Here is a 144,179-nt window from a genome sequence, read left to right on the forward strand (position 1 = left end):
CTGAAGGAGTAATATCGAAGAATGTGTTTTACATACTGTAAGTCGGCCTTCTGGTGGCGCTATAAATGGCAGATGTGAAAAATGCAGGGCAGAGGTTTTTTCCTTGGCCTCTGGGAAGTGTGCATACAAAGGTTTACACTAATCGGTGCTTATAGGTAAAAGCACAAATTGGCCTCTACACAACATGTATGCAAAAGACTGTATATGTAACAGACATAAAATACTGTGATACTATTCACCTGGACAGTTTATGATGCTGTACATAGTAAGCCTTGCCGAGCCATGAGGCCCATATGACTCGGCCGAGCCATGAGGCTCATAGGGCAGGAGCCTATCTCCTGTTTCTGTAGCATGAGGCAGCTTGATGTACAAGTACACCCCCTTGACATGACACTAGCATGTCGCAGGGACTTACCCCCAATCCAACCCTTGATGCTGAGTGCCAAGCAGGGAGGCACTGGGTCCCATTTTTTAGAGGCTAACATATAAATGGATAACGTGGTTAAAATGATTAATGCTACAGCACAGCTGTTCAAAGTGGGGGCCAAATTTAAACCATTTCAACCTAGCGTCCCTGTTGAGAGCATGTCATTGGTGTAAACAAAACATTTAGAACTAGAAGCAGTGCTCTTCTGAGCACAGGTCTCCACCAGGCCAGGCGTCCTGTTGGTGCTACTGTATAATAGGCCAATGTAAAAAGGGTGGCATATGTTCTTCACCTTAGACCTTTCATGGCAATCGGACACTGCATGCATGATTTGAGGCATTGTGTTCCAAAAATATGTTTTGCTACAGTCTACCTGCTGGTGGCGCTATAACAGGCCAATGTGCATTTGTTCCTTGACATAGTGGGAATATGTGTGGCAAATTTCACGGTAATCGCAAGCTGCGTTGATGATTTGAGGCATTTTGCTCAAAAACTGAGCAATCCTGCAAACTTTGGAAGCTAATATTAGCCAATAAGGATGGAATATGAAATATCAGACGGATCAGACTTGATCACATGACTATAGAGATTGTGGCCCTCATTTATCAACGTGGTGCAGATCAAAATTTGGGTGTACACCGAAATTTAGGCAAGTCTCGGCATTTATCATTTCAACTTGACTTTGACTTTGGTCTAGGGTAGGATCAAATCTCACGTCAAGTCCTGAGGTGGTGTAGGAATCATCCTACACCACTTTGTTCCATTGTAGACGTGCGGAGCACCATTGTTTAATTATCTGACAGGCAATGGACACATGTATCCACTTGAAAATGTATATCCAACACAATAATAAATAATCCTGTGAAAATATAACATTTTATAAAAGCATAGCCTATAGCCGGCTACATCATGGACATTCACGCCGATTTTATTTTCAAGTTACAATGACAAGCATTAAGAGCCAGATCTCCAATCTTAAGATTTATTCTGTTAAAGCAATTAACAGTAGATTTCTTCCATATATATTTAAATTATATATGGAAGAAATCTACTGTTAATTGCTTTAACAGAATAAATCTTAAGATTGGAGATCTGGCTCAGAACAAGCACAGATACGAACGCATGCGAGAGCATTTTCGGGACCAGCGCGACGCCGCTGTGAGTCTTGAGTCCTTTTAAATATGGATAAAACCGAAGGTCCAACCTGGCTTGGCTGTGCCCAGCCCACACGCTCAGCACGCACGCTGCGGATGATTTATTTGGGGGTCCACGGCTATAACTCTATGGTCCACGGCCCACCGGGGAGAAGACCAGCGCACAGCAACGGTAGACCCACCTACATGATCGCTAGTTTAAGCACTCAAACGTGCATAGCGCTCGTCGCCGAAATTGGGTTAAATTAATATCCAAAACGTAACCGTGGGGTCTCTCAATTTATACAGTAGCCTAGCTACTGTACACTATGCTGGAAACCCGACGTGGCGAGCCGTGAGATCATGGCCATGGGGAATTATGATTGCTTGTAACCAAATGAACGCGCTCTGTCTGCGCACGCACGGCACGGGTAGGCTATGGTTTAAATTAATATCCAAAAGTATTCATGGCAGTGACCAGTGACTTGTGTCATTCATGTCGGCTGCGGTGCTATAGCCTCCTTGTCAAAGATTGTACCGTTGGTTAATCCCACGTTTCCACTGTCAAAGACTGCTGTGTAAACCAAAATGCTGCTGTTCCAAGTAGCCTAGTTGCGTGTGTAGGTGTGTGTGTGCGTGCGTGCATGTGTGCGTGGTCTGTGTGGGACGCGGACATGTCTTTTCTTTGGTTGTTAGGTCGTATTCGGGTTGTTCTGGTCGTAAAATGGGGGCGTTTCGAGAATAATTAAGGGCGTGTTATTTAAATTTCAGCCTGCGCATTTATCAACGCTGGGATCAAATGTACGCCAGGTGTGTCTGTATAGGAAGCATTGATAAATGCCGTGCACACGTTGCCCTACGCAAAATTTGGTGAAAAAAATAGACCATTTTTTACACTCCATTGATAAATGAGGGCCAGACTGTGTACTGATTTGTGTTATTTTTTAACACAATCTGAAGGAGTAATATCCAAAAATGTGTTTTACATAAGTCAGCCCAAAGGTGGTGCTATAAAAGGCTGATGTGAAAAATGCAGTGAAAAGGTTTTTCCTTGGCCGCTAGGGAGTGCGTGTACAAAGTTTGACACTGATCAGTGGAGTTATAGGTAAAACCACAAATCGGCCTGTTTGAGTCTGATAAAAAAAAAAGTGGCATTTCTTCCTCGGCCTAGTGGGAATGTGTGTGTGGTTGTGTTGGTAGTTTCTGAGTATTTTTTGCTTTGTTTAACAATGACAGTGTGATACTTGTTTGCACTAACTAGCATTGACTGCTATGGTCTCTTTTGCAAGACACTTTATGTATATATACTTATATATTATTCACCCCCTCTATTGATGCACCTTCTCTTTATTGGTACTGTACTGCTCTTGTCTTTGTTTTGTTTTTTTCCCTCTTATCTATCTTTTCTTACGTCTCTGTAACTTTGTAAATAACTGTATACTGCTGTGCTACTACTGGACAACTGAATTTCCCCCTTGGGATAATAAAGGTATCTATCTATCTATCTATCTATCTATCTATCTATCTATCTAAAATTTGTAAGAGTAGTGTACAGAAATGTGTTTTGCGAACATCGGCCTCATGGTGACGCTAGAACAGGCCCATTTGAAAAATGTGGGTCAGAGGTTCTGAATTGGCATCCAGGGAGTGTGTGTGCTCATTTTGGCAGCGACCGGGCCAACGACGACTGAGATTAGGTGGTAACAAACTGCGAGGATGCACGCACGGACACACACGGAAGGGAAAACATACTCTCCCCCATGCCTTCGGCTGGTGGAGACAACAATGCAAAGCACCGCGTTGTCAGCTTGTAGATTTGTGGGGCTTTTTAAAAAGCCAGTTTGGAACAGGGGGGCTGAGGCCAGAGGCTAGAGCTATTTCAGGGTTTTTTACACGATTAGGACTTCTAATTCAAATGTCAGGATACGCGGTGGCACTGGGTGTCATCAGGCAGTAGATTACTCTAATTTAGAATTCCCCATTAAGTGCTTATAATACATTGATACCGTGCTACAGCTCCAGTTTATGGATGGGTCGCGGGCATCATTTGTGCAGTGCTGTGACATTTGAGGTATAAAAAAAACACAAGCAAGAGTTTCAGTTTCAACCAGCAGTAGAGCATGGTTGAGGCGTATACAAACACTGCCACCAAGTGGTCTGTTGGTGCATTGCAGGACAATCTGTCTGGATGGGATGAATGCTCATGGGTTTTCAAGACTGATGTGTTTTATAGTGGAAGCAGGACACAAATCTTTTGGAAATTGAAGGAATGCAATCTAAAATAAATAAATAATGTGTACATATTCTCAATACCTCCCAGGGGTCCTTGGAGCGGTTCCATGGGGTCCCCAGCTATAGTTAATTATTTATATGTCACCTATTCGAAAAATAGCAGATCTACAAGCTTGCAGATCTGCCACTTTTGAAAGATTCTGAAAAGATATTGAACATTATTGGAATGTTTTGAATACTGTTTTAACATACATCTTATCATCTGCATGGGGTCCCTGGAACAAGACCTTTTAAGATGAGGGTCTGCAGCCAAATACAATACATATCAATGTGGGGGTCCTTGAGATGAAAAAAGTTTGAGAACCACCGACTGATCTACTGTGTGTTTACTGAATGTGTGTGTGTGCATGCCTGTTTATCTCTGTGCTGCAGACGCTGTGCACTCAGTACAGAGAGGATCCGAGGACCAGGGACGTGCTGGCCATTGGGAAAATCGGCTGTTTTCACTAGTTTAAATCATTTTTAAAATGATAAATACAAAACAAACGGTTTTGGACCCGACAAGGTTTCCACCCGACAACAACAAAATATAACTCATGTAATTGGCCCACTGGCTTGTCACTTGTCATGATCTGAAATGACAAATCTTTGAGTAGCAGCAGCTTTTTTTCTTTCTTTTTTTTTAGAATCGAAACTCACACATTTCTGGCAGCAATTAGCGATGGATGAACTGAGGAATCTCTTTCTCTCTCTCTCTCTCTCTCTCTCTCTCTCTCTCTCTCTCTCTCTCTCTCTCTCTCTCTCTCTCCCTATTAAGCCTACTTGATTCATTTAACAATAAACATCCAAAAAGACTGCGACAGGTGCTGAACCAAAAAACAGAACAGTAGAAAAGAAGAGAAGGTCCGCACACTGTCTGGAAGCTCCCCAAATCAATGTATTAATTAGAGTCAGCGGAAATAAAAAAAAACAACGTTTCGGCCTACATTGGCCTTCTTCAGTTTACACCTGATGAAGGCCAATGTAAGCCGAAACGTTGTTTCCGCACACGATGGGTCACCAGTTTCCATGTACAAGACACCGCAGCACCGGCTCACAGGGAGAAGAGTCTATGATAAAATTAACGTGTAGCCTTCTATTGCTGTGCTGTGCTGTGCTGTGCTGTGCTGTGCTGCTGACGTGGAAGGATGGCGGGAGTGCGTGCTGGTGGTGGAGGCACTTGCCCTCGCTTAAAACCTGAAGTTTATAAAACCGAGGATGGCAAGGTGATTGTGGAAGATGAACTTTAAAATTTTATTGTAGTGAAAATGAAGACACTCAGTCAGGATGAAATTGTTTTGCTGGTTACAAACAACTTTTCATCCCAGTGGATTGAGGAGTCTAAGCTACTGCTGTTTGAGCTCTGCCCGACCACTGCTCGCAATGTATTGCACAAAGGCACACAGAAAGATGTGAACAATGTCAAAGCCTGCTTAAAAGCTTTTAATGAACTCGGTGAAAATATTCCCCGTTTTGTATCGCACCACTTGGATGAGCTTCCATCTGTGGGTTTCGGTAATATGGACGCCTCGGCGCTGCTAAGCAGACTGGAACGCCTGAGCCAAGACGTTTCTGGTCTGAGAAGATCACTGGAGACCTAGACAGATGTGACGGTGAACCTAGGAGCTGTCGTTACGGCCGTGGAACGCCGGGTGTCTGCGGTGGAGAAACACCGCCCTCCGGGCTCCGAACCTGGGACTGCTGACAACGCAGGAGAGGGGGGGCTAACCGGCCCTACTACGACAGGACGAGCCAGCCGGGGAGCCTCGGCTCCTAGTCCCGGCGGGTCTGGACTCCTGGAGCGCAAGTCGAGAGGAACCTACACTGGGTGAAAAGATAGATTATCGGACCGGTATACTACATTCTATGACAGTATATTCAGTAAATAAACCGGAGATAATCAGCCAGATATTCAGGAGTATTCAGTTCGGTATATAGCCGTTTTGTACCACTACTTAAGTATTCGTGAACAAAGGTTACGTACGTAACCATGGTTTTCTTAGTTTAGGAGAAATGCACTCCTCTTGGGTTATCGCGCCTCCTAGCGTGCGATACAGAGCTACACATATGCTCCCGAAACGACAAAGTCGGAGGGTATGCCAGTCAAAACGCCCCGCCCCACCCAAGGGCATATCACGCGAGACTGGCATGTGTACTTCCTCTTAACAACACCGTTCCTCTGCACGCATTATGCGCGCGAAGGGGCGTTTGAGGAGTGCATTTCTCCTAAACTAAGAAAACCATGGTTACGTACGTAACCTTTTGTTTTCTGTCATTTACTCGAAATGCACTCCTCTTGGGTCACATAAACCCCCGGAAGCGCACACCCTCAGTACCCGCACGCCCCGCCTGACAGGAGACCACGCCACCGGCATGGCCCCCCACAGACGGAGCCCCGAGCCCACCGGACTCGAGAGCGGGAAGATATTAGAAAGGACCCTGACAGACCGAAATCCGCCTCATGAACTAATAGGCAGACCAGGTCCGCCTTATAAAACCCTGACAGGCTGTAGCCCGCCCTATTAACTAATAGGCCAGCTAGCAGCCGTTTTATAAGGAAACAGGGCCCCCCCCCTTTTACCGAGAGCAAAAATGTCTTGGTCTATAAAAAAGGGAGGAAAAAAACTTTAACTAGAGGAGGCGGCTACACCAAGGACCGAATGCGCCAACGAAGATGGAGCCACGTCCAAATGGTAAAAAACCACAAAAGTCGACCGAGTCGACCAGTTAGCCGCCGAACATATTTCCTGGATCGAGACACCCCTGGCCAGAGCCCAGGAGGTCGACATTCCCCTAGTGTCATGAGCCTTCAGGCCCTCAGGAACCGGGACATTAGCACAAGTATAGGCCATCTTAATGGCCTGCACAATCCACCTTGAAAGTGAAGCTTTAGCCACCGCTTTCCTTCTAGAACCACTTTTAAAAGTGACAAACAGTTGGTTTGACGCTCTAATAGTCCTCGTCTTCTCACAGTAAATCCTCAAGGATCTTACCGGACAAAGACAATGTAAACGCTTATCCTCCTCCGAAGAAAACGGAGGTGGATGAAAAGCCACCAACTCAGTCGGCTCATGGATAATCACACGGTTCTTTGGGACAAACGCCAAATGGGGTTTTAACAGAACCTTCTTGCCATCCTCACAGAATCTCATGCACACCGGATCCACCGACAACGCATGCAGATCACTGACTCTTTTGGCTGTGGACAAAGCCAACAGAAGACTAGTCTTAAAACTCAAAAGTTTTAAACTAGCCGACTCCAGAGGCTCAAAAGGCGGACGGCACAAACCGTCCAACACCACCCCTAAATCCCATGACGGGAACAAGGATCTAGTGACCGGTTTAAGCTGGCTCACGCCCGCCAAAAACTTAACCACTAGGCGGTGTCTACCCACCGTCCTACCCTCAAAGCCAACATGGCACGCTGACAGCGCCGCCAAGTAACCTTTAATAGTAGAAAAGGCAAGACCACTTTCTAGTTTTTCCTGAAGGAAATTCACAACAAGCTGGACCGGAGCTTCAAACGCCACCACCTGTGACGGCAGCTCCGCACACCAGTCCTCTAAAGATCCTCCACCTCTTATCATAAGCCGACCGCGTGGACGAAGCCCTAGCACTTTGAATAGTCTGAACCGCCCCTGGTGTCAGACCCAAAGCGCTCAAAGACTCCCCTTCACGGGCCAAACCTGTAGGTCTAGCCGCACCGGGTCGGGATGGAAGATCTCTTGCCCTGCCTGCCGTAGCAGATCTCTGATTGGCGGCAGAACCATTGGGGTGTCGTAAAGGAGGGGAGTTATCTCCGACCTCCACACGCCCCACCCCGGAGCCACCAACAACAGTCTGAGGCCGAACCGTCTGACCCTCTCCAAAGTCTGGGGGATCAGTTCCAACGGAGGAAACGCGTACAGCAGTTCCCTCAGCCAGTCGTGAGCCAGAGCGTCCAGCCCCAGCGGGGCGGTCCCCGTTGCCGAGAAGAAAAGTGTACACTTCGCGTTCTCTGCTGACGCCAACAAGTCGACTTGAGGTTGGCCGAACCTGCTCCAAATCTGTCTCACCACCCCCGGGTGGAGGGACCAATCCGCATAACGGGCCCCCCCCTGGACAGCAGATCCGCGCCACTGTTCAGAAGCCCCGGTATGTGCGACGCCTTGATCGACTCCAAACGTGGTTCCCACCACAGCGTCAGATCTCGCGCCAGCTGATTGAGAGCCGGAGAGGAGAGGCCTCCCTGCTTGTTGATGTAACACATGGTTGTAGTGTTGTCGGTCCTGACCAACACGTGGCAACCCTCTATGTATGGCAAAAAATGTTTCATCGCAAGAAACACTGCCTTCAATTCCAGATAACTGATGTGACGTTTCTGTAGCACGGAGTCCCAAACTCCCCTCACAGAACGACCCTCGTGCGTTGCGCCCCAACCACTGAGGCTGGCGTCCGTCGTGATCACTTTTCGTGACACCACTGCGCCCATACTGACCCCCTCAGTCTCAGTGTGTGCACACACCCTGGTGACACTTTGACCTTGCGTCGACCATGAGATGAGTGGATCCTGAGCGCCAGCATCCACTTTTGAAAAGGTCTCATATACAGTCTGCCCAGCCTGAGCAGATGAATAGCCGAGGCCATAAGACCCGCCGCAATCATGCAGCGCTTGTACGTGACCATCCGGCCCACGCGAAAAGACTTCGCGCAGGCCACGATCTTGACTATTCGCTCTTGTGAGAGGCGAGCCGTCATATTGACTGAGTCCAGCGAGATCCCCAAAAAGATGGTCTGCTGTGATGGTGTCAACATACTCTTCTCGAAGTTTATGTTGAAACCCAGGGAGGTTAACTGCGATCTCACCACGTCGGTGTGACGCGTCACCTCCTCCCTCGAGCTTGCGCTTATTAACCAATCGTCGAGGTACGTCGCAAGACGGATCCCCTGCTGTCGCAGGGGAGCAATAGCCGCTTGTGTCACTTTGACAAAAACGCGGGGAGAAAGAGAGAGGCCGAACGGGAGAACCGTGTACTCGTACACCTTCCCCTCGAACCCGCACCTCAGAAATTTCCTGTGTGGGGGGTAGACTCCCACATGCTGGTATGCGTCCTTAAAGTCGAGGGACGTCCAATAATCGTTGACTCTGACTGAGCGCAAAAGCGCTACGTTCGTCAACATTTTGAAATTGTACTTTACTAGAAATTTGTTTAGGGCTTTTAGGTCCAGAATGGGCCTTAGCCCCCCCCTTTCTTTGGTACAACGAAATAATGAGAATAAAACCCCAGACTGAGCTGATCTGTGGGAACTTCTCTGATCGCCCCTTTTCTCAATAAAGAGTGAATTTCCTCCCTCAGAATCAAGGCGGCCTGCCCCTTTGCTTGTGTGAAAATCACTCTGTCTGATAACGGAGGCTGGGTTGCAAATTGCAGCCTGTATCCCTGCCTCACGGTTCGCAGAACCCAGGGACAAGGTTTGCATGCTTTCCATTGAGCCAAATGCCTCGCTAGAGGATTGTGAATGGGAGCTGACGTCAGTCCTAAAGGAATGTGATTGATTGGAATGTACGGAACGTGCATCCCAGGACACGACGTTGACGTCATAGGGGCCTGTATTCTCACCACATTTACTTCCTCTACTGAGGACGAGGGGAGAGCAAACACGGAAGTCAAAGGGACTCGTGACTGAGACACGTGACTTATTACCGAGCGCGACACCGCTTTGCGGTGACGAGAGGGCCTTACGTTTAAAGCCTTTATCTCCGGCGACACGTTTGTGTTGCACGGAGGGACAGTAGGCAGCGGAGGAGAGTGAAAAGGAACGCATTTTTGTAAACACGTCCTGTCTAGAGTCCTGTCTAACGGGATGGTGTTTTTTACTGGTGTTTCAGTCCGAGTGTGGGGAAAGGGTGCGTTCGGAAATGCGCACCGGACTGCGCGGGCGTTTATCGTGGGCTTGCCCAGGCCTTACGGCCTGGGCATAAATATAACGATTGCATTCACCACGGCTTCGTGCGGCGAGCACGGGGTGCTCTTCGCCCCCGTGCGGCCTGCGGCGCTCGGGGCGAAGAGCAGGACCAAGGTCCGCTGGCCTTCGCGCCGCTTGCAATGTCGTGGACAATAAAACGAGCGCACCCTTTCATACACTCTGACTGAATCACCAGTAAAAAACACTCTCTCCCTGTCTAACATTGTTGTCGCAGCGCGAGCTGGGACTGCTAAAGGAAGGACAGACAATTCCCTCTTCAAACCCTTTACCAGCTTGGAGGGCGCCTTGGCGCCCTCCCGTGGAGAGGGGGAGGTGGAACACTCTCTGCTCTGAATTTGTATTACCTGAGGAGCACTGGAAGTCTGCTGCCCTCTGCTGGAATTCCCCATGTACATACCCTGAAAATTCAGACTTCCTTCTCTTTTTCATGCAATGTTGAGGAAGAGCTAAACCTTTTATTTTGGAAATGCCCCATATGGGGGTTTCCCTGAAGGTTATTTGTGATTGATGTGGTACTGGACATGCATAATTCAGAGATGGATGTCCCCACGGGGGATTCTCCATTGTAGGTGCATTTTGAAAGAAGAGACCTTGTTTCACACACACACTCTTTACCTTGGAGAAAACATTTGGCACAGAAACAAAATTCACATTCACATTTGTATTGTGTAATTCCTCCACTCTCTGTGGCAGGATTAAAGGTGCACTGTGCTTGGGTGCCGGGGAGCCGTCCATGACCCTGTCCCCGTGCACCGAGGGTGAAAACGCCCTCTTTAGGCAAATGTCATTTCCTCGACCCCCTACCACGGCCCCTCACTGCAGAGCTGTAGGAAGGGCGAGGTGGTGGGCGCATTTCCTGGTGCTGAGAGCCCTGGCTGCTCTGGCTCCGGTTCCTGCTCGCACCCGAGGAGGAAGAAGGGGCTCTAGGAGAACGGGGGGCTTTTCCGCTCTGACGAGGGGGTCCCTGAGTTCTCTCCCTAGAGCGGGAAAAGTGTGATTTGGCAGGCTGTTTCTCCTTTTCTTTTGGGGCCAAAACAGCATCCACCACTTCCTTTTGGGCCTTAAAGTCTCGGTGACTACACGGAGAAAGGGAAGGGCCCCTTCGAAGAGACTGTTGGGGTCTGTATCCAGGCCCCTCAGCTCCTCTCGCCTCTCGCTGGCCTTTGCTACGTCGCCTTGGAAGGGGACCTTCTGCAGCCACCGGAACCTTTCTATGCTGACCGCCACGTCCATTCCCCTGCCAGCCCATTGGATGGCATGGACGTTGCTGACGATGCCCAGTTGCAGCATGGCATCCCATTCAGCATAGACCTCCGGTGGGAGGCGGTCTTTGTTTTGGAGCAGCATCTCCGCCATGGCTCCATTCATCAGACCCACCACATTTAAGCTCTTGACAGAGAGCGCAGCGGCCTTGTAGACATTTTTCACCATGTTGGAGAGCTTGTTGTCGTCCTTGCCCTTGAACTTGGGCACAGGCTCCTGAGTGAAGGGGCAGTCACTGGGCCTAAACTGGGCACAAAAGAATTGGTTAGTGGCAACGTCGACGGAGGGGAGCCCGCCAACGCCTAACCTCTCCTCCTCAGCCAGGGAGGTTGACAAGGGCATCTTGCTGGGCTCTCTGTGCTCCTTCCATGTGGAATGAAGAGCCTCTTTTAGCCCAGGAGTAGCAGGCAGCTTCTGAGAACGAGGAACAGGCACCTGGACCTCTCTCTTGCCTGCAAACTTGATTTCCGCCGAGCTCGCAGGGCGGGGCTCCGCTGGCATGGCGAGGCCCATCTTTGCAGCTGCCAGCTCGACGACTGCCAGCAGGTCCAGCTCTTGAGGGGTGGATCCTGCTGAGGTGCCCGCCTTTTCCTTATCCACCACTGTCTTTGGGGCAGGGGTGATGGGGGGGGGGGCTTGGGGGGGCTGAGAAGACTGCTGGGAAATCCCAGGAGACTGAGTAGCAGGGGGTGGGGGGGGGGGCGCCGCCATGACGGGGGCTCAACATAACAATGTCCACAACTGTCCCTTCGTGAACCACACCGTCCTCCTCCTCCTCCTCTTCTTCATATTCCTCCTCTTCTCCTTCCATGGCTTCCTCCTCTTCTTCAGAGGTGCCATACTCGTCAGAGCCACGAGGCACTTTACGTGGAACGTTCTGCTGAGACGTTAAGAGAAGGGGGAAAGAGGGGGGGGAGGTGACCGGGCTGGAATCGACCAGGAACGGGTTGGTGGAGCGAGGAGTCCCGCTGGTGGCTGCCGTGGCGGCGGCTGTAGACAACGGCCCCACCTGGATGCTAGCCTGCAAGGCGGCGGAGGCTTGGAAAGGCCCGGTGCTAGTGTAACTAGGACTGGGCGTAGGCGGGAAGGAGAAGCGCGGAGTGGAGCCGAACAGGCCGGGCCCACTACTGTGCACTGCAGGAGTAATGGTATACATTGGGGCGAAGCTAACTCTTATAGGTTCACACACAGTAGGAGAAGCATGGACAAACCGTGGCGTGGAGCTGGCAACAGGTCCGCTTCTTTGTCCTTGGGCGGCGGGGATCTGAGCGCCGGGAAACATCTGAGCTCCGTGGGTTACCTGAGCGCCGAGGGTTTGTTTGGGCCTAGTCGCGTCCACGTTCATGGCCACCAACAGCCGCTGGTGGAGAATGGCTGCGTCCATCGGTGCGCAGAGAACGCAACTGTTGGGGAAGTAGAAACTCTGCCAGGCATGTGGAACCCCCAGGCAACCCAGGCAGATGGAATGCGGATCTTCTGTCGCGATGAAGCGGCCGCACTCCGGATCCCCGCAGCGTCGAGGGAGGGGAAGGTTGCCGGCCGAGCCCGGGGAAGCCAGGCCCTCGCTGGACATGACAAGGTAAGCTAAGCTAACCTAGGCTAGCCGCTACTTGCCGGTGGAAAAGAACACTGAAGATAATAAATAGAACCTGAACGAAACCCGCGGGTGAAGATCCTGTTCACCGCTAAGGCTAAAGTTGAATTCGAACAGAAATAAACAAGTAAACTGGATAATATTAATAAATGTTGTTAGAGCACACGTGTAGACGTCCGTATCATGCGGTGCAGAGGAACGGAAGAGGAAGTACACATGCCAGTCTCGCGTGATATGCCCTCGGGTGGGGCGGGGCGTTTTGACTGGCATACCCTCCGACTTTGTTGTTTCGGGAGCATATGTGTAGCTCTGTATCGCACGCTAGGAGGCGCGATAACCCAAGAGGAGTGCATTTCGAGTAAATGACAGAAAACCCCTGCTGTGGCTGCTGTCAGAAATCACACCTCAGAAGTCCCAGGATTTCTCACTGGTGGGAGGGAATTTTTCCCCCTCCCTATACCTGCATTTTCACTGAGCATGTGCACTAAGCCAGCTGTGATTGGCTGTGATCTGTGGGTGGTGTGTGTGTGTGTGGGTGGGGGGGGCACCCCTCCACATTGGGGGGGGGGGGGGGGGGGGGCTTTATGAGGGGGGGGGGGGGGGGGTATTCGTGGACCCCCCCATCCACATTGGGGGGGTCCATTATATTTTATATATATTGTATATTATTGTATATTTATATTCTAGTTAATCATTATTCAGTATTCCAATTTAAAAAAATAGCAGATCTACAAGCTCAAAATGTGTTGCACTGTGTGACATAGAATTAATTTATGAACAAATAGGCAAAAATCTCAGTCAGGTAAATTGTTTGTATTGAGAGAAACACAACTAAAACAGAACAGTTTGTTGGAAAGCATAATATTGTTACAAAATCTTTAGATGCATACATGGTGTCAATTACAATTGTGGGGGTCCTTGACATGAAACATTTGTAGAAGAAAAAGACAACAAACAAATTGTTTAAAAAAAAAAAGTAAAATGGTGGCATAAAGAATGCAGGCCAGTGATGGCCCCACCTCGTCTCGCCATCTCTTCCCGGTGGAGGTGAAACGTTCCACATCACCCGACCTAAAATACAAGGAAAATACAATTAGGATTTATTTAATTGTAAATCTACAGAAAACAACACAATTCAATATGATTGTGTGTGTGTGTGTGTGTGTGTGTGTGTGTGTGTGTGTGTGTGTGTGTGTGTGTGTGTGTGTGTGTGTGTGTGTGTGTGTGTGTTTAACTGACATGTTGTAGGAGTTTAGGCTTAGGCCTACCCGTTAAAACTTCAGCATACATTGGTGAAACCAACATCGGCCAACAACATGGTTCATGTGGAGAACAGACACACTGTTAATGAGAAGAAGAATGTTAGTTGGCTATGCTTATTTGGACCAGAAGACACCCAACCCCCACCTCTTTAGCATTACAGTGACAAAGGGGTCAGTGGCTCTTAACTGTCTAAAATAACTTAAAGTGAGTTCTGTCTCTCATGCCAGTGTCTCACAACTGTAAAATAACTGCAATTAAACAATTTGTTAAATTAGAGTTAGTACAGGAACACAAAAGTCTTACAAACAGTTCCTTGTACAGTAACTTACACTCATTCTTTTTGGCTTGTCTTGGCTTCTTGGCGTTCATCTTAAGGCATCCTGCAAACAGCATAAAACATAATACAGTATGTCATAAAGGTACACATTTGGTGAAACTATGGGCTGACATTTGGCCAAAAATAGCAGAGGCTTACAACAATTGTTATATGTTGTGAGCTTGTAGATTGGCTATTTTGTTGAAGAGATTTGGTGCAGGGGGACAATAAAAAATTTACCCTGGTCAAACAATGCATGCAATGCAATGTTTAACTGGTTAAATAAAAGTGGTTAAAAAGGCCTCCAGTCCACAGTTTGAAAGAATTTGCCACTGATAAATACAGACAATATGATGTGAGAACAACAAGCAATACAACCTAATGTAATATAATCTAATCAACATTTGTTGTCCCTCTAATTTGGCAGAAAACAAAGAAGAGATTAAGCTATTGCATAGAATTATAGAATTATATTTGTTGCAACTTACCAAACAGTTTTAAAATGATCCATTCATTTAAGTAGGGCCTACAACCTCTCCTCTCTGTCTATCTTCTTCACCAAGCAGCACCAGACTGCCAGACTGCCAGGCAGTTAAAATTCAAAGGTGGTAGCAAGACACCTGATTGGTCACATTTTCACACTTACAAGGAAAGTGATTGGTTAAGACAGAAAAGGAAGTGCCTACAGAGGGTCCTCCAACTCTTTGCGGGATAGAACGTTTTCTCCTTCTTTACATTAACCATTTGAACCCTAGTGTCCATATTCTGATAACTTTAGCCAAACCTAGTAGATCTACAAGCTCACAACGCCTCGCAGCGAGATGCATTGTGAGCTTGTTGATCGGTTATTTTCAGCAAAGAGGTTTGTTGTAACGGACTAAGTACAGAGTATAAGGTAAAATGTATTAAGTATTGACGGCTCAAGTGGTTAAATAACGCAACAGGGACGCTTCGAAGGCATTTATAGGCGCGAAGAACGTTGAAGACCCCTGACTTCGACTAAATGAGGTTCCAGTCAATTTGCATGCCATTCCTGTACTATACAATACTGTACAATACTATACTGTATCTCTTATGATGTTCAAAAATAAAGACGTATTGTATCATGTAACTGTTTCTAATTAGTCATCATTGAATGTCATTATAGTACATGAGATTGCAAGTGTCTACTTCTTACAACAGTGTAATTAATTGAAAATGTGAGATAAGGCAAATACTTGGGATATACAAGGCAAACTAAAATGTGTCTTTTTGGGAGGGGGGCTGTTTGCCCTCCTCCCCTTTCTTTAAACAAATAGTCAATTTGTAGGTCAAAGGAATGAACCAGACCCCCTGGTGTGCCTTTGTCTAGCTGGGGGCAGTATATCACCTATTATCACTGAATACAGAGGAATATGCCAGAATATCCCTCAAAAAGTATATACCCAATAATGTCGGTTTATGCCCAGTATACCTGTAAATAAACTGTCATATACTCTACCAGTATATGTCAGATAATCTCTCTTTTCACCCAGTGCTACGCTGTCTTCCACCGGGGAGCTTCGGCTCCTGGTCCCGGTGGGAATAGGCTCCTCGACCGCTAGCACCTCACTAGCGGGGGTGCGTGCACAATGTGAGCTGTCAGTGGAGGCGACAAGTGTTACTACACCTTCACAACCGAAGTCCCCACCGTGGACCGATGTTGTGAAAGGAGGGTCCAAAAAGTCGCTGCAGCTGTGCGACCCAAACTACACAAGCAAGCAAACGGGAAACGCTACCCAGTGTACCCACGGAGATTAACATTTTACATCGTCAGGCATTATCAAGGCAAAGCCATTATATGAATCTGACCCAGTCAAACAAGGAATTATTTGTCTAAAATGGCCAGAAGATGGAGCAATGGAGCAGGACATCTGCATGTTGCATCAGGCTCAGCTCAGACCAGTGTGACACGGTAAGGCAGCGTCACAATAATAGCTCACGGATAGCTAAGCTATCGAAGGACATTAGTAGATATACTGCCAGTAAAAAAGAGAATAGCCTACAATGTAAGCTATTCTCTTTTTTCCTGGCCCTACATCAGTATATTAATCACCTGTTTTGGAGTTCCTTTGTAGACCCAACTCGATCATGACGTTCATGTAAACATTACATCATTGTATCAACATCAGTGTATCAAACACAATAAGAGAAGATAAAATGATCGTCAATAGGCCTATGTACATTGTGTTACTGGAATGCTGTGATTAGTAAACCCGGGAGATAGGCCTAGTATGTGGTCTGCCTATTATCCTAAAAATAAGGACCTATATGATTTGCTATTTATAAGACCTTGCCATGGTGTAAATTAATCTACATAATTGTATACAATTGGGCTGCAGATTTACATTGTTCATGGATAGCACACATAATTAAATGTATAATGTTTTTTGTTTATTTCAGGACCCTGTCAACCTTGGGACATTGCTGTAGTAATGAGAACAGTTGAAATCCATTGATCCATCTTCTTCCAAAAGGAGGTACCTACAACATCTTCCAGAAGAGGCACCTATAAAACAATTGCTATGGCCTGACTTAAATGGCAAATACAATTATGTCATTTAATTTACAGTATTCATGTTTCCTTGTTTAGATACCAAGAAATACATTTGGTCACTATAGTCAAAAAAGGACAACATACAAAATACTATAATCATCACAGAATATGGTGATTCATAATACAATTACATTAAACATGCAGGGTTAGGGTTATTTTGAATGTGTTATCTATTCTTGCTCATAGATAGGAATGCATTTATCTATCTAAATTGAATCACTTTCTCCTACTCGTGATCAGGTTGTCAAAATGTATAATACCAACAAGTCGCATTAGGGTCAAGGTTGCTTACCTAATGATCAAACAACACAAGTATAATCTGCTAATGTTCCTTAAGAAAGACTTGGGTTGTAAATACTTCTTCATTGCTTTCTCATTATACACAGGCCTTGCCAGGTCAGGACAATGTCCTACTTTCATTTCTGAGTCATATCAAATATTGTGGAGTGGTTCAATACTGTCATTGTCTACACCTATGAATTATGGGTTTCACTTTTAGGCCTATAGACTTGTGCAGTACCAATGTGATGGAACCCCACAGTTTGACTTTACCCAACACGTAAAATAATAACTTGCAGTTTAAACACAGTTTAATCAGGTTGTCAAAATGTGATGTCATAATCTGCTAATGTTACGATCAAGGGACAGGACAGACATTGAATAAGACATCTTTTAATGACTGGGAATTCCATGGAATCAAGGTGGATGCACCCAGCAGCTGACGGCTTGTGTTGCCCTCAGCATCTTCTGCAATGGAATGAAGGTAGATGGTGCATGGTCAGCTGCTGGGAGAGATGAGTAGAACATCCATTACAACGGCTTTCTCAGCCGATGTGACTGAGAAAGATAATCACAAGAACACTAAGTATCATGGCATGAATTATAGCTCAGTGTAAGTATTACAAATCAGATAAGAAAAATGCAATGGTATGAGGGAGTTTAAAAAGCGGACAAAAAAGTGCAGATGTACAAGCTTGTGAGCCTGTATCTGCTATTTTTGCCAGACCCATGAAATGGGTAGGCCTACATAAGCAAATGTCTGTCCTGGTTTTCTATATAAAGGGTATATATGATGATGACATGATGATGACATGCCTACAAAAGGCATGATGTCATAAATGATGATGACAGACAGGGGGTCTGGCACAACCAGGTTGACCTGGTCTAGTTTAGTCCAGAGTTGTTGTTGGCTAGACCACATTCTCCTAGTGCCCAATATACAGTATATAGAATTGTCTACTAAGCCAATAACAAACTACTCTTCTCTTATGGGGAGGTCAATGGCATAACATATTTTCAAATGGGTGTCTGCAGCGGTTTGTGTTATTGTGGGGATGACTGGTCTGGATGAGAAACTCTGCAGCAACAGTGTCATACATGATACAGCTTGAAATGAGGGCTTGCCGCTTGTCCTTAATGTATTTCAGAGAAAATAAAGGTTGAATGAAAAAGCTTCTGCATTGTAATAAAATAATGTAAAACATTTTCAATAATGTTTGGATGGTTACCTGCAAGAGGCACAAGCCAAAAACATTGTCCTGCTTTCCAATTATTATGAATCTACAAATTATAAATGTTGCACAGTACTTGTGTATATTCTAATGATGAATATTAGAATGTGCATAGTAACTAACCTGTAGTCTCCAGAAAATCAAGCCTCAAGCTGCATTCTGAAGGTCTGTTAAGGCAAGTCCCCACTCAGCAGAATGTTGCATGCTGGCATACTGTATATCTGTGATGGAATATATTGTCAGTTGTAAAAAATGAGCGTGTTAAACATTCAATGATCAAGGAGTTTATTGTCACTAGTGTGAGGAGGTCAAGTGACATCATTACTGGACTATATTCTTTTCACCACTATGGTAAAACCACTTGTTTTTGTTACTTCAGGGTTTGATTGTTTCATTACAGTTTTATATCACTATTGTAATGGAACATGTTTCTCACTTAACTTTACCGCCACTTGGGGGCACAGTTCCTCCATTTACTTCAAGTTTAGTACCCCCCTGTCTCCAGGGGGCGCTGTTTATACTGTTCTGAAGCAGCTCTTATGACACAGGAAGTGTTTTGAGTTTGAACTTTTCTCCTTGAAAGAATGTCAAGAAAAGATCGTTTTTGGAGTGTTTACAACCATTAGCCATTTCTACTTGTTTAACCCCCCTTGAGTGGCAAAAATAAGTGAGTAAACATATTACTTAACATTGTGATAGTGTGTACTGGACATTTGGAGAGATATATTCTACTGTTGTATGTTCTTCTGTGATATTGGCACTGCAGTGTTTGGAAGTTCAGGCTCAGGCCTACTTGTAATTTACCTGTTCATTTTGTGTGGATGGATGCAATAAGGATTATTATTACTATTCTTACCTTTGCTTACCTGCTTAGTTTACATGAACAAGTGCCTTTCTTTGTTGGTTATTACATTCCTGGCATAGCTTACCTGTTATGTGCTTGTTCAGCTTTCTATTTCTGTACATTATTTTAATATGTGCCTTCTGTATATTTTGTGTTTCAGTTTTACACTTTCTTGTATTAAACCAGTCCTGTACAACACCTGCCTGTTACTTGGAGGAATGATACAAGGGAGAGTTAGAGCTGGCTGTGGAGGCTCAATATAGGATACATTGGGTGTAACAGCACAGTAAAATTATTTTGCACTCTACGAGGGATTTCAACAAACAGTCGACATGATGAACGGTCAAAACAAAGAGGAGACCAAATCACTCTCCACTCACTCAATAGAGAAGCTGTCTGTCAGATCGTCAGCGAGATCATCTACATCAACTACAGCGAGTATGGCAGCAGCATTGGCGTTGGCTGAAGCACAGGCTGCTAAAGTTAGAGCAGCCTATGCTGATAAAGAATCAAATATTAAATTAAAGAGGGCTCAAATAGAATCAAACATTAAATTGGAGAGGGCTCAAATAGAATCAAACATGGCTCAAATGGAAGCTACTGCAATTATGGAAAAGGCCCGTTTGGATGCAGCCAGTGAAACACTACAACTCCACAAAGAAGCTGACGCCGCTATGGCCAAAGCAGAAGTATTGGAGTCTGTTGCTGCCCAGTTTGACATTAAGGAGATAGATGAAGATTTGGAGTTCTTGCCTATACAAGCAACCCCAGTACAGAAAGTGAGTGAGTACATAAAGAAACATTCCAGTAACTACACTGAACTCACTGAAACTAAAAGGGAGATGCCCTCTCACAATAACGACGCCACCCATCATCGCGATGACAACACCCATCACCAGGATGACACCACCGACCACTGCAGCGTCACCAACCATCATAGCGATGACACCACCCATCACCAGGACGACGCCGCCCATCACAGAGATGACACCGCCCACCACCTTGACGACAGTACCCACCTGTCAACTCACCGCAACGACAACACCTACTTTCCTGCTCGCCACGAGGACACCACCTACCTGCCTGCTCGCCACGGGGACTCCACCTACCTGCCTGCTCACCACGAGGACATCACCAACCTTCCAACTCACCGTGACGACAGCACCCAAACGCCCACTAAGCATCATGACATCAACCGTATGCACATTCAATATGAAGACCAGCAAAGGCACGTGAACCCTTCACTCCAGTTCACACCTCATCATGACTTCAGACAAGAACAAAAACAATACCACTACTCACCACCAGATGGCAGCAACCCAACCCCACAAAGAGGTACACCACAATGTATTTCCTACACACAGTTACAACCACAGCAGATGTGTAGCCCAAACCTTATAGCTACCGACCACGTGACCAGTGACCTCGCCAGGTTCCTAGCAAGGAGTCAGCTGGTGACTGGAGGACTGACTAAGTTTGATGACAAGCCGGAGAATTATCTCAGCTGGAAGGCTACATTTCAGAGTGCTGTCGCGGACCTTGGTCTTACCGCCAGCGAAGAAGTAAACCTCCTCATCAAGTGGCTGGGCCCAGAGTCTTCAGAACACGCAAAAAGGGTCAGAGCAGTCAACATACGTCACCCATCTGCTGGTTTGAGTATGATTTGGACGAGACTCCAGGAATGCTATGGCTCAGCAGAGGCAATAGAACAATCCTTGTCCACAAGAATAGACAATTTCCCAAAGCTCTCCAGCAAAGAACCTCACAAGCTCCGGGAGTTATCAGACTTGCTCTGTGAACTGGAAGCTGCAAAGCTAGAAGGTTATCTGCCTGGTTTATGTTACTATGACACAGCCAGAGGAGTAAATCCAATTGTGGAGAAGCTACCCTTTAATCTCCAAGAGAAATGGGCAGCAGTTGGCTCAAGATTTAAAGAAGTACACAGAGTTTCCTTTCCACCTTTCTACGTGTTTTCTGAGTTTCTGAGGAAAGAGGCTAGAACAAGGAATGACCCAAGCTTCACCACTGCTTATCTCTCCTCCATCACCAAGAAGGAAAAGCCCCCAGGAAATTACAACACAAGGCCAACAGTTATGGTGCACAAAACAGATGTGTCAGAAGATGTAACCACGAATGCAGAAGGTGTAGCTGAAGATTTAAGCAAGCAATGTCCCATACATCACAAGCCCCACCCACTGACAAGGTGTAAGGCTTTCAGGTCTATGCTTCTGGATGACAGAAAGAAGTTCATCAAAGACAATGACATCTGCTACCATTGTCTTGCTTCCACCAGTCACCAGGCTAGAGACTGCGACATCACCATCAAGTGTGTGGAGTGCGGCAGTGAGAGACACTTGGCAGCTCTTCACCCTGGCTCACCCTCTCAGATATCCAATCCCCCCTCTTCCCCTCAAGAGCATGGCGGGGAGGAAAGTTCTCCAGAAGATTAGATTAAATTATGTTGGCATCTTAAAATATGCCAAGGCGGGGAGTGTAATGGAACATGTTTCTCACTTAACTTTACCGCCACTTGGGGGCACAGTTCCTCCATTTACTTCAAGTTTAGTACCCCCCTGTCTCCAGGGGGCACTGTTTATACTGTTCTGAAGCAGCTCTTATGACACAGGAAGTGTTTTGAGTTTGAACTTTTCTCCTTGAAAGAATGTCAAGAAAAGATCGTTTTTGGAGTGTTTACAACTATTAGCCATTTCTACTTGTTTAACCCCCCTTGAGTGGCAAAAATAAGTGAGTAAACATATTACTTAACATTGTGATAGTGTGTACTGGACATTTGGAGAGATATATTCTACTGTTGTATGTTCTTCTGTGATATTGGCACTGCAGTGTTTGGAAGTTCAGGCTCAGGCCTACTTGTAATTTACCTGTTCATTTTGTGTGGATGGATGCAATAAGGATTATTATTACTATTCTTACCTTTGCTTACCTGCTTAGTTTACATGAACAAGTGCCTTTCTTTGTTGGTTATTACATTCCTGGCATAGCTTACCTGTTATGTGCTTGTTCAGCTTTCTATTTCTGTACATTATTTTAATATGTGCCTTCTGTATATTTTGTGTTTCAGTTTTACACTGTTGGACATCGTGAAAATGTTAAAGAACGTAATTTATGTTGAACAACTCACAGGCTCATTATTATCACTTGGCCTGGTTAAAGAAGGAACGATATTGACTGGTTGAAATGACTGCAGGTGCACTGGAAACTTTGCAAGCCTTTGAAGCCTCTTTGTGGTTATGCATTTCCTGTGGTTGAACTACATACACTGTGTACGGAACATACAGCCTGTATTTTCGAGACATGCATGTCTATTTTCATCACTGATCAGCGCATTCTGCATACCTCAGCATATGTCTATGTCTGAAAAAGATGCAAGATAAGCTCCTTTGTGAGTGTGCACACCTACGTGCACACACGCACACATACATATGTCTGGGGAATTTCCCTGAGATCGAACCATCGTATATAACGGCTCACACCAGAGCATCTTTTAGGCTTTTTGGGGGATTTTTGGAGGACACGGAGGGCTTACGCCCTGCCGGGGTCCTCTGCCCCTTCGCGCTCTTTTTGGGGGATTCTTCTCTTGCACCTTGGTCAGATCTCAAGCAGTTGGTTCCACATGGATGAAGGTAAAATTGACTTACATTAAAAGAGGTACATTTCTCTATTTTGAGATTAAACCTATTTGGTGTTAAATATTATACTTTTTTGGAATTATCTAAATCTAATGGAACCTCCTGCTTTTAAATCTAAATTTGGAATTATTTTAGAACAAGCCTAATTTAAGGCATTGGTAAATCCTGATTGATTTCTTTCCAATTATTTTTGTATTTGCATTTGTATTTTTAAATGCACATGTGTAATACCACTGAGTGAATAAAAGGAAGCTTTAAACTTCCAAAAAGCCTCATTTTCGGTAAGGAGAAATAAAGTGCTGTAAGGATAAATTGACTTTGTCTTCTTTAGAAGCAATACCCATCTGTGAGTATCTGAATTCCACACGGCTGTTACATTACTGATAAAAGCTCATACTTCATATTTTTAGTCTTTAGTGGTGAGCATCAGTACGTTTCTCTGGACAGAGTAGGACAGGTAGTCTCGTAAGAATCTTTTGAGGACCTTAACTGTCTTGTCTGTGACATAAAAAGTGTTCATCGTGAGGGTTAAGGCTGTTTTTTTCTGTGGTCGGGGACCTCCTGTCCGAAATGTATTACACACTGCTTTCAGGGGAGCCCCCGGGCTCTCCCTGTTACAGTCTTCATGGCGCCCTAACGCGGGGCGGGCGAGAGCTTTAGCGCATCAAACTACCATACCTAAAACAGCCGGGCACTTAGCAGGTTGAACTCTGCTAGAACTAAAATGATAATCTGGAGTTTGATGGTCTAATCTTTCCCCGCTTAAAATACAAGAACCTACGAAAGAGATTAAGAACATCTCAAAAATCTCAAATAAGAGATCTCACACAGCCGTGTGGATTTATTTTTATTTTCCGGATTATTTTCCGAAGATTATTAGACTGGCTCTTTAACTGACTTTGTATGCTGGCTTCAGTATGAGCCAGAGAGGGAGAGAAAAATAAATATGTTTTAAGAAATCGTCACTCATGTTGTCTTAACTATCTTTATGATTGGTTAATATAACAAGAGTATCCGTACATGAGGAAAATTATAATAATCTATATTATAGCTTGATTTTGATTTCTATTTTACATTCAGTTCTAACAATGCATTCCATAATGTGTATGTATGTACGTATGTATGGCTTGTTTGATCTATGTGTGAGTTGATTACGGCATGTCTGAGTCATAGCAGGAGCACCGCTGCTACTAGAAGCAGTTGATACATGTCGTAAGGGGCGACACGCTAGAGACACACCGACCTGTCTGCCCTACTGGCTGAGTATTCTGAACACTGAAATATGTTTTTGTTGTTTTAACTTTAACATCACTTTGCTTTATGAACTTGACCACCCCATTGTAAAGGAAAACATAAGAATAATACATTCAAGTAGATTGACACTGAATTTGTATTTTAAATTATATTAAAAAGGGATAGAGTGACAATCTTCATTCTAAAAGAATTATGTATTTTCCTTTTTCCTGTTTTATTTGAACTAGAAATATTTCTACTTCATTTAAAGTCACATGTGTTTTTATTTGGAACATTAACACAACTTTACAGGCTGAGCCTGACCTGCCAGACCAAGGGAGCAGTCCACTAACTATGAACACTCCAGACCTTCGTCTCAATGTTTGTGAGGGGTTCTGCCCAACAACGACGATGAACTCTTCCTATCCGACCCATGATCGTACCGCAAATGCCCGTGAAGATTCGCTACTGTCGCTGTCTGAGAAACTGTCTGAGAAACTGTCTGAGAAACTGTCTGAGAAACTGTCTGAGAAACTGTGTCCTGGTTAGGACACCACTGCACCCGCAGGACTGTGGAGAGGTAGTCAGCGTCAGCATGGGCCTGTTAGTCTGGTCCTCGTCCCTACCTGTGGTACGTCAAGGCTCCAAGGCTCCCATTGAAGGGGGTGACTTGGGGTCCCTATCCCGCAAGGTCATGAAATGGCCAGGGGTAGCACTGTGAGACTTAGGCCGCGTGGGCCAAAGTCTTTTTTTTTTGTGTGACTTTGATGAAGAATGGAGGAGAAAAAGAGGAATAGACTTTTGCCGGGGCTTGAAATGCGGTCGGATGGGACTGACATGGGCTGGTTTGGATCAAGAAGGACAATTATTATACTGCTCTGGTTTTGTGTGATTCATTCTATTTTGTTGTGTGTTCCATAAAAAGCAAAAAAGAAAGAAGAAAAAAAGAAAAAGAAAGAAAGAAAAGAAAAGGAAAAAGGGGGAAAAATGTAAAAGTGTTGTTTTATAATCTGCTGTTTGACTTTTGTTTGCTACTTTGCTGTAATCGTGGTGATTTTTTGTCAAACTATTTTGTTCTTTTTGGGGTGTTGTCTTGTTCATGTTCTTTTAGGTTTGATCAACATAAATGTACGAGAGAGGGTGTTGGACATCGTGAAAATGTTAAAGAACGTAATTTATGTTGAACAACTCACAGGCTCATTATTATCACTTGGCCTGGTTAAAGAAGGAACGATATTGACTGGTTGAAATGACTGCAGGTGCACTGGAAACTTTGCAAGCCTTTGAAGCCTCTTTGTGGTTATGCATTTCCTGTGGTTGAACTACATACACTGTGTACGGAACATACAGCCTGTATTTTCGAGACATGCATGTCTATTTTCATCACTGATCAGCGCATTCTGCATACCTCAGCATATGTCTATGTCTGAAAAAGATGCAAGATAAGCTCCTTTGTGAGTGTGCACACCTACGTGCACACACGCACACATACATATGTCTGGGGAATTTCCCTGAGATCGAACCATCGTATATAACGGCTCACACCAGAGCATCTTTTAGGCTTTTTGGGGGATTTTTGGAGGACACGGAGGGCTTACGCCCTGCCGGGGTCCTCTGCCCCTTCGCGCTCTTTTTGGGGGATTCTTCTCTTGCACCTTGGTCAGATCTCAAGCAGTTGGTTCCACATGGATGAAGGTAAAATTGACTTACATTAAAAGAGGTACATTTCTCTATTTTGAGATTAAACCTATTTGGTGTTAAATATTATACTTTTTTGGAATTATCTAAATCTAATGGAACCTCCTGCTTTTAAATCTAAATTTGGAATTATTTTAGAACAAGCCTAATTTAAGGCATTGGTAAATCCTGATTGATTTCTTTCCAATTATTTTTGTATTTGCATTTGTATTTTTAAATGCACATGTGTAATACCACTGAGTGAATAAAAGGAAGCTTTAAACTTCCAAAAAGCCTCATTTTCGGTAAGGAGAAATAAAGTGCTGTAAGGATAAATTGACTTTGTCTTCTTTAGAAGCAATACCCATCTGTGAGTATCTGAATTCCACACGGCTGTTACATTACTGATAAAAGCTCATACTTCATATTTTTAGTCTTTAGTGGTGAGCATCAGTACGTTTCTCTGGACAGAGTAGGACAGGTAGTCTCGTAAGAATCTTTTGAGGACCTTAACTGTCTTGTCTGTGACATAAAAAGTGTTCATCGTGAGGGTTAAGGCTGTTTTTTTCTGTGGTCGGGGACCTCCTGTCCGAAATGTATTACACACTGCTTTCAGGGGAGCCCCCGGGCTCTCCCTGTTACAGTCTTCAACACTTTCTTGTATTAAACCAGTCCTGTACAACACCTGCCTGTTACTTGGAGGAATGATACAAGGGAGAGTTAGAGCTGGCTGTGGAGGCTCAATATAGGATACATTGGGTGTAACAGCACAACGTGTTCTCAATGATTTTAGTTCGTTTTTTCAATATAGTTACATTCTTTGTACTTTGTAAGTCACATTGTTACCTTTTTTTTCGTTTTCATTATTTAGTTAGAATTAACTATACTAATCTTGACCTGTACCTACCGTCATAGTTCCATCTGCGTGCGTGTCCTTTGGGTCATAGGTGATGACAGTTCCTTGAAACTGCGAGGCTCCTGCATGCTGGGCTCCGCAGAGCAACAGCAACACCACTGCTACTGAAGAGACACTCATGGTTTACTGAGAGAGAATACGATCCACTATGGTGTTTTATACACTCACACACACGCACAGCAAACATCTTGAATATTTGAATTTGGCAGTGGAACAAGACATTTACCTGGAACAACCGGTGCTCAGGGGAGATAAGATCAAATGTTTACCTGGTATGAGGAAGACAAAGATCTCTTTCTCGATGTGTAATCAATATGTCTGTCTGTCTGTCAAACTGTCAAACTGTGCCTGCCTGTGTATAGATCAAAGATTACACTTAAGCATGGCATTTTATATAACCTCATCCCTTGAATTCAGGCATGGTACTTTGTTTCACTTATTCAGCTGTTGTTTGCTATGTGTGTTCTGTGAATGAATGTACGTTAGTGATGCGCGGATAGGCTTTTGAAGTCATCCGAATCCATCCGCGCAAATTAATTATCCGCCCATTATCCAACCGCATTAATTATATCATCCAATTTATAAATCCGCATCCATCCTCATCCGCAACTTCAAAAGTATTATTATTACCCTTATTAGGCTAATATTATTTTCTGGTAGGCTATTCCCTGTTAGTTTTCTTAGTTGTGCGATCACAGAAATGCATTGATCTAGCCTACGGAATGTCTCCGTTCGTCTTTTTTCTTTCTTTTTTTTTTTGAGTCGGTGCTGCGTCGATGCAGACAGACATGCAGGCAGACAGAGTCAGACACACGAGAGAGAGAGAGAGAGCGAGGGAGAGAGCGAAAGAGAGAGGAACAAACACAACTTAGTGGGAAGTTTAACTTACCTACTGTACAGTAGCCTACTTTACAATATGGACTATGGAGCTGAGAGAGATTCACTTTTTAGCGCAGCCTGACCAGAGGTAATGAGTGCGACGATGCATGCCGTGATGCCGTTGCCTTTAAGTGGACACAGCTGTTTAGTTTTATCGTGGACTGCACATTGCCTCATGAAAAATGATGGTTACTTTATAAATTATACAAAATAACACACACTAACACAGACACAAGCATACCTAGATTTCGCTTTTTATTGATAGATATATTAGGCCATAATTTATTTCCTGCATTATGTCATCCGCGGATATCCGAAATTAATTAATAATTATATTTGATTGATCCAAATCCGACTGCACCACGGATCACCGCGGTCCACCGCGGCTAAAACCGCTATCCGCGCATCTCTAATGTACGTACAACTTTTTTGGGAAATGCCTAGAAGAACACCAACTAAAGGTAATAAAAAGAAAAGAAAGAAAGAAAGAAAGAAAGAAAGAAAGAAAGAAGAAAGATCTAGTCTGAAATTCTCCTTTAATGACCCAAAAAGTATAGCATGAAAACACAGGTCCTCTCAAATTGTGTGTGACTGGATCCATGATTATTTAATATCGTTACATAATTATTATGTTTGATATTATGTTTAATTCATGTCTGTGTGTTTACAGATCTATAGATTAAAAGCTCAATAATTGGTGAACTTGACCTTTGGTTATGTACCCAACCAGCTTGTACTTAGGGTACTTAAATGTAATGTTGAGCTTCTTCCTGCAGCTGCATGGCTACGGCAGGCCTGACAAACTATCTGGGTCATTTGACCTCCTCCTTCCTCATCTCTATCAGTGACTCTAGTTTCAGGAATAATGATCAAAAGTTATTAGTTGCCAGATATTTTGGTATGTGGAAACATCCCCCCAGGGCATCGTTGGGGGGGGGAGACGCATCAGAAATGTTAAATAACAACATAGGGCATACTGTTAGGCATTTATTAAAAAAAGACTCGCAGAAGATTGTAATTCCTACTATCATTGCAAGCAGAACTATACTGTAATATAACCACTAAAACAAGCAGGCTAAGAACCCAAACTGTCTGTCTGTTATCCACAGACGCATGTGCGCACGCACGCACGCACGCACGCACGCACGCACGCACGCACGCACGCACGCACGCACACACACACACACACACACACACACACACACACACACACACACACACACAGCAACAGTGCTGTCCATGGTGCTGAAACCACAGGTTGCTTAAGCAACAGTATTGTAATCTTTCACAGAAAGGGACCCAATGTACATGTACAGGTATTTACCTCTGTGAATTCCAAGAAATGTTCTCTTATCTCCACACTTCCTTTCTCTGTTGTAACAAAAAACAATATTAGCAAAAGAACTTGGGAAATTGGGAATACATAGCCTTCACATGACACGTTGACCAGACTATAAGTGGGCCAATTTCCAATGATTGGTCAGGTTTCACTTAATATAAAACGGGCGAAGCAGGCGCAAACCTCTAGTAATAATGACGACCAGTAAGACTCCCTAATCGGGAGATAAGCGACCATCAGGTCGCATACACAAACTTTAGAAGGCAATCGTAGCCAATCAGGAGGGAATATGGGAAATGGGACAGATCCATGTTGATGACATGACTTTAGAGATACTGTGTACCGCTTTGCGTGATTTTAGGGCAAAATCTGTAGGAGCAGTGTTCAAAAATGTGTTTTTAAAAAAATCAGCCTGATGGTGGCGCTAGATGAGGGTCATGTGAGAAATCAGGGGCGGAGGTTGTGATTTGCCAATCATTGCGTGATTGCAACCGTCAGGTCGCAGTTACTATGAAAAGCTCCACCAGCTGTCAGTCTGTCACGTCACGTCACGCCACATCACACTTTTGCCCTATTCATATCTCTGCCACTGTTGGCCCTATCCATGCAAAACTTTAAACCCACACTCCTTGGATGGCAAATCACAACCTCCACCCCTCATTTCTCACACAGCCCTCTTTAAGCGCCACCATGAGGCCGATCCTAGCAAAACATTTTTTTGGACACTGCTCCTACAGATTTTGGCCCAAAATCTCACAAAGCGGTACACAGTACAGTCATGTCATATAACATGGATCTGTCCCATTTCCCATATTCCCTCCTGATTGGCTATGAGAAATGAGGTGGGTGGAGGTTGTGGTTTGGCAGCCAAGGAGTGAGAGAGCAAAATTTGGCATGGATCGGGGCAACGGTGGCGGATATATGAGTAGGGCAAAAGTGTGACGTGACGTGACAGAGTGACAGACAGACAGCCGGTGGAGGTTTTGATAGTAACTGCGACCTGACGGTCACAACTAGAACTGTACTCTGTCGAGGTGCGAACTAGGGCCTCACGCTCAAGCAGGCCACACATGGCCTACTTGTGCACAAGCAGAGCGCGCCACGAGGTGCTGTGTGCTGCTGGCCTCATGTCCCTAATGTCTTCACCCGTTAATGAAGTCACCCTCATACATACTGTACATTCCCAGAATCCCTTCATACACCTTCATACATACCCAGCCCAATACAGTACTTAATAAAACACAAACAACAACAAACATTTGCTTCACAGAGTATAGAAACACATCAGACAACAAGCTTTTTCTGGGTCAAGGTAGGATGGCCGGTGGGGCCGCTCTCCATTCAGACATTGACTTCTAATTGTCTGAGTGGCAACACTTCCATAGAGGTTAGGGTTAGTGTCTGAATGGGGAATGTCTGAATGGCAGCATGTAACCGGATGGCCGACTTGGAAGTACGCCAAAAATAATGTGTCTCCCGTTGAACCATGGTAAGGAGCACTGGTCAAAACCAACTGACCAATAGCAATCACTGTTTGTGTGTGCATGTGCGTGTGCGCGTGCGCGTGCGTGTGTGTGCGTGTGTGTGAGTGTGAGTGTGCGTGCGTGCATGTGTGTGTGTGTGAGAGAGAGAGAGAGAGAGAGAGAGAGAGAGAGAGAGAGAGAGAGAGAGAGAGAGAGAGAGAGAGAGAGAGATGTTCAAGGTTTCACAATGACAGACCAGTTTAGCTGTAGCTGTTGTCCTTTACCTGTATAAAATAATACATTATAACTGTTAACTGTATAAAAAAAAAATACAATACCTGTTTAAAATAATAGATTATAAATGCTGTTAACTGGTGGGATAGTATAGCAGGAAGCTGGCACAGATAAATAAGTCACACCATGTGTTCTTTGGTGGCATGTGAACTTTGAAAACAGAGGAAGAAACCAGAGATACTTATGACGTCAAGCTGTCATTGTGGGTTGATGAATTAACGTTGTTGTTGTATCCCTGCTAACCCTGTTGTCTTGGACACACACACACACACACACACACACACACACACACACACACACACACACACACACACACACACACACACACACACACACACACACACACACACACACACACTTCTTACATTCAGGAAGTCTGTCTCTAATTAACAGCCACCTGGTAAATGATATCTTTTGGTCGCATGTGAACGGTGAAGACACGAGGAAGTAAACTCACAATCACACTACTAAAGAAAACACGTTTAGCAGTAGCTGTCAATCTGTCATCGCATTTTGATGAAATGTGTGTGTGTGTGTGTGTGTGAGAGAGAGAGAGAGAGTGAGAGAGAGAGAGAGAGAGAGAGAGAGTCACTTCATTGACCAAGGTACCCTAAGGCAGTGATGAATAGTACTGTAATAATTACTAGAGAATCTCCATGTATTTTCAGCTCTTTATAAATAGAAAATGCATATTTATTTAACCAAATAATATCAATTGTATCACATTTTAGGGCCTTCTAATTCTAACAGACCTGGTTGGCAGGTATTTTAGGCCGACATGTTTGTGCCAGCGTGGGTGATTAGTTCTTCACCGCCTCGTCTTGATGATTTAAACATGAAATAAAGGGCTGCTATGCTCGATAACAGGCTCAACGACAAGCCCAAATGCTTGGGCTTGGTGATTTTAAGCTGTTGGGACCAACGGGAGTTGGAACCATGGGGCAGTCCCCCATCCAGCCAGGTCGCTCATTCCTGTTCATTCTGACGCTTGGCACCAACCGCTTACCAGAACTGTGAATGGGTTATTGACTGTGAGTTTGATGCACGCGGGTATACGCATGTGCATGTGCGTGCACCTTAAGACTTCACTCCACCGTGCAGAAAACCACTGCACGTGCGTGCGTGCGTGCGTGCGTGCGTGCGTGCGTGCGTGTGTGCGCGCGCACGCACACACACACACACACACAGGAAATCGTCCAGTAGTGTTGAGCAGCACTATGAGACTATGAGGTAAATAAAAAAAGTGTCTCTTACTTTGAAAACTGGCCAGTTTTTAGAGGATATCCGATTTCTATTGAAGCCATCTTGACACTGGTCGAAAGTAAACAAAACAACAGACAAGGATTAAAGGCAAGATTTAGGCAAAACGTAATATACGATATGAAAACCATGCTCTTGTGACCGACACAATATACACACTTTGAAAGTGTGCTCTCTTTTGACCTCAATACTGTAGGTGAGTTGTTAATTATATGCTGACTACAGAACTGTAATACAGTATGCAGAGGAAAGCAGAATCCATGATTGAGCCCTCATCTATTGCTCTTTTGTTTCTCAAGCCACAAATGAGATCAAGGTGATACAAAAAGGAGATCTCAGGTATTGCTCCTGTTTCTCCTCTATTTCTGGGGAGCAACATGCCTCAGATGGAAGCTCTGATGGGCTATACAGGAGAGCTCAATAATGTCTCAAATATTGCTCAATTCATCTGGATTGTTGCGTCTCAAACTTAGCTCCAAGTGATATAAAAAATAGCTTTCAATATAATCTCATTTAAAGCTCAATTAAGGCTTTTTGTTACATCTCAGGTCTGTCTCAGAATGACCACTGTTGAGCTGTAAAAGAGCTCTCAAGATTATCTCATTTAAGTCACATTAAAGACTCAGATTGGCCAGTATATAGCTATAAACGATGCAGTCTTCAATCATTCTCATTTGATCATGCATTTGTGTTTAATGCTCATTTTAATTCACTTGCTTTATTTATAGCATATTCAGAAAATGTCTTAAGTATATATCATTCTAGCTAGTACAAGCTCTCGAATGATACCAACAATTAGATAAATTATGTCTCAATTTTATCACATACAGAACCAATCTCATGCCAATTTAAGAATGTTAAAAGCAATGTATCAGATAGTTTATTAAGATAAAGTATAGAACTTACAGAAACGTTATCTAATGAAAACTAAGGGTCTGCATCAATAGAATGCTAATTTGGGGGATAACCATTATAAGTTAGTTACATTTTAAGATATTATTACTACTACATGAGTTTCAACAATTTATGCAGCATGACTAAAACTTCAACTTTGCCCTACATTTGTCACATGCCTTTTATAGCGCCACCAGCAGGCCGACTTACGTAATACATATTTTCTTATATTACTCCTTCAAATTTCACACAAATCGCTAGTCATGTGATCAAGACTGATCAGTTAGATCTTTCTTAGTCTTATCCCGTCACGTAAAAATGCTTTAGTCGATTTCTAACCCTTCTAAAAGAGCTAGCTCGGGTTCTAGGGGACGCACAGACACATGGCAAAAAGATTCTTGATCAGCTCGCTGAGACGAACGCGTTGATGTATGACCCCTAGAGGGCTAACCCTAATTCTAACTTTAGGGGCCGTTCTCTCGGCACAGGAGTGTCGTATAGAGGAGTTACACACACACACACACACACACACACACACATACACATGTTCGTCTCTGCGAGCTGAACACGCCAGTATAAGGTTCATCCCACACAGACACTCCTGTGAGGAGATAGCTTTCTCTGGCCTGGCATTCAATGTGCTCTAACGTTTATAGACTCTATGACCCTTAGTCAAATTGGAGATCCCAGGGAAGAAAGGTCGTAGGAGGATAACCAAGACATCCACACGTTCGTCTCGGAGAGCTCTACAACATATCTCGGAACCAAGGTCTGATGTCGCATCGTCTTTGACTTATAACGCGAAATAGCTGACCCTAGGGTTAGCTATTTCGTGTTATAAGTCCGAAACCATCATGTGTCAAGGGCGCATCTTTTGGTATGTTGAATAGCTCACCGAGACGAACACGTGGAGGTGTGTTTTATTTCTGTGCGACATTCCTAGGATTAAACTAGGGTTAGCCTCCTTTGAATTACTATAAAATCACGATAGGATATTAGGGTTACTGAATGTCGACCTGAGGCTTAAAATGACATGCAGACATGAGAAAAAAATATATCGGAGCACCTACCAACTCGTAATACCCAAAACACACCAGGAAGTGGCAGTTTTGAGACACTTCCTGTTTGCGCATTGGAATAAAACCTGCATATTCTGACTCAGCGCATGTGATTTAGGGGGGGTAGCCAGAATCCTGGAGCAGAACAATACCAGTAAGACTCCCTAACCAGGAGATAAGCACATGTATGATTGGCTACTTTTGACTTTTTGGCAGTGGCGCCAGGGGGTCCCTGGGGGTCCCTGGAGCTCCAGGGGTCTCTGGAGGGGTGGAGCTTGTGGATTGGCAGGCAAGGAGTGTGTGTGCAAAGTTTGGCATGGATAGGGGCAACGGTTGTGGAGAAGGGCAAAAGTGTGGTGTGCCGTGATGTGGACGGACGGACGGACAGACGGACAGACGGACAGGCAGACAGACTGCCAGTGAAGGTTTTGATAGTAACTGCGACCTAACGGTCGCAAAAATGGCCTCTCAAAAATGTCACCAATGCCATTGTAAGCTTGTAGATCTGCTCTTTTCAAAGATTCTGCATAATGAGTACTTTCTACTTTTGCACTTTAAATACATTTTCATACCAACAGTTTTGTACTTTAAGTAAATTTAGAATGATTTGTTACAGAGTATTTCTACATGCAGTATTGACAAAAATAGTATTTTTTCCAATGATGTATAGGCCTAACACTTTATAGTATGTTTATTATAATTATAATAGTTATAACTGAGATACCTTGTAGGGTAGGGAAGGGGGCTACAACATATATTGTATATTTATGTATAAAATTGTGTAAAATCACATTTAGACCGTGGGCCAGGACCCCAGATATGGGGTCATCGGTACCATCTGAGGGCAATAATTCTCATAGTGATTTTTGGGAAGGTATATATCCCTAGTACTTAGAAACATGTGATAGCATTGCAGTGGTGGTAGCTGTCTGTGTGTTATCACTCCTTTTATAACAACATGCTAAAAAACAGTTTTCAAAATCCGAATGGAACAGTGTACTTCAAACTGATGGTTCTCTCTTATTATTGATCCAATCTCTTTGAAAAATGGTTTGGATAAAGCTCAGACTATATATAGTTCAGTAAAGTTGCATATCTAGAATTGTTCTTTATTACAGGCAGTGACAACATAGTGACTATATAATTATGACAATACTCTGTGAGCAAGGGCCCCAAATTTGGGGTCATCTGTACCTTCTGGTTGCAATGATTCTCTTAGTGATTTTTGGGAAGGTATACATCCCTAGTACTAGGAAATATGTGATAGCCTTGCATCTGTGGTAGCTTTCTGTGTGTTATCACTCCATTTATAACCATGTGCCAAAACACAGTTTTCAAAATCCGAATGAAGAATTCAACTTCAAACTGATGGTTCTCTCTTAATATTGATTCTCTCTCTTTCAAAAATGGTTGAGATACAGCTTAGACTATATATTTTTCTAAAAAGTTGTTTCCATCTCCAGAAATGTTACAGCAGTGACAACATAATGACTACTAGTACATGAGAGTTACTTTGCATTTTTTAGAAAGATGTAACACAAAAGTTTCCCAAAGATTTAAAACCATCCAAGGCAATGTTTGATGAAATTCAATAAACTAAATATAGTGTAGGTGTGTAACTAATGCATACGATAACATTCTGTTTACCATTACATACATGAATATCACCTTTTAATCCATCCATTTAACGCCTCTATCTGTTCAACCTAGATTTTTTTCCTATGATGTTTTTGTTGTTGATTTGTATTCATATGGGGACCTAGCCTGACATTAGCCGGCCCATAGGCAGCAATTATGAGAAATCAGAAAATGACCGGGCCAATATCTGCATATATTCCAACTCATAATGGAGATTAGAAAGTCCACCCACATCCTCCTGGACCTTCCCCTCCTGATTGACACACACACAATTATCTTACCCTGGTCTACCTCATCCTCAAAAGTATCCTCCATATCGACATCACTCCTCATCTGTATCTTGAACATCGCATCAGCCACGATCTTCACCAGAGAAATTACAGTAGCTCAACAACAACAACAACAGTGATACACTTCTTTCTCTGTGCCCTAAAGTGATACTGGACCACTATAATGGACCACATCACACCAGGTCATCATTAGCAAAAATGTTATTTCCCATCCAAAGTTGACATCAGTGAGCATGGCGGTCTGCCACTTTCCACAACTTCACTTGTATATGAGCCCTCAACACATGGTGCAACATGGCAACTGGCTGTTGTTAACTTGTGGCACCTACTTCACCCAGCACATCAGGGTAGCCTGGAACATTCCCTGTCAGCAAATGTTTTAATGCTCTCATCTTGCCTTTGCATACAAATATGAGGTTGCACAGGTCTGTTCCATCCCAATACTCCATCTGTACTTTACACTGTACTGTAGGTCCACCTGATACACCCAATACACCAACAGGACAGTTTCATCCCTGAGCATGTGTATCACACCCTTTCCAGAGATGACAGCAGTATCCATCGTTGACACTTAAGGTGTACCCGTACAACTTGCTCACCAGCCTTTGCTAATTGTTATTGCTCATCAGGATGACATCTCATTTGGGTAAAGAACATTACTATTCACAGCATTCACAACAGAGTGGGTACAATTGATGGTATTGTTGAGATGATGGTGTGATCTTTCAGTGGGTGATGATACACCCCAATCTTTTACAACCAAGACACACTAGTCCTTCAACTTCCCCTGTTTCTGCACATTTTGGGGAAGGTATCCATTCACACACAAGCTCAGCAGACTTTTCTGATCTTCTGCTCTTCTGCTCCCCAACTCGTCATCAGAGACAATGTTGCAGAATCCATCATAGTGCTGGCAGACCAGGTCTGGCTTACCCTCTATGCTGGCATGGAGCACAATGCACATGTATCTTCAGCAGGTACTGGGTTAGATCTCTAGCATACTGTAGTCTACATGGCCAGCAAGGAAGTAGTACTTCATCAAGTGCTCCATGAGAGAGAAGCTCACCTTGTCACCAATGGTAGATGTGAAGTGTATGGAAAATTAAGTTGTCTACCCACTGTCAGCCAGTAGGATGGAGATGATGTGCAGTCCAGGTACTGCTCTATCTGTTCAAATATCTTTGGCCCAGTTGACAGAAACCACTTTAAGAGTCCTGCGGATAAGCTACAAAAGGCCATCTTTCATTCAGGACCTATATCTGAAGTTGCCTGTCAGCCCCTCATATGCTGCAACCACATGTATTTGATCCTTGCATCAGTTTTGCACAATTACTGTACATTGTTGAAAGTCACCATGTTTCCAGCATACTTGCTACACTGTAGATTACCACAAATAACTACATGTCAATGGTGAGGTGAATACTGTACATGTCATTCCCATGTCAACCAGTCAGATCTGCTGCCTGCTTGGATGAGAAGGAATGAGATAGACCTTGACCTGAAGCAACTAAGATTGACCTGATTCTATGTGACAATGTTGGTCATTTTCAATCAAAATAGGCTAATTTGTTGTTTTTACCTAATTTAGTACAATGGAACATAACCTTGTGATGAACGCCATCTTGGATTTGGCAATACATAATTAATTGCAGGTAATTTCACTGATTCAGGCACATTTATTGAGCCCTAAAACCTAGGGTTAGATACCAAAAGCACCTTTATAGGTTGAGAAGTATTAGTACTAGTAAGACACCTCAGGGTGACATGCGACCTCGCCCTAAAGGGCGAGGTCGCGCCAATTCTTGACTATCTGGCCAACCACAGTGTTTCTCTGACGATTCTAGTTGTTATCATTCTGGGGGGAGTTTGTTCATGTTTTTGTGAGGGTATCAACCCTAGGAGACACGGGGAAACATGCAAACTCCACACAGAAAGGCCCTATCGCCAACCCCATCGAGGGTGTGAGCGATGGGGCCTAAACATGGAAATGTGGAGAACACTATATATGGAGATAGTCCAGTCCATCATGTCATAATGGGACTACCGTCATAGACAGTAGCCATTGTTAGGCCGGAGTCAATGGCTGTGTCTATGACGGTAGTTCCATATGACATATTGGACTAGACTATCTCCATATATAGTGTTATCCACATCTCCATGTTAGGACTCATATATGGGCATAAAAAGTATGTCATGTGACATCACTTCCTGTACAGACAGTCAGCCATTGACTCCGGATTAACAATGGCTACTGTCTATGACGGTAGTCCCATATGACATATTGGACTAGACTATCTCCATATATAGTGTTATCCACATCTCCATGTTTAGACAGCCAATGACTCCGGCCTAACAATGGCTACTTTCTATGACGGTAGTCCCATATGACATGATGGACTGGACTATCTCCATATATAGTGTTATCCACATTTCGTGTAGCCGCCCTGTACAGGAAGTGATGTCACAACTCGCTGACATCACACTGACATCACAGAGGATACGGAAGGACGGTCACGAGGATACGGAAGGAAGGAAGGAAGGAAGGAAGGACACTCAAGCGACACGATTCTTCAGAGTATATGCGACCTTCGGTCGCAATTAGTATTATATAGCCATTTTAAGCTCCTGACAGCCAACTTGGACGCCATCTTGCCATATATACATATACTCCCCCAGATTTTCAGTATGTTTTTCAGCATGCCTAGATGTACCAGAACCAATTGGAAAAACCTTCTGTAATTTTTCTGGAAGTGTTAAGAAGTATGTTTTAATATATTGACCCATCTAATTTTCGCCTAGTGTTATATAAGTAAATTGCATGATAGCACCTATACAGCTACCACTGGTGCAATGCTATCACATATTTTCTAACTCTAGACATGTATACCTTGACAAAAATCACTATGAGAATTATTGCCCTCAGATGGTACCGACCAACCCCAGTGGCTCACGGTCTAATTGTGCATTCAATACTGCTATAATAATAATGCTATTAAAATATATATTTTTTCTTTTTTTTCTTTCTTAAAATAAATTATATATTTATATATATCCTATATATTTCCCCCCCCCCCTTTTTTAGGGGACCCCCTGCAGTATCCCCGCGGACCCCCTAGGGGTCGCGGACCCCCTGTTGAAGACCCCTGATCTGATCTGATCAGATCTAATCTTTAGATAAGTGTACAGTAGTTCATGAAAAACAATGCATTATTGCTTCAGCAGCAGTCAGTCAAAGGGTTAATTGCCCAAACAACAACTGGGAAGGATGAGAACAGTGACATCACATATTGCTTTGATCTAGCAGGAAACAGAGCTCTGTAGGAGGCGGGGCATATCCTTATTATTATACTTTCTCAGAGGAAACATTTGCTGCTCATTTGCTGCTCATCTATTGCTCCTCAAGACAGAGAGGAGCTATTGGAACGACTTGGAACTGGTTTGAACCAGTCTGGGCTGGCTGCCATTTTGAACCTCAGTCAGTCAGTGCTGAAGAGAAGAACAACCAGGAGTTATATGCTCTCATGGACTTTATCCTTTTTAGGTAGGTGAAACAACATAGCCACTGGATAAAGTAACCTACATGTACTGTATGTTACTTAAGAATGTTGTCTGCAGTGTTTTTGTACAAAGTGTGTATTTTTCTGAAAGGTTCATCCAACCGGTTACACCCCGCCATTCCGAAACACCGCTATTCCGAACGTTGACTTCTAACCCTAACCCTACCCCTAACCCTAACCCTAACCCTAACCCTTACCCTAACCCTAACCCTAACCCTAACTAACCCTAACCCTACCCCTAACCCTACCCCTAACCCTAACCCTAACCCTAAACCTAACCCTAACCCTGCTTCGGAATAGCGGTGTTTCGGAATGGCGGACTGTTGCCCATCCAACCAGTACAACTAAGCTAATGCTAACGCTAGCTAATGCTAACACTAGCTGATGCTAACGTTTTTACTGTAGACTACATCCTAATGGAACTGAATGTTCAAAATGTGTAAGATTCCCTTTTGATAGAAGTGGACGTTTTTTTATTTTGTATTAACAGAAGGTGCTTTGCTGTGTATTTGTGCACAGCTTGCAGCCTGTTGTGTGGTATTGTGGCTAACAGAGCCAAAGTTAGCTAGCAGCTGTTCAATACTGTGTGTGTGTGTGTGTGTGTGTGTGTGTGTGTGTGTGTGTGTGTGTGTGTGTGTGTGTGTGTGTGTGTGTGTGTGTGTGTGTGTGTGGTATTTGTGGCTAATGTTAGCTAGCAATGGTAGTAGAGTATACAAATGGAACCAAATTAACCCTAACAGGTCCATCTGGTTCCATTTGTACAGTTCTAGGGGAGTTATGGATGATGGGGGATCATGGCCATATGCATACTAAAAACAGGGGGTCCTTTAAATAAAAAAACAGTTTGAGAACCAGTTCTTAACTAGAAATACTGTTCATACAAAACAGTGTGGGCTCATATGGGCACAAATATATACCCCTGTGCCCTTAGCCTCATTGGCTAAGGGCCCTGCCTTTGTACTGTTGGTATTTTTTATTTATTTTATATTTTTGAGGAGAATATCCTTGGTCTATCCTATGAAGTTTTGGTATAATATACTGGTCTCAAGCCCACTTGTTGTTATTTATATCCTGTGGCACTTGTTGGTGGTGATGTCACCAAGAACACTGCTTCTCATAATTAATGTAATCAGTGATCCTGTTGACTGTTAACCACTTAAGCCCCCCAAATAATCATATTTGAACTGGGGACCCCCCAAAATAGTCATATTTGAACTGGGGACCCTCCACCCTGACAAGCACTTGGAATGCAGTGAGCTTGTAGATCTGTTATTTTCACAATTGTTGCCTCTTATATCATTTGACAATTTGGGCAACGTTTGACCAGTTTTTATATAATTTGTTTACTTTTAATGTTATAACGGTCTTTTCTTTCCTTTGTTCCCCTGTTCTTTTGAGGTATTAGAAATGTGGTTCTCAACCTTTGGGTCGGGACCCCCAGGGGTGTCCCTAAATTATTTTGGGGGGTCCCCTGATGATTGGCTAATCATTGTTTTCTCAACAGTAAACAAACCAACAAACTTTAAGTGTATAGAGGGTATTTGCACATTTCTAAAGTGACAATTTAAGGACTTTTTAATACCTCTAAAATGACAGACTAAACATTGGGCCAAATGATCAAATATTAGACTCAGAGATTGTGAAAATAGAAGATCTACATGCTCACAAAGCCTCGCAATGCGAGGCATTGTGAGCATGTAGATCTGCTAGACTTTCACAATAGAACAGTGTTATACAAAATGTACTGTCCCAACTCTTAGTGCTCGTCAGGGTGGGGGGTCCCCAGTTAAAATATGATTATTTTTGGGGTTGCGGCCTGAAAAGTTTGAGAACAACTGCAGTACGTGACAGCAGAGTTAGTACCAGACGCTAAATAAGTAGGCTACTGGCAGCAGTGCGCAAAAGCACTTCATGTTGTTTGATCCGGCACGCAATATTTATTTATAATATCTCTTTTACATTACTCTTAACACAAATGATCCCCTCTTGCTAATCACATGTTATTATAATCACTCCTGTTATGTCAACATGCTAGATTCAGTGAGGCTCACTGAAACTAGCCTTTCTCAGCTCCAGTGCAGACAATGGGGACTGATGACACCACCATTTTGCAGCCGTGTCCTGCCCAAAGGAACAGAGCTGACCTGACTCATCTCGCTCAGGTAAGATTTGCAGATGACTGTTTGAAATGGAGATCAAGATGGTGATTCTGATAAAGGGGGCAGCAGGGGGGTAAATGGCAAAGTACAATTGCGGAGAAGTATGGGGGGCATGGTTTACATTTGTGCTACTGTAAATATATTTGGCCACCAAATCCCTGTCCCCCCCTTTTCCCCCCTCCCACTTAGATGATTGAAAACATTCTGATGGCCAAACCTGGAGGAGAGAGGATCATTACAGAGTGTCAGAATCCCCTGTCAAAACCCAGTGTTGTGAGGCCATCGCACTGATGAACCATACAACTGATGAAGCAATCGTCGAGGAGAAGATGAAACCCACCTTCACCCATCGCCAAGCAATGGTTCATGACCCAGTGAAGTCCTCTGAAATATTCACCACCTTTCCAAGATTTCTTGACATTGCGGGAATGGTATGTATTGCCTTAAAGTCGAACTGAAATGAAAAATGACTTTAAACAGATCACAGCCCTGGTCATAAGGTGAACCTATTAAAAATGTATGCCATGTTGTCGTCTGTATTCCATCTTGTCTGCAGATGGAGCAGAATTTCAGTCTGATGTTTGGTGATGACATCGCTGCATCGCTGCCCCTTTTCCAAGTTCCTGGAAAAGGGGCCTACTCGCTACAGGCAGAAAGTCCTTGAACAAAGCCATGGCCTCACCCAGACAGGCGACCTTGAAGATCTGCTTCATAAAGCTGAATCCCAACAGGACAACTGGAAAATGGTATGCTGGAATTAAATGACTAATACTAATGGAAGAGGGAATTGGTTTCGAAACCAAAATGAAGAGATTTTAGTAAAAATGTCTGGGTTTTTTTCTCTCCCTTGTATTTTCAGGATGGGACAGTGAGATGTCCTCCATCTTGCCTTATCCACCTCATGCCACCCTCACCTCAAGGCCGCAACAAGAGACCAGGGAAGCTCTCAGCCCGACAAGCCATTGACCACCTTTTGAAGTTCATCTAGGTAAGGTTATAGTTCAATTAAAGTTTAAGATGGCTCACTGTTCTGTCCCTAATAGTCACCCTTAAAACTATACTTTTGTGAAATCATGCGATAACCATGCTCATCTGTAATCAGCGACTGCCCTGTGATAATTGTCTGCTTTCGCCCCCCACAGATCTATCCCCATCAGCCTGAGATACACCGATATGAATATGTTTATTTATTTTACATTTAGCAGAATAAAGATAAGGCAGAATGTTGTTGGTTGCATTTTGTGGCAAGAAGTGATTCTGGTGGCTATCTCATAAAGTTGGGGCTCTAAACTGCAAACATATTAATTGTAATAACATGACTAATGAAGTTCTCTTGTCACAGACTGGGACCAGTGTCGAGGGGCATCTGGACAGCATCACGAGAGTCGTCAACCCTATCTACTGGCTGTGGGGACCCAGAGGTGTACCATACACAAATACTTCATTGTGATTGACAAACGTGCAATCCCGTGTAAGTCACCAGACTCCCTTGCCTCTTTCGACACGCTTTTTAAAAATCATTTCGTCTTCGCTACCTCGTACAACCGGGATCTGGCTAATGTCTACCACTTCTTGCAAAGTGCTGTTTACCAGATAGATGCTGCTACCACCAAGGTCAATCCCAGGGTCAAATAAATGAGAGCTCGGATGCTGCACTGATTATTATTGTCTCCTACCGGTTGGGTCCCCTACCAGAGACTCCCGGCTCTTGATTCTGCACTGATTTCTGATACTTTTGAGATGGTTTTGAGGGTTCTGATGCTAAACTGAGAAGATTTATTTTGAGGGCTCTGATGCTGCACTGAATTTGAATACTGAAAAGTATATTGTTATCTGAGTGCTCTGATGATGCACTGATTTGATACTGAGATGTTTTGTTTTATTTGTAAAGTCCCTCAGGCCAATGCCAACTCACTAACAACGCACTTGAAGTTAATCCACAGACTTTGTTCAGGAAAGACACTTTGTCTTAAATGCGGTCAGCCTGGTTGTTCTAATTTCTTTGGTACTTTATCTTAATAAAGCACACAAACCTTGTGATTATCCTGTTGAAAGCCCCTCTAAAACTGAAGGTTTAGCTGGAAGTTTTGTTGATGACTTTACATCAAACAGTGCCCCTTCTGGGTCCTTCTTAATAAGAGTCTTGTAGATAGCTGCGCTGCAACAGTCGCTGAACAGTGGCAGGTGTAGGCCGAAACGATCATTAACTCTTTGGTTATTTCAATGGAAGAGATTGTGTCTCAGGGTTTAATGTAACATTGTATCTTTTATTTTCCCCCACTGACTGAGAGAAGGTTCGAACGACATCACTGGCGTGGGGAAAACATGTTGACTGTGCTTATATAGCTAATTTCATCTTCCCTGTCTGCAGACTATGTCTTACGGTATGGCACCGAAGCTGGATGGAAGGCGGTGTCCGTGGAAACACTGGTCGCACAACGCAGAGGCGATTCACAGGAAGGGTAAGAACAGCCTGCTCTTCCTGAGAAGACGGGATCGTTTGGCGTGTGCAACAGGATGCTACAGATGTTCTACCAATCTGGTATGGCAAGTGGAGCAGTTTTCTTTGGAATAACGTGCTGGGGAGGAACAACTGAGCGGGTGACACCTTCAACCTCAACAGACTGGTGAGGAAGGCGGACACCGTTGTTGGGTTCTCCTTGCAGGGGTGGAGGAATTGGCCAGGGTGCAGGAAACTTAATACAATCTTTAAGAACTCCCACCCGAGATCCTCGGATACTGGAGTAAGAGACAGAGGAACAGATAGATTCATCTACCCAGGACGGAGACGTGAGAGACTGGCAGTCCTTCGTGAATGTTGTCCTCACATTATACAATGAAACACAACGGTCGTTTGGTAAGGACAACTGTAACTTATAACTGGAATAGTTATCACTGACTGTTTGTTCCTGTCCGGTTTTGCTGGGAGTACATGTCACTTCTGCTTTTTGCACTGACCAATGGGCACTTTGCACTCTTAAGTGAACTTTTAAGCTGTGCGCATTTAATTAGTTAAGTATTATTGCATGTGTTTTTTTTTTGCATGTATTTGACTTAAGTAGCAGTGACTGTTTTGGTCACATTGATTTGATTAGGGTCACTTTCTTGTTTGGCACTGCATTCATGAGTAGTAAGGGGAGGAACTGTGACGTTTGTTTTTATTTTATTTGGAATAAAAGACCACTTTGGTCGTAGTTTGGGTTGTTGTATAACTAAAATGTATTGTTTTCTTGGCCACCTTAGAGTTACATCATGGCAAGGTAAATACACAACCCAAACCTTTTCCAAAGTAGTCTTTTAAAAGACTACTGTTAAAAGCACTTCATCTTCAGCCACCTTACAGAAAATAAAGTTTTATTGAAGGAAATTAAATAAAGTTTTATTGAAGGAAATTATTGTATTGTTTTTATATCAAAATATCTGCATGTATACTGTATCTCATTTACAGCTCCAAGTGAGAAAAAAAGGTTCTGGGTAATTAAATCTCAATTATTGCTCATTAATGGCTCAAAGTAAGAATCTAGGGTCACAGTTAAGAGACTTAAATGAGCCATCAGAGAGCTCTCACCTATGTCTCATTTATTGCTCCTATCATCTCAAATAAAGCTACTCAATTAGGATACACTAATGAGTCAATAGAGAGTGCTCCCCTACATCTCGTCTCTCACTCCCTGTAATCTCAGAATAAGATACTCAAATTCTTCTCAAACATGGCTCCAAATGAGAAGCTCCTTAAAGATCCTAAAGCACCTTTAGGATCTACAAGGAGCTTCAAGGAGAGCAATATCTGATCTTCTAATGAAGCACACATGAGAAACAAAAGTGTGGCTCCCTTACGTCTCATGAGCAACTGAAAAGCTTTAAATGAGAAGCAGATTTTTCCTCACAATCTCCACTGCATTGTTGTCAATTAAAATAAGCAGTCTGCCGTCACATGTATTTTTCTTAACAGATTTCTTGATTTTTAATGCTCCAAAAACATTCATATGGCTCTGTCTGCTGTTGTTTTTTACGTCCGGTGACACCTGTTCAGGAGAGGTCTGGGACACGCCTCCTCAGGAGACTTGGCTCAGAGATCTGAAGCCATTTGATTTGGCGTTATAACCCGCTGCGACCGCAAGCCCTTGCTGACCGCGACCCCAACCTTCTGCATGAATGGCATATGCCAGGGGTCTTCAACGTTTTCAGGCCAAGGACCCCTTAGTTCAATGAAGCAGGGACCCCCACAACCTGTTAATAGATGCCATATAGTTTCATCGTTTGACAGCACAATCATCAGTGTATTTTGGATTCATGTCAATTTGTGTTTTCAGATATTTAACCACTGTCAATACTTCTAAAACTTGACCTTTCACTCTGTACTTAGTCTGATCTTTCCCCCCTCTACACCAAAGCTCAAAGCCGAAAATAGGCGATCTACAAGCTCTGCGAGGCGTTGTGAGCTTGTAGATCTGCTATTTTTGGCTAAAGTTCTCCCAATATGGACACTAGGGTTCAAGTGGTTAATATTAAAAAGGAGGAAAAAAAGATCATCCAAATCACACAAAGATTTGGAGGACCCCCTGTAGTAATTCTGAGGACCCCCTAGGGGTCCCGGACCCCCTGTTGAAGACCCCTGGCATATGCTCTAACATTTCTCAAAGTCTACACCAGGGCTTTCTAAACGTTATTTTGACTCAGTGCACAGCTGTAAAGAAAGGTTTTCATCCACGGCATCCCTGAATTACACTGTTAATTTTTTGAATCTTACAGTAGGCAATGTCACAGAGAAATACCGGTTTCCGTCAGAACGGACTGAAATGGGCAAGGTTCCAAGGACAGAATTCATTTGCAAGTGTGACTCATGTTGCGCAACCACACTGGTTAGACTGACACAATATGTGGAATTGAGAGGGCCGTCTATGCCCGTGGCAGAGCATATGCCAGATGGGCATAGATGGGCATAAACGGGCACATGTCCGATAAGCTTGAGGATTGGTGGATTGATGAGCTTCACATGACACTTTGACCGGACTATAAGTGGGCCAATTTCCTTGATTGGTCAGGTTTCACCTGTGATATAAAACGGGCGAAGCGGGCGCAAACCTATATATAGTAATAATAATAACCAGTAAGACTCCCTAATTGGGAGATAAGCGACCATCAGGTCGCATACACAAACTTTAGAAGGCAATCAGCCAATCAGGAGGGAATATGGGAAATGGGACAGATCCATGTTGATGACATGACTTTAGAGATACTGTGTACCGCTTTGCGTGATGTTAGGGCAAAATCTGTAGGAGCAGTGTCCAAAAATGTTTTTTGCAAAAATCTGCCTGATGGTAGCGCTAGAAGAGGGTCATGTGAGAAATCAGGGGCAGAGGTTGTGATTTGCCAATCATTGTGTGATTGCGACCGTCAGGTCGCAGTTACTATGAAAAGCTCCACCGGCTGTCAGTCTGTCACGTAACGTAACGCCACGTCACGTCACGTCACGTCACATCACATCACGCCACGTCACGTCACGTCACGTCACACTTTTGCCCTAGTCATATCTCTGCCACTGTTGGCCCTATCCATGCCAAACTTTAAACCCATACTCCTTGTATGGCAAATCACAACCTCCACTTCTCACATGGCCCTCTTTTAGCGCCACCATGAGGCCGATCTTTGCAAAACACATTTTTGGACACTGCTCCTACAGATTTTGTCCCAAAATCTCACAAAGTGGTACACGGTATCGCTACAGTCAGGTCATCAACATGGATCTGTCCCATTTCCCATATTCCCTCCTGGCTACGATTGCCTTCTAAAGGCCACAATCTGGGAGCAGTGTCCAAAAATGTGTTTAGCAAAAATCGGCCTCATTGTGGCGCTAGAAGGGGGCACATGAGAAATTTGACTTGGATCAGGGCAACGGTGGTGGAGATATGAGTAGGGCAAAAGTGTGACGTGTGACGTGACAGACTGACAGACAGACAGCCGGTGGAGGTTTTGATAGTAACTGCAACCTGACGGTCGCAACTAGAACTGCACTCTGTCGAGGTGCCAACTAGCTCCTCACGCCTCAGGCAAGCAGAGCACGCCACAAGGTGCTGTGTGCTGCTGGCCTCATGTCCCTAATGTCTTCACCCGTTAATGAAGTCAACCACATACATACTGTACATTCCCAGAATCCCAGCTGTTTCAGGGCTATGGTCTTCAAAAAACCCAGTCGCCTTCATACATACCCAGCCCATTACAGTACGTAATAACAACACAAACAACAACCAAAATTTGCTTCACAGATAATAGAAACACAACAACAAGCTTTTTCTGGGTCAAGGTAGGATGGCCGGGGGTCCGCTCTCCATTCAGACATGCTGCCATTCAGACATTTACTTTACTTCTAATTGTCTGAGTGGCAACACTTCCATAGAGGTTAGGGTTAGGATCACTGGTCAAAACCAACTGACCAATAGCAATCACTGTGTGTGTGTGTGTGTGTGTGTGTGTGTGTGTGTGTGTGTGTGTGTGTGTGTGTGTGTGTGTGTGTGTGTGTGTGTGTGTGAGATAGAGAGAGAGAGAGAGAAAGAGAGAGAGAGAGAGAGAGAGAGAGAGAGAGAGAGAGATTTTCAAGAATCAACAATGACAGACCAGTTTTGCCTTAGCTGTTGTCCTTTACCTGTATAAAATAATACATTATAACGGTTAACTGTACAAAGATAATACATTAGAACTCTTACCTGTTTAAAATAATAGATTATAAATGCTGTTAATTGGTGGGATAGTATAGAAGGAAGCTGGCAGAGATAAATAAGTCACACCATGTGTTCTTTGGTGGCATGTGAACTTTGAAAACAGAGGAAGAAACCACAGATAGTTGTGGGCTCGCCTGTAAGGCGAGCACACTTTAGATATTGTCAATATTTATCTATCAGTCAGTAGACGGGAACTTCGGTTCCTTTCTACTCCTACATACTTAGACAGAAAATGAAAATAAAAACATCAATGTGTTCAGCTTACAGTGGCGAAGTGTGCTATTATTTTTTACAGCAATCGGCCAAATGGTGGCGCTGTAGGAAGCCTTTGAAAGTGCGAACTTTGAACAGATAGAGCTCATGCTCTGTTTGAGGTACAGCCATGAAACCTGTATACACGTATGCGTCTCCTCATGCCGAACAACTTACCTTTGACCTTTAGATCCCCCAGAATTTTGAATTATATGAAAACAGTAAAAATCTATCTCCTCCTGGGATTTTTGCGTTACGCGCACAAAACCTTTTTCACATGAACTTTGGACCAATACGGTCAAACTGTCTGGTCGGATTTCTTTTAAAGTGAAATATATTTTTTTAATAATTCTATCAATATTGCGGTTTTATGCAAATTATTCTTCGGCCTCTAAATCATACATGCAAAGTTACACGTTCATGGCATTTGGCAAAGATGTAGAGGGTTAGTCAAAGTATCACTGAAACCAATTTTATTCCAATCGGCCAAAGGGGGGCGCTATACGAAGCGTTTGAAAATTCTCGTTTCGTTTGAAGACATGCAACTTGCTTACACGCGTGCTTTGACTCAAGCGGAAGACATCTGTGTCTTTATTAAGTAAGCTCCGCCCTTCGATTTTCCGCCATTTTGAGCAGTTTGTAAAACGCTTAAACCCGCTTTTATTCTGGAATTTTCGCGTCACGTCCACAAAACTTTTTTTACATGAACTTTGGACCAATATCTAAAGATCTGTCAGATCTGATTTTTTATTTTTTTTTGCTTTTTTAATAATTCAATGAATATTGCAGTTTTATACAAATTATTCTTCTGCCTCTAAATCATACATGTAAAGTAACATGTTCATGGCATTTGGCAAAGATGTAGAGTGTTAGTCCAAATATCACTAAAACCAATCTTACTCCAATTGACCAAAGGGGGGCGCTATATCATTTTGAGCAGTTTGTGAAATGCTTAAACCTGTTAGGATTTTTTTTAGCAATTTGCATGAAAAATTCTACACACAATCTAAGGACCTTTATCTAATATGCCTATAAAGTGCACACACACAAAAATAATAATAATAATAATAATAAATATAGCTGCAAGCAGCGATAAAGTGGCCAAAGCCAAAAACACCTCAAATCATGAACACAGCCTGCAATGTGTGTGAAATCTTGCAAGCACATTCCCAATAGGTCAAGGAACAGATACCACCCTTCTTACATTGGCCTGTTATACCAGGCCAGCGGGTCAACTTTGGCACAACACATTTTTGGAACAAAATGGACCAATCTTTGACGTCAGTAACGTCAAAGAGAGCACTGCCTGCGATCTTGACATTTTGTACTTTTATAGCCATCGTTTTCTGGCTTGAAGCGAGCCCACAATTGTTTCGAAGGAACAATATTTTCTAGTATTTTTTGGTTTTTGTCACATTCCTAAATTTACCCCCATTAATTCCGGATTGGGACCCGTTTCTAAACGGGTCCCCATCCGGAACGAATGGGGGTAAATTTATTGTTATCACATTTTTATCTTAGGAATGCGACAAATAACTAAAAATATTATTGAACTCTAGTCTCCATGGCGTGACTAATCAATAGAAAAAAAGTCATTTTGGGGGTGAACTACTCCTTTAATCTGCAGTTATGGCTGCACAGCTCTGAGCCAGGCTAAAGGTTGCAGAAGAGAGAGACACTGGAGCAGCTCAGACGGTTTTAACCTTTTATTCAGGTGCCAGTATACAGGAGTGACTAACGTTTCGATGCTAGTGCATCTTCATCAGTGTCATGAGGCTAAAGGCTAAAGGTTCTTTCCCACTGGGCGCGATAAAGATAACGATAACGATATGTCGGCGTTCACATCAATTATTATGGCTTTATCGTCATGGGTGCTGCCATCCACTTCAATTGAAAACGATTTTTTTATCATGCTCAATCATCCTCGAGTTAAGGTAAAGTAGTTGAACCCGGCCTAGTAGTCATCCAATGTTCAACAGAATATCACTTAAAGACATACAGGTAGATTATACTCTTTGTGTGTGCCTGTGTGGGTGTAATATAAAAATATAATTTTAACACTTTCTGTACACTTTTTGGAAAAAATCTTCCTCTAAGTATAATCATAATACCTGATGATTAAGTATGCCACCATTCGTTCCTAGATAGTGAGTGGCAGTCGAGTGGTATTGGGACATTGGCATGATGGGAACATTAATAGAGATAGTGTTAAAGGATGGATGAGGCTGGATAATGATGTGCCCATCAGACGACACTCACAGCTGGGCAACAATTCAAGCCATTTGAAGACATTACAAAAGACCACCTGCAGACTGCACGGTTGAAACTGTAATTCTATAGGACTATATGAAGAATGATTTATTGCTTTCTTTTTTTCCTCTCTCGTCCTTTCCTAACTTTCACAGGGGGACTAGACAAAGATCACATTCCGCATGCATGCCTCTCTTTAATGCCTGTTGGCTGGCCAGGACTTCAGAGACTAATTGAGCATTTTGGGGGGGTGTGGAAAAGCTCAAGATCAATAATGAACTGATTGACATGAGTCCTTGAATGTCTGATCTGTTTGTTATACAGTAGACTGCAAGAGTTGGCCTCACTATATTGCCAGAGACATGGGGAATTAGTGAAATGAGGGTAAATCCTCTGGAAGTCAGCATAGAAGTCTGTAAACTTTGATTAATGCTAGAGATGCATTGTTGTCAGACTAGATTAGATTAAACTAGTAAGACACCCGAGGGTGGAATGCAACCTCCGGGTGACATGCAACCTCGCCCTAAAGGGTGAGGTCGCGCCAATTCTTGACAATCTGGCCAACCACAGCGTTTCTCTGACGATTCTAGTTGTTGTCATTCTGGGGGGAGTTTGTTCATGTTTTTGTGAGGGTACCAACCCTAGGAGACACGGGGAGAACACGCAAACTCCACACAGAAAGGCCCTATCGCTCACACCCTAGGTTGGGTTGGCGATAGGGCCTTTCTGTGTGGAGTTTGCCGAAAACATGGAGATGTGGTACAGAAGGACTCATATATGGGCATAAAAAGTATGTCATGTGACATCACTTCCTGTACAGACAGTCAGACAGACAGCCATTGACTCCGACCTAACAATGGCTACTGTCTATGACGGTAGTCCCATATGACATGATGTACTAGACTATCTCCATATATAGTGTTATCCACATCTCCATGTTTAGGCCAAACAGATTTGCTCCATTTCTCCATGTATAGGTCCACCTGAGTTACATCACTGTGACTCAGTCCATTGAGTTGGCCTAACAATGGCTACTGTCTATGACGGTAGTCCCATATGACATGATGGAATGGACTTTCTCCATATATAGTGTTCTCCACATCTCCATGTTTAGGCCAAACAGATTCGCTCCATTTCTCCATGTATAGGTCCAAATGCCCAACGTTGAGCTTGACAACGAAACGTTTTTAACACAGACGCCCCCATATTTACATATATATATAAAAAGTATGTCATGTGACATCACTTCCTGTGACAGTCAGACAGACAGCCATTGACTCCGGCCTAACAATGGCTACTTTCTATGACGGTAGTCCCATATGACATGATGGACTGGACTATCTCCATATATAGTGTTATCCACATTTCGTGTAGCCGCCCTGTACAGGAAGTGATGTCACAACTTGCTGACATCACCCTGACATCACAGAGGATACGGAAGGACAGTCACGAGGATACGGAAGGTCACTCAAGCGACATGGTTCTTCAGAGTATATGCGACCTTCGGTCGCAATTACATTAACTTTCTTGTATCCTCTCAACGTCATTTCATCAGGTTTTCCCTCCTTTTCATGCTTCCAGAAGTATTTTACACTGCCTTCTGTACAGTAGTAGTAAGAAAGAAATACAAGTTAGCAATGTATTCTTTGTGTATTTGAATTATTTTTATTTTATTCATCTGCACAAACAATCCTGGATAGACATGCTTTGCCATCTGTATATTTGGTCACCTATGTCTCTGCCCGATGTGCCAGAAGATTGAGTGACACACCTTATATATATGGACAGACAGACAAAAGAGAGAGAGAGATATATAAACAGACAGACATCGATCGACTGGCAAAAGGTACTGTATATGTGTACTACCTCCATCAACCCTCTCTCTATTATACTCAGTTTGACTTGCAGGTCTCCAGCTGGTGGTTCCTTTCCTCACTGCATCTCATCATACGTTTTCATCTGTCTTTGTGTGTCACTGCTCTCTCTCTCTTCCAAGCCGGTACGCCGGTCTCCACTTCTCCTCCTTGCTTATCTAAACCCTCAGAGCTGTGAGAAGAGTAGCTCACATGAAGTGGAGATACGAGGCAATTATATCATGCTTGTTGTCTTCCTTCACTGTTCTATCTCCAGATGAGGTACTGATACAGATGTGCCATTTCAAAACGTCACACATCCTGCAAGATTGGCAAGACAGTAGATTTATGACCTTATCTGACCTCAAAGTTTAAATCTACTTCTGAAGGTGGATTCTGCTTTTCAATTGGAATGGAGTGGTTTCTTACCATTTGCAAAAAAAAAAAAATCCTTCCATTCTCCTCTGGAAAAGAGAGGAGATACAAAATATGAAGAGTTGAAACGGCACATCTGTACTTGTGTCATCCACCCTTGACCTCTCTGAAGCACTTCACACAGCATTAACTATAAAAACAACATAACAATTGTGGGAGAAACAATAAAAGAGTGTGAAGGGATACGAGAGTGCAAGAAAACAACATACAAATTGTGCAGAATGGGCAGCTTTGAATTGAATTGAACTGGTTTGGATCCAAAAGGGTTTCCTGTGAGACATGGAGGGAGAGCTGGTTAGAAACAACTCATTCGAGAGTTTTGGAAAGAAAGGAAAGGAGAGACAGTGCATGGTTCATAGTTGAAATCTCGTGTCTCGCGCTATACTTCCGTTGCAATGCAAGTGAACAGGCTCCTGGAAGTAGCGCAAGACACAAGATTTCAACAGGAGTTCAAAGATCACAGGTTTACGACAATAATGGCGGAGCTGGTTGCAAATAAACAATGCATACTGACTCGAGGCATTATCTGCCGTAGGCATGTAGCGACTTTCTAGCGAGATAAATACGCAGATTAACAATTTATCCACTCACTCCTGTCTGAAGCCCTGGTCGGGTAGGACAGATGGACGCAAAATGGAATATATTGCATCTTTTGAAAACAGAAAACCTGGACCATCTTTTGGGGGACCAAATAAGTACTTTTAGAGGGTAAGATTGCCTTCTGGGCCAAGATTCGTCTTCCAGGAACAGGACTCACTAAAGGCCTGTTGATACAGCGATGTCACACTCTTCACTTGACCATTTACCGTCAAGTGTTGACTAGGGTTCATGCCAGCTACTCTGATCTTGAACTCTGTAAGTAGCTCTAGATCAGTGGTTCTCAACCTGTGGGTCGGACCCCCAGGGGGGACCTCAGATGATTAACTTAATGTGCAACATTGTTTTCCTACTCAACAGTAAACAAACCAACATAAAGTTTAAGTGTATAAAGGGTATCTGAACATTTCTAAATTGTCAATTTAAGGACTTTTTAATACCTCTAAGATGATAATTAAACATTGGCCAAATATTACAGGCAGACATTTTGAAAATAGACAATCATGCTCACAACGCCCCGCAACGTGAGGCGTTGTGAGCATGTAAATCTGCTGTTTTCACAATAGAACCGATTTAAAGAAAATGTAATGCCTCAAGTCTTACAACTCCAAGTGCTCATCAGTGGGGGGGTCCCCAGTTCAAATATGATTATTTTGGGTGTCATGGCCTGAAAAGGTTGAGAAGGGCTTTGCCCGTTTGCTGCATGATTAAAACGCACTGGAGTTGGTGTGCAATGCTGTGCCGGAATTGGAACAAACACAGTAGTTCAAGACCACAACACCAGTAAGACTCCCTAGCGACCGTCAGGTCACATACACAAACTTTAGAAGGCAATGATAGGCAATGAGGAGGGAATATGTGAAATGGGACAGATCCATGTTGATGACATGACTTTAGAAATACTGTGTACCGCTTTGCGTGATTTTAGGGCAAAATCTGTAGGAGCAATGTCCAAAAATGTGTCTGCAAAAATCGGCCTGATGGTGACATATGCTTATATTATATCAAATCATGAGAAATGCAAACATTCTTTATCAAATTATTTCCTTAATAAACAGTTGCTGTATGATGGTGTTGCAAGAATGTTTGTTTTGAGAGTGTACTGGCCCTTGTGTCTATAATGGCACTGAAGCAGAATGGAGTAGAATTTCAGAGAATGGAAATACCAACATAATTGGAGACATCATCGTGCCTGCGCTGCCAACGCCTCGGGCTCGTGCCTGAGGCAACGCGTCGTCCCTGAGGCAACGCAGGCACGATGATATTGACGGTAACACACCCTCTCGTGTAATATTATCAGTGGTGTGTTCTAGAATTTTTTTTAGGGCATACTATAATCTACGATCCGCGTCCATTCCTGTGGCCAGGGCATAAGCCAGTGCATAATGCCTATGAGATAAGCTACTTTGAAAGGTTCACAAGGGCATTATATTTCTTAATTAAAAGTTCATGAGGAAGTTGTGCTCTGATATTTGTATTTGTATTTTCCCCTCCTCTAAAGCTGATGATAACGCTTCCTTAATGTGTGTGGGTAGGAATCAATTGGCACAACAATTAAAAAAACTAAAAACTAAAAAAAGTGGTGCCAACTAAGTGAGGCTCACGCAAATTACATTCTTCACACACTCTCATGTTTTTTCTTTGCATTTTTGACATTTAGAATGGTGACATACGCTTGTACTGTATGATCAAATCTCACTAAAAGGTTTTCTGAAAAGTTGACACATTGCTGTTACCACCCAAAACTGCAATGGTGAACCACTGTTTTGTAATGTAACTTTATTATTTCCTTAATTTACAGTTACTGTATGGTGTCACAAAAATGTTTGTTGTGAGAGTGTACTTTTAGTTACAACTACTTAATTATATCAGGAGACCGTAGACAGGTATAGGCCACACAGAAACTCTAAAACCTGAAAAAGAATCCAGATAGCATGCTTGTCACGACCGTTGGCCGTGATTATTATTATTGTTGTTATTATGTTTGTATTGTCAGTGTCTCACCCGGCATTTCTTTGTATTGATGTAGTGGCTGGTGAACTCGAGTAACCCCGGCCACTACTGATGAGAGAGTGATGTGGGTGACTACAGCTGACTGGCTGCTGGCTTGATGTGTGATTGATGACAGCTGTGGGACGGCCGCCCCGTTGTCTATAAAACCCTGAAGCAAACCATGCCACCTGGAACCTGCGCCTTATTGCCAGCGTCTCCCCACTGACTCTGACTATATTTCTTTTGTTAGTTATTTTGTGTTAGTGGCCGTCGGAACGCCAACGTTCTCTTTAGTTCTTTTAGTCTGTTAGTTTTGTTTCCCCTGTGATTTGCTTTGGTTAATTGTTTCTTTTGTGGTTCTGTAAGTAATTTGTTTCTTTGTTACCTTTTGTTTGGGCTACAGCCAACGCCCAGGGAAACGGCTCGGCCGCTTCCCTTTACTCCTAGACACATTATCTAACTGATTGCAATATTTGCCTTGACCTAATGTACCTGTAGTAGTTATAGAATTCTAGACATCTATTTTTGCTACTGTATTTTATTATTGTTAAGAAAAGAATACCTTGTAATTGTTCACCTAGACTCACTGTTGATACCTCACTGTAAATAAATCCAATCTATATTTTGCAAACTGGTATCTGCGTGCGTCATGTTCGACTCTTTCGAGCCATGGGTCGTAACAATGCTATATAACGTGTCAAATATAATGTAAAACTGACAATCACATTGTATGATTTGTTAAAGGCATCAGTAACACACCAGTAATGAAATTAACAGGTGAATATACAATGTAATGTACATCATTAATAGTCCTATTGTGTTCATCATGCAAATGATGCATATTTAGGACAAACTCTTTGCTGTTGAAAGAAAATTAACTGGAGCATGCATTCACACAGATTAGGTGTACACTCCACTGTACTATTGTCCCAGAATAGCGACTGTCCATTAATGCTTTGTTCAAGTCTTACGGCAGCATCCTCAAAGGGAGACAAAACACTATCTACCTCACAATGGACAGACATATTCCGATATAATATTTAGCAAAATATTGTTTTACCACATGTATGTCACATGGATAGGTGAAAATTTGGCAAACACCGTTATTTTGCAAACATAGGCTCACAAAACATCGCATTGCGACACCTCGTGGCTATTGGCTATTTTCTGTGAGGAGATTTGGTGTTGAAAAAAAAAGGAGGAGACCAAGTATAGACCCCCAGGAGCCCAGTCAACTGAAGTGGTTTAAGTGGTTACATTTCCAGAGAAAAGGTCAGGTCAAGTTATATTCTCAGTACCATCACCGTCCTTCCCCTGTCGGTCTCTGTGAGGTCATCATAAAATGGTCACAGTATCCGGCTGCCTCAGGACCTCTCTGGTGGGGTCAATGTAGACAATGCCCTGTGTCCCTGTAAAAACAATCCCTGTGCCAACAGAGGCACATGCCATCCCAAATACACTCTATATGAGCATGCCAACTGCATGGGGTATGCCGGAGTAGAGGAGTGTTTGTTTTTAAAGCATGGAAGCAAACACTCTGAGGCGCTGACTTGCAGATATAGCATGTCTAAATCTGTTAAAAAGAAAGTTGATGAAGGGTTCTCTGTGGATAGTGCTGTTGCCTCACAGCTAGAAGGTCCTGGGTTCAATTCCCGCCGGGGGACGCTGTGGGTGCTGGGGTTGTGTTCCCTCCTCCGCGTCATCGGCGCCCACACCCTAGGTGGGGTTGGCGGAGGGGTCTTTCTGTGTGGAGTTTGCATGTTCTCCCCGTGTCTCCTAGGGTAGATGCCCTCACAACAACATGCAGTAGTCCTGGTTTCTATACTACCTCCCCCTGGCCAGCCAGGTGCTCCCCAAGTCCCCGGGTGTGGGAGAGGGAGAGCAGAAACTAGGACTACAGGTTAGGTAATTGGCACTGGGTGAGAAAATGGGTTGCAAAATCGTGGGATAAAAAAAAAAAGAAAGTTGATGTCCATCTGGACATTAGTGTTGGGCCCCAGAATCTGTTGCAGTCAGAATGGTAAGATAACATAAGACCTTTGTTCTTCCCATTTGATATTTTAGATAGATGCGTCTTACTGGGCAGTGGGCAAGGCCAAAATACTGTAGATAGTAGATGCAGCATGATAGAAAGAAAGACATCCCATTCAATGTAACATCATTATTATTGGCAAAAAAAAGTTGTAAATCACCGGTAAAACTTCCATGAATCCTATATTTATAATCTGTTATAAACATACTTATAATTCTTTATAATGTGCTTATAACACTGTATAATTATAGTTACTGTATAAGAACATTAATCATAACACAGTATAAAGCCTTTTCATAATTACTTGTAAGATCAATTGAATGTGTTATAATCTGCTCATAACGCTGTACAATTACTGTTATAAGCGCTCATGATCATAATGCAATTGTTAACACATAATATAAAGCCTTTTATAAGGTCAAGATTTATAATGCCTCATATTTATTCTTTATGCCAGGATCATAGTGTATTATGATTCTCATTGATCATTCAGTGATGGACAGTGGCACCGAGTCAAAGAAAGCTTTCGAGTATCTGGAGAAAGTCTGCTGTCATAGACAAGAAGCTATTGCTTGTGTCTAATGCTGTTAAAGAGTGCCCCCTTGTGGCCTGTTATGATAAAAGCTCATTACCAAAGCACTGCTTGTTGTGGGGTGAGTGAGTTCAGTCAGTGAGAGATAGTCCTTATTATGAAGGAATCTTAATTTTTTTGACATGGACACAATCACATTGGACAGACCGGATGCTGTGAACTTCAGGCTTTTATAAACAAAATAAAAAGGTTATACTGTAATCTATAAACAAATGAGAATACACAGATTTAAATCACTATAATCAAAATTAAACACATAACATAGTTCAATGTGTGTGTGTGTGTGTGTGTGTGTGTGTGTGTGTGTGTGTGTGTGTGTGTGTGTGTGTGTGTGTGTGTGTGTGTGTGTGTGTGTGTGTGTGTGTGTGCGCATGCGTGCGTGCGTGCGTGCGTGCGTGCGTGCGTGTATGGAGGAGAGTTTGAAAACATCATGACCAATGATAAAAAAAACTCCCATGTGTGTGTGTGTGTGTGTGTGTGTGTGTGTGTGTGTGTGTGTGTGTGTGTGTGTGTGTGTGTGTGTGTGTGTGTGTGTGTGTGTGCATGTTTGTGCGTGAGTGCAGGGGCTCATTTACAGGTTGACTGTGAACACATCTTAACCACTTTCAACCTGGCATCCCTATTTTCAGTTATTATAGATTTAAAAATGTTTTAAGCAAAAGTACACTTACCGGTATCTTGGATGATTTCCATTCTCTTCATTGCATTGTTGTTAAGTGTGTTTGAAATTAAACTTGGTTGTATTTTCTTTATTAGAAATATTTAATGTGCAGTCTAGTCTAATGGTGTTTTGTAGTTTGTAATAAAATTGTAGTTATTGTAGGTATGTGTTAGTGTGTTACACTATAAAATCCCATACCCTCAGAACAATTACTTTTCGTGTAAATAATTCACACTTTATGACGAGAACAGTAATCCGCTTTTTTGACAGACCAGCACTAGCTCACTATTAATCCACAATTAAATGGTAAAATGGTAAATGGTGCATTTAGCGCTTTTAATCCAAAGCGCTTTACATAGATTGTGCATTACATTCACCCATTCACACACACATTCATACACCGGTGGCGGAGGAAGCCATGCAAATTGCCTTCCCCAGTTGACTTCCTTTTTAACTCTTGTTTTATTCTTGATGTTATTATTGAATGTTTTTCTCTTTTGTACTCTTTCTATAATTATTATTAGTACTTTTTTTTCCTAATAAAGTTGTTTTTAGCTTCCCTCCCCCTAGCCCCCGTAGGCCCAATGTAAAGCGTCTTTGAGTATTCAGAAAAGCGCTATATAAGTCCCAGATATTATTATTATTATTATTAAGGCACCAACCTACTCACCAGGAGCAATTAGGGGTTCAGAGTCTTGCCCAAGGACCCTTCGACATTAACTCAGGGGGAGTCTGGGAGCCCGGGAGCCCGGATTCGAACTGGGAACCCTTCGGGATTTATACCCTTCGTGCTCTAATACCAGTTTCTCTACCCCTGAGCTATGCCCTGAGCTATGCCGCCCCAATTAAAATAATTCAAACCGACAGCCTGGTCCCTATTTAAAATGAACACACTAATCACTGTGTTCTGCAATACTTCAGTAATCAATGCTATGAGTTCTGGGAATGGAATCAGGTGAAAATGGAATGCTTTAATCCAGTATGTAGCATCGGCCAAATAAAAATGTCAAAGGCCCTGTTCATAATCAATGACAATGGCCGGGTTTCCCAAATCGATTTTAGCCCTTCGTAGCTCACGCATGGTCGTAGAGACCTACTGTAGATCTGAAACATGACACTTGACCGCCATGTTCCCAGGTTTATATGTGTTCGGGCAGAGCGACTTATTTACCCCCCTACAACTACAACGACATTCAGATTTCACAAACAAAGTGCTTAATAAAGTCTCACACGTGTCTAAATACGGTACGGCATTCTATAATTACCCGTATCCTCCGTGTTCTTTAATAAGAAGCCTTTTTATCTGATCATTTTCTGTTTTCCCATGTATTTCCGGACCCATTTTTGCAAGGCCAGGCCCACATCTCAGTGTCCATAGATGCAGGTGTGCATGCGGAACGCCAGGAAATACATGGGAAAACAGAAAACGATTGGATAAAAAGGCGTCTTATTAAAGAACACGGAGGATACGGATAATTATAGAATGCCGTACCGTATTTAGTCAGATGATGTGAGACTTTATTTAGCACTTTGTTTTGAAATCTGAATGTTGGTATAGTTGTAGGGGGCTACATCACTCTGCCCGAACCCATGTAGTGAGTGCCATGTTTCAGGTAGGTCTCTACGACCATGCGTGAGCCACAAAGGGCTAAAATCGCTTTGGGAAACACGGCCATTGACTATCTCTATCTCAGATGAAGACATAAAACTTGTGCAATCCTCTAAACCAGTGGTTCCCAGGGGGTGTGCCCTCATCTGCATCATCAGTTCCCACACCCTAGGTGGGGTTGGCGAAAGGGCCTTCCTGTGTGGAGTTTGCATGTTCTCCCCGTGTCTCCTAGGGTAGATAACCTCACAAAAACATGCAGTAATCCTGGTAATCCCCTCCACCCGGCGCACCTGATGGAGGGGAAAGGAACTGTTTGTAATAACGTGTTCCTCACTCGCTATGTCTAACCGGGGAAGCTCCCCCTGTCCAGTGATAAGAAGCGGCTTGCTCACTCCTTATATCTTTTCAAACTAATTAGTGTCAATTTGGGGGTCCTCGACATGAAAAAGTTTGAGAACCACTGCACAGGCAGATTGGTCTGGTTTCCAGGCTAGTGCTGCTCATCACTCGTGTGGGACACATTGTCCATTTGCTTGTTGTAGAGTCTATTGATTCTCTAAAAGACGAAGCAATCAATGACCTGTTATTTCGGCAAAGATCATTCGCTTAGTTTTGTTGTATATCTTTATGATATCATAAGTCTATGGATACGTTTATTATTATTATTATTACTATGAAATATGTGAAAATTATTTGGTGAACAGAGGGCCACACCCCTTCAATTCACTGAGTATCTACAAGCTCACAACTTGTCATGATGTAATGCATTGTGATCTTGTAGATCAGTTTTTTCTTTTCTAGGGCTAATATGATTAAAATCATTAGGACTGGTATTCTATTGATTCTAATGTCGTAAAGAGATGGTATGCTATTTTGTAGTGGTACTGTACATGATTATGGGCTATGTACACTGTGGCTACATCTTCCCTTAGACAAAAGGTAATTTAAAATATATATTTTGAATACTTACATTTTTACTAAGTTTTAATCCTGCCGTTGACACAGTTCCCTCTGACTGCATGGCGTTTGCTGTATTGATAATCTCTCATTTCATTGTGCCACATTGCCACTGGCTATAGCTAAATCCATGGTACCTAATCCATACAGACAGCCAGGGAAGCCTTAATATAAATGGGTAGCTGATCCTCTGAGCTATTAGGTAACACGTTTCTCCTAATGACAATCCTGGATTCAGAAGGTACTACATCTAACCCACACAAATGCCTTGTGGTAATTGAAATCACAATATGAAATATACAATATAAAAAATAATAATGTACATAAACACATAAACAAGGATGACCTCTTCTTAAAAGCTATAAAAGTGGTGCACACTCAGACACTCCAGTGGAGGCACAAATGGATAACGATGTTGATGTTCTGAGCTTACAATGTTTATGTAACATAGCATACATTGTAGTGGTGTAGGAGAGGGCTGTCCTCACCCACATTGCCAGATAAGGACAGAGTACAGGGATGATAGAACTCTGTATTAGGCCTACTGTAATATCCTGAAGAGTGTACGAATGGAACCTAGGGTCCATTAGGTCCTATTCCTACACCTCAAATGAACTCTCAGGACTTTCTATTACTGTGTAAGATCAGAAAGGGAGGAGAAGGGGTAATAATTCAGTTATGTGATAAGCAGTGAGGTTTTAGACATACTGCAGCAAGATCCTGAGCAAAGTTTAGTGAGTATGTTAAGAATGAGTGGAGGTTTAAGGCATCAGGCAATACTTGTGAGTTGGAGGAAAGTTTGCTCCAACCAGATCAATATCCAATATCAAATACAGCTTTATTTTAACTCTCTCCCCCCCCCCCCCCCCTCCCCTCCCCCCGAACACAATTTGTCATAGCTTTGTATTACATTCTTGTAGATCTTCTCGCCTTTGTTCATGTTGAACAGATAGAGGCCCTATTATGACAGACACACTTGAGTCTAATGGAAAGAAGTCACACACTCTGGCTCCATATGCATTGATTTATTCGAATGACGTTATAACATTACAGTTAGGCCTATATGTTTCTGTATCTCAAAGTTTCAAGGCAGGCGCACCATCAACTTTGATAGCCCTGAGGGGACATGCTGCGTGCACTAGCGAGGCACACTGGCCTCCCTGTAGGCTAGTGGCTCAGCGTTGCGAAGCCAGCTGCTGCTCACTCAGTGCAGTTCTAGTTATGACGTCAAGCTGTCATCGTGGGTTGATGAATTAATGTTGTTGTTGTATCCTGCTTGTTCCTGTTGGCTTGGACACACACACACACACACACACACACACACACACACACACACACACACACACACACACACACACACACACACACACACACACACACACACACACACACACACACACACACACACACACACACACACACACACACACACACACACACACACACACACACCTTACATTCAGGAAGTCTGTCTCTAACTCTAGTTGTCATAAATCTACCATGACAGCTGGGGTTCTTTTAAATTAAAAAACTAATCTGATTGATGCACAGCCAAATGAGGAATGTCACTTACAGCCACGTGACACAGCGGTAGGTGAGAAATGTTACATACTGCCACCTGGCAAATGATTGCGACAGTAGGTCGCATTTACTACCAAAACCTCCACCGGCTGTCTGTCCGTCAGTCACACGTCACACTTTTGCCCTGCTCATATCTCCACAACCGTTGCCCCCATCCATGCCAAATTTTGCACACATACTCCTTACCTGCCAAACTACAACCTCCAAGGGCCCCCAGAGCTCCAGGGACCCGCAGGTCCCTGGGGGACCCCCAGGTGTAAAAAAATTTCCCTCCGTGAGTCACACGTCACACTTTTGCCCTGCTCATATCTCCACAACCGTTGCACCCATCCATGCCACATTTTGCACACACACTCCTTACCTGCCAAACTACAACCTCCAAGGACCCCCGGAGCTCCAGGGACCCCCAGGTCCCTGGGGGACCCCCAGGTGTAAAAAATGACCAAATGTGCAAAAATTACCAAATGAACACCCCAACGGGGCTGCTCACGGGGAATTCCCGGGGACCACCCACTCCTGGTGCTCCAGAACGGATGCAAAAGTGGTGACGCCCCCAGTGGAGGACCCCCTCCACTGCAGCTCACATAAAATGCCGAAACTCGGGCTAGGAGCGTCCGGGAGAGCCGGGGCCGGTACCTATTTGTCCGCCAAGGCAACGCGGACACCCCACCCCTCTTTGTGTATACATGTGACCTACGGTCGCTTATCTCCCGATTAGGGAGTCTTACTGGTATATTTTGGTCGCATGTGAACGGTAATAATTACTATAGAATCTCCAAGCTCTTTATAAATAGAAAATGCATATTTTATTTAACCAAATAGTATCACTTGTATCACATTTTAGGGCCTTCTAAATACAGTACTTTTCTAACAGACCTTGTTGGCAGGTATCAATACACTTTTAGGCCGACATGTTCGTGCCAGCGTGGGTGATTAGTTCTTCACCGCCTCGTCTTGATGATTTAAACATGAAATAAAGGGCTGCTATGCTCGATAACAGGCTCGACGACAAGCCCAAATGCTTATTGATACCAGGTTGCAACAAATGTGTTATCCAGTTTGTAATGGCTCGGGATTCGAGCCCCATCACTACCCATGCATCTTTAAAAGTTGTCAGAACAAATCAAATAAATGCACCACATGAGTGGACATTATAAGTGGGCATCCATCCACAGTTAGCTGGTTGTTGGAGGAAATATCCTCCGAGGGGGGTCCACATATCAATTTGGGGGTCCTTGATATAGAAAAGGTTTGAGTACCACTGAATGAGGGCATTGATACAACGCAAACATGAATGGAAATACAATGCAGTTTCACCCCAACAGTAGCCTCGGAAACCCAGACTTCTTTTGGTGATCGGAAGAAAAAGAAGTCTGGGCAAACCCCCCTACAGTATAACTGTGCTGGCTCATGACATTTTAATTGTATAAATAAATGTAGCCGTTCAGATATCTTATTTTACATCAGTATTGTTCATGTGAACTGGTTTGTTTAGGCTTATCCATTATAATGATAAAATCACTGTGATTTATCAGTCGTTTTCCACTGCGGATCACTTCCTCATTTACTCAAAGTAGACAGCAGGGGGAGTCATGTCCCTCCTCATTTACTCAAAGCAGACAGCAGCAGGAGTCATGTAGTCCAGTTCTATTTGTCCAAAAATGAAGGTTCGTTCAAATTTTCTGGAGATTAGGAAAACTATACATTTTTGGAAACTTCAGAGTGTAACAAATCAGAAAATCCATGATTCCATTTGGGCTGAAGCCAATATGGTGGTCATCTTGGACTTTGAAAAATGGCAACCTTTGAATATTCGTTTTTCAATATCTCGACTTCTAGATTATGTAGCATCATGATTCTAGTGGCTAAATCAACATTTTTAGGGTCAGTAAATCCAATGGTGCTAATTAAAAATATTCACAAATGATCAATGGCACAGATGTGGGTCCTCATCCTTAATTTTGGGGGCAAAAGGTAACATTTTAATATTCGTTTTTCCACTGTTTTGAACTACAGTATAGGATCATGATTCATACATTTTTAGGAAATCAATATGAGACAGATGATTTCTCTCAATGACACAAAATTGTGTAATTTATTTACACCCAACAGTAAATTGAATTGATTAAGTAAACTATCAAGTAAAAACTGGTAGGCTATATTGTTGCTGTCGGGTGGAAACCTTGAATGAACAAAGCAGTTACTTCTCAGAAAATGGAAACAATAACCTGTTCCAACTAGACCTTACCCGTTCAAAGATATGTGATCCAAAATATGTGTGGGTTGTGGGGAAAGTTACTGTAACTGGTGTGTGCGTGAGAATATGTGGGAGCATCATAATGTAAGGAGCAGCCCATGGAGGAGTGTATATTTATGATGGATACAAATAATTTAACAGCAAAATTAGGTGAATAGTAGTATGGGGATGTATGCACTTACTCCACGTAGTTTTTCCATACCCGTTGGAAGATGACCCGGTGCATGCATGACCCATGCAGAGAGAGAGAGAGAGTGACCCATGCAGAGAGAGAGAGAGAGAGAGAGAGAGAGAGAGAGAGAGAGAGAGAGAGAGAGAGAGAGACAGACAGAGAGAGAGTCTTCACTGCAACATTCCTAACTGTGAGAGAGGTGTGTGTGGGGCTATGGGATCCCATGGCCTGGAGGAACGGACCGTAACCCTGACAACAGGCTGAGCTGAACAGGCTGTGCTGTACAGAAGTGGTGAAGAAACGCTAATAAATAGCTTGAATTGGGGAAAAATGAAAATTGGGCTCCGTCACTGTGTGTATAATGCTAATGGTCAATGCCATGTGAAAGTTTGGATCAGTGGCTGAAGCGAGTGAATAGATAATGCATTGTGTGACCTCTGACTGACTGACTCCTCTAATTATATGATAGATGGACCCAATGAAGATATTTTTCATATGCTCTTGTCTATACTTTTTGTTCTTTCGTTATTCATAAACCCCACATACAGACAATTTCTGTGATAAGTTCTTCCGCAAATAGCAAAAACTGTCACCAAACAGATATAGGACCCAATAGCAGGCAAAGAGGCAGGTACAAAGTTCAATGGATTTAATTAAACAAAAGCTGGAGGGGAGAAGGCAAAGGGACCAGGTGAAGAGAGTCAAAGGGGCAGCATAGTTCATAGTTCTGAGTGGGCAATCCGCGTGGCGCCTGGTCCAAGAGGGATAAGGCTAATCGTAGTCTGTGGGTCTGGTCCGGTCCAAACACTGGGGATCTGTCCAAACAGGCTGGAATACAAGGGCGTTAGGCAAGGGTCAAATCCAGATACAGGCAGGGGTCAAAAACGGGCATAAATAGTGGCATAAGCGAGGCAATAAATACACTCAGTGGAAACAGTCATGCTTACCTGTAGCAATATAGCAAGAACACGGTTGTCTATACATCATCTTCAATGTTATAATTGCTGTCACTAGCTGATGTATGTTGACAGCCTTCATCGTTTTGGAAGTCAGTACTACACTGACATAATTCCATAGAGGGTAGCTCCACTGATCTGCAAGAACATATATGTGACAGTCTGCTTTTTGCAGTGACATATGACCATCTCAATGATTGCTGGGAGAGACTCATTTGTTTCAGCTGGCCATCCTCGTCCTTGTAATATCCATTGTTGAGTGGGTTAAGGAACTCCTGCTGAGCTATGTGTGCCTGACTCCTCACTCTGGCCTCGATATGGACTTTTAGGACATGCTGCTTAAGAGCACCAAGTGTGAGTGGAAGCTTGACCTCTTCTGCCATGTGTTTGCAGAATAGATGCCTTCTCAGCTTACCTTTGGTAAGTGCAGTGCATACAAACTTAGCTACTGTAGTTAATAGATCCTCTGTTACATCACTGGTTTGAGAAAGCATCTTCAGTGCCTTGAAGACTTCATCACCAGCTTTGAGGTAGCTGTTCCACCATGTAGTTTTGCCTATCGAAAATCTCAGTGTTCCCAGTGTTGTCTGCTCCTGTAAAGGCATGAAATCCTGGCAACGCTTTCTCACGACCAAACAAATGCTGATCTGATCTGATATCACAGCAAAGACTCCCCCATGCTTGTCATTGGGTCCGCTATTAGGACACACAAAGATTAACAGTGAACTGCACTTTAAAGCCAACAACTATGAAGAAGCAGACACCTTGTTGATCCACCTTACAGTTCTGACTTCATATAGCAAACTCTTTGATGCACAGCTAATGTTCTTCTCCCCAGACACAGATGTGTTGTCCTCAAGGCTCTGAAGATGCTTTCTTAAACCATGTAACAGGATCTTCAAACTACAGCAACTAAAATCTCCACTGTAGGGCCGACCCAGAACTAGAACCAGAACTTCTGCTTTTGTTTCCATATAACTAGAACTAACCGGGGTCCGAGCAGCAGCGCTGCTGGCCCCGCCCATAGGTTCCCAGAACTCAAGTTTAGTTCTACTTCAGGAGCAGGACCGAAAAAAGGTTCCAGGAACCTTGTCTGGAACCAGGCTGTGTGCAATGGAAACAACACCAGAACCAAAAAAAATAGGTTCAGGTTCTGGAAAGTTCTGGTTCCACCTTGCAGTGGAAAGGGGGCTTAAGTTTGTATGCACTGCATACTTACCAAAGGGGAAACACCCCTGAACTGAGATGGCATCTATTCTACAAACACATGGCAGAAGGGGACAAGCTTCCACCCACACTTGGTGCTCTTACGCAGCATAGAGTCCATCTCGAGGCCAGAGTGTGGTGTCAGGCACACGTAGCTCAGTAAGAGTTCCTTGACCCACTCAACAATAGCTATTTCAAGGATGAGGATGGCCAGCTGAAATCAGTTACAACTGAGTCCCTCCCAGTACCAGAGGCAATCATTGAGATGGTCAATGTCACTGTCTTAGCATTTATTGATGTCACAATGAAGACTGTCAAGATACATTGACTAGTGACAGCAATGATGATAATGAGGATGATGTATAGATTACTGTGTTCTTGCTATTTCTACAGTTAAGCTTGCCTGTTTCCACTGAGTAGCCAGAGCATTTATTGCCTCACGTATTCCACTATTCTCTGCCTGCTGATTTATTCTAGCTTACTATAACCTGTATTTGTGCCAGTTTTTGACCCCTGGGTTAGCCTGTTTAGACAGGACAGGACCCACAGACTATGACTAGCCTTACCCTCTAGAACCAGGCGCCACGCAGATTGCCCACTCAGAACTCTGACCCATGCTGCCCCTTTGACTACGTCAATCTCCACCTGGTCCGTTTGCTTCCCCCTCACTGAAAGTGTTTTTCTGTGGGTTTATGAATATTGAAAGAACAAAAAGTATTAACAAAAGCATATGACTAAATAATATCTTCATTGGATCCATTGGAACAGGTTATTGTTTCCATTTTTTGAGAAGTAACTGCTTTGTTCATACCACCCTGACAGCAGAAATATACCAGTTTGTACTTGATAGTTTGAAACCTAATCGATTCAGTTTTATGTTGGGTGTAAATAAATGACACGATTTTGTGAAATTATCTGTCTCTGTCTCCTCAGATAATATATTGATTTCCTTAACATTTTAGATTAACCACTGGAATCATGATCCTATGTACTGTAGTTCAAAATAGTGGAAAAACGAATATTAAAATGTTACCTTTTGCCCCCAAAATTAAGGATGATGACCCAAATCTGGGCCATTGATCATTTGTGAATATTTCTAATTAGCACCATTGGATTTCCTAAACCTAAAAATGTTGATTTAGCCACTAGAATCATGATCCTACATAATCTAGAAGTCGAGATATTGAAAAACGAATATTCAAAGATCGCCATTTTTCAAAGTCCAAGATGACCACCATATTGGCTTCAGTGCAAATGGAATCATGGATTTTCTGATTTGTTACACTCTGAAGTTTCCAAAAATATGTAGTTTTCCTAATCTCCAGAAAATTTGAACGAAAATACAAATAGAACTGGACTAATGTACCCCTCTGCGTCATTTTGAGACGTCGGAGGACGCGGCGAGATCCGCCGGCCAACAAATAATGTCCGCGTTCCCTCAGAGTGCCCCAACAGTGATGTACCATAGTGTAGTAAAGTATGTACTGAATAAAATAAGAGATGAGTTTAATTATTAAGTTGTTAATTAAGACCTGGAAAACATCTGTGTCACTTTACATTTTAACTCTTTTCCCGCCGGTTTGTTCTTTCTGCGGCAGAGTCTGTCTGGACAGATGAGGGGTGGCGCGGGTGTGTACCGTAGCAGAAGCTCCCGTAACGCTAGTCTCAAATCTTGAGCACACATAAACAATAATGGAGGTGGGATCACTTTTTTGGCCGTTTTCTATGCCTGGATCTAGTTTCTGTATTTCTATGCTCTACTACTGGTGCAACCGAGGGACAAACATCAGCCTTGTGCATTGGAAAGGGAGCGCAGGAAAAGGGAGCGCAGGGAGTGCGAATCTTTGAATATATATTTCTTCATTTAACATTTGTAACTCAAATCTTTCTATCTCGGGGTCCCTGGAACAAAATATTTAGAGATGGGTGTTTGTGGTCAAATACATGTAATTTTAGGGGTCCTCGACATGAAATGGTTTGAGAAGCACTCATCCTAGAAACATACATTTTTCAGAAAACCGGTTTAGAAGACACTCGTAGAATCGTCCTCAGGTGGAGTAGAGTACTGAAGCGACGCACCATATTCTGAGTGCAGTAAAGTATGAACTGAATAAAATGAGGAATGCAATGAATAATAGATGAGTTTAATTAATAAGTGGTTAATTAATCGAATGGATGGATGATCAGTTTGCTGTTCCCTGGTGTCAGAAGGGCCAACAGGAAAAGGTAGAATCTAAAACCTCCACCGGCTGTCTGTCCGTCACACGTCACGTCACACTTTTCCCCTACTCATATCTCCGCCACCGTTGCCCTTATTCATGCCAACCTTCGCAGACACACTCCTTGGCTGCCAAACCACAACCTCCACCCCTCGATTCCTGCAAAACACATTTTTGGACACTGCTCTTACAGAGTTTGCCCTAAAATCACGCAAAGTGGTACACAGTATATCTAAAGTCATGTCATCAACATGGATCTGTCCCATTTCCCATATTCCCTCCTGATTGGCTACCATTGCCTTCTAAAGTTTGTGTATGCAACTGGTGTTTGTGCAGTAACAGTGTTAAACATCTCTATATTGTGACAGTAATCATTGCTATAGTGTTTGTTCAGTAACAGTGTTAAATATCTCTATATTGTGACAGTAATCATAGTGTTCAGTAACAGTGTTAAATAGCTCTATATTGTGATAGTAATAATTGCTATAGAGTGTTTGTTCAGTAACAGGGTTAAACAGCTCTATATTGTGACAGTAATCATTGCTATAGAATGTTTGTTCAGTAACAGTGTTAAATAGCTCTATATTGTGATAGTGTTTGTTCAGTGTTAAATAGCTATATCTGTAGTTTAGTTACCTGCTATGAGAGGGATTCTGTAGTTTGGTTACCTGCTATGAGAGGGATTCTGGTGCCTGTAGTTTCCAGGACCACCTCCAGGGAGCAGTGTTTTGCCGTGGGTTCCCTCAGGATGACACAGACCTCGTCTCTCCGTCGTAGACAGTCCATCTTGTTGCCACGGTAACTGACGCCGTGGATGCACAGCTCAGACACAGACAGCTCGCTGGGGAGGATGGGAGAGAAGGCCAGGCAATGCTGCTGGACCCTGGCTGGGGGCAAACGTTACAAGGTACATACTGTACATTTACTACAGTATAGTAAAGTATTTCTTTCTTTCTATTGTACAACAAATTTCATTTTGAAATCAAATTATTTCAAGTTTGATAACAAGTTTTACATCCAGACCCAAGGCATGGACATGGGTTCAACCTTTGCACCCAATTATGCAAACTTATTCATGGGTCACTGGGAATCCAAGTTCATTCAGAACAGAACTGCCTCCTCCCTCCTAAATAAGGTGATTTTTTTGGAAACGATACATTGACGACATATGGTATTTGTTGGTTCAGAAGGCGAAATGGTTGAGTTCAGGCAGTATATTAACAACACACATCCCACTCTGAAACTCTCAATGCAAAAAAAAAAAAAAAAAAGTACAATACTTGATCCCAAGCTATAAAAAATATCATTACCAAACATTGAAAAACATTGAAATATTTTGAAATGTGATCATTTGAAAAATATAGCTATGTCACCACCAAGGTTTCGCTTTACGAAAGGAATGAACATTAGAGACTCTGTGGTTAAATCACTTTATAGATCACCAGGTACCAGCTCCAACTGGCTGAGGGAAGAGTTGTGTGGCATCCACCCATGTGGTAGATGCACTCACTCACTCACTGCTCAAACACCTCAACCACTAAAGTTTTTTTTTTCCACCCACACACAGGACAGGAATACAAAATTAAAAGCTTTATCAACTGTAATAACACCCATGTGTTATAAACCATGATATGTATCGCGGCACGTTCCAAATCAGACAACGAGAAAAAAATACAACCATGACCTCAAAATCCACATTGAGCATCTTACTGCTCAATGCAAGAAACTTAGAAACCAGACAACCGCCCTAGTTAGATCCGCAAAAAAAAACTACATCGACGACAAAATCGAGGAATACAAAAACAAACCACGAGACCTATGGAAGTTGCTTAACAACCAATTAGGCTTAAAATCAAAAACCATATGCCACAACATAAACATCAAAACGGACGCCGCTCTCATTTCTGACAAAGGAGAAGTGGCTACCCATCTTAACAAAACCTTTACCACCACAGCCCGTTCACTGGTGGAAAGACTGGTCGCCCCATCTGGGCGGTATGGTGAAGAATTTGTTAAAAAATTCTACAAAAAACTGGGCGTCAGAAAAGACAGCTTTAAACTTTCCACAGTGACAACTGATGAAGTGTTTAAAAAATTGAGCGCCCTACCTCAGCACAAGGCCACTGGCCTTGATAAAATCCCAGCTAGATTTCTCAGAGATTCAGCCGCCACCATTGCTCCAATCATTACCCACATAATTAACCTTTCCATCGAACAGGGTCATGTCCCCCAGGACTTCAAACTAGCAAAAGTAACCCCCCTGCACAAAAAAGGTAGCAAACTAGACCCTGGAAACTACCGCCCCGTTTCCATTCTTAGCTCCATATCCAAAGTCATGGAGAAAATAGTCTACGAACAGATTGCAAGTTATCTCGATGAGAATAATCTGATTTACGAGTTCCAATCTGGATTCAGAAAATCCCATTCCACTGACACATGCCTTCTCTATTTGACTGACCAAATCAAACGCGAAGCGGATCAGGGCAAATATAGTGGCATGGTCATGATGGACCTCCAGAAGGCATTTGACACCGTGGATCATGCTATTCTGATTGAGAAACTAAAAGCCATCGGTCTTGACAGCGCAGCAGTGAGCTGGATGCAATCTTACCTGGTGGGGAGGGAACAGGTGGTGGAGATTAACGGAACCCTGTCCCCCCCCCTCCCAGTAAGCTGTGGTGTTCCTCAAGGTAGCATACTGGGACCTCTGTTGTTCCTAATATACGTGAACGACATGGCATCTGCTTGCGACTGCAACCTGTTCCTGTTCGCGGATGACTCGGCTCTCCTAGTCTCGGGCAAGGACCACTTGCAGGTTGAAAAGACACTTAACTCTGAACTGAGTAAGATCTGCACATGGCTTAACGACAACAAATTATCAATTCACCTGGGAAAAACCGAGTCCATCCTCTTTGGATCAAATCATAATCTCAAAAAGGTAGATGACTTCACAATCAAAGTGGGTGACAAGGTCATAACACGAAAAAACGAAATCTCTTACTTAGGATGTATCCTTGAAGCTAATCTTTCCAGCGAAAAGATGACTTCAAAAGTAATAACAAAAATCAACCAACGAACTCGTTTCCTACAGAGGATCGCCCCAATGGTCAACTTCAACACACTGAAGACCATAGCTGGTGCAATAATCCAGCCCCTCTTTGACTACGGAGTCCACGTATGGTATCGTGACGCCCCACAAGCCCTTAAAACTAAACTCCAAACAGCCCAAAATAAACTAATTAGGGTCCTGCTTAACCTTCCCTATCAGACTCACCTCACCGCTACTCACCAGTTAAGAGTAGGGTGGCTCAGAGTAGATGACAGAGTACAGCAACTTGCAATGGGCCTGGTGTACAAGATACACCACACCACTATGATACCCAAGTACCTGTCAAAATACTTTATAAACGTTAAGGATGCAAGGTTAAAAAAAAAAGAAACAAAAACAAAAATGACTTGTAATGTCTCACTGATTATCGAAATAAAACTATTCATTCATTCATTCATTCATTCATTCATTCATTCATTCATTCAATGTACTAAAGTAGTGGACAGGGCTGGTTTCCCATGTCATCACAAAGTCATGCTACCAGCAAGGACCTGTCGAGTAAAAGAAGCCATGCAACACTATATGTTGTCAAAAAGTGATTCAGGATGCTCTGTCTAGATAGAATGATCTTTCTTACTTGAATTGGAAGCCTGATTGTTTGTGAATTTTACATATTATGATTTATTATGATTGTGTCTGCACACTCATGGCAAGGATGAGTTAAATTATGTTTTCTCATGCCAATAAAGCTCTTTGAATATTAGTATTATTATTATTTACTTTACTATTTCCAATTTTCAATATGTTTACTTCAACTCCATTGCATCTTAGAGGCTAATATTGTAATTTTACTCCACTACAATTATTTTAAAACTTGAGTTAGGCTACTTTACTGTAGATGTTGATAATTATTACAAAACATACATTAACCACTTCAACCCTATATGCCAGCCATTTACAAATAGCCAATCTACAAGTTCGCAATGCGTTGCAATGTCTCCTACGGATGCATTTTCTCTATGTTCAGCAGTATACATGCATATTGAAATGTATGGTTATGCTTATAACATGAATTCCCAGTCACACATAAGTAAAATGTACCAATAAAGTGTCACAAACAGAGAAGCATGCTTTGGTAATTTATTTGAACATTCACCTGAGCCCTGCCACGAGGGCTCAGCACTTTTTTTGTATTAAATCATCAGAGTTAGTAAAAAAGAGACAGTATATATTAGTAGTTATAGGTTTCTACATTATAACAGATCATTGCTCAAATATAATGTATGCGTTATGTCAAATGTCACTCAGGTTCATTGCCCAGTCAAATAGGGTTCACATCTTGAGTAAGACCCTCTATATCAGGGGCCTTCTTGTTTTTTTTTTGGTTTCTTTTTCCTTCTTCTTGCATCATCTCCTATAGAGCCTATAGAGATGAAGCAGGGACTCCCACTACACATTGTATAAAATTATGTTTCAGATGACCCCCCCCCCCCCCCCCCCCCACCATGCTTTTCAAAAATATATATTTTGTATAAATATTGGTCCATAATACGGTTTTATAAGGTTTTAGTCTAAACAACCACTCGGATATTTAAATTTCATGATCTGTCTGTCTCTAATTCCAAGCCATTTCAGATGCAATACCAAAATGCTCTTTGTTGGCGACGGGGCGCTGTCTTTGGGCTAAAATGTTAACGATACAGAGAAGATTAGCATGGTACCACGATGAGAACCATGTAGAGTCAATCCATTCAAGCCAATTTTAGTACCACTTTATCTCATGGTTCCACCCACATCATAAAAACAGTTTGGGAACGACTGGTCTATAGTATACAGAAGAACACACAGTCTAACCAAAAAAAAAAAGAGAAAAAAAAGAAACTTTTGCATCTGCAATCTTCCCATCACCTTGATTAATGGGTTATAAGTGGTTATAAATTGGTTCAATATATCTGTTTCGACATAATATATTGAACATTAACCAAACATATTATGTTGGGTTAATTGCCCAGCGGCCCTATAGTGCGGAGGCAACACTAGAGGTCCACCAGAAGGGGGCGGTGTAGCTGAAGTCGTTATGCTTGTCAGACACCACACACATTGCTGCCTTAACCTTCAGTAGATGGCAGCAGCTCATATTTCACCCTTGTCGTCTTCTGGACCTTGTAGATGGCCACTGCACAGATCATGGCGACCACTGTGAGAAGACATCCCGCGATGAAGACCAGGTTCAGGTTCAGGTTCAGGCTGGTAGCTGAGGGAAAACCACAACAACAACAACAACAACAACAACACTGTGAGATCATGCATAATAGAACAACAGTGGGTCAGGACCCATGTGGGTCGCAGACCAATATGTATTGGTTGTGAGTAAATACCCCTTTCGTTCCTACATTTTGTTTATTTCAAAAGATTTTCAAAAAAGTCCCCCCCCAAAAATCAAAATTCGTCATATTATGTTTTGTATTTTTATTTTATAAATAATCCCATTTAAAATACTTTTAAGAAGTAGTGAAAATAGCCGATCTACAAGCTCACAACATGTTACATGGCGACGTGTTGTGAGCTTGTAGATCTTCACTAGTTTGAGTACCGGGGAGACATCGTTTTGATTTTTTTTCACAGACTTGAGAAAGGTTTCAGAGTCACCTGTGATCTCAGACGACCTTCTCAAGCGCAGGGGACCCTGGGAAATGTAGTGCCTTGCAGTTTGAATGACAGCCTCTCTCTTCCGTCGATGGTTGGCTCCAGACTGAGTGGAGTTGATGCATCCCTTGGAACATCTGGCGTTGGGGTTCCCGGCTTCACACAGCATAACAGAACAGCTGATGTACACCTGAGACAAACACAGTTTAAAACCGTGTTTCTTTGTGGAAATAATTGAACCATCACTGGAGCTAAACAGTTCCCTGTCCACTGTTCCAGCCGCATACAACATGCCTGCAGCGGGTCGCTGGTTCCATTCCCGAGCCCGACCAGATGTCGCTGCGCGTCACTCCCCATCTCTCCCCCATTTCCTGTCAGTCTACTAAAGGCAAAAGCCCCAAAACATAAAAAAAAAAAAAAAATACAAAAAACCCTGTTTACCTGATCATGTGATCCTATGAATTTGAAGGCCTCCATTGAAAACTGGAAATGTCTCTCATGGCGTGGTGAAAGAACTTCAACAGTGTGGTCCACGGTACACCTGGTTGGAAACAAGAACAAAACACCTATTGATGCTAGCCTTACATTAAGACGCATTCTGCAGAGACTTTAGCATTGTGACGTTGGGGCGACGGCAGAATCGTCTTACCGCTTAGACAGACAGGTCGGGGGTATGGTCTGCAAAGCTGCTATTGCGGCTCTACACATGCACAAATGCGTAACATAGCTTCCGGACAAGTTCTACAAGGTTTATGCGACTTGTCTGGAAGCCTTGTTTAATGTATTAGTCCGTATTTTTAAATAAAATGAGTTTTTACCAAGTGTGTGTCTTTTCCAAATCGAGCATCTCTGGTTTGATTAAAGATGGCTGCACTTATCACGTGACGTTCATCCATTCCCCCATTCGCTCAGACAAGGACATGACGTATGTGTATACGAAAGAATGCACAATAATGCTTCCAGCCACCAACGGGCACTGTTGCAGCTAACATTGTAGCAAACGAGGAAAAGCTGTACACTTGGTAAAAACTCATTTTATTTAAAAATAATTTAAAAAAGACTAATACATTAAACAAGGCTTCCGGACAAGTCGCATACATCTTGCAGAACTTCTGTGATGTGCTATATTTCGCATTTTTGTGCATGTGTAGTGTCACAATTGCAGTTTTGCCAACCATGCCCCCGACCTGTCTGTCTAAGCGGTAAGACGCCCCATGCAGCCATCCCAAAGCCAGAATGCGGAAGCCACTGCAGGTCGACTTGATGTAAGGCTATATTGAAACAAATAGTATAATTGTATAATTATTAATTACATAAACATAACATTTTTGTGCAGTTTAGAACACACAAAAGCAGGCATTTATGTGAGAGAAATTATTTAAAGCAGTAATGAATTCATTGTGTGACAATGTTGCTGTATTCTGTTACGTGGTATTCCCCCTGGCTTGTAACTTACTCAACTGGAAGCTCAAATATCATTAATACTATAATAACAATAACCTAAATCAGAGGTTCCTAGGCTGTTCAATGCCAAGGACCCAGAAATAACCAGGCTGTGATCTCCACTCCCCCCTATTGGGAAACGGCCTAAATATGGCTTAAAAAAAGACTAAAGAGTGTGCATGCGTGTGTGCTGTGTTGTAAACTGCACTCACCCATGTTCTATGATGGAGTAGGCTGGTTGGTAGCTGGGGTTGTCGTACGGCGCAGCTCTGCAGGACACCACAAACAGTTCGGTGTTGATGAGTGAAGACGAGGCCTCTATCTCCATGTAGATCTTGTCCCCTACGTCGTACTCCAGTGGATAGGAGCGGGGGTCCATCATGGAGGTGAAACTCCGGCTGTGAAAGAACTCAAACTGATAGGTGAACGTACCGAAGCCCTTCTCCTGGACCGTGACGTTGTTTCTGTGGACGCTGTAACTCAGCGTCACGTTGCCAGTCTTGGGGTACTGGCAGTAGACCTCCACCTCCAACAGGTGCGTGCGGGTGATGACGTCACTGGTGTTGTCAACGGTGGTGATGGCATTTTTGAAGATGAGGTTCTCGTCATCCTCCTGTACGCAGGAGATTTTAGTTTAGTCTAACCCAGTGGTTATGAAGATAGGAGTTTAGTCTGACCCAGTCGTTCTGAAGGTAAGAGTTTAGTCTAACCCAGTGAAGATAAGAGTTTAGTCTGACCCAGTCGTTATGAAGATAAGACTTCAGTCTAACCCAGTAGTTATAAGAGTTTAGTCTGATCCAGTAGTTATGAACTAACAACTTGGATTAAAGTGATACCAACGTTGAACACTGGAGTCTGTTTGCAGCCTGATTGCATAAGCATTGTTGCATTGTTATTTGTAGTTGTCCATTTCTCTCTCTCTCTCTCTCTCTCTCTCTCTCTGTTTGTCTGTGTGTGTGTGTGTGTGTGTGTGTGTCTGTGTCTGTGTCTGTGTATGTCTGTGTGTGTGTGTGTGTGTGTGTGTGTGTGTGTGTGTGTGTGTGTGTGTGTGTGTGTGTGTGTGTGTGTGTGTGTGTGTGTGTGTGTGTGTGTGTGTACGCGCGCGTGTGCGTGTCTGACAGGTTGGCATGCTGGCATGCAGGAAGACAGACAGACAGACAGACAGACAGACAGACAGACAGACAGACAGACAGATCACATTCCTTAAAGAGGCAGTGCAACAGAACAATACATATAACACAACTCTCTAGTACCACAGCCCCATTACATAACTATGTGTAAAACTAACCTTTAGTAAATGCACAAAGGTGTAAAGTAGAACAGATGTGACCAACTAGCATCCAGGTATGACTTCGTTACCTCAATCTCAGTACCACAGCCACTGAGGGGGATCACTGCTATGATGTGAGTGCTGTTTTGTTGGCTTTCCAGGCTGCAGGCTACGTTGCTTGGATCATTGAGTCGCAGATGTCCTTCAAGTCCCCGGAATGAGGATTTGTTCACCTCTACTGTCATGGCGGTCTCATCGCAAATTACATTGGCTTTCACTGAAATGAAAGGTTTCCAGAAGATCATGATGATAATAGTATAACCCACATAGGTTGTTCATTTGTTTTAGATTTAGTATCATAATTTTGTTAGACTTACGAGACAGTCGTTCTGTGGTAGTGCATGGTTGTAGGTGTTGCAGGTGGAGATAACAAAAATGACACATGTAACTCATCAAACCACTTCCTCAGATTTCTGAATTTGAAATATGATGCAGTAGTAAACAGGTGTTACGTTGCACCCACCATTTGAGACAGAGACGATGACACAGCGAAGCTCCGACTGATATTTGTCCGCACTGTGAAAACAAACACATTTTAGTTATTAAAAAGAAGTGACGCAATAACTTGACCCCCCCCAAACAGCAAACAGAACAAACATGAACTATAGTAAACGTAATACTTTGTTTACTGGTACAACACTATGAAGATTAGAGTTTACAAAACATTTCAGTTAACATTTTCTATTTATTTATTTATGTATTTATTTATTTTTGTCCTGAGCATATGTACTGCATAGTACTGTGTTCTATCCGTCTGTCATTCAATGTTATATGAGATACTTCAATGGTTTCCAGTGTAAATAAGTCAAGTGCTTTCCTAGGATCTCCTTTTAGTTGACTTTGTACCAGTGAACTGTACCGTCATGAAACTGTACCGTAACCGTACTTTTTTCTATGCAAACTTCTAATAAAGTCTTCAATCAATACATTTTCTCAGTGGTGATTATTTTTCTTTGTCCAGCCAATGATATGGTAGGATCTCTGCTATACAGATTTTGTAGATCCCAATAGCACTAACACAAACAGGGAGAACTACTTACTACAAATAACACATTGCTTTTATCATCATGCTCTTGTAAAAAAAAAAAAAAAAAAGTAATAAAATGACACAGTAAAATAATACTCTATAAGCCTAAGACAATAGGAAAAGTAAAATGGGCAGACAGACAGACAGACAGACAGACAGACAGACAGACAGACAGACAGACAGACAGACAGACAGACAGACAGAAAGGAAGATCATTTAAATAAAGCTGACCTGTTGGTCTGAGCAACAAAGCAGACAGGGTGATGTTCTCCAACCTCTGACTGTGATGCTGTCCATCTCAGGATGAACTGTCCCTGTGCTGCTACAGTCAGGATCATGTTGTTGGGTCCACTGAACAACAGCTGTGAGACCCTACAACACCACCAGAGAAGAGAACATGGTTCAAACGTTTTAATTTACTTTTTCAGACCTTTAGAAGGGACACCACAGGACAACAAAACACCAACTAAATGACTTCATTCTGTAAGGCAGATGTGCAGAACCCCTTTACACATGGACAAGGACAAAACACACATCTGATACATTAACACCACAGGGCAAAAAAAATCACTTTAAAGGAATGTTATGTTACGGAAAACACTATGCTGTGTAGTTCTAGGCTGAATGCTACTTTTTACTGTACTGGAGTGGAGGGCCTCAGTCTTGTTGTCTTTTACTCACGTGGCCTGTGTTGCCTGTGTGTTGATGGTGATTTCCAGTCTGTGTCCAACATGGGTGTAGAGCCGTGCTCTGTTAGCCGGGGTGGGAGGCAGGAACCTGGGTAGATACCGTCCCTCTGTACAGCTGGGTACTGATCCATACACTGAACACAAAGGGGAAATATAAACAATTTAACAGCTTTACGTTTTAATATGTTAGATTATTGATTTACTTTGATTATCCATTCACTTTATTAGCATATTAACTTGCCAGGAACCCCTAAGAAAATAGACCACTAGGGGTCCGTTTTTAGATGAACTAAGGGTTTAACTGTGTACCGTCGACAGCAAACTGTAGAGGTATATAGGAGAGCCTGTTGCCGGTAGTGAGAGTGGACTGAGATCCTCCAGTGTTTGTGACGGTGATGGACTGGTTGGGATAGTCATACATATACAACTGGACAACGTAGGTTCCCGCATTACTGCTGCTGGTGGCAGCAAATGACAAAATGCAATTCTGAAAGAAGGGAGAAGGAACACAGGACAGGAAGAGTACAAAAACAAACCAGGAGAAATAATGGGTAACATTTTTAAGAGGTGTAGAGAAAAACCACTACAGGCTAATTATGACAGTAATCATGATTATAGTAGAAAATAAATGTTTGCGTCAGTATGATGTGATCTATGTTCTTATTTATCAACTCACAACGTTTGATAGGCTGAGAAAAGAAGGAAGAGAAACCCTAGGATGACAATGAACCCGGTCTCCATCTGGGTCAAATGCTAACAGGTTGAAGCTTCTCCCACAGTTAGAAGGAACTCTGAGAGACAGAAACAGAACGAAAATAAGAGACAGAGTGAGATTATATAATTAGTTTATTTTTCACTTGTTTTTCGTAGAAGTATCTAGTACAATGTATTATAAATACATAACTATACCTTATGTATAAACAAAATATTTAAATTGGCATGTGTGCAATGCGTATGTGTTGCGTGTGCGTGCACACACCCCTACTCTGCATGCCTGAGTCAAGCCTACAGTAGTCTGACCAAGAACAGACAGATTTGCTGACTTATAGAATTATGATGTTGATGATGATGTTAGTAATGAGTATAAGAACAAAATAGAAGTGTGTTATGTTACCGTAGTGAAGGTATGATGGTGGTCTGAGGAGGCCTGTTGGCTTTCCCAGTGTCTGATCTGGTCATGAGGTTCACCCACGCTCTAGCATACCAGTTCCCAACGCTATTTCTGTTACTCTCCCAGGCACTACCTCGTAACCTGTGTGAGATGAGATTATTATTATTAATAATAAAGTGGTTTGGTATTTCTGTCATGTCAGATGAAGCGATTGAGAAACAAAAATAAATAAATAAAGTGTAAAGGAAAAACACATAGGGTGCAACAGTTAATCAAACTATATTGATTATGAATATATATATATGTGGCGGAGAGAGTCGCAGCCCCAGCCTGAAGCCTCAAAAGTCTAGTATCTACCCTCATTCCATAGGGATATCCCTTTGGAGTAATGGTTAAGATATTGGACTTTGACGCGGGAGACCCGGGTTCGAAGCCTGGGTGGGGAGGTCTGATTCACCCCCGTTACATTGGTGCCGTGACCCGGATCCGGGCTTCCCTGTAGGAGGAGGTCAAAGGGGGGTGAGTGTGGCGGAGAGAGTCGCAGCCCCAGCCTGAAGCCTCAAAAGTCTAGTATCTACCCTCATTCCATAGGGATATCCCTTTGGAGTAATGGTTAAGATATTGGACTTTGACGCGGGAGACCCGGGTTCGAAGCCTGGGTGGGGAGGTCTGATTCACCCCCGTTACATATATATATATATATATATATATATATAAATATATATATAGATATATATAGATATATACATACAGTATATAATGTTAATTAATTAAAGTAATCAATTTACCATCCCTATTTTGGACATGTGATTATAAAAAGAATATATAGGGAAAAAATTTGGGGGGAGGAAACATGAAAATACTATTTAAAGTTTCATTGTTTTTGTTTGTTGTGTAATAGTGAATCTCTCTTCACCTCAAATGGAAGTGAGCGTTGATGGGAACCCGTCGAGTCATGATTCCTTCTCGTTGACACCAGTCTGCGGTTGCCTGCACCGTGTAGGGTCCCCGCAGGGTATCACTGCCACAGGACCCAGAATAACACTCCCATATGTCTGAACTTGAGCATGATGCGAAGGCTGTCTTATAGCGCAAAACCACCTGGAATTAGAAGATAAGGATATAAAGGTTATACATTACATGACTTTCATCATGTCTCTGATTGGTAAAGTTACTAAAACTAAAACCTAACATTGGCAAAGAAATTATGTTTGAAATAATTAGTCTTAAAGTAAGGACGTGTTCTCAATGATTTTAGTTCGTTTTATCAATATAGTTACATTCTTTGTACTTTGTAAGTCACATTGTTACCTTTTTTTTCGTTTTCATTATTTAGTTAGAATTAACTATAATAATCTTGACCTGTACCTACCGTCATAGTTCCATCTGCGTGCGTGTCCTTTGGGTCATAGGTGATGACAGTTCCTTGAAACTGCGAGGCTCCTGCATGCTGGGCTCCGCAGAGCAACAGCAACACCACTGCTACTGAAGAGACACTCATGGTTTACTGAGAGAGAATACGATCCACTATGGTGTTTTATACACTCACACACACGCACAGCAAACATCTTGAATATTTGAATTTGGCAGTGGAACAAGACATTTACCTGGAAAGCAGAGAACAACCTGTTCTCAAGGGAGATAAGATAAAATGTTTACCTGGTATGAGGAAGACAGAGATCTCTTTCTCGATGTGTAATCAATATGTCTGCCTGTCTGTCAAACTGTCAAACTGTGCCTGCCTGTGTAAAGATCAAAGATTACCCGTAAGCATGGCATTTTATATAACCTCATCCCTTTCAGGCATGGTACTTTGTTTCACTTATTCAGCTGTTGTTTGCTATGTGTGTTCTGTGAATGAATGTACATACAACTTTTTGGGAAAAGCCTAGAAGAACACCAACTAAAGGTAATAAAAATAAAAATAAAACAAAGAAAGAAAGAAAGAAAGAAAGAAAGAAAGAAAGAAAGAAAGAAGAAAGAAGAAAGATCTAGTCTGAAATTCTCATTTAATGACCCAAAAAGTATAGCATGAAAACACAGGTCCTCTCAAATTGTGTGTGACTGGATCCATGATTATTTATTATCGTTACATAATTATTATGTTTGATATTATGTTTAATTCATGTCTGTGTGTTTACATATCTATAGATTAAAAGCTAAATACTTGGTGAACTTGACCTTTGGTTATGTACCCAACCAGCTTGTACTTAGGGTACTTAAATGTAATGTTGTGCTTCTTCCTGGAGCTGGCTACGGCAGGCCTGACAAACTATCTGGGTCATTTGACCCCCTCCTTCCTCATCTCTATCAGTGGCTCTAGTTTCAGGAATAATGATCAAAAGTTAGTTAGTTGCCAGATATTTTAGTATGTGGAAACATCCCCCCAGGGCATCGTTGGGGGGGAGACGCATCAGAAATGTTAAATAACAACATAGGGCATACTGTTAGGGATTTATTAAAAAAGACTCACAGAAGATTGTAATTCCTACTATCATTGCAAGCAGAACTATACTGTAATATAACCACTAAAACATGCAGGCTAAGAACCCAAACTGTCTGTCTGTTATCCACACACACACACACACACACACACACACACACACACACACACACACACACACACACACACACACACACACACACACACACACACACACACACACACACACACACACACACACACACACACACACACACACACACACACACACACACACACACACACACACACACACACACACACACACACACACACACACACACACACACACACACACACACACACACACAGCAACAGTGCTGTCCATGGTGCTGAAACCACAGGTTGCTTAAGCAACAGTATTGTAATCTTTCACAGAAAGGGACCCAATGTACATGTACAGGTATTTACCTCTGTGAATTCCAAGAAATGTTCTCTTATCTCCACACTTCCTTTCTCTGTTGTAACAAAAAACAATATTAGCAAAAAAACTTGGGAAATTGGGAATACATAGCCTTCACATGACACGTTGACCAGACTATAAGTGGGCCAATTTCCAATGATTGGTCAGGTTTCACTTAATATAAAACGGGCGAAGCAGGCGCAAACCTCTAGTAATAATGACCAGTAAGACTCCCTAATCGGGAGATAAGCGACCATCAGGTCACATACACAAACTTTAGAAGGCAATCGTAGCCAATCAGGAGGGAATATGGCAAATGGGACAGATCCATGTTGATGACATGACTTTAGAGATACTGTGTACCGCTTTGGAGGCGGCTCTAGCCGCTCCACATACACACTCATTGTAACTTCAAACTCCATTTTAACCATGATAGATTCATTAAAAACTCCCATTATTTTTTTTTCTGGTGACTCATAATACCCTCCTAATACGTGAACAGGCTGTGTTTTTTCAATAACTTTTTTCATTTATTTTTAATAATTCTTTGGGAATGGAATAAATGTAATCCAAAAATTAATAATAGTTACAGTCAATCAAAACTTTGTTTTTGCTCTCCTGTAAAATTCTGAAAATGGCTTTTTTGATACACTCGGACTGAAAGACCTGCAAAAGAGGGACTCCCTTCTGTGGTAAGCACATGTGCTCATTTGTTTTACCATGTCTGCACTAAACTTTAAAGATAACATAAAGAAACATAATTTCCATAACATTTCAGTAATAATGGCAAACCTTCCCCACAATGTAACTCCTTAGAGTTTTTACACTCCTTGGAGGAACGGCCAGCTGAGATGTAATGTGTTTGGCATCACATGATGCTGCCCTGTTTGTCCAGAAGGGGGGGAACATGGAGGCAACCATGGAAGGTACAGTGTGACTGATCAGGAATCTGTAGCCTAACCTGCAACAACAACATGATTAACAATAACCTTTAAGACAATGAAAGCGATGAGGAAAGAAACATAATAATCTACCTTTAATAAGGAAGTTATGCGTTTTCATCATCTTGACACAAGACAGTCTAGACTCTAGACAGATGAACTATTGTGGATGAGCCAAAAAACCCTAGGAATCTCGACACGTGGTAAAGGTGTTTGCACAAGAAGGAAAGATGATAGTGGCCATGGGAACCAAAGCCACGGGAATTTAAAGAATTAAACCTCTCCATTCACACCTTGGGCTGCACACGTTTAATCATGGACTGAATTAATTAAATTAAACATCTTTAATTAGTTCCACAAATAAATAACACACTTCAGGGGTCAGAATGTTCAGGGGTCAAAGCTTGACGGTCATTGTTCAAACTCTGACCATTGCATTCTCCAAGTACACAAACACACACACACACGCACGCACGCACGCACGCAGAGGGAGAGAGAGAGAGAGTTAGAGAGTTACAGTACCATATGTATACAGTATGTGTGTACTGTATGTATTCTCTTTTTGATAATAACATCTGGAGAAGAAATACAATGATAATTATAACATTTCAGTAATAATATTCAACTTTGCCCCAAATTTAACTCTGAACTCTGAGTACTTTTACTATTGGCGAGTATATTTTGAGGCCAATACTTCCGTAGTTTTATAAAGTAACTACTTCCACACTGTGGTATTGATACTGTGATGAGTATTGCTGAACACACTGACACACTCAGCCCACTATAATTGACTAGATCACCCCCACCCTTCCTAACAGAAAGCCACAGTTGCTTAGGAATAATGGAGTGCGAGGCTCCAGTATCGACCAATACATAGCGGTCCGACCCACCTATTGTAGCTTTCAGATATCCAGAACCACCCTTTGGAGTAGCAGGGGCCACACTTGACACAGAATTGGGGGCGGGCATTGGCCAGTTTTGTAGCCCCCTCTAGTTTCCCTGTAAATAAGGACAATCATGTCGAATGTGGCAGTACACCCACACTCCCAGCATCCTTTGTTTCGTTCAGTGTCACATTTAAATGGAGAGGGCACTTGAACTGGGTGTGCAAAGGGAGCCGATACTGATGGTGTGGGTCTAGGAATAGATGTACTGGGGCGGTTTTATTGACGCTGTGAAGGCAGGATGATGCTGACCTGTTTGTCCAGCAGGAGGGAGGGGGGGGGGGGGGGGGGTGGAGGCAACCATGGAAGGTACAGTGTGACTCATCAGGAATATGTAGCCTAACATGCAACAACAACATGATTAACAATAACCTCTAAGACAATGAATGCAATGAGGAAAGAAACATAATAATCTACCTTTAATAAGGAAGTTATGCGTTTTCATCATCTAGACACAAGACAGTCTAGACAGATGAACTATTGTGGATGAGCCAAAAAACCCTAGGAATCTCGACACGTGGTAAAGGTGTTTGCACAAGAAGGAAAGATGATAGTGGCCATGGGAACCAAAGCCACGGGAATTTAAAGAATTAAACCTCTCCATTCACACCAAGGGCTGCACACGTTTAAACATGGACTGAATTAATTAAATTAAACATCTTTAATTAGTTCCACAAATAAATAACACACTTCAGGGGTCAGAATGTTCAGGGGTCAAAGATTGACAGTCATTGTTCAAACTCTGACCATTGCATTCTCCAAGTACACACACACACACACACACACACACACACACACACGCACGCACACACGCACACACGCAGAGAGAGAGAGAGAGAGTTAGAGAGTTACAGTACCATATGTATACAGTATGTGTGTACTGTATGTATTCTCTTTTTGATAATAACATCTGGAGAAGAAATACAATGATAATTATAACATTTCAGTAATAATATTCAACTTTTCCCCAAATTTAACTCTGACCTCTGAGTACTTTTACTATTGGCACTTTTATATTTTGAGGCCAATACTTCCGTAGTTTTATAAAGTAACTACTTCCACACTGTGGTATTGATACTGTGATGAGTATTGCTGAACACACTGACACACTCAGCCCACTATAATTGACTAGATCACCCCCACCCTTCCTAACAGAAAGCCACAGTTGCTTAGGAATAATGGAGTGCGAGGCTCCAGTATCGACCAATACATAGCGGTCCGACCCACCTATTGTAGCTTTCAGATATCCAGAACCACCCTTTGGACTAGCAGGGGCCACACTTGACACAGAATTGGGGGCGGGCATTGGCCAGTTTTGTAGCCCCCTCTAGTTTCCCTGTAAATAAGGACAATCATGTCGAATGTGGCGAGTACACCCACACTCCCAGCATCCTTTGTTTCGTTCAGTGTCACATTTAAATGGAGAGGGCACTTGAACTGGGTGTGCAAAGGGAGCCGATACTGATGGTGTGGGTCTAGGAATAGATGTACTGGGGCGGTTTTATTGACGCTGTGAAGGCAGGATGATGCTCACCTGTTTGTCCAGCAGGAGGGGGATGGAGGCAACCATGGAAGGTACAGTGTGACTCATCAGGAATATGTAGCCTAACATGCAACAACAACATGATTAACAATAACCTTTAAGACAATGAATGCAATGAGGAAAGAAACATAATAATCTACCTTTAATAAGGAAGTTATGCGTTTTCATCATCTAGACACAAGACAGTCTAGACAGATGAACTATTGTGGATGAGCCAAAAAACCCTAGGAATCTCGACACGTGGTAAAGGTGTTTGCACAAGAAGGAAAGATGATAGTGGCCATGGGAACCAAAGCCACGGGAATTTAAAGAATTAAACCATTCACACCGAGGGCTGCACATGTTTAATCATGGACTGAATTAATTAAAAATATAGCTGCAAGCAGCGATAAAGTGTCCAAGCCATAAAAAACAAGAAAGCAAAAAAAGCATCAAGGGAAAGCAAGGGAAAAGTGAGAAAAGAAATCGAAGAAAAAACTAGAAGCACTGCTCCTCCGAGCACTATAATATACAATTTAAATAGTCTGACTTGAACCGGTGACTAGGGCTGGGTTCGGTAACCGCCGTACCGCCGTATCGCGGTATACCGCGGCCTACCGCGGTGTCAGGGTCCTTACCGCGGTCAAAAAAGACAAAAAATAGGCTATTTTTATTGAGAACGAGCGAGTTTTAAAACGGGGGAGAAGCGAGGACCGCATGTGCTTCATGCCGCTCTGCTCTGGGCCGCGCACCACATGTTTGGAACAATTGGAAGCTTGGCCCGTCACAGTCTCCGACGACAGAGAGTGAGACACTGGAGCAGTGCACTAGCCTCGTAGCCTCAGCACTGCGTTAAACTTTCTCCATAATCCACACGACACAACTCACACAAGTATGTTTATACATACCTCGTGGCCGTTTCTTTTTTATTCATACGGACTAAAACCGAAAATGAAACCAGCGCTAGACGTGAGTAGCCTACTTTTACAGTAGCGCGTGTGCCCGTCGTTGTTCGACTACAACCTTTTCTGTCAAGTCTGGTAACTAAAACCTGTTTACTATGTTTATATCACCACTCAATCAATGCGATTTGAGACGTGAGTTTGCATAATCACAGACCGTACACAATCACTATACCCGTCTCATCTGGTTTGTTCACAAACAGCGTGCAATGTCTGAAGCCCCAGTAGCCTACCAGTGGCGTCAGTTCAGAAAAAGCTAAGGTATGGCAACATGACAGACACCAGTCATGTTGCCATACCTTAGCAACAGGCACGATGAAAGTACATTTTATTATTTCCCCCTGTAGCCTAGGTATGGCAGGTGCCATAGCTTGCCATACCCAATTGACGCCTCTGTAGCCTACGTTACTATAGTAACCCGACACTGCAAAGATCTACAAGCTCAGAACGCGTTGCGAACGTGACGCGTTGTGAGGTTGTAGAACTGCTACTTTCAAAAGCCAGACCCACTGTGCTGTACGGGGAACTCGAGCAGTCAGGCTTATAGGACCGTGGAGAGACGAATTTTGGGCAGATGATAGGAATATTTTGTCTTATCGCCGAACCTTAATTAATAGATACGGGGGTGTGGTAATTACCGCAATACCGGCGGTAAATGGGAGGACGGTAACCGCGATAACAAAATGTTGATACCGAGCCACCCCTACCGGTGACCATCGGCTTTAAAGACTGACTGGAACCTGTAAAATAACCTCTAAAATATCTTGTGCAAATTACATTTACAGGAGGAAAAATACCTGAGATAGTGAGAGTACCACCTATTTTATGTAAACCTGACAGTGCTTAGCAAGTATCACCAATGTCTTTTGTTGTAATTGCTTCGATAATACAATAAAATGTAGGTAAATCAAGATACGGGGGAACAGGGGTGTGTGCGACTGTGTGTGTGTAACGGTTTCCAAATTGTATGCACGCATACACACAACACACACGTGCGTGCGTGCGTGCGTGCGTGCGCGTACGTGTGGCATATTACCAGTAAGACTCCCTATTCGGGAGATAAGCGACCGTCAGGTCGCATACACAAACTTTAGAAGGCAATCATTGCCAATCAGGAGGGAATATGGGAAATCCATGTTGATGACATGACTTTAGAGATACTGTGTACCGCTTTGCGTGTTTTTAGGGCAAAATCTGTAGGAGCAGTGTTGAAAAATGTGTTTTGTAAAAATCAGCCTGATGGTGGCGCTAGAAGAGGGGCCTGTGAGAAAACAGGGCGGAGGTTGTGATTTGCCATCCAATTTGCGTGATTTTAGGCCAAAATCTGTAGGAGCAGTGTTGAAAAATGCAAGGAAATGTAGCTTTCAGAATTGGTGTTGAACATATGGGAATCTCCTTTCCTGAGATTTGACTCAACAGGGCATAGTGCAAAAGCTCACAACGCCTTGCACTTTTACAATATTAATCTGTGGAACAGAGTCAAAATAAATGTAATGCCTCAACTCCTACATTCCAAGTATCATGGTGGCGACCTTTCATTTGTCACCGGATCCGAGCTTTGTGCATATATTCGGCATCTAGCTTAAGACAAGACCCAAATTCAGAGTGAATATTTTAACGCAAATAGGCCTATTTACTTATTGGGGTCCCTGGAACAACTGTACCACAGGACACAGCCCCAATTAGCAACAACACTTCCTTTAAATACTTCCAAAATAACCCATTGATTGCCTAAAATTTACCTATACACTAAAGATGCGTTACCATTATTAAATTATTAAATTGTTTTCAATTTTACAACTAAACACATATATAACACAAAAAAAGATGTGTTACTATTAAACAAATATAATTTGTGTGGAAACTCATTAACAATTTAAATAAACAAATGACTCTGAAATCCTTGAAACCCTTTGAAACCCTCTCCTTCATAGCACTTGGCATGTTCCTATTACTCGAGGAACAGCCCACAGCAGTCCAGGAGAGACCAAGGAGAAGTGGCCACACCCATTACCACCACCCCAATCATTCAATAAACTGGCAGGCATAAACATTAAAATGCATTGGCTTGTAGTTTGGTCCACTAGCAATTTATACTTTTCTTCTACAAAGCATATGCTACACCCGTTGTTGCAGAAGGTGTTGGTTGGAGGAATTACATTGACGACATTAAATAAAACTCAAGAGACCAAACTGTATTGCGAGGGATTGTATTGAAAAAGCAAAAGGAAAATAAAGCATGAATGCATACAGTTGATATTCACATTTGATTCTTGGTAGTCAAGTCAGTCAGAGTGTTCAATGTTCATAGGGCAAAGTGGAGATTGGGATTGAGAGAACTGGGGGGAATGTTTTTGTATGAGTTGCTGCTGCTGAGTTTCCTACCCATGGCCATGACCATAGGTCAAACAGGACTGGGATCACAATCATACAGCGATCGTACAGGGCTGGCTTGCCATCATTCAGTTCAGTTCCTAGCCAAAAAACCTGGACTGGATACAGAGAAAAAGGCCAAATGAATACAAAATAACAAATTCAGTTAATCTGCCGATCTACCAGCTTAAAACAAAATATTCTGCTAATCTGCTGATCTACAAGCTGTCTTTAAACTCAAAATACATCAATTCAATAATCAACTTAGCAGCTTACTTACAAGCATTAAATTCCAAAATATTTTTACATTCAAATCCCAAAAAAACAAACATAACAAACATTACAGAGCACATGGTCACTCACCAAGTCTCATTGTTCCTCATTCACACAGCCAGTGTAGTGAGTGGATCAGGTAGGTATGGTAAGGTATGGTATCTAAAAGCCAAATTGTTGTATGGGTAAGTATAAATAATGAATTAATTAAACTGTCAGAAATTGGAATAGTTGTTGAAAATAATATAGAGAGTACATACCTGCAGCACCTCCAGTGTTGTGCACCACACTGAGCAACTGCAGACTGACTTGCTTTATACTGGGTGTGGTTTGATTGCCAATTGCTGGGCAGCTGTGGGTGATTGTGACTTGTGGACCGGGAGCAAAACATTGCATGTGAAAAATAAGAAAACATTCTATTTGAAAAATAATATAAAAATATATTCCAACTGAACCCAGGGTTACATAGGTGTGTCCATTGTCCTAAATCATTGTATGTGTGTGTATAGGGCATTGGCTGCCCCGTGACACTCTAACTTTGGGTCTATTCTGCATTAGAGGTGGGATTTATGGCTCTTTGAAGTGAACCAATGCCATGGATCTGGCTCACTAAAAAGAGCCGTTCAAAAGACTGGCTCATTTGGCTCCTTGTATATTTGTACTTTTTTAAGAAGAATTTGTTTAAACATGAATCCACAAGGTGGCACCACATTCCTCTGCTGACAGTTGAGATCACAATTTGGTATTTACCCTTTTCATAAAATGTGTGTGTAAATTAAGCTACCTTGACTTTTGTTATTCATAAAACACCTAAAAAAAACAAGCAGGCAACAATGAACTCGCTCCTCCACTTGTTCTCTCTCTCTCTCTCTCTCTCTCTCTCTCTCTCTCTCTCTCTCTCTCTCTCTCTCTCTCTCTCTCTCTCACACTCACTGTACTCAGTCAATGCTCAGTGGAGTAGCAAGGAGATGTTGAATTGGGGGGAGGGGGTGTCCCCCCCAAATGAACGGCTTTCTACTGCGCGAACCGGATCCTATCATTCACTTCAAAGAGCCGTTCAAAAGATTCGATTCGTTTGCGAACGTCCCACCTCTATTCTGCATCTAGCTTAAGGCCCCAGAGCATGGGAAACCCCTACTCACGTCAGGGTGGGGGGTCCCCAGTTCAAATATGATTATTTTGGTTTCAGTGATATTTGGACTTATTTCAGACAGTATTTCATCATGAAAATATGACTTTGCATGTATGTTTTAGAGGCAGAAGAATAATTTGCATTAAAACTGCAATATTCATTGAATTATTAAAAAATAATAAAAAAAAAATCAGATCCGACAGATCTTTAGATATTGATCCAAAGTTCATGTAAAAAAGGTTCTGTGCACGTGACGCGAAGATTCCACAATAAAAGTTGTTTAAGCGGGTTTAAGCATTTTAAAAACTGCTCAAAATGGCGGAAAATCTAAGGGCGGAGCTTACTTAACAAAGACACAGATGTCTTCCGCTTGAGTCAAGGCACGTGTGTAAGCAACTTGCATGTCTTTAAACGAAACGAGGCATGACTTATGCCCGTTTAAAGTTTGAGTTTTCAAACGCTTCGTATAGCGCCCCCTTTGGCCAATTGGAATAAGATTGGTTTCAGTGATATTTGGACTAACCCTCTACATCTTTGCCAAATGCCATGAACTTGTCACTTTGCATGTATGATTTAGAGGCAGAAGAATAATTTGCATAAAACTGCAATATTCAGTGAATTATTAAAAACATAATGTTTCACTTTAAAATAAATCCGACCGACAGTTTGACCGTATTGGTCCAAAGTTATGTGCACGTGACGCGAAAATCCCAGGAGGAGATAGATTTTTACTGTTTTTCATATAATTCAAAATGGTGGGAGAACTAAAGATCAGAGGTCAAAAGTCAGAGTGTAAAAGTAGTTCGGCATGAGGAGACGCATAAGTGTATACAGGTTTCATGGCTGTACCTCAAACAGAGCATGAGCTATACCTGTTCAAAGTTTGCAAGTTTGCAAGGCTTCCTACCGCGCCACCCTTTGGCCGATTGTTGCGAGCTTCGTGTTTTAGCCGTTTGGCATAGTCCTCTGCCATACTGCAGAGTTTCGTAAATAGCGACTGCACGGTCAAGCCACTAGAGAAAAAGTGGCGGAAGAATAGTAATGATGATGATGAAGTACAATATCAATGAGTGGCCTTTGCCACTGTGTGGCTGGCCACTAATAATGAGTTAAAAGTAGGTCAAGGACTAGGGAGGCATACTTTGCCCTAGGATTAAAAGGAAGGATATAATACAGGGGCGTGTCCCAGTGTGGTACCGGGGTATTGCACATGCGCAGTGTAACTGGAGCTGCCATGGTGGAGTGTTCCAGCAGAGGCGCTAGATAAAAAAGATCATGATCCGTTCTCAGTAGAGCGAGGTGTGTGCTTGTTTCTTTGGTTTTCTCCTGGTTCTCTCTCCACTCACCTAAACAGCTGCAGGTTTGTAATTCTCATCCACAACACAGACTAATTGACATAGTAAATAAGGAACAGTGAAAGTGACACAAACACCCACAAGTTATTAGGCTTAGTATTTATTGTGTTTGTTTGTCTCTACTGTTTTTTTTTTTTTTTTTAACAATCACACTGCATATAAAATAATAAATTATAACTTTGGGCTAATTCAGGAATATGCAACACATAGTGGTGCCTATTAGAGCACCAAATATGCCTACTTGTTTTGTGGCATAAGAACATAATTATGAGCAAATGAAGGCCAAGTCCCCAGCGGGCAATTAAAGTGATACAAAACTAACACTACCATTTAATGTTTACACGCCGCCATCTACTGAGCCAAAGTGTAGGTGCAGGCCAGATTGACTGCACATGTGCAATACCCCGGTACCATGCTGGGACACGCCCCCGTATTATATCCTTCCTTTTAATCCTAGAATTTGCCAGACCTCAGCTGGGATATGCAATCCTGAAGAGGTGAGTTTTGAGTGAGGCTTTGAATGAGGGGAGGGAGGGAGCGCTTCTGAGGTGGTTGGGGAGAGCGTTCCAAAGAGTGGGGGCAGAGACAGAGAAAGCCCTGTCCCCCCAGGTGCGGTATGTGGCTGTGCGGACATCCAGGAGGTTGGCTTCACTGGACCTGAGGGATCGTGTGGGGATGTAGGGGTCGATGAGATCAGAAAGGTAGGAGGGAGCCAGGTTATTGAGTGCCTTGAAGGTGGTTAGCAGGATTTTGTAGTGGATTCTTTGATTGACAGGGAGCCAGTGCAGATCGTGGAGGACAGGAGTGATATGGTCTCTGGAGTGGGTTCTGGTAAGAAGGCGGGCGGCGGAGTTTTGAACGTATTGGAGTTTGTTGAGAATTTTGGCGTTGAGGATGCTATTGCAGTAGTCAAACCAGGATGTGACAAATGCATGGATGAGTGTTTTGGCAGTTGTGAATGTCAGTGAGGCGGGCAATATTCTTGAGGTGAAAGAAGGCAGTTTTAATTATCTGGTTTATGTGGGGGCGGAATGAGAGGGTGGAATCAAATATGACACCAAAGTTACGGATGTGAGAGGAGGTAGTTACAGTGGAGCCATCAATGCTGAGAGTATCGTTCTGGGTGGAGCGGGTGAGGGAATCTGGGCCGATGATGAGAATTTCAGATGTATTGCCATTAAGTTTGAGTAAACTTTTTTGTATCCATGTTTTGAGCTCAGTAAGGCAGGTGGTGAGGGAGGAGAGGGTAGCAGCGGTTACAGTTTTGGTGGAGATAGACCTGGTCTTAACACATTCACTTTTAACCCTCTACAGTCTTTTAAGAATACCTTCGTACTCCCATTCGTCTCCATAGACTTCCATGTAATTCATAGTGCACGGATCATGCACACCCATGCCTAGATAATGCACCACGTGTGTCCACATTGCTCACAGCTTTCAAACAAAAAAATCAGAATGGAAATCCGTTCAGGCATTCATTAGATAGCAGCCATTATGTTTTCCTAAAATGTAAACAAAGATGGCTGCCATGTTTGAAAGATGGGGTTGCTATGGGGGTTAAACATGCAATTTCGCGATTGCTATCATGCCTACTACATTTTTGGGGTTTTTTGAATTATTATTATTTATTTATTTTTTTTCAAAAACGTGAAATTCTCTGGACTATCGGGCCTGGCAGGTAAAGACATTGAAATAATCTCGGGACTATCGGGCCTGGTATACAATGAATTAATAGATGCAAGTCAGCAGCTATATCCTGTGTCTGGCCAGGTGTTTCCTGTAGGAAGAGGTAAGATATGCACAATCATCAACACTCTTTACAAACAACACTAACCCAGATAGCTTTACACAACATATGTTTCAACATTACATCATAGAAAGACATCTGCATCAAATCTTTCATGACAGTGGTAAGACGATTATGCATATTACTAAGAATGTTTATAACTTCATCATCAACCCATAAAGTACACAGAATAACTTTATGAACCTTACTTAACAGCCTCCAGCCAGGACCCGGTCACTGGTGAAAGTGGTAAGATTAAGACATGCATATTAATCAGAATAACTATTTACAAATACAACACTAATTATACAACTGTAAACAATACATTTTTGAACGTTACTTCATAGAAAGAACACCGCAGCGGCCTAGCCAAGAGGTCTCAGGTGCTCCAAGTGGTAAGACATATGACACAATACTAGAAAAAAGAATGTAGATGCCTAACTTACAGAGACCAATCAGCAGCATCCCATTTCAGGGGCCACTTAGAGACACAGAGCAGCTGCCGTGGAACCAGTGGCAGAAACGCAGAGTCAGCAGCAGGGCCGAACGATCAGCAGATGCTTGTCCAGTTTGGCTTCCTGAATGCACCAGGTAAGATATTGTGATATGTCATCCAAGCAAAATCACACTTTGCTAGGTTTAGGTTGTGTAGTAACATAGCCATGATCCAACTCCAAACATTTGTGGGATATCTTAAAGAGTTGCTTTGTAGCTAGAGAATCAAGAATAGTCTCCGCATTTACAGAACGAGGTCTCAAATGTACAATTATAACCAGTGATGTACCCGAACGCGTTCAAAGAACGATCGTTCATGAACACGTTCATATTTTGGGCGAACGTGAACTGAACGTAATTGTTTTCGCTAGATGAACGATATTGTCGAACGCGGTCATTCTGACGCCCGTGAACGGCGTTCGTCGGCGTTCGTCGGCCGTTCATGCGGCGGTCGTCTGTCCTCTCGTCTCTCTTTTCATTCACATGCTCCAATAGTACGCACTGCACGCAGCTCCTCGTGAACGTTGATATGCGGTGCTGTCTGCACTCAGCAACTGCACCGTGAATCTCCTCCTCGTTACATCTCGCAAGCCTGATTATACTTTGTCCTATGTGTGTTGCACGACGAAAATAGCTGATCTGCAAGCTCACAACGTGTCGCATCCACGAGACAACGTGAGCTTGTAGATCAGCTATTTTAACCAACGCGGAAACATACTGTGCGCAAGGTTTAGAAACGTCTGCCTTCAGCCCTTCACAATAAGGGTGCAGGAAGACTGGGCACTGGGCAGTGGGCACATAAATATTGTGGGCACCTCAATGTTAAGTTGGATGAAATTATTGCTGTGTGGTTCTATATGGGCTGTGTCAATAATTTTGACAAATAATAGCATGAAGCAACGTCGAAACATTTATATATATTTATAGACCTATATATATATATATATATATATATATATATATATATATATATATATATATATATATATATATATGTATATATATTTCTTTTTTGAATAGCTAAAAGTATAACAAAAATATGGTTAAAAAAAGAACAAAAAAGAACTATGTTAGTTCATTTTGGGGAACCATGAACTTTAGTTCAAAATATAGAATTATGAACTATGAAGTTCTGAACTTGAACTTGAACTAGTTCGTTTTTTAAAGTGAACTTTCCCAACACTGCTTATAACACCAGCAAACGCCAAACACATTCCACCAATCTATCCAATTTCGAACCTCCAAAAGATATCCTGCCATGTTTTGGACTTTCACCAAAATGTAGTTGTGCTTTAAGGTTTATAAATCCAACCGATAAGTCTACTGACATTTGTGTAACATTACCTAATAGAGTTGAGTCCATCTCTGCTGTCATCCACGGAGCCTGGTCACCAGCCTGCTATCAGGGGTAAGCTATTCAGACAAGTAATCAATGCTTAGTAATTGATATTTAAAAATCCTAACAATAACAATTCAAGCTCATTATTTATGACGAAACCTTACTTCATAGCAGCCATTCGCCACAGTGCTGGTACCGTGTCCAGACAGGGGCTTCTGCCAGCAGGACACAGATCTCCAACCCCACCTGGATACACAGGTTGGGTTGGACATCAGTACTTGATGTCTCCAACTGCTGACACTGGTAAAGTATTCAGACAAGTCATTAGCATTTACAAATTAGACACAAGAATAATTCAAGGTAAATATATGACTAAACCTTACTTCACAGTGGACAGTCACAGCAGCTACACTGGCACCAGCTGCCCACCGGAGACGGGGAGAGGGAGAGGTAAGGCGAAGGGAATAGGGGCCAGCCAGCCAAGACAGCGGCAACGCAATGTGGTTGAAGAGATGCATGTGCTGCCCTCAGCTGCTGGAACGGGTAAGCTATTCAGACAAGTCCTTGACATTTTCAAATCATCACAAAAACAATTCAAGCTCTATATAATTCATGATTCAACCTTACTTAATAGTGGCCAGTCACAGCAGACATGCTGGCAACTACCCTCCAGGGGCAGGGTACAGCCAGGGGCTGGTGTCAGCAGGCCAGAGGTTCCAAACTGCTAGATACAGGACGACTGGCCACCCGTATATATGTCCCCTGCTGCTGGAACTGGTAGGGCATTCAGACAAGTCATTAGCATAGACAAATTGGACACAAGAACAATTTACGGACAATACAATGTACGATTGATTAAACATTACTTCACAGCGGCCAGTCACACCAGAAGCCTACCAAGGAGAGGGACAGGGGGCTGCAGGATGAGGGGGGGGGGGGGGGGGGGGGGCAGTCAGGCAAGACCGTCACCCTCTGTGCCTGTGCTGCCATCAGGTGCTGGTACTGGTAAGATAATCAGACATATTCAGAAGTCATAATTTTTTTCAAATCCATCAGAAAAATAATTAAAGCTCTTTACAATACATTGAACCTTACTGTACTTAGTGGCCAGTCAGTCCAGTCTGAAGAACTGGCACCCTGGAGTCAGGCGCCATCAGGCCTGGACACCACCAGCCAGTGTTGCTGGACAGATGTCATCATCAGGTGCTGGAAGTGGTAGGTATATTCAGACAGTCATTAACATAAGACAAAAACAACTAAAGCTTAATGTAATATATTATTTAAACTTACTTTATAGCGGCCGATGAGAGCAGACCCACTGGCAGGAGCCAACCTGGGACAGGGACCAGGATTGCAGTGGCTGGTCAGTCCTCTGCTCCAGGGCCATCGCCAGCTGCAAGTGGTAAGATAGTGACATATGTAAGATATTTGACATGATCGTTCACTAATATATTACCAGTAAGACTCCCTAATCGGGAGGTAAGCGACCGTCAGGTCACATGTAAAAGAGGGCTGTAAGTGGCATTGGTTCCTGAGTGTAGGGGGATGTGTGTGGCAAATGTATTGCATTGTTTGGGCCAGAGAATGTGTGGTTTAGCAGTGACATGGTTGTGTTTCTGTCGGCAGAGATATGTCATTATGTAGGTGGTGCAAATGTGTAACATAGGTGTTGTGTTGAAATATGACAACCACAGATTATGTTGTGGGGAGCACAGTGGCTGAGTGATGAAAAAGCAGACAGGCGTATTCATTTAGATGGCATTTATTGTAGAAGAGTCAGCTTGACAGTGCAGTGACATGTAGCAAAGAAGACAGCAAAGACATAAGTTAAACACTTGCAAGGTGTGACAGAGTGTCTCACATTAATATGGCTCGCAGTTGTGCAAGTTTGTGAAACCAAATGAGAGTTAAAGTAGACATATAGGCAGGTAGCTCTGGTCCATAGCGTTAGTGGAGTGTTCTCCCTAACGCTATGTTCCTCTACACCCCGAATCCTTGGCAAATCCGGACAGACCCGCCGTCTGGTCCGAAAATAACAAAAACTGTTTCGCCACTCACCAAACCAAAGGTATCACTGGACAGTTGAAAGCTTACTCTACTTAGTGGACGCGGTCTGAGCCCCCCACCACACGATTAACATACATTTCCAGAGAGAAATGAAAAGTAACCCACCGGATGCAGACTCCATTTCTTCTCGTTTTTTACTATTTGTCGTCACCATCACGGCGCCGACTCATACTGCCCCCACAGGTCAGAGGACCGCATTACACCAATTTGACGGCAACTGCGTGTTGTTTTTTGTGTCACAGATAGCTTTTAACACCACAACAACTATCAAATAAACAACAATGGAGAATACGATTTCTGTAGAAGAGACACTGGACAACATTTATATACCATTTCCATTGAAAACAGAACAAAAAAAAGTAATTGCTGCTCTTGCAAAGGGCAAAAATGTATTAGCATTGTTGCCTACAGGTTATGGAAAAAGTGTATGCTTTGGACTCTTTGGTCACATAATGGATAAAGTAAGTAAGCTTTTCATTTTAGCAATAAAAAATATAAATAAAACAAACAGAAACTTAATGTAACTGTAACACAAAGGCACTTAAGGCAGTGGCAACTTTATAATATTTTTGTTTTGTATTTTTTTTTTTTAATGACACCTTGTTAATTTATCTTTCCTTATATTAGTCAGTAGCCTACAACAGTATATTAAGGGAGATGGGGGATGGGCAGTGGGCACCTGAAAGTTTACTGCAGCAAATAGTCAGCTCCCAAGAATGTAATCTTGATGGCTTGATCAAAATAATGTAGTTTTACTTCTGTACCTGGAACTAATACTAACTAAACTTTTACAGGGGGATAAATTAAATTAGTATTTTCTGCTACTTCATTATTTATTTAATACATATTAATATTAAAATAAATGGTGATCACACCAATAATCATTGTAACAGTTTTTCCTATACTTTTACCTATTTTAGATTGATCCTGGAAAAATACATAAGGTCATAGTTATAAGCCCCTTGAAGGCATTAATGAGGAATCAGGTCAAGCGCTGGACAGACCTCGGCATCGCAGCTGCAGCAATAACCAGTGACATGGAGAAAGACACAGCAAAGCGTGAGGATGACATGGGATCTTATATTATAAGAATAACATTAACCAAAAAAATCAAGAATTCACAACTAAAACAGAAATGGCATTTTCTTAGTGACTAATGACAAATGAATTGTTTTTATGTCCTTGTCAGGTATAAGAAATGGAGAATTCACTTTAATTTTCATGTCGCCAGAGGTGGTTCTGCAGGAATCATGGTGGAGTTGGCTGACGTCTACTGCAGAACAAATCTGTCTGTTGGCCATTGATGAGGTCCATTGCATGACCACTTGGTACATGATAACTTATCTTTCCTTTATGTCATTTTTAGAGTCTGTTTTTTTTTTGATGAAGGTGTGACTCTACTCAACATGTTATGTCTTTCAGGGGATCAACTTTTAGACCGGATTACCTCAAAGTCCCCCAAATTAGGAGTGCTGTCAAAGCACCCGTGCTGATGCTGACTGGCACTGCAACTGAGTCCATGACAACCGAAATAACAGAACTAATGAATCTGTCAAAATCAACCATGGAAACAGTTGCTCTTATTCCAGACCGGTAAAAACATTCATATTATTTAGATAAATGCCAATGCCTATACTCAATGTTGAGTTCTATTATTCCTGGAGTACACACAAAGACACTAAAACAAACTTGTTAAGGTTTACATGGTCTATATGTATGTATGTACATAACACCATCAAATCAAACATGTATAAACAAAACAAAAAATAGTGTATAGTATACCAGTGGATGCTGTACATCAAATTTAAACAACAGCAATTGAAAAGATCAGTGTCTATCAAATTACCCTTTGATCACTTTTGCTGAATTGTCTCTCACACACACACATTGCTGTTGATTTTCCGTTAAATGTGTGTACACAAAATGTCAGAAACACTCACAAAATCAACGTGACTGTTGTGGGTACACATGATCCACGACTATTACAGATCACGGTGAGTTGGCTGGCTGCCTCTCTGCCTCACCTCCCCCAGTGTCAGCGGCCAAGTTCATATTTTCTAAACTTGACCGAACTGCTTTTAACTTGCTCTGGCAATGACTCAATCAATCCAAAAAAATAATAATACAAATAAAATAACAACTAATCAATGCACTTATGTGACTGCAGGCCAAATATCCACTTGGCAATGAAGAAGCATTGTTCAGACAACTTCACTCAGGAGGTCCAGTGGCTAGTTCAGCATCTGCGAACATGTGGAAAGAAGGCAGACAAGAGCATTGTTTATTGCAGGTCAGAGCAAATCACAAAAAAATGGTATTCTATAATATTTGACCAATTATTTAATTAAAGTACTGATCTTTTTATGTTGTTCAAATTTAAATATTGTGTGTTCATTACAGGACTATAACAACCGTAATAGATGCTTACGGACAACTGATGGAAGCATTGGGTGAAAGTGCTTGGGATGGACACAAGTGCATTGTTGACATGTATTACAGCCAGAGTGAAGCACAATCTCAGAAAGAGATCCTGGAGGACTTCCCCAGAACTGACAGTTCTATCAGATGCGTGATCGCAACGGTGGCCTTTGGACTAGGAGTTGAAATACCAGATATTCGACATGTCATTCACTGGGGACCATCGAACGACCTGCTATCATACTGGCAAGAAGTGGGAAGGTGTGCCCGAGATAGTGAGCCTGGAAATGCTTGGCTGTACATTATCCCTAGGTCAATGCCCATAAACGAGGTTGACCAGAGCATGTTTGAGCTTGTGAAAGACAATACATGCTACAGAAAGACCGTCCTGGAGTTCTGCTTTGTGAACGGAATGGATAGTGAAAAAATTAAAACTGCATGCAACAGAAAAGGCTGCTGTTTGTTTTGCGATGAAAAATATAAGCTGTTTGATCTACAATGAAAAATATAAGTAAGTATTATTATTTTACCTTGTCTCCTATTCCTAATCGTGTCCCACTTCTCAATTTCCGCTGTTAATCTGCACATATTTTGGCCCATCTCTCTTGGCTTTCGAATCTTATTTGTGTAGGTGACCTGTGGAAATCCTTCGTGGAACCTCCCTGGCTGATACTGGAAGAGACCATCAAGCCTGTACACTTCAACAAATCTTTTGATGTCGGCGGCCTGTCTCCTCCTGAATCCTCTGCTGGTGGTAATGGGGTCTTCTGCCTGGCCTACTCCAGCTGTTTTCATGATGCGTCCCAGCTCTTTTCCGAAGGCTCCTGACATTTCGGCACACCTGTCGATCTGAGTGTCAGTGTATTGACCGCCAGACTGTTTTAGCATGGCTTTGGGGAAAGACATTTAAAATAATATTAGAGGACATAATAACAAACCACTGACATATCAAAATTACAACAGCTTTGTTTGTTTTTGAGCATAGATGTACATTTTAAATGTACACATATGTTATTGAAAATGTGTCCTTTCTGAGCCTATATGTTTGACATGTTCATAATAAAGAGACACAGGAAATGTGCGTAATATTCAGCAAATATCAGTCTCTTCTTTTCCTTTTTTTAATACTAAATAAAAAGCTTTACTTGTTTACCCTTGAAATCTCCATTTAAAAATTCATTGACAAGGTCGAGACCAATATTCCCCCCTGGTCTTCCCTGGAGGTTTGCCACTCTGTTCCAGATCATCTCCATGCGAAGGTTCTCTGGAAGATGACCATTTATCCCTGAAGATTTACATTTACAGGCTTTACATTAGCATTTCATATAGTACATCCATTATATATTTGTTTTCACATAGTCTGTGTAAAAATGCACTGACCTAGAAGCATTTTGTGGCCAATGGCAAAGTATTTGCTATGCCTCTCTTCCCAAAAGTTTACCAGGTCCATCTTCCAGCACCTGGCAATTGCCAGCCCATCACCCTCTCGCACGCAGTCCCGGCGGGTCAGGTGGCAGAGGCCCTCCCACATCAGTAGCTTTGAGTAGTTTAAGACATGGTCTTTTCCCTCTGACCCTAAGCTGCACTCCTCGGAGCAAAACCAAATGTCTGTTTAACAGAGCAGTAAATGAAAAAGTACATTAGCAACAAGCAGCAAAGTTTATTAAGTGGCTAACAATTAATTACTAACATTTGTTAATCAAAAAACATGTTTACCTTCTGAGTGTTCTCGCTTGCCAGTGGGAAGGCACTCCACATGGTACCACTCAAAGCGAAGGCACTTCTCTCCGAGGTGGCATTGGACCATTTTACCCCCAAGCCTTTCATGGCACGTGCAATATATAAAGGTCCCATCTTCGTCGCATGATCGACAGCAGTACCAGTCCCCTTCTGGTATAAGCTGCAGCCCAGCACAAGAGGGATGGTACCATGCTGACTTGCAGTGCTCACTGCAGCAGCGCACCATCTGTTCACTTTTATCTATTGAAAGGAAAAAAATAACGAAATCTTAACGATTGTGTGATTACATTGTCATTCCCTACATTGTCATTAACAATTATTTCCATTAGTTATTGGCAGATGGAATAGTATATATATTGGTTGGCAAATGGAAACCAGAAAGTGTTTCATGATACATAACGATAATTGATGCATTGTCCACTGTAATAGTCAAATATAATTACCTTCCATACAGTAACAGAATGGGAATGCAGACACATTGCCAAGTGATGCTGCTGCTACTGCTTCTTGGATATCTTCTCTGTCTGGTGGCATCCAGCAGAATTGAACAACCTGCACTGCAAGCTTATACAGCCACTCCAGTTTGTCTTCCTGGTCCATTTCTGAATAGCCAGCTGGGATTTGATCCACTGTCTCCAAGCCGGAGACAGTAGCTGCCAGGAGAGTGCAGTAGGCTGCAGTTGAAAACTTATAGAGAGTGTGAAAGGGGAAACAAATCAACAAATCAACAGACTTAAATGTTATATAGATAGATAGAAAGAGAGAGAGAGAGGGGGAGAGAGAGAGATTTTCATAGGTTTGACCACTCATGTTAACAATCCAATTACAGTACATTACTACATTTTTAGTTAATTGTTGCCTGCTCTTGTTGCTTTGATGTACAGTAATAAATACCTCGATCATATCCCAAGCATGTTGAAAGTTGTCTTTAACTTCTTTCTTCAAACCTCTGTGGTTGAAGTATGCCTTCAGTTGAGCAAAAGTACCCCTGGCAGCCACGCTCTTCTGAGAAAAGAGCTTGTTCATTGTGTCCTAAAATCCAAAACATAGGGAAGAAGTTATTAATATTAATATTTGAAGTATCTCAGCTGATACATAATAATCCTATTGTACTTTCTATGCATGTGATCACCTGCATTAGAAGGATTTCCTTATGGAATTCTTGAGGGGCTGGCACCAGTCCCTCCAGTCTCCCAGCTCCGGTCCTTCCTTGGATTCTGGCCTGGAGGCATTGCTCCATCCTCTCCATGCTCAACCCATCTCCTCCACAAAGAAGGGGAACTGGTTTGCCATTTACTGATGGCACATACTTTTGCAGGTTGTCCATAATGTCCAGAAGTTTGGAGCTTGGATTGGCAGAGGTAACTCCAAGATTGACCTTTACAAGATGTGCCAATACATATTATTGAGATAAACATAACTAGATTTAAATTAAAGAAAACTAAAACAATAATTAATATCAATCTTGGTAACATTCTGCCCTGTATTAATATGTACATCATATATGTAATAGAAGCACTCACAATACGGCTTCTCTCTCTCATCTCTGCGGAGAACTGGTGAGGGATGTGTCGCTCAACTTCTCCCTTGATGTCATTCAGAGCCAGAAGGTTATCCACCAAAATGCGCATCACCACAGTGATCATCCGCTCCTTGAACAATGCAAAATCCTGAAATTTAAGTGTAATTACATTACAAAATGTTCCCACGGTCCAGTTAAATGAAGTACATGTTAATACTGCACACCATTACACAGTAAAACTCATCAATATTCATTAGTCACCTCTGAACTGGGGAGCAACAACAGTGGGGAGACTTCTCCTGCTCTCTTGCCAGGGCCATCCAGATGATTGAAGTGCACCTTGTTGCGGTGTGCAAACTGCAATCCCCAAATCAAAAATGTGTTGCCATGGTGTTTTGTGTGTTGCTTTCCACGTACAGTCATCTGGAACACATTTTAGTGTAGTACAGTACAATTTTTGGAGCGGTGAAAGCGCTCCCAATAGACAGGTATGTCCGTGGGTATGTGGGTGGCTGGCTGGCTGGCCGTGTCCGTCCGTCCGTAGTCTGGCAATACCTTGAGTGGCCACACACAACACACTAGTTAAAGGAGGGGCGCTGTTTTGTGCAGGCCAGGCACACTCACCACTCACTCTCACACACACACACACACACACACACACACACACACACACACACACACACACACACACACACACACACAGGGTATAGCTACTCAGATTCACCGCTCCACTTCGAACCGAGGTTTGATTTTTTGAATAATATTTGATGTTTTTCAGAAAACTAAATGGGTTAAATGCAAATGAATAGTATATTCTATTATTTTGATTACATTTGAGTGAAAAAGAAATAGTAGTAGTAGTTTCAAAAAGAAAATGCATTTACTTGCACATTGTCCCAGCACAACGAATATGTCATGGTCTTTTTCTGTACGTTAAACTGTAGCCTTCTTCTTGGGGGAAGAGATACAGTTTCCTGAATTAATAACACAAGACAAACACAACAGAGTTGTTAATTTATATATACTGTGTGTGTGTATATATATATATATATATATATATATATATATATATGTATATATGTATATATATATATATATATATATATATATGCTGTGTATCTATATATATATACATACATATATATATACGATAAAATAAAATGCAATATGACTTAAGATTGTTAGATGCTGTGAGTAAATACCTCAACACAGGCTTTCAATTCCATGATTACTCTATCATGGCTAGCACGAATCCTGTCAACATGACCCCGTGCAGACTTCTTTGACTGGCAGATCCCGAGTGCATTCATCATCTTAAAAACATTCAGGGAACAGCCTTGTCTCCAGAGCTCTACCCCTACACTGGCCTGGATGAAGTTCACCTTCATTGCATTGGAAGTGTATAGAGCTACCGAGAGAACCATCCCAATCCTTTTGTTGATGAGCTCCTGGGCATCTTCCTCTGTCTGTGATCTTTTGATTAATATGAGAGATATAAACAGTTATTAATAATAAATAGTTCAAATACATATTCTGTACATTCTGAAAAATTTCAATAAATATATTGTTTAAAAAAAAAAAAACTACTATATGTACTCAACACTCTCAACATGTAATTTTAAGAGTAAATTTGATGTGTCATTTTACCTTAATTCTTGCTTGCAACCCTGAAACCTGTGTGACTTGATCTTGGATGGCATGGGGAACAGGGCCTTCAAGAAACTCATTGTTGCTGGAGCTTTCTCATTTCCCCAGGCCAATGTGTCATCCCAGGAAAATTTCCTGATGTCATCTTCTGTGGGCCTCAGACGTAGTGGCCCACTGGTGTCTTTCAGCATTTCCTGTCTCTGACAATTTAGAAATATGATAAAATTACATAATATATGAAGTGTGTGTGTGTGTGTGTGTGTGTGTGTGTGTGTGTGTGTGTGTGTGTGTGTGTGTGTGTGTGTGTGTGTGTGTGTGTGTGTGTGTGAGTGAGTGTGTGTGTGCTTTCAATATTTGACTGAGGTACAATTTCAATATTGTAAAAAATACATACCTCTTTGATTACAGTTTCTGACAAAGCTTGAATCATCTCAGTCTTGACCCTCGGTAGACTATTTAGAAGGCTCCGGAAACCCTGGAGAAACATCCTTTTCTCGATGTATCGTATACCTTGAGCCACGGGACCGGATTTTTTAAATTGTGTTCTCTCCTTTTCCATTGGAACATCAGGGGGTATTTTCGCAGGACTGCCACCTGGGTTCATTCGCATCCTTTTTGCATGTGGCGACTTGCTAGGAGACTGAATAACTGGTGGGGTACTGTGGTGGGCCTTGGTTGGTGAGCTACATTGGCTGTGGGAAGGAGTCCTGTGGGCCTTGGTTGGTGTGCTACATTGGCTGTGGGAGGGAGTCCTGTGGCCCTTGGTGGGGGTTGATGGGGGTCCTGTGGCCCTTGGGTCCTGTGGCCCTTGGTGGGGGTTGGTGGGGGTCCTCGTCCTGTGTGGTGTGCTGCAAGGGCTCTGGGAGGGAGTCATGGCAGTGCCTTTGCTTGGTGTCCCGGGGGGGGTCCTTGCTTGGGACTTTGGTGGTGTTTGTTTGGGAGACATAAATGGGGTCCTGTTTGGGGTTGTGACTGGGGTCTCAGGGGTCTTGAACAGCAGCGTCTCTTGTTCCCTGCCCAAGGTCCTCTTATAACCCCTTCTCCTTGTATTTTTGACCAAATGGTCTTTACATTTAAAGCATATAAAGTCCATTTTGTCAAGAGATGGGAACATGAACTTGCATGTCCTAGGACTGGCAAGACTAATAAGTCTGTGCCTATTGTAGCCTTTCTGTCTCTTGGATATTTCACCAGTGCAACTGCTACATCTAGGGAAATCCTCCTCCTCCATGATGAGATAGTGATGTGAAAGAAAACCAGGATGCTTGCAGATTTAACTAATTGTGATTATGTTTATTTATACTAGGCTAATTAAAACGTGAATTAACTTCAATTCTGTTACTATTCTACAAGTCTGTTTATATTAGAGCTTATTGAAAAGAGCTTAAACTACCGTGTCAAACACTAGAACTCAATCGCGACCGTCAACTGACCTTATCCGACCTTATTCTCCTCTGCTCTGAGAGCATCGTTAATGGGAGGGGGCAAACACACTTGTAGGTAGAATAAAAATATCAGGTTCCACTTGAGCCAAACAAGGATGCAAAATGATTCTTATGGTTTAAAACAATAGTAAACAGTAATAAAATACAAAATCATCAAACTGCAGTGTATATATAAATATATACTTTATTGAACAAATAAAGATAAAAAAACATCAACAGATAATTCGGTTATACATGGATACAATCAAATAGTTTACACATTTGGTGGGAAATGATATATATTAAATAAATATATCTATATATAAAGGCCCGATATTGTTTATGAAGTCAGTGTGTTATTTTTTATATTTTTAAACTCGATGGGGGGAAGTCTAACGTGAGCACATCAATCTCTTTGGGTGTTATTCAGCTAGGCGACGTCGGAGGCGCTGTTTCGTAAAAACAGTATTCAACCAGAAACAGCGTCTGCATCCGGTGGGTTACTTTTCATTTCGCTCTGGAAATGTATGTTAATCGTGTGGTGGGGGGCTCAGACCGCGTCCACTAAGTAGAGTAAGCTTTCAACTGTCCAGTGATACCTTTGGTTTGGTGAGTGGCGAAACAGTTTTTGTTATTTTCGGACCAGACGGCGGGTCTGTCCGGATTTGCCAAGGATTCGGGGTGTAGAGGAACATAGCGTTAGGGAGAACACTCCACTAACGCTATGGACCAGAGCTAATAGGCAGGCAGAGAGACAGAGGAGAGCAGGATGTGTCTAATTTGTGGGAGAGTGAAGAGGAGAATTTGTACAGGCGCAGAGTCAGAGCAACAGAATGGCGTAGACTAAGTAATGAAGCAGTGAGATTTAGGGTTGCAGAGTGTGGCGCAGCAGCATGGCATGCATTCGCTGCAGGGCCTTGTCAATGGCTTTGCGGTCTTGGTGCTTCTTGTTGTTGTTGATCTTCTGGAAGCGCGCCCACCAGGTCACCAGGTCAGGTATGTTATTGTGGCCTCCTGGTGGCGCTATAATAGGCCAATATGAAATGGGTGCGATGTCATCTTGGGCCTTTCATTGCATTCAGACCCTGCATGTATGATTTGAGGCATTTTGTTCCAAAAAGAAGTTTTGCAAAAGTCAACCTGCTTGTACCGCTATAACAGGCCAATGTGAAAAGTGTTGCATTTGTTCCTTGACCTAATGGGAATGTGTCTGCAAAGTTTCACGTAAATCGCACACTGCGTTCATGATTTGAGTCTTTTTGTTCAAAACGGTACAATCCTGCTAACTTTTGAAGACAATGTTAGCCAATTAAGTTAGAATATATGAAATATCGGACAAATGCATCTTTATCACAACAATATAGAGATACTGTGTACCAATTTGCATGCTCTGAAGGAATAATATCAAACAATGTGTTTTAAGTCGGCCGCATGGCGGTGCTATAAAATATTCAATGGCAGTCTTTTGTTTTTGATTCATCACTTATTACACGTTGCAACACTTCAATTGATGCCATTTGTTAGATTTTGTATTTATTTATACATTAATTCTGGAAAAGGTTACATTTTTGGGATCAGATTGAAGAAATGTGTATTTATTTTTGTATTGTTATTATTATTGGAGAAAAATAAACCAGTCAAAAAACACATTTGAATTATTGATTTGATGCTCATATTAACCATAGGAAGTATTAAGTTTGTTTTTATATTCACATGTATGCCATAAATTCCATTGGGATACATCACACGACATTTATGACCTCATCAACTTGCGACGGGCATATCCCCTGTTGAGTGAAAGATTAGCTATTTCTAGAAGAAATAAAATAATTAAGGTGTTTTTAATTTTACATTGTAGTTATAGAGGACAATTATAATGTATTAAGGCATATTTGTCGTATTAGCCAGGGATCCCTTTAAAAGGTTCACGTTCCTACACAGGCTATCATTAGGGTTAGGAGATCAACTGGAGCGATGCCCCAAACAAGATTAGAAAATGTCAAGTGTCACTGCATGCCGCCTGTGCGACACCCACCCTCCCTTCCTCCCTCCCTCCTCGTGTCTCCGCAACTCGAACGAAGAAATAGGGGGGAAGGAGGAAAACATCCTACATGTTAGCTCTCTGTGCATGCTAATCTAAAAAGAACATTACACAACATATCATGGTTGGTACAGTGTCTGCCTTCCCACTGTGCTGCTGTTTTATAAGCCATTAAAACCATGAAAAAAAAATCCGGAAATCCTGGAAAAAATATTTTGAGATGGTGGGGGGTCAAATGTATATAATTTTGGGGCATCCTTGACATGAAAAGGTTTGAGCACCAGTGCACACTGATACAGCAACAAGTCAGGGTGCGAGGGACGCTGCAAGATCACATCACTTAGGGAAGGGTTGTGGCCCTATAGTCTACTATAGCGCATGGGTGGGCAACTTTGATGATGGAAAGGGCCACTATATTTTCACATTCACTCCAGAGGGCCACAAAGCATATGTAGTCAAAAATAGCAAAACAAATAGTAGATCTACAAGCTCAAAACACGTCACAGTGCGACACATTTTGAGCACTTGTCACGTGTTTTGTGCTTGTAGATCTGCTATGTTTGCTATTTTTGAAATGGAATCCGGAATACATTTTAGATATTTTTTAATTGGAATCCTGAAAAGTAAAAATGTTATTTAATTTCAAATGCATTTATATGTTCTTATGTTAACTTTGTGAACTTAAATACAAATATATTGGACAAAACTATTGCTGCTATGTCATTAAGCTACTAATATAGACTGTAAACGTAATTAAAGTGAGTCATGTTTGCATGGTTGGCATTGTAACAGCTGAAATCAATACTATATCAGTATTTCAATATTAACCTGCGGCCACATTAAGTGAAGATGGGGTTGGGGGGAGTAATTTGTCCAGCAGCTGGGAGACAGAGCACTAAACACACACATATGTCCTGTCCTGCTGGCTAACATCTGTCCAGAACAACACACCACCTGTCCTTCAGTCCCCTCAGACCCACCGTCTCTCTCTGTCCTCTGATAGGCTGTCCTTCAGTCCCCTCAGACCCACTGTCTCTCTCTGTCCTCTGATAGGCTGTCCTTCAGTCCCCTCAGACCCACTGTCTCTCTCTGTCCTCTGATAGGCTGTCCTTCAGTCCCCTCAGACCCACCGTCTCTCTCTGTCCTCTGATAGGTTCTTCTAAAGTTTCCAAGCAGTTTCGATATTTTTCAAAAATCTTCAAAAATCTTGCAGATGTGCAAGCTTGCTGTGAGCTTGTAGGTCTGCTGTTTTTGAATAGCTAACATATAAGTGGATAACGGGGTTAAAATGATTAATGCTACAGCACAGCTGTTCAAAGTGGGGGCCACGGTCCAATTTAAACCATTTCAACCGAGCGTCCCTGTTGAGGGCATGTCATTGGTGTAAACATAACATTTAGAACAATGCAAAGCACCGCGTTGTTAGCTTGTAGATTTGCGGGGCTTTTTAAAAAGCCAGTTTGGAACAGGGGGGCTGAGGCCAGAGGCTAGAGCTATTTCAGGGTCCTCCTTGGCATGGAACAGTTTGGGGGATCCCCCCCAGCGCTACACTCTCTGCCAAGAGGCCATGCTAGTAGATACTGAGGGATTGAATGGGTCTCTCTTCCTCTCATTTCCCATTGGAAATGCATTGAGTGCTTAAAGTGTGGGTGTTGTTATTTATATCAGGTTGCACTTGTTGGTGGTGATGTCACCAAGAACGCTGCTCCTCATTGCACCCTGCCTTTGTTCTGTTAGCCAGTTTTGAGGAGAATAACCTTACTATATAACGATTTGGGAGAACATAATTACTTCTTCTGAACATTACTTCTGAGACTCCTACAAAGATTTCATGTTTAAAATGATTGTAGTGGAGTAAAAGTACAATAGCCTATTTGCCTCTGAGATGTACTGGAAATTGGAAATACTGCAGTAAAGTATATTAAAACAATTTAAAAAAATAAATAAAGTACAGTATTTGAGTTACTTTACACCACTGGATACAGCGGAGATGAGAATGGCATTACATGGGTGTCTGTGGCCTCAATGTAGATCAACCTGGGGGATTAAAGATCATGAGATTCACGATGGTCTCATCACTTCACCTGTTGTAAAACTGAAATGATACATCCAGTCCATTGGCTTTGTTACACGATTAGGACTTCTAATTGAAATAAAATGTCAGGATACGCGGTGGCCCTGGGTGTCATCAGGCAGTAGATGACTCTAATTTAGATTTCCCCATTAAGTGTTTATAATACATTTATACCGTGCTACAGCTCCAGTTTATGGATGGGTCGCGGGCGTCATTTGTGCAGTGCTGTGACATTTGAGGTATAAAAAACACAAGCAAGAGTTTCAGTTTCAATCAGCAGTAGAGCATGGTAGACAAACACTGCCACCAAGTGGTCTGTGGGTGCATTGCAGGACATTCTGTCTGGATGGGTGAATATTCATTCTCAGGGTTTTCAAGACTGATGCTGGTTATTCAGTGGAAGCAGGATCCAATTAATTTGGAAATTGAAGGAATACAATCTAAAAGGAAAACGTAATTTGTATAAATTCTCACAGTGGGGTCTGGGGACCCCAGGAGTTCCAGGGGGTCCCTAGCTCATTTAGTTAATATAATATTTATATGCCAGTTATTTGAAAATAGCAGAGGGTTTCCTTGCAGCACGTCACTTCGTGCACGTCACTGCAAGCTTGTAGATCTGCCATTTTTAGAAAGATTTTGAAAAATATTGAAAATGTCTGGAATATGTTGAATTATTTAACATGCATATCGTCACTGTCAGGCAGAAACCTTGTATCAGCTATTTTCACTATTTGAAATCGTTTTAAAACATAATAACAAAAAGGAATGTTTTGGACATACAAGGTTTCCACCCGACAACGATATTCTCTTCCGGGGTCCCTGGCACAAGACCTTTTCTTGATGAGGGTCTGCAGCCAAATACAATACATATCAATGTGGGGTTCCTTGAGATGAAAAAAAGTTTGAGAACCACCGACTGATCTACTGTGTGTTTACTGTATGTGTGTGTGTGTGTGTGTGTGTGTGTGTGTGTGTGCATGCCTGTTTATCTCTGTGCTGCAGACGCCTCGCGGTGCGAGGCGTTGTGTGCTTGTAGATCGGCTGTTTTCACTAGTTTAAATCATTTTGAAAAATGATAAATACAATACAAATGGTTTTGGACCCGACAAGATTTCCACCCGACAACAACAAAATATAACTCATGTAATTGTCCCACTGGCTTGTCACTTGTCATGATCTGAAATGACAAATCTTTGAGTAGCAGCAGCTTTTTTTCTTTCTTTTTTTTTTAGAATCGAAACTCACACATTTCTGGCAGCAATTAGCGATGGATGGACTGAGGAATCTCTTTCTCTCTCTCTCTCTCTCTCTCTCTCTCTCTCTCTCTCATCTATCTATCTAGAAAGCAAGATGGCGGCCGCAGGTGTTGTGTTGGCAGAGGGCAGACGCCACTCTGAACGTAAAAGATGATTAAACATAAAGAAACTAAAGTTTGGAACCTGAGAAGTAACAAAGAAGGAAACAAGGACAAAGAAGCAAGAATGACGGGGAAAAAAGAGCTGGACGAGTTTAAGAAAACGTTGGACCGTCTGTCCACGGAGGTGAGCACTGTTGCTAAACAGCAAACAATGCTGATGGCTCTAATGGGCGAGGTCAAGGAACTGAAGACGCTGATAACAGAGAAAGATAAAAAGATTGATGGCTTGGAGCGAAGAGTGGAAGAACTGGAACAGTACACAAGAATGGAGGACGTGATCATTACTGGCTTGGAAACCAAACACTGTTCTTATGCCTCTGTAGCGGCTAGGGGAGACGGGGACGCTGAACCCCCGGCCGAGGAGGTAGAGACGCTGGAAAGACAAGTCCAACTTTCCTTGAAACAAATGATATAAAGATTGAAAGCAACGATGTCGCGGCCTGCCACACGCTACCCAGAAAAAACAGAAACACAAAACCTGCTATCATAATTCGATTTGTGAATCGGAAGCGAAAGGTTGAGCTGCTGAAACAAGGAAAGAAGTTGAAAGGCACAGGGGTGTATCTAAATGAGCACCTCACCAAAAAGAATGCCGATATTGCCTGGCAGGCACGTCTGCTGAAAAAAGAAGACAAGATACATAGCACTTGGACGCGAAACTGCAAAGTGACGATAAAGCTCAAGGGAACAACACCAGAGGAGGCTAAAATCTTCACCATCAGAGATCTCAAAGACCTGGATCCATACAGATGAGTTATGTGAACGTGTTACTTGTGGAACTGTTTTCTTTTTTTTTTCATCCATCCATGCATCCATCGTTATTTGGACTAATGTTCTTTTTCTCTCTTTTTTTGTTTCCCTTTCACATCCATCCATCATTGTTGTTTTTTTTTTTTTTTTTTGGACAACTGTTATTTTTCTATTTTTATTTTTATTCCCCCACTACGGCCAAGATCAATTCATTGTACTGGACCCACGTTGTGGACTCTGGAGAGCGGGTCTCCTTCTGGACGCGGGCCAGTGTGCAGTGGAGAAACCAAGCGGGCCGGTCTATCGGGGTTTGTGGTCAGATAAATCGGACCAAAGCAACAAAACAATTAACAATTAAATGACGGCGAATACCGACAACTTTTTGTTTCCGCGAGGAAATGAGTCTGACGACGACGACGATGATGATGATGATGAGCACCCGCTGAGAATGTATAAAGGGTATGATGTGCACCAGAACTTAAACACTGAATATAAAACATCTGATATTGAGAATGACATTGACCCTGAAATGCACTTTTACGGAAAACAAACTGTGAGTACTATACAGTGGATAGTTTCAATAACCATGTAAAAATGGATGATGCACTATCAGTTTTACATTTAAACAGTAGAAGTCTTTATAATAAATTAGAAGATCTAAAGGATTATTTACATAAATTTAAAAAGTTTAATGTAATTGCTGTATCGGAAACCTGGCTGGATGAGGAGTTATCAAATGATATGCAACTAGATGGGTATGAGTTGTTCACCACACATCGTAAGAGTAAATCTACAGAAAGAGTCCGAGGAGGGGTGGCCTTGTTTATTGACACTGCTCTAAGATGCAGCAAGATAACATCTATGTCTAAAACGATAGAGAACATTCTGGAGTGTGTAACAGTTGAGATAAAACTAGAAAAAACATCGAATATCATTATTAGTTGTGTATATAGAATACCAGGAACTTCTGTGGATATTTTTAATGAACATTTAGCTAGGATGTGGGACAAAGTCAGTGATGGTAAGGTCAAAATCCTATGTGGTGATACCAATGTGGATCTTTTGAATCCAAATGGGAATAAAAATATAACCGATTTCATTAATACAATGTACAGTAATAATCTATTTCCCCTCATAACAAAACCAAGTAGAATCACCCCAGATAGTGCCACATTGATTGATAATATTTTTACTAATAAAATTGAAGTAAATATCGAGGCTGGACTACTATTACATGACATGAGTGACCATCTTCCTGTATTCGCAGTGTTAAAAAATGTCCTTAGAACAAAGAAGGAATTAAGAACCAATACTTGTACTTTTGTTAGACATAAAACACCGGAAGCCATTGCTGCTGTTCAGTTGGACCTGAATGCCCAAAGCTGGAACGAGTTATATGCCACTAGTGATCCCAACCAAGCCTGTGAACTGTTTTTGGACACGTTAATGATGATTTATAATAAACATTGCCCTTTAAGAAAACATAACAAAAAGCCCCACCTTGTGGACAAACCTTGGATTACAAGAGGCATAGAAAATGCATGTAAAAAGAAAAATGTTTTGTATAGAAAATTCTTAAAACTAAGAACAAAGGAAGCTGAAAGTAGATATAAGTTATATAAAAAATAAACTAACAAGTATTATGAGATTAAATAAAAAGGAGTACTATCATAAACTATTGGAACAAAATAAAAGTAACACCCAAGGTATATGGAAAGTATTAAATAGCATAATAAAAAAGGGAGATGCTAGAGCAGAGATACCAAATTATTTTGTTAAAGAAAATAACATGATTATAAATAAAACTATAGATATAGCAAACGAATTTAATGACTATTTTGTAAATGTGGGCAATAATCTGGCTAATGAAATTGCGGTGCAAGAAAATGGGGCTGGAACTCTAAAAATGGAGGACACCATGCAAAATAATCTCCACTCGATCTTTCTCAGGAAGGTTGAGGAAAAAGAAATAATTGATATTGTGAAAAAATGTAAAAACAAAAAGTCTGCTGATTGGTTGGGTATAGATATGACACTAATAAAAAATATTATACATTCTATTGTGAAACCATTGACTTACATATGTAATCAATCGTTTCAAACAGGTATATTCCCCAACAGCATGAAAACAGCAAAAGTTATTCCAATTTATAAAAATGGAGATAGACACTCATTCACAAATTATAGACCCATTTCCCTGCTTCCGCAGTTCTCAAAAATATTAGAAAAACTATTTGTGTCCCGACTTGACCATTTAATTGATAAACATAACATCTTATGTGACCAACAGTATGGCTTCAGGGCAAATCGGTCCACCTCAATGGCAGTGATGAGTTTAACGGAACAGATTGCCACCGCGATTGATAACAAGGAGTATACAGTTGGAGTATTTATAGATCTTAAGAAGGCCTTTGACACGATCCACCATGAGCAGTTACTGACGAAACTGGAACATTATGGTTTTAGAGGGGTAGCACAGTCCTGGCTAAAAACTTACCTTGAAGACAGACTCCAATATGTACAAATTAACAATGCCAAATCTAATATGCAAAAGGTACAGTGTGGAGTTCCTCAAGGATCTGTTTTGGGCCCAAAACTTTTTATCTTGTACATAAACGATATTTGTAATGTGTCAAAACTGTTAAATTATGTACTGTTCGCAGATGATACAAATTTATTTTGCCATGGAAAAAATCTGGAGGAGCTCATGAAGACTATGGAAAGAGAACTTAATATACTAAAGGCATGGTTTGATATTAACAAATTATCCTTGAATCTAAACAAAACTAAACTCATAATATTTGGAAACCTAAAAGTAGATAATGAAATCACTTTGAGGATAAATAGTGTACCTATTGAAAGAGTATTTGAATACAAATTTCTTGGAGTGCTAATTGATCATAAATTAAGCTGGAAATCTCACATTAATCTTGTTAAAAGGAAAATGTCTAAGACTATTGCTATAATATATAGATCAAAAGAAATATTGAACCAAAACTCTTTATACTTACTGTACTGTTCCCTTATAGTTCCATATTTGACATACTGTGTGGAGGTATGGGGAAACAATTACAAAACCAATGTTGAGCCGATTTTTATGTTACAGAAAAGAGTCATAAGAATAATTAAGAGAGCAGAGTACTGTGAGCCGACCAACGCTTTATTTATAGATTTACACACTCTAAAATTATGGGATATAGTTAATCTTCAAACCTTACTTATATTGTACAAAGCTCACAATAATCTCCTTCCATCTTGTCTTCAGGGGCTGTTTGAGATCAAAGAAACAAAATATGAACTTAGAAACAAAGGCATGTTCGAAACTAAATGGGCAAGAACCAATACTAAAAAATATTGTATATCTGTCAAAGGGGTAAGTTTGTGGCAGGACTGTGAAAAGGAACTAAGGATGTGCAGTACCATATACGGGTTCAAAAAAATGTTTAAATACAAGACTATAATACATTATAGAGAGCTATCATGATTATCTTCTCAGAAATATATAATAACTAAAGAATATGGATGATAATATATTATCAAATACTTGGTGTTTTGTGGTTTGTATATAATGTATGTGTATATATGTATATACATAAGTATACATTATTATTTATTTATTTTTTGTAAGAAATGTTCAGAGCTTTGTTTTTCTGTTTTGTTTTTGTTTTTGCTTGTTTCTTTTGTTTTCCTTAAGAGTTTACTGCGGTTATATGAGTGATCGTGACAAGGTTAGGCAAAATAAGCCAATGGGCTTCAGCCTATACCTTTTTGGTTAAAGAAAATAATGAAAAATTCATGTGAAAATGAAATCCATGTATTCTATTTTAATGACCAAATAAACTCTACTACTACTACTACTACTACTCTCTCTCTCTCTCTCTCTCTCTCTCTCCCTATTAAGCCTACTTGATTCATTTAACAATAAACATCCAAAAAGACTGCGACAGGTGCTGAACCAAAAAACAGAACAGTAGAAAAGAAGAGAAGGTCCGCACACTGTCTGGAAGCTCCCCAAATCAATGTATACACCAACACGGCGTTCTGTCATCAGCGCGTCATAGCCAGGGGCGGAGTCAAGCGTGGGGGAAACAGAGCACCAACCCCCATTAGTAGAATGGGGTTTTCCGTGTTTTTCAAATCCGATTTTTTAATAGTATAGCGATGTTTTAATTAATTGCAATGTCTTACATTGATTCCTTGGTTGCCAATGGACAAAAAATTATGCATTTAAAATTAAACAGCATTGGGATTAAATATTGTCTGATATTATTAAGTACTGGTCGCATCATCAAAGACCATGGGTTATCTAGACTATCCGTCTGGTATTAGACACTGTTACATTTTCTATATGATAAATTAAACTTATCTTATCAAAAAACGAAAAGCATTAATTAATCAATGATGGTTCTAGAGCACATTAAATGAATTCCAGTTGTCTACAGCCATTAACAGCTTGTTATCATGCTAGGATTTACACACTGACACGACGCAACACAACACAATCCTATCCTAGTTTCAAACCTGCAGAAAATACATTTAAACTGGTGTCGATCCTGCCATAGCCATATATTCAAAGATCAGGTCTCTATCCTACTTGAACTCACTACGACGTGTTCTATAAACATCATTGACGACTTAACGACTGTTGTTTTTTTATATTATAGTAGGCTAAGTTTAATTGATCATATATTGTAATTGTGTCTCTACCAGGTAATTAAAGACATAATGTAAACAGGTTTTGTATAGAGGGAAGAGGGGGACCCACGGGTGCTTATTGTGCGACTTTGACGCATGCACGGGGGATAATCTGAGTCTGATTATAAACCACTTAATTACATTGATTCCTTACCGCAAATGGACAAAAAACTATCTGCAGTAGCATCGGGATTAATTATTGTCCTTATAGGACTGGTCGGATCAATGCCATGGTTATCTGACTGATTTAATCACCTGGTAAGAGACACACTTTCACATTTCATGAACATGATCAATTACACTTATCACAATATTAAAAAACAAAGGCCATATAATTCAGCAATGATGTTCATGGAACACGGGAAGGACACAGGAGGAGGATGCCATTGTAAGTGTATTAGGTAATGGGAATGGATTTAGCCTACATAATATAGCACAGGCAAATCCATATTCACGTTTCAAATCTATTGACGACTAATGGGCCTGGCTGTTGGTTTTATATTGTGGCACGTTTAATTTAATATTAGTGTCTCTACCAGGATTGAACACTGCATGTGCAAACATGTTTTTTGTAACACAGGGAGTAGAGTAGATGGAGAGAAAAACAGATCTCATCTCATGCTTGTGTAACTTGGAGCCTCCAGAAACGACAGATCTCCATCTCAGTCAGTGCTTGTGTAATTTGCGGGGAATATATTATTCTGACTCTGATTACAAACCACTTGAACTCCGACTTCTATATCCACTGGAGTCAAGAAGCCATCCGACTTTGCCAAATGGGAGGTGAAGTGAGCCGACGATGGCTTGACTCCAGTTTAGATTGGCAAAAATAGATTTGGTGCAGTAGACTGAATATGTGGTCAACGTAAAGAGTAAAATTGTGTCCCGTTTTATTCCAGAGGTTTTGAAGAGGGAGGAGAAGTAGTTTAGACGAGGTAAAGTAGCTCCGTGTAGCACAGCGGTGTGTTCAATCAATCAATCAAGTCATTCATAATAGGCTTGTTATCTTAATAATAAGTGAACTTTACGACGGCGAGTGAACGATTACGTTCCAGAAGTCCTTCTGATGGATTTTTCTTGGCTGTCGAGTGTTTTATCGTCCAAAAAATTCGCTCTGAACGTGATTAAAACAATAGTATACTGTGTACGCTGTATTAACTACATGGAGAAAAGTGCATTGTTTTCCCCCACGCTCAAAGCGGATGTGACGTTTATGGGCGTTCCTTTCTAGCTCCGTGTTGGTGTATTAATTAACGGAAATTTAAAAAAACAGCCAGCCTATTATGTGAGTAGAACTATAATCTGGTTGTCATTTTCCTACCCAAGATGCACTGCGCTTTCTCTTTCTATTTCTCCTCTCTCTCTGATCCAGAGGATTAAACTAATTAAAACATATATTTTCGGGGGAAAACTACTGTTTTGCTATGTAACTACTGTACTTTTTTCTTCCCTTTTTATTAATATCACGTAGATGTGTTTTTTTTGGTACTTTATATAGCTGTAATGAGGCTATGAACAATCTTTTTTCCCCATCCACTTCCACTATAAGAGAATCTGCAATGGTGATTCTGTCCCACTGGGATTAAACAATTAAAACATATATTTTCGGGGGAAATCCCCTGTTTTGCAATGTAACTACTGTACCTTTGTCTTCCCTTTTTATTAATATCACCTAGATGTTTTTCCTTTGGTACTTTAAATTGCAATAATGAGGCAATTAAAATACCCTCTCCCCCCATTCACTGCACCTATAAAAACAATCTGCCCAGGGTCATCTGTACCACCATAGCAGAGCGATATATAAGAGAGTGGCGTCACGCTTTGAACTCGCAGCAGACCGGAAGTGGCGTCGCATGGAGCCTGTTCTCATTCTTATCGAGCCTCTGCAGCTCTCCTGCCCGTCCGCCCCCACTATAGCCGAGGTATTTTCAATCACTGGTAAGTATAGTAGAGGAGCCTATGTATTTCCGTAATTTTGGAATGTTAATTTTTGGAGACATGTATATCTTGATTCTTGGGGTTCTCAGAATGCCAAAAAAACATGTCTCCAATTTTTCTTTTGGGGTTTAGCTTGTGTAATTAGCATAATTAGACAATGAATTGCCCAAAACAGGAAATGGCAATAACTTTGCTTCTAGGTAACTTATAAAGGTGATCTAAGAGTCTAAGTCGATGTTTGTGAGGTCAAGAAATTCATCTGTTACCATTGTGAAGTCATACAAACTTTCCTAATTAGCATAATTTGCATACATTATGCAAAAATTAGGTGGAAATAAGCAAATTGCTGCAATTTTTAAGTTTTAGTCAACTTTGAAAGCTTCTCACAGACTCTTAAGATGTTTGTTTACAAGTCATCAATTATCATCATCCTATAAATAAATCATGCAACACTTTGTCTGTGTAACAATTATGTAATAATCACACCAAAACCAGAAATATCTATATTTCTTTGCTTTAAGCTAATTAATAAACATGATCTTACAGACAGTGTAAGTCTGTTTGCATGTCTAGAAAATATTCTCTTTCCATAACTAGGATATTTAACCTTTCCTTAATAGCATAATTTGCATATATATATGTAACGGAGGTGATCCGAACCTCCCCACCCGGGTTCGTACCCGGGTCTCCCACGCGAAAGTCCAATATCTTTGGTCCGGGGGAGATACTAGACTTTTGAGGCTTCAAGGCTGGGGCTGCGACTCTCTCCGTCACACTCACCCCCCTTTGACCTCCTCCTACGGGGAAGCCCGAATCCGGGTCACGGCACCAATGTAACGGAGGTGATCCGAACCTCCCCACCCGGGTTCGAACCCGGGTCTCCCACGCGAAAGTCCAATATCTTAACCACTAGACCAAAGAGACATCTCTTTGGTCCGGGGGGGATACTAGACTTTTGAGGCTTCAAGGCTGGGGCCGCGACTCTCTCCGTCACACATATATATATATATATATATATATATATATATATATATATATATATATATATATATATATATGGTATATATATATATATATATATATATATATATATATATATATGGTATATATATATACAGTATATATATGGTATATATATATATATATATATGAGAAATGGTCACAGATTTATCAGATTGTTTATTCTAATATTTACAGAAAGTTGTGAAAACACATTTAAATAGAAGGGTCTCCATCGTCATCATGGACACCGGTTTAGAGCTTGCCAACAGGTTAACTTTCCCTTGCCAACAAATTGGCCTGTCTGGTCAGTTCCATGATGGCATGGAACCCTGGTAAGTTTTCATACCCTGGTATGTTTCACTGTACATCAATAGAGTTTGAGTGGACATCTTGCCTTGATTATGAAAATGTTGGGGTTTCCCTGGAAGAGTTGTAGGGATTTCTTAGCAAGATAGACAATCAGCTCATCTTTGGTGTGGATACCTGATTAGAATTGTTTTTCTGACACCTTCCCTATCGGTGTGTTGTCTTCCACATCATAAGTGGTAGGGTGCTTGCCACCCTGGTGTACATGTGGCCTCCTTCAGTGAAGATGCAATGTCATAGCGGTCAAATACTACACGAGTCTCACTATGTTCCTGTCCAGTGTGGCTATGAAGTGGTCAGCCCACTGGGAACATGTCTTGATCCATGATGGCTTTCCCATTTGCATTTGCTACTCTAGGTATTACAAAAAAGCTCAGTTCTGACACAGAAAAAAAGGTTGAAACATTTGTTTGCCAGCTGTACAAGCCCGGTACAAATCTTGTGGATGTTGGTGAGCTCAGGTGGAGGTTATTCACAAAGAAACAATTAGAAGCAGAGAAGCTGCCACCTACACAAGGAGCATTACATCAAGCCATTGCCCGTTCCCATTACAAGGCAATATGGTATGAGGAGTCAGGACCACGTACATAACCCACAGATACCACCAGTAACTGAATATGGATGGGGGGCTGAGGGAGAACAACTGGTGCCAGTCACAACATGGGATCCCCCAGCTCCAGCCACCATTACCCATAATATCCAACTGATCAAATGTGGCTGCAAAAAATCCCAGTGCGTGTCACATTGTTCTTGTCAATATAAAAATGTTAACTGCTCTGAGATGTGCATGTGTGGGGCGGATGAATAGGTGTGTTGTAATGTAAGCAAGGCACATCTGTTGGGAATTGGTGATGACGACAACAAAGATGGAGACCCATTCTATTTAAATGTGTTTACAATATTTTCTGAGAATAAACAATCTGATAATTCTGTGACCATTTCTCATATTGTTCTTTATTTTATATGAAGGATATATATGCAAATTAAGCTAATAAGGGAAGGTTAGATATCCTAGTTATTGAAAGAGAATATTTTCTAGTCTTGCAAACAGACACTGTCTGTAAGATCATGTTTATTAATTAACTTAAAGCAAAGAAATATAGCTTTCTGGTTTTGGTGTGATTATTACGTAATTATTACACAGATACAGGGTTGCATGATTTATTTATAGGATGATGATAATTGATGATTTGTAAACTTACATCTTAAAGTCTGTGAGAAGCTTTCAAAGTTGACTAAAACTGAAAAAATAAGCAATTTTCTTATTTTCACCTCGTTGTTGCATATTTTATGCTAATTATGCAAATTAGGAAAGTTTGTATGACTTCAAAATGGTAACAGATTAATTTCTGGACCTCACAAACATCGACTTAGACTCTTAGATCACCTTTATAAGTTACCTAGAAGCAAAGTTATTGCCATTTCCTGTTTTGGGCAATTAATTGACTAATTATGCTAATTACACAAGCTAAACCCCAAAAGAAAAATTGGAGACATGTTTTTTTGGCATTCTGAGAACCCCAAGAATCAAGATATACATGTCTCCAAAAATTTACATTCCAAAATTACGGCCAACAGAATCTGATACATAGGCTCCCCTACTAGTAGACGAAATCACGTCTTTTTCACCCTTTTAACGCATTCACGGGCCTCTCCACGGTAGACAACGTTATTATTTCACGTAATCGGCTCAAGTTAATGTTTCTCGTAAGAAAAATGACCATAAATCTAATCTCTCTAGACGGCCTCAGAACGCTACGAAGAGAGACAGACCGATAGGTGTCGCCCTTTCTTCTTTGACGATGGGTTCCCAGATTGCCATAAATCTGATGGAAGCGCTGATGGAATGAAGTAGAGCTCTGCGCGGGACTGATTTTTTGATCCCGCCCGCTCCCGCATCATTTCTGACCACTCCCGCCCGCCGCCGCAATGATTTTATTTTTGACCGCCCGCAGACAATTCCTCTCCACCGCTCCCACCCGCGTCAAACAAATTATGTGAATTTTGACCCGCGGACTCCCGCGGCGCACAATTACCGCAGAACGTCCAACAGCCTCCCTCCCAAGAAGGCACATTGAAATGAGATCCAAAACCATTACCAAACAAAAAAGTGTGCCGTGCGTGTGCGCCATGCGAGGAGCATATTTGTGACGGACTGACAGTTGGTGAGAACAAGAAAGAGAGAGAGAGAGGGAGAGGGCGAGCGACCGAGGGAGCCACGGCACGGAGTGATGCTCTGTCCACACCGGCGAATTAGCGAAAGCGACGTGAATAAGCGAACCAAAAAGGCGAAGAATTCGCCATTCGCCCTTTTCCATACACACCAAAAAGCGACGCGAATATGCGTATAATATTCGCTTAATTCGCCTAAAAACGAGGGGGCGATATCTGCCTGCATAGCCACAGGAGAAAGGAGAAGAAAGGAGAGAGGAGGAGAGGGGAGAACGGAGACAGGGAAACAAATAAAACAATGGAAACTACATCCGCAAATGATGATGAGACCTGGCCGTGGTTGTTAGCCTATTAAATAAGAAAAAGAACAGAAGAGACAAGTGACAACACGCGTTCTCCGTTCCCCTCCCCCCTCAGCTCCGGCCGGGGGCAGAGTAGACAGGGTCGGTCAGTGTTTTATCATAGCCGGGTCGGAATGGCCGCATCACCCTCGGAATACGGGGCTGTCAATCATTATGTGTATTACTACCCGAGAGGACCCGTACTGTGTGTGTACTTTCTACTTTTTATGCAAACTGTAAAGCAATCAATCAATGTGTGTGTGCGCGCGCTGGCGTGCGCTATAAGGAACGAACTACTGGAGTTCTGTTTAACGTGTGTGCTGTGTTTAGGCTGGCCTGACCTAGGATCATGGTCTGTTAGCCGTGAGGCAGCGAGATGAATGGCTGTGTAACAGTGAGATGATAATGCTGGTCTAGGATCAGTTTAACAGCAGGGGGAAAAGATCAATTGGTGCGTGCGTAATGCATGCGTGATGGTAGCCTGCTGCCAGGATGATGAGAAAGCAGACAAGCAGCCGCGACCGCGTACAAGTTAAACCATGACTTACCTCTCTGTAGTTAGAAAATAGCCTAAAAGTATTCCTTTTAATCTCTGGCTTTTGTTTCGATCTTAATATTATAGATTCCTTGGTAGCCTTCTTCTACCTGTCAATCAGTTAACAGCGCACGCTGCACGGCTGCAGTGAGTTGCATAAAAGAGGGTTTTAATAATGATTAAATGATCGGGTCTCTCGGAAATAAAAGGATTTCGGCACAACATGTCACGGGTTTCGGTCTGTAAAAAAAGACAGTGTAAAGTAACTAAAAGTAGCCTACATTTACTTGAGTAGCCTGTACTTGTAGATGAGTCCAATTTCCAGTAGCCTACTTTCCTTCTACTCCACTACACTTCGGATCCTTTTGTATTTAATACCCAGCGATTTATTTTAAAACATTAGTCTTTTTGCAGTTATAAATTAGCCTAAAACATACCATATGCTTTTACCAGTAATACATTCGAGTAGTTTTTACAAGCTGCTTGTAACAAGCAGCCACGCTGCCACACAGAGAGAGACACGGAAAAGGAGAAAAACACCGTTCCCCTCGGCCTCAATGTAACGTGAAGGTCCCTCCACCATTCTCTCTCTCTCTCTCTTGAAATAGGGTAGAGTGAGCTTACTTTGATACAGAGAGAGAGAGGAATTCGCCTTTGAACGTTCGCAAAATTCGACACAAGGGCGAATAAAAAACAGACGCCTTTTCGCTTTTTCGAAATTCGTGTTTGGTGTGGATGCTTCCATTGACTTTATAAGGTTTTTAAAAAAAGGCGAATTATACGCTGATTCGCTATTCGCCAATTCGCCCTCTGTGTGTACGAACCTTGAGAGAGCAAGAGGCGAGAGAGAGAGAGAGAGAGAGAACTTGGCGGAGAGAAATGCTCTGTCCACACCGGCGAATTAGCGAAAGCGACGTGAATAAGCGAACCAAAAAGGCGAAGAATTCGCCATTCGCCCTTTTCCATACACACCAAAAAGCGACGCGAATATGCGTATAATATTCGTTTAATTCGCCTAAAAACGAGGGGGCGATATCTGCCTGCATAGCCACAGGAGAAAGGAGAAGAAAGGAGAGAGAGGAGAGGAGAGAGGAGAACGGAGACAGGGAAACAAATAAAACAATGGAAACTATATCCTCAAGTGATGATGAGACCTGGCCGTGGTTGTTAGCCTATTAAATAAGAAAAAGAACAGAAGAGACAAGTGACAACACGCATTCTCCGTTCCCCCTCCCCTCAGCTCCGGCCGGGGGCAGAGTAGACAGGGTCGGTCAGTGTTTTATCATAGCCGGGTCGGAATGGCCGCATCACCCTCGGAATACGGGGCTGTCAATCATTATGTGTATTACCCGAGAGGACCCAAGAGGACCCGTATTGTGTGTGTACTTTCTGCTTTTTTATGCAAACTGTAAAGCAATCAATCAATGTGTGTGTGTGCGCGCGCGCTGGCGTGCGCTATAGGAACGAACTAGACTACTGGAGTTCTGTTTAACGTGTGTGCTGTGTTTAGGCTGGCCTGACCTAGGATCATGGTCTGTTAGCCGTGAGGCAGCGAGATGAATGGCTGTGTAACAGTGAGATGATAATGCTGGTCTAGGATCAGTTTAACAGCAGGGGTAAAAGATATTGGTGCGTGCGTAATGCATGCGTGATGCGTAGCCTGCTGCCAGGATGATGAGATAGCAGCCGCGACCGCGTACAAGTTAAACCATGACTTACCTCTCTGTAGTTAGAAAATAGCCTAAAAGTATTCCTTTTAATCTCTGGCTTTTGTTTCGATCTTAATATTATAGATTCCTTGGTAGCCTTCTTCTGCCTGTCAATCAGTTAACAGCGCACGCTGCACGGCTGCAGTGAGCATGAAAGAGGGTTTTAATAATGATTAAATGGTTGGGTCTCTCGGAAATAAAAGGATTTCGGTCTGTAAAAAAAGAAAGTCAGTGTAAAGTAACTAAAAGTAGCCTACATTTACTTGAGTAGCCTGTACTTGTAGGTATTTGTACTTGAGTCGAATTTCCAGTAGGCCTACTTTCCTTCTAATCGACTCATTTCGGATCCTATTGTAGGCTATTTAATACCCAGCGATTTATTTTTAAACATTAGTCTTTTTGCAGATATAAAGTAGCCTACAATAACAAACACATAAACCATGCTTTTACCGGTAAGACATTCGAGTAGGCTACTTTTTCCAAGCAGCCACGCAGATGAGACACGGAAAAGGAGAACGACACTGTTCCCCTCGGCCTCAATGTAACGTGAAGGTCCCTCCACCATTCTCTCTCTCTCTCTTGAAATAGGGTAGAGTGAGCTTACTTTGATACAGAGAGAGAGAGGAATTCGCCTTTGAACGTTCACTTAATTCGACACAAGGGCGAATAAAAAACAGACGCATTTTCGCTTTTTCGAAATTCGCGTTTGGTGTGGATGCTTCCATTGACTTTATAAGGTTTTAAACAAAAGGCGAATAATACGCTAATTCGCTATTCGCCAATTCGCCCTCAGTGTGTACGAGGCTAAAGAGAGACGCAGTCCACGTACTGTATGATCTGTATCAATGTGGGTGCGTTGTCCTCACTCAGCAGGGAGAATTGCGTTCTCTATTCACATCTTGACTTGCTAAAGAAGGCACGTTGACGTTTGTATAATCCATTAAGATCCAAAACCAACAGGACTAGTGAAGGCCTACGTGCGCGAGAGAGGAGCATTTGTGAGGTTGTTAACAGAGGTAAAGTGTTTATATTGCGATTGGACATAGGCGATGGGACTATATTATAAGAAATAGTTGTTATTTAGGCTAAATAGTGAGCGACAATGCCGCCGCAAATATCTGCCCACCGGTTAGCCGTTAACAGACGGGAGAGGGAGGGAGGGGGGGTTAGAGCGAGAGAGAGAGAAAGAGAAATTCCACGTGCTCTAGGTCCATGCGTTCTCCTCAGGCGCTCAGCAGGGGAAGTTACATTGATTCTCTACATATTCACATCTTGCTAAAGTATAGATAAAAGCTTATTGCGGGAGAGTGCGGGATTTTGCGGCGTCGCCGAGTTTATTTTGACCGCCCGTCCCCTCCCGCAGGGATTAAACTACTGCCCGCGCCGCAATAGGCCTATATGGTGACGGGTCCTGCAGGTCCCGCGGGAGTGCGCTCCCGATGCAGGGCTCTAGAATGAAGCTCCTCTTCATCAACAATAGTGGAGGATAACACAATACCACTCAAAGTAATCGCAGTTATTGGTGTGCGTTCATAAAAATAATATAAGTCACTAATGTTATAGTTGTTAGCTTTGCTCCAGTAGTTTTATTTATGCATGTAATCTTTAATTTACGGTGCATGCATGGTATATTTATTTGTGTTTTATTGACAGCTCATGGTAGGCTAGTTTGACTTGTTCGCCCTGTAAAACAAGTGTGTTTATTCATGTGTTTGTTTACATCTAGTAGTTAAAATGGTTGAATTGAGCACTTGGCATGCTCTGTCTGTAGTGTGTCTGCAGGACTTGTAGGTTGAGTTACGAGTTTAGATTAGATGCCAATGCAACAAATGCAGCCATGGATATTTAACAAACTTTTCTTATCAAACTTGGTAGCCCAGTGACAATACAAACTGGCTTAAGGGGAGTCTACTCTGCATGCAAATATTGTCATCTACAACTATTTCAAATAACAAAATATGGTTTCTAACAATCTAATCTAAATCTAGTTTGCAATCATGGGTATACAAGTATAATGTATGGGTCACATACAGATTGTTTAATTAGATGTTAATTAATAGATGTCTGTGAGTGAGGTTCATTTTATGTTTGACATTCGATAGGGTCAGAGGTTAGTGCGTTTGGTGTTTTACAACTTAGTCTGGTATGATGTTTGATTACATTTAACCATTGTTTATGAAATGTTTGTGTTGGCTTTAAAAATAGAACCACACCCTGTGTAAAGTGAGAAAGTTGCCACAACAAAGAACATTTCTGCTCCACAAAGCCTGACATTCCAATGTCAATCCTACAATGCAAACCATAATCATACGTGACTTGTAATATTTGATATATATTATATATCTCTCCAATGGGCTTAAATCAGAACAATAACCCCCTGTAGACAAATTCTGCTTTGAAAAAAGTGGTTTATAACTTGGCTAAATCGTGTTTATCTGTCCTATAAAGTGCCGTCCCAGAGAAAAAAAGCCATCCCGTCTCAGCAACAAGATGCCAAGAGTTCAGTTGAGCTGAAATGTCAGTGTCACAGGTCCTCTGCTGCCAAGGTACAGTAGCGTATTCTTATATTATATACAACTGTTTGTTGATCTCCTCACATTTCCTCACATCCCTACAACTTGTTTACCCCATATTCGCATATTTGTTTAGGAGCATTGGAGACACTTGTGCGGTGAAGGAGAGCACCAGACAGTCTGGTGCTGTGACGACCCCCTGGAAACAGTGGAGTGCTGCTGCACTTGGTGGTGTGACGATGAGGCTATAAGATTAGGATGGGATAAAAGGTTTGAAATAGTCATTGTTAAAGCTACCATTAACAGGGACACACACACACACAAACCTCACTCTGCTTTACCTTTCTGTCCAGGAGTGGAGACGCTGGTGGAGCGATGGAGAGACTGACTGACTGAGAGATGCAGAGGCTGGTGCTGCGATGACAAAGGTATTTTGTGGGGCACCCAGGGGTCCAGTTGTCCGGATTTTAAATGAAGCAAACATGGAACTATAAGTTTGTATGATTGGCCACTAGTTGCACTTTTCTGGTACCAAAGGATGTTCTCCCTAGCATTCCATTAATTTCCCCTGAACTTTGACCTTTGATTTTCTTACCTTAATAAACATTGTCATAAATACTTAATGGTTCCTGTCGCTAGTTTAAAGCCTTGTTTCTATCACCATGATATGCGTTTTGTGAAAATATGGTCCAATATATGTTAAAATTTATGTTAAAGCAGGATATGCTGTAGGATGGGCTTGTGATCATGGCCTTTTACGGTCTATGGGGGCACCACAATTACTGGGGTGCTGCTGCAGTTGGTAGTGTGAGAGGCTATAAGATTAAAATGGGATAGAATGTTTGAAATTAGTCATGTTGTTTAATGCTGATTAATCTGATTTAACTGCTTTCAGGTTGCAGGACGAAGACTACAATTTGAAGTACACCTTTTTGTCCAGGAGTGATGGAGAGGCTGGCGGGGTACTGGGGTGATGGAGGCACTGGCACAACGGAGAGACTGGTGGAGCAAGAGAGAGGCTGGCTGGTTGATGCATTGACAGAGCTGGGCACTGTAGCTACTGAAACGGTGGAGTGGTTGAGTTGATGGGGAAATGAAGTAGCTGTAAGATTAGAATGTTGTAACTGGCACCTGGCAAAGATTTTCTGACACAACAGTACTTTTTATTTTTGTGTATATATATATATATATATATATATATATATATATATATATATATATATATATATAAAGACAAATCCACAGCATTTAGCACTGGTCTTAGTTTGGAACAGCTATTCAGTTTGCTGATCTAGATCAAAGGCATCTTGCGATGGCCGGCAAAGTGCACCTGGCTTGAAATCCTTAATCTCAGCAAGAAACTGTGCTCTCCCTCAGGGCTGTCATTGTGTTTTATTGACTTTCGGCATTAATCAGAAATCTTAGAATGTCTGACTATCCTATTTACAATGTGGTAGAGAGCGCAGCACTCCAACAGCGGCCTATTCTGAGGCCAGGAGTGGGAATCGTCTCCTTTGCATATGTTGTGGTTATCCTAGTAGCTTCCTGATTTGACTGTTGTGAGAAATTGTCCCACCGATATAGACCTTAGGCACTGCTGAAACTCACTGGAGTTGGGGCTGGATTCCTCTGTCTGATGCAGCTGAACAGGTTTTCAATACAGTCTTCAGTGAACCTGCTGTCCTCTGTCTAGCATCTATTCCTGCATTGACAATATTGTTTTTGTTGCCATCACCGTTTGCACAGGCTTCCTGTTACCCTCTTGGCCAATTGTCTGCCCACTGTAGAGCTGGATCATTTGGTGCAGGAACTTGATGGCCTGTTCGCTCCATCTTGTGCTTGCTCCGTGCCATTACTGGGTGACGAGAGGACATGAGGTCGAACCAATGGTCCACCTGCTGCAGTAAGCCACGCTGTTCAGAAAGGGGGAGGGTTGTTGTTCATACTCCATGTATTTCAGGCCAGCACTCGTTACCTTGCTGAAGACATTCAGTGCTGGGCCAACTCCAAATGTGACATTACTCTCATGCAGCCCTATGGAAGCTGCCCTATAGATGATGTCAAGGAAGAGTGGTTTGTAAACCTTCCCATTGGTGTCATTGCTGCTGTAGTGGTAAGCCACAACTTGTTTCCACCGTGTAGTGTTTCCTGCAAACATGAAGATACAGGCATGTGTGGCCGGGCAGTGTTGCAGCTCCCTGTTCGTAGGTGAAGCTCCACGCCTGGCCATCTCATCCAGCGTCGGCACTCACTCCCTCTCCATCAGGCTGGCTACCTTCAGCTCAAGCAAACCGAACACCTGCTCTTAACACTCCTGGTTCCATTTTGATGTGTTGAAGCCGCCTTTGCAGTGTTCGGATATGCGGCAGAGGCAAAATCATGGCCTGTAGCAGCCTGTAGTCTATTGAGCCAGTGGCAAAACGGAGGTGAATGGCCTTTTCAGTTTCTTTTACCCATTGCTTTTGCCTCTTCACCTAAAGGGCCTTTAACTGGTCTTCTATGATAACCCTATCCAGCTTAGTTTTCATGACAGATTTTATTTATTATTATTATTCTGCCTATTTATGGCTGCTTTTAATGCCCTTGTCTCAGTGCTCTTGTTCCAGTTCCAACTCCTCCCTTGGGTCACTGGTGAGAACTGCTGGCTGCCTGGCTCACTGGCTTCTGGTAGGCCCCCCTCTCAGACTGCATCCTCACTTTCTCCCTGCCTACTCCCCCTGTAACACTAACAATGCCATGTTATCATTCCAGTCACTGAAATTAGAAATGTTAACTACATTATGACATGTTCATACCAAAGTTCATTTTAACACAAGTGTGGTCACCAGTCACTACATGGACAGGAGGTGATGGTTCGCCTTCCTCCTCTTGGGCATAGGGCGATGTGTGAAGAGGGTAGACACAGCATCCTCTTTTAATTTTAGTTTTCCGTGTGTGTGTGTGTGTGTGTATGCAGTATCCTTAAAATGTGCCAGCAGATTCACATTTGTGTTTAATTTCCATACACTCCAGACTGTACAGTTAATGTGCTGTATGTTGAACCTTGATTCACAATTAAATTATCTAAATGTGGAGTTGACAAACAACTGCCTCAAAGTTTTAGCTGGTTGAACTTTGTTTTTATTGTCAGGTTTCTCCTCGGTGGTTCGCCGCTGCTGGTCCTTTGGGAACGGACGGATGCCCTTTTCGGAACGACTTGGACATCTGAATGGTATAATATGATCTAGAAAAGCAATAGATAAAGATGTTATGCCAAGTTTCTCACACTATCTATGCATCTATATCTATAAAAATGGGGTCTGATGTAATTAACTAAAATGGGACATATTTAGAAATGTTAAAAAGCTCTTGACTAATTGTTTGTTGATATCACAATAACAAATTCAATGGCGATCTACTCAAATTGTCTATTTTCTTCCTTCTAGGGTGAAATGCTGGATTGCTGGCGCTATCAGGAGCTTGTTTTGTGTGTGTGTGTGTGTGTGTGTGTGTGTGTGTGTGTGTGTGTGTGTGTGTGTGTGTGTGTGTGTGTGTGATTGTGTGTCTTTAACAATGAATAAAATTTTGCATTCGATGCTGGTGGTTTCCTTATATACTCTGAACTATTTACCAAATGTTTTGTTGGAGCAATTGCTGACATGATTGATAGCAGTTTAAAACATTCTGTTTGCCATATTGACCTGTAGATGGCAGTACTGTACAAGCAGTTGGATGCACACTTGTCAAGATGGGTGTCAATAGTCAGTACAGTGTAATATGTATATAGTATATAAATTGAATACATGGTAGCTAGGCACACCTTTCTGGATTGCTTGAAGGGTACAGGACCTGCACGTGCTGAATTGGGTCTTGAATGTGTCATCCCTGTGATCATTACAGTAGAACAGTACATGAATTATTACTTATATAACTGGAACAAATGGAGTTTTAGAATTTGAAATTTTAAGGCAGGGTTAGACAACATTGGCACAGGGGCGGAAGATATATTTTAAAATCAAAAAGTGTGATCAATTCAATCGCCAAATTTGCTGCAAATTACATCCTGCACATTATTCTACATGAATTAAATTCTGAACTTTGACTAGGGAGGGATAGGTGGATTATTGCTTTGAGTCTAATGATCGTTATAACTATGTCCTGACAATCAACATATGGCAGAAATGTTGATGGGGTGTCATTAAAATGTATGTTGACATGACACAATATCTACCTAGAAAATGAAAACATGGCACTTTTCAAAAAGGTTGCTGACCCCTGATCTAAGGTAAAGTGACAAAATGATGATAAATATAAAATTCAAATATTAAATATAACACTTAGAGGCAAGTCTTTTGTAACATGATTGTCCATTCTGTCCTGAGGACAGTGTCCTCCAATGTTAAAGCCATGTTTGCTCGTCAAGTGAAATGTCATCTAAATTGATACTTAACATGTAATGTAAATAAATGGTAATCATCAGCACTGCTGAGCAGAGAGGTCTGGGGTCTGGTAATGAAGTAAGACACAAATGAAGAACACGTAATACACCTCTCTAGCCTATATATAAATATATATAGAGAGAGGCTATGTGTGTGCACATGCATGCACAGCTATTTTATTTATTCTACACACACACACACACACACACACACACACACACACACACACACACACACACACACACACACAATATATATATATATATATATATAGCTCTCTCTATATATATAGCTCTCTCTCTCTATATATATATATATATATATATATATACTAGGCCTTACCCGTTCAAAGATATGAGCTCCGAAATGATGTGCAGTGTGTGGGTTATGGGATGCACTGTGCACACAGTAGACCTATATGAGGGATGGAAAGTAACTTTAACTGGTGCTTGCATGATAATTATGTTGGAGCATCAATCTAAGAAATACCCGTTTCGTTTAATGGCTACAGAGATAGTGTACCGATCTGCATGATTTTTGGACAACATCTGTAACAGGGCCGGGCCAGACCCCCCCCCGCCTACACACACACAGCAAGATGCCTTTGATCTAGTTCAGCAAACTGAACAGCTGTTCCGAACCAAGACCAGTGCCTCGCTGATGGAACTCCCAAATGCTGTGGATTTGCTGCAGAGAGAGGCTAGTCTCCTGGAGAGCAGGCTTCCCCTATGCCACGATGTAAAGACAAAAATGACCAACAGATACATCAGACTGAGGCTTAGAATCGCTGCAAAGCAAGTCAGGACTGAAAGAAAAGTGTCGTCTGGCAGTCACCTTGGGAGCAAAAGCCAGACAAAGAAGGCAAAAAAAGATCAGCCAGGCCATGCAACATCTATGCCTACAACAAGCAGGCTCCCATCAAAAACCTGGATGGTTGTTATGCAGGAATTTGGTCTGAACTTAGCTCCAACAAATACCCCAGCACCAAGGATGGAATCAGTAGGTATGTGTGTGTATAAAAAAATAATTCAGAAAATCTTTGCCAGGTGCCAGTTAACAACATTCTAATCATACAGCTACTTCATCTCCCCATCAACTCAACCACTCACCGTTTCAGTAGCTACAGTGCCCAGCTCTATCAATGCTGCACCAGCCTCTACATCAACCAGCCAGCCTCTCTCTTGCTCCACCAGTCTCTCCGTTGTGCCAGTGCCTCCATCACGCCAGTACCCCGCCAGCCTCTCCATCACTCCTGGACAAAAAGGTGTACTTGTAGTCTTTGTCATGTAACCTCAAAGCAGTTAAAATAAAGTTGCATAAACTGCATTAATGATATAAATTAAACTGCCTTAAACATTATATAAATATATGGACATGCCTATCAAATGTGGCACGTAGCAAAATAACGTTGCTTTGTTAATGTTAGCTTTAGCAATGACTAATTGCAAAAATTCGATCCCATTCTAATCATAGCCTCATCACACCAAGTGCAGCAGCAGCACCCCAGTGTTTCTGGTGCACCACAACATACCTTTGTCATCGCAGCCCCCGCCTCTGCATCTCTCAGCCAGTCTGTCCATCGCGCCGCCAGGGTCTCCACTCCTGGACAGAAGGGTAAAGCAGAGAACGTGTCGGGGGGAACAAATAACAAAGAATATTTTGCCTTGTTTATTATGTAGCTTAAAACAATGACTCTTGACCAATTTCAAATATTCTTATAGCCTCATCACACCACCAAGTTCAGCAGCAACCCAGTGTTTCTGGTGCTCCACTAAAGACCTTTGTCATCGCAGCCCCAGCCTCTGCGTCTCTCAGCCAGTCTGTCCACCGCTCCGCCAGGGTCTCCACTCCTGGACAGAAAGGTAAAGCAGTCAGCATCTTTGTGTGCACGCACGCCATACATATACATAACATCCCTGTTAATGTTAGCTTTAACAATGACTAATTGCAGAAATTCTATCCCATTCTAATCATAGCCTCATCACAACAAGTGCAGCAGCAGCACCCCAGTGTTTCTGGTGCTCCACTAAAGACCTTTGTCATCACAGCACCAGCGTCTCTTGGCCAGTCTGTCCATCACTCGGCCATCCTTTCCACCGCTCCTGGACAAAAAGGTAACGCAAACCACCATTTTTTTTTATATATATATAATGGTAGCTTTAAACTCTTGACTAATTTCAAACATCCTAATCTTATAGCCTCATCATCACACCACCAAGTAGAGCAGCAGCACTCCACTGTTTCCGGGGCTACCTTGGTCGTCACAGCACCAGACTCTGCGTCTCTCCTTCATCCCACAAATGTCTATATATTGACAAACAAGTTGTATGGAGCAGAAATGTAATGTGATGTGAATAAATGTATACCGAAATCAAATATTTAAAGTCACGTATGATTATGGTTTGCATTGTAGGATTGACATTGGAATGTCAGGCTTTGTGGAGCAGAAATGTTCTTTGTTGTGGCAACTTTCTCACTTTACACAGGGTGTGGTTCTATTTTTAAAGCCAACACAAACATTTCATAAACAATGGTTAAATGTAATCAAACATCATACCAGACTAAGTTGTAAAACACCAAACGCACTAACCTCTGACCCTATCGAATGTCAAACATAAAATGAACCTCACTCACAGACATCTATTAATTAACATCTAATTAAACAATCTGTATGTGACCCATACATTATACTTGTATACCCATGATTACAAACTAGATTTAGACTAGATTGTTAGAAACCATATTTTGTTATTTGAAATAGTTGTAGATGACAATATTTGCATGCAGAGTAGACTCCCCTTAAGCCAGTTTGTATTGTCACTGGGCTACCAAGTTTGATAAGAAAAGTTTGTTAAATATCCAGGGCTGCATTTGTTGCATTGGCATCTAATCTAAACTCGTAACTCAACCTACAAGTCCTGCAGACACACTACAGACAGAGCATGCCAAGTGCTCAATTCAACCATTTTAACTACTAGATGTAAACAAACACATGAATAAACACGCTTGTTTTACAGGGCGAACAAGTCAAACTAGCCTACCATGAGCTGTCAATAAAACACAAATAAATATACCATGCATGCACCGTAAATTAAAGATTACATGCATAAATAAAACTACTGGAGCAGAGCTAACAACTATAACATTAGTGACTTATATTATTTTTATGAACGCACACCAATAACTGCGATTACTTTGAGTGGTATTGTGTTATCCTCCACTATTGTTGATGAAGAGGAGCTTCATTCCATCAGCGCTTCCATCAGATTTATGGCAATCTGGGAACCCATCGTCAAAGAAGAAAGGGCGACACCTATCGGTGTGTCTCTCTTCGTAGCGTTCTGAGGCTGTCTCGAGAGATTAGATTTATGGTAATTTTTCTTACGAGAAACATTAACTTGAGCCGATTACGTGAAATAATAACGTTGTCTACCGTGGAGAGGCCCGTGAATGCGTTAAAAGGGTGAAAAAGACGTGAGTTCTGACAGAAAAAAAGATTGAAGCATTTGTTTGCCAGCTACAAATACAATCCCGGTACAAATCTTGTGGATGTTGGTGAGCTCAGGTGGAGGTTATTCACAAAGAAACAATTAGAAGCAGAGAAGCTGCAACCTACACAAGGAGCATTACATCAAGCCATTGCCCGTGCCCATTACCAGGCAATGGTATGGTATGAGGAGTCAGGACCACGTACATAACCCACAGATACCACCAGCAATTGAATATGGATGGGAGGCTGAGGGAAATCAACTGGTGCTAGTCACAACACATGATCCCCCAGCTCCAGCCACCATTACCCAACTGAAATCCCATTGCATGTCACATTGTTCTCTCAAACGTGTAACTGCTCTCAGATATGCATGTGTGGGGCAGATGAATAGGTGTGTTGTAATGTAAGCAAGGCACATCTGTTGGGGATTGATGATGATGATGACAACAAAGATGGAGACCCTTCTATTTAAATGTGTTTACAAAACTTTCTGTAAATATTAGAACAAACAATCAATCTGTGACCATTTCTCATATTGTTCTTTATTTTATATGAGGGATATATATATAGGCCTATATATATTGTAACGTTTTGCAGACTGAGTGAGGCAGTTCGCTCCCAAACCGGGAAGCGAACCCCAGCCCCCCACTCAGCAGACAAGGCAAGCAGCTCGCTTGGCATGGCGAGTTACGGCCCAATCTCTTGCAGGGTCGTAACAATATATATGCAAATTACGCTAATAATGAAAGGTTAGATATCCTATGGAAAGAGAATATTTTCTAGACGTGCAAACAGACTTACACTGTCTGTAAGATCATCTTTATTAATTAACTTAAAGCAAAGAAATATAGCTATTTCTCGTTTGGGTGTGATTATTACATAATTATTACACAGACAAAGGGTTGCATGATTTATTTTTAGGATGATGATAATTGATGACTTGTAAACATACATCTTAGAGTTTGTGAGAAGCTTTCAAAGTTGACTAAAACTTAAAAAATGCAGCAATTTACTTATTTTCACCCGTTTTTGAATAATGTATGATAATTAGGAAAGGTTGTATGACTTCACAATGGTAACAGATGAATTTATGGACCTCACAAACATGGACTTAGACTCTTAGATCACCTTTATAAGTTACCTAGAAGCAAAGTTATTGCCATTTCCTGTTTTGGGCAATGAATTGGCTAATTATGCTAATTACACATGCTAAACCCCAAAATAAAAATTGGAGACATGTTTTTTTGGCATTCTGAGAACCCCAAGAATCAAGATATACATGTCTCCAAAAATTAACATTCCAAAATTACGGAAATTGATAGGCTCCTCTACTATAAGCCAGGATGGAATGATCACGTACACATACTTCACTCTGAGGCTAGAAGTGCTTTTAGGTTGTGGGCGGAGTCTGGTAAGGTTAGACATGGCCCTCTGTTTGAGGATAAAAAGCAGACTAATGCCAATTTTAAATATGCCCTCCGGTATATTAAAAGAAATGAGAATATAATGAGGTCGGATTCACTGGCAAAGAAACTGCAAAAGAATAATGTAAATGACTTTTGGAAAGAAATTAAAATGATAAATAATTGCAAAACATCCCTTCCATCAAATATAGACGGTGTAAGTGGTTCTGATGAAATTTCACAGTTGTGGCAGAAACAGTATTCTGATCTGTTCAACTGTGTAAAAAGTAATCGGTTTGTAGTTAAAAAGGTAGATTTTAATGATGAGGTGATTGTTACCCCTGCTGAAGTACATGAAGCTCTGTTGAAGCTAGGGGATAACAAGGCCTGTGGTCTGGACAATATTACAGCAAAACATCTTAAACTTGCCAGTAAGAAACTGTGTCCTTTGGTTGCTATGGATTTTACAGGATTTTTTGTACATGGGTTTTTACCTGAGTCTATGCTCACTGTTCTGTTAGTGCCGGTCATTAAAGATAAAGTGGGGAAAGCTCAACAGCTCAGATAATTATAGGCCAATTGCTTTGGCCAGTGTTTTGTCCAAAGTGTTGGAGTCAATTGTACTGAGCAGACTTGAGAGGTTGATTTCGTCTGCTGATAACCAATTTGGATTTAAAAGGAAACATGGCACTGATTTGTGTATTTTTGCTCTCAAAGAGATTCTAGAAAAATACAGTAGACAGAACTCTACTATGTTTGTATCTTTTATTGATGCTTCTCGGGCGTTTGATCGCATTAATCACGAGAAGTTGTTTTTGAAATTGACACAAAGAGGGGTCCCTAGTTACTTAGTCAGAATTTTGGTGTTCTGTTATGCTCACCAGACGATGAGTGTAAAATGGGGGAAGTCAATCTCTCCTTCCTTTCATGTAACTAATGGAGTCCGTCAAGGAGGAATGCTGTCCCCTTTTCTTTTTAATGTTTATATGAATGATCTATCACTGATGTTAAATGCATGTAGAACTGGGTGTAGGATTGGCGACTCACTAATTAATCACTTGATATATGCAGATGATTTGGTCATATTTAGTCCGTACAGTGCGGGTCTCCAACAGCTTCTGAGTGTATGCTCACAGTATGGCCTTGATTTTGATATTAAATAGAATGCTAAAAAGAGTCAAATCATGATTATCAGAAGTACAGAAGTAGGGAAGACAGACAATCTACCTTCCCTGACTTCAATCTAGCTGGCTCTACCCTAAATGTATTTAGCGAGATTACTTATTTGGGTCATATTATCTCCAATGACCTGTCAGATGACAAGGACATCTATAGACAGCGGCGGAAGCTGTATGCCCAAGCCAACATGCTGTGTCGCAAATTTAGCATGCGCTCTGTACCTGTGAAGATATCTCTTTTTAGATCCTTTTGTACACCACTGTATACTGCCCAGCTTTGGTGTCGCTACAGACAAGGCAGCATCAGATGTCTCACAGTGGCCTATAATGACTGTATGAGGCTGCTGTTAAGAGCTCCGAGAAGCTCCAGTGTGAGCCAGATGTTTGTCAGTGTGGGGGTTCCCACCTGCTCTGCTGTACTACGCAACCTTATGTACAGGTTTATGTGTAGGGCATCTGAGTCAGTTAATGACATCATTGCTGTTATAACGTACCCCACACGCAGTGCTGTCAGGTTCTCATCTAGACTGTGGAACCATTGGCGCACATGTCTGTATGTCAGAAACTGATTTTTTAGGCTTGGTGCTCTGTGCTTTTATTTTGAATTTTGTATTACTTGTTTTTGTATTGTTTTATTACTTGTTCTTGTATTGTTTTATTGTATGTGACTGATATGGATCTTCCTGGGTCTGAAATAAAGATTGAATTGAATTGAATTGAATTGAATTGAATTGAATTGAATTGAATTGAATTGAATTGAATTGAATTGAATTGAATTGCAGCTCATGGAGAAATATCAGCGGTCATATCAATAGTGATTCCCGTAGGAAAGACATGCTTTTACAACTAATTATTAATCCAGCTTCACAACTGCAAAACGTAAAGATTGATGAGTGTAGTGTCTTGTAGTAGAAGTTACAATATACCTTAGCCTCATGAGTAGTGGTTTATTATATTTTCCTTATTGTTCTTCAATGAATAACACACAATGCAGAATGCACTGTAGGCTGAACAGACCTACATTTGGTCCTCTATAAAGTCCGGCTGTGTTCACACCCGCAGAGGACCGGACCATGGTTCGTTTGGAAGGGGACCGAGTCCTGCATTTTCAAGAGGACCATGGTCCCTTTTATTGGCCCGAAGCCAAACGTACTTGCCGACCCCTGATCATAGAGTTAGTCAGTCTTGCATTATGGCATTACCATCTGGTTATGGCATTACTAAACCCAATGACCTCATCAGCCCACCAGTAACCTAACAGCTCACAGTTGATGACAGAAAGGATGCTGCAACACCCAGTGTTGGATCCATAATGTCTTGATTGGTAAGGTCTGGAAAACACCTGGCCCACTTAGCGTATTACTTATCTCATCGGTACTTTAGGCCCAACATACTTATTTGTTTCTATTTGTTTGTCATGAATGATTTAGAGACAACTGCATGTATGCGATCAAGTGTGTCATTTCATTCACTGAATATTCAAGTACATACTGTACAGTGACAGGGTCAACATGAATGACTGCAGCTAAAGTGACAGGAATCACAGCCCAGTCAGTATTTAGGGCAGTTTTCTGTTTTCTGCGGACACTGTTAATACAACCTTTTTGGACAGGGTTTGTTGGTTGATGTGATGAACATCACCGACAGATTTAAGGCAGGGTGAATTGTTAAAATAAGTGTTATTGACCTTGTATTGAACTGTACTTTCCTGTACCTGTCCCTGCAAACTGTTAATGAGTATTAGAGACATCTGTGGAATATGTTTACGATCAAGCGTGTCATTTTATTCAATCAATATTTAAGTCCATACAGTGACAGGGTCAACATGAATGACTAGTACAGCTAAAATGGCAGAACAGCCGACTTGTTATGTTTAAAAAATACTTCAGGCAAACTGTAATATAAGTATTGTTTAATGATTCAACTTCAGATCATTTAAATGTGAAACGCCAGAAATTAAACAAAACAGAGGGTATAATAATTCACACAGAGAATCAAAAGCAGAGTCAAATTTCACTGAGTTACACAATGAGAATTATGTTGTACCATTTTTTTTAACATCCTTAATATTAATTCCCCTTCCAGAATATGATAACATTGCTGAAGACAAATATCAGAATAATATTCTACACATCAGAAGAAACACCTTGTCACCAGTTAATATGTTGTCGTTGTCAGGTGAAAACCAAAACCGTTCGTTATGCATTTATCATTTTAAAAACAGACGATCTACAAACACACAACGCCCGCGAGGCGCTGTGTGTGCTGTTTTCACTACTTTTGTGGGACCGCCTTGTATGATGAAGCAGGGCTTTACTTTACGGAAGAACGTACAAATTTGAAACTTGGAGATACGAGGTTTCCGCTCGACAACGACGATATCATAGGCTACTTTAAAATCACCTGTGATGAATCCCATCTTGATAAAACTCCCCAACCAATGATTACAAAGAATCACACATGTATGCGTATTAGGGGTGTAACGATATAATAACTGTATCGACATATCGTTTTTAACTTAAAAAATCGAAGTATATCAAAATGAAAACAGCTAAAATCGAATCGTATCATTTTATTTTGTATCGTATCGAATCGGCATTGCAAATAATCGATTGTATCGATACTACTTACTTGTGCATTGTATTTAGTATTTTTAAGAAGAAAAAAATAAATGGAGGGGTTTAATTACTTTTCCTTTCCATATAGCTATACTGGTCTATCGATACATGTGTGTACAGTCATCTCTGGGTTCATGTCAAGGTGCAGGTTTGTCAATATACAATGTCCATATATTTGGCAGATAATCACTGTGTTTACTTATTGATATCCATAATAATACATGTTTCCCTTAAAAACCTGCACTATCCACACCTTTCACGCAGATTTAATTTCTTTGCTAAAGTTACTTTATGGATTTTAAATAATTAAATCGAATCATATCGTATCGCCATGAATGAACCAATATCATCCATGTATCGTATCGTCAACCATGTATCGTGATATGTATCGAATCGCTATTAAAATGTATCGTTACACCCCTAATGTGCATGGCAGATCAAGATGCAACACACATTGTTGCCTTAACCTTCAGTAGAGGGCAGCAGTTCATATTTCATCCTGGTTGTCTTCTGGACCTTGTAGATGGCCACTGCACAGATCATGGCGACCACTGTGAGAAGACATCCAGCCACGAAGACCAGGTTCAGGTTCAGGTTCAGGCTGGTAGCTGAGGAAAAACAACAACACTGTGAGAACATGCATGATAGAACAACAGTGGGTCAGGACTGGATGGGTCGGTGAGTAAATACGCGTTGATTTTCTGTTTGCTACATTTTGTTTATTTCTGTTTTTCTTTTTCTTTTTTTTCTTTTTTATTGGATTTCTTTCCCATTTTAAAATACAGGACATAGAGGGACACTGTACATAAACCAAGAAACAAAACACGCTAACTGAAATTGATAAATGTTCCCCCTTTATTTAATTTATTTTAATTTTAATTTAATTGTATTGTATTCTTTCTCTCTGCCTAGAAGCTTAATATTAACACATATACTTTCTTATTATTACAGTAAAACTGGGGGGAATTGCACACCTACTAGCACACTTCAATTCATCACAGACTTGAGAAAGGTTTCAGAGCATAGACTGTATAAAAGGTATGGACAAAGCGAAGCCATTGGTTCCTGGCATGGGTGTTGCCATCATAGATTCTAAAGGCAACAGAGGATGCTATTGGCTGCCAACGGTCACGTGCAACCGCAGGGATACATGGGAGAATGTGGTCGGAGCCTCCCGAAATACAGCACACAAAGAAGAACACAGCCGGCTGGTATCAGTTTAGTTGGCCACGCGCCCCCGCAACTTTATCATTTATTTTAAAATAAATTGGACCAAATTTCGACAAAACGAATATGATGGTGATTGAAAGGCAATTTTTAACTAGCGATAGGAACCATAAAGTATTCATGAAAATGTTAATTAAGGTTAGAACACGAAAGGGGAAAATGAATGGGGTCCAATGAAGAACAATTATTTTTGCGATCGGCCGGGAGGGAAAACAGCGCAACTAGCAGCCAATCATAGGAAGTTTTACTTCCGTATTGGAGTCATTTTAAATCGGCAGAACTATGCCCCTGTTTCAGAGTCACCTGTGATTTCAGATGACCTTCTCAGGCGCAAGGGACCCTGGGAAATGTAGTGCCTTGC

Source organism: Nannobrachium achirus (genome assembly GCF_963921795.1).
Source record: "Nannobrachium achirus genome assembly, chromosome: 7".
NCBI lineage: Eukaryota > Metazoa > Chordata > Actinopteri > Myctophiformes > Myctophidae > Nannobrachium > Nannobrachium achirus.